Source organism: Ailuropoda melanoleuca, chromosome 2 (genome assembly GCF_002007445.2).
Source record: "Ailuropoda melanoleuca isolate Jingjing chromosome 2, ASM200744v2, whole genome shotgun sequence".
NCBI classification, from domain to species: Eukaryota; Metazoa; Chordata; class Mammalia; order Carnivora; family Ursidae; genus Ailuropoda; species Ailuropoda melanoleuca.
Window position 1 is genome coordinate 68,947,751 of NC_048219.1, and position 142,413 is coordinate 69,090,163.

Consider the following 142,413-nt stretch of genomic DNA (forward strand, 5'->3'; position numbering starts at 1 on the left):
TGGTGGCTCCCTTAATGGAGTGCATGATTGATTTATATAGCCTTGCATAGTTATTTGTCCAGATCAGTTGTCTCCAAATAGTTTTGCTTGTATGCCCTTAAAAGTAATGTGAAAAGCTGTGTATTCTTCACAGATGTTTAAGTTGACCACCTAATATTTTTAAATGTGTTTCATGGTTTATTTATCCATGGGTTAATATTACCTTATTGCTAGAATAAGACAGGATTGAGCTATTCCTATTTTTTTTATTTATACCTCTTGTACTTAAAAAAATCTTGTTCTTATACACAAGTAGATGAGAAGTTCTATTTGCAAACTTAAAATATAGTAAGTTTTTATTTTTCATCTTATAATTTGAACAACATATTAACATTGGAGAGGGAGGAATTAATCTTAACTTAATAAAGCCTTTTTCTAAAATTTAGGGCACTATATCCTAAGTGATATTTTTGGAATACTTTGCTCTACATCCCGTATATGTTAGTATAGGTCCTGCTTTTAAGAACATGAAAAGCAATGATGAGAGAAACAGAGACAGAAAGAGAAAGATAGAAAAAAGATATCAGGTCTGGGGATGGATTCGGGTTTTGTTCAAATATAACTTGAGGTGCAGACCTCTTTAAAAAAAAGAATACAATATTATTAATTTAAAAAATAGGTATAAAAGTAAATATTTATGTGATACAAGAATAAAATCACAACAAATTATAAATTTTAAAAGGATGATTAAGTCCACAAACATCAGATGACCTAGAAGAACAGAAAATACCATTCTTAACATACCTCTGTAACACTTTTTCCAGTTTTGGGCTGATACTTTTTATCGCCCCTTCAAATGGCATGCTTTTTTATATCATTTTTTCTGGTAGAATAGAAAGATAACAGAGACTTTTTTTCAACATACTTGATACATTTTCTTTTTATTATTAATAGTTAAGAAAAGCTTCTTTCTGTTTCATCATTATTGGTAATTACTGGTGAAGTCATATCTATCATTTCCTCCCAGTTTCTTACTCAGGAGGTGCTTCTCACCAGGGGAAGCTCTTGGAGACTCCAGCCCTTTGACTGGCAAGGCAACAGGCACAGCATGGGGCCTACAGCACCCCGGTCTTCCTGCCTGCCTCTCTGACCCACCGGAGGAGCGAGGGTGTCACTCTGATGTGACTCCCTCAGCAGTAACTCACTATTTGACAGAATATGAATATGAAAGAGGTGAGGCAGTTAAACAAAAACTGTCGTCCCTCCCACTGTGCCATACTACTGAATTTGGAATATTCCAACACAGGTCAAATTACCGCTTTCCTAATGTCATGACTCACCCTTAACAGACATTTATATAAGACAGGAAAAGACAATCACCTATGAAAGGTTTATGATTAAAAGAGAATTCTCCAATGCCAATATCGGACCTCTGAAATTTGTATGCCCCAAGATGATGCATCATGGGAGATCCGGGTTGGAGAAGAGGTATTCCTTTCTTTTGAAAAGCAGAAAAATGGTGAGGTGAAAGAGAATTTGGAGAAAGGAAAAAGAGCATCAAGGTATATTCTCTGGTTGTTGCATACATTATTCTCTGGGCCTATACTATTTTCTGATTTGAGCCAACATCAATACCGTTACTTGTGTTATTCAAAATGTCTGCATCTTTATTAATATTTTGTTGGCTTCCTATCATTAATTTTGAGATGCGAGTTGAAATATTCCACTGTGATTGAGGATCCGCCAATCTCTCCCTATAGTTCTATCCATTTTTGCTTTGTAAATATTGAGTATTTTAATTAGGTATATACAAGTTTGGAATTGTTAAATATTACTAGTGAATTGAATCTTATCCTAGCACTTACCCCATTATATTGTAATTATTAGTTTATTTGTATTTCCCCACTAGAAAGCTGGCTTATTGAGGAAGGGTCAATGTTTGACTCATGGGTGAGTACCTGATACCACAATTATAGATTTGGCTCTCATTACCTCCTTCTTGACTATTAATACGACCTCCTAGCCAGACCAGTACTAAGCTACCAATTTTAGCCCCTTAAAATCTCTCTCAGATTAATATTCTGTGAGAACAACTCTGATCATATCACCCCTTTTTAAAAGTATGGGTTCCTACTGTTCATGAAATAAAGTACAAACTCCACAGCTCATCATTTGAATTTTTCAATGACTTAAAATTCACCTACTTTCCATTCATTTCCCTCTCACATACTAGGAGACGAATCAAACAAATTCTCACTAAACCCACACAAATCCTATATTCCTTCTGCTTTCCACATATAATACTCAGATCATGGTATAATTTCCCTTCCAACTCTACAAGTCCAAACCTTTGAAGTCAATCCTAAAAGACTCCTCCTCTAAAAGTTTTTGGCATATTCATCCAAATCATATTCCCTCCTTATTTTGAATGGTGTTATGGACTAAATGTTTGTGTCCCCTCAAAATTCATATGCTGAACCCTAACCCCCATTGTGACTGTATTTAGGGATAAGGCCTGTGAGGACATGATAAAAGTTAAATGAGGTCATATGGGTAGGGCCCTAAAGAGAGCCCTGAGTTCTCTCTCTCTCTGCCATATAATGACACAGTGAGAGGTGGCTGCCTACAAATCAGAAGAGCTCTCACCAGGAATAAAATCAGCTGGCATTTTGATCTTGGACTTCCCAGCCTCCAGAACTGTGAGAAATGTATTTCTGTTGTTTAAACCACCCACTCTGTGGTATTTTGTTATGGCAGCCTGAGTTGACTATTACAGATGATAATATGCTACTTTATTATTATCTCTTCATAGCTTTATATTTTTTGCATTGAATTATCATTATTCATGAGGCATGATTATTTCTCAAATAATTAATATCTTATAATTCATAATGATTCAAAGAATCCAGTGACCTCTGTGCCAGATACATAATCTCATTTGCATGCTTATAGAGCCAAGTTTTCTTGTCAGATTCATAGTTATTTAATGTCTTGTCATCAAAAAAAATTGAGTGTGAAAATTTGTTTAGAAAATCTTGTGTGATCATTTAAAAGCTAAAATAATTCATTGTTATATAAACCTTAACCTCTAAGACTAAGCTGTCTGTTTTCATTGTCTGTTATGGAAAGTTATATCTACTTCTTATGTATTTAATACAGGAATTTGAATTCAGATATGAATTTCAAATTTATATTTTTTTTTAGTTTTTTTTGAAAGAGAGAGAGAGGGAGAGAGAAACTCCATGCTCATCACAAAGCCCCACATGGGACCTGAGAACATGACCTGAGCCAAAATCAAGAGTCGGACTTTTAACCAACTGAGCCACCCAGGTGCCCCATCAAATTTATAATATTTTAACTCAAAGACTCTGACTTCACTGATTTTGTTATAATGAACTCAGCCTGCATAAAATATTTTTTAAGCTCTCCTAAAATTAAGAAATCACCTACTTTCTTCTTCACTTAGGTTGTGCAAATGAAAACAGTGAATGACTGTAGTAGAATCATTTTAAAAACAAAACGCAGAATCTCCATTTTTTTCATCTATACAAATGTGCTTTGCATTTGTACAGCATTTCTTTTTCCAAACACTTTAATTTATACATCACTCTGGCAGTTACCACATGCCTGCCATGTGTCATAAACTGTGCTGGCACTGAGTAAAAAATGATAAGCAAAAATAGTGGGAGAGACAGATGATAGTTAATTTTTTTTAAAACTATGGCAGACATTTACATATGCTTACTCTCTTCCAGGCACCATTCTAAGCATTGTACATACACTAAGCATTCAACACTCACAACAACCCTTTCAGGTAGGTTCTATTAATCCCCATTTTAAAGATGAGCAAACTCTTGGCTCCAAAATCCCTGCTCTTAACCACTCAACTGTATTCTGCCATCTCATTAACCACACAAGTAAATGGAAAATTGCTCCTGTGCCATGCTGTAAGGAAATGTTCGGGACCATTGAAGGCCTCCATAATGGGGGATTGGCGCTGGTCAGGAATGTCAGGGAAGGCTGCCTGAGGAAGTCTGCTTGAGGTAAGACTGAAGGATGAATTAAGTAGGCAGACGTGGGCAAGAAGAGCATTCTAAGCAAAAGAGTCCTGTGGTGGAGCATGAGCAAAGGACTGAACCATGGCCAGCTACATTGAGTAGGAATACAAAAGGGAGGGGCACCTGGGTGGCACAGTCGTTAAGCGGCTGCCTTCTGCTCAGGGCGTGATGCCGGTGTTATGGGATCGAGCCCCATATCAGGCTCCTCCTCTAGGATCCTGCTTCTTCCTCTCCCACTCCCCCTGCTTGTGCTCCCTCTCTCGCTAGCAGTCTCTATTTCTGTCAAATAAATAAATAAAATCTTAAAAAAAAAAAAAAGGAATACAAAAGGGATGGTGATGGAGGATGACGTTAGGGAGGGTACAGCGGTGGAGGCAGATTATGGAGGCCCTTCCAGGCCGATTTAAGAAATAGCATTTCATCTTAATCTGTATTATTCTCATTAAGAACTAATGTTCTGGGGCACCTGGGTGGCTCAGTCAGTTAAGCATCTACCTTCAGCTCAGGTGATGATCTTGGAGTCCTGGGATCAAGCCCTATGTCGGGTTCTCTGCTCAGAGGGGAGTCTGCTTCTTCCTCTCCCTCTGTTTCTCTCTCACACTCTCTCAAATAAGTAAATAGATAAAATCTTTAAAAAAAAAAACTAATTTTCTTACCTTTCAAAAGGTAGAACTAGATTTTTTTTCCTCTAAAGGACAAGGCTACCACACAGAGATAAGGCTCACAAGCTATGGATAAACTATTGTACCCAGCTTTTTTTGTTGCTGTTGGTGGGAAGGTTGACCTGTTCACCATACTGAAGCTAGTTCCTTGTAGCTGGAAACAGAAGTATAATATGGACACTAAAGCCTTGGATGGGGATGAGATTCCCTAGAAAGAGAGCTGAATAAGAAGAGAATGCCAACATTTAATTGTCAATTGGCAAAGGACGAACCTGCGAAGGAGATTTAAAGAAAGAGAGAGAGAAAGGAAGAGAGGGGGAGAAGGAGAAAGAAAGAAAGAAAGAAAGAAAGAAAGAAAGAAAGAAAGAAAGGAGAAAGAAAGAAAGAAAGGAGAAAGAAAGAAAGAAAGAAAGAAAGCAACTTGAGAGGTAAAAAGAAAATCAAGAAAACATTAAGTCATTGGAGGTGAGAGAAAAATGTTATCTCAAGAAGTGAGAGGTTAATGTCAGATGCCACTGCAATTTCAAATCAAATAAAAAATGAAATTGAGCATCAAAAAAGTCATCGGTAACCTTAACAGGAGCCATGGGGATAGAGTAATGATTCCTGACCGGAGGTAATTTTGCCCCACAGAGGTCATTTGGCAACGTCTAAAGACATTTTTGGTTCTCACAGCTGGAGAACCACAGGCTGCTCCTGGCACGTAGTGAATGAGGACAGGGATGCTGCTAAGTAACACCCTAAATGTACAGGATGGTACCACACACATAAAGGAATGATTCAGCCTAAAATGCCGATAATGCCAAGGTTAAGAAATCCGGAGATAGGGGCGCCTGGGTGGCACAAGCAGTTGAGCGTCCGCCTTCGGCTCAGGGCGTGATCCCGGCGTTATGGGATCGAGCCCCACATCAGGCTCCTCCGCTAGGAGCCTGCTTCTTCCTCTCCCACTCCCCTGCTTGTGTTCCCTCTCTCGCTGGCTGTCTCTATCTCTGTCGAATAAATAAATAAAAATCTTAAAAAAAAAAAAAAAGAAATCCGGAGATAGAGTAATATAGGACAAAATTACCCTGAAGACAGTTTAGAGATTGCTAGTGGGAGAGAAATAGAAATAGTCCATCGAGGCAATTTTTCAAAATTTTGTCTGTAAAGAGGAACTAGCGCAGTAGCTAAAAGGGAATGAAGGAATCAGGTGAGGATTTCTTTCTTCTCTCTGTCTCTCTCTCTTTCTTTCTCTTAGTTGGGAAAAAACTTGAGCCTTTTTAAAAGCTTCAACTGAAAGAGAGTATGAATATTCAGATTAGAGAAAAGATAATCCATAACTTCAGGTACTTAGAAGTGAGAGGAGGTAAAATAAAAGCAGGAGAGGAGGATTTAGCCTCAAGAGGAATAATTATACCCATATTGTAACAGAAGGGAAATGGAATAGGGTCGTGTGTGCTGGAAATGGGGCAGGTGATGGAGTTCCCATTTAATGGCTTCTATCATCCCTATGAAATGAAAGTCAAGATCACCTTCTGAGAATTGTAGCAGATGAGAGGAAGAAGGTTCTTGAGGAGGCTTGAAATAATCCTTATGGAAAATGGGAGAGCCATTGAGAATCATTTCAGGGTTGGTATACAGTCTGAAGTTATTTTAATTAATTTTCTGTAAAATAACATGCCCTATTGTGTAACTCTCTCCAGTAGTGTTTGGCTGCTCAGGCACAGATGTAGGGAAAGCAGTTGGTTTATCCATGATTGCAGATGCCACAAAGAAGACTGAAGGGGAAGGCAACTAGCGGAAGCATTATTGAACAATACATGATGGAATCTTAGCTGGGCAAGGAGATATGTGAATACGGGAGGTAGGTGGCTGAGAAGAAATTGCATGAGTTAACAGACATAAACAGGAGGACATTTTATCTAAGGCAAAATATGAACATGGCCAGTGACTTCGATCCAGGTTACAAATATGCAAACTGAGATATGAACTGCCCAAAGTAAGGTATGCAGAGCAAAGCTTTGATGTGTTGTGCAAGATGGGTCCTTTTGTGATGGCCACCTGAGGTTCACCAGAGCTCAGGGTAAATTTTACAATATCATACCGTAAGGGTTAAAAAAGTAGCTTTTATTGAGAAAACTCAAGCAGTCAGCAACAAGAAAAGCCACAGGTCCTTTGATCCTACAATTTTTCCCATGAAGAAATATGCAGGGGCCCAGGCCATCTGAAGGACACTTAGTCCAGTATTCCAGGAAAAAGGTCCCTCCCCACTGTTGCTCTTCTTTCTTATAGGGCAAGCATGATAGCAACCTTCTAAGAAGACATAAGCAGACAACTTAAATATTAGGCAGTCTGGATTGCATGCTATCTATTTAGAGGAAGTGACTGTGAATGCTAGCTGCTTGGCACCCAAGGACAGCAGAGACCATACAAAGTTGTAGTTCTTGCAAGAGGGTAAAATAATGCTGTAGTCTTATAGAACACTGGGTTCAGGTGTGGCTTCTTCCACTGATTGAAAGGTATTCCTGGTCCCAAACGGCCCAGTGGTTCAGGTAACCAAGAATGAACTCTCAGAGTCAATTTCAGACGATCCTAAGCCTTGTACCATGAAATTCCATGTATCATTTAATAAAAGATATTTAGCATAGTTTGTTCTATGTATAATTCAGCATACTTTTCTCAATTTATTTCCTCATCATCCTGTGTGGTTTTTAGAGAAAATGAAGAAACAGAGGATATGGTTTCAAAGTAAAGAGCGGTCTTATGAAACAAACCATAACGTTGTTGGCATTTACCAACTAAAAAGGTTTAAGCGTAACTTACAGAGAATATTTCTAAATGTGCTTCCGATACACACACAAAAATAGTATATACATACATACCTAAACTTCAAAATGGCAACATGTCTCATGAGGATTTTTTTCCTTTTGTAACAAAAATGGGGGAGAAAAGAAAACAAAGCTAAGAGATCAGAGAGAAGAAAATGTCCAATAAAAATTTTCCCTAAATTGGTTCAGAGTTCTGGAATAAAATAGAAGACTTATGGCTAAGATACAGAAATTATAGCTACTACTGGGAGAGATGAAATTTATCAGGTCCAAGATTTTTCTTTTTTTTGAGTATAGTCGGCACACAATGTTACATTAGTTTCAAGTGTACAACTTAGTAATTTGACAAGTTTATTCATTATGCTATGTTCACCACAAATATAGCTACCATCTGTCCCATCGCATCACTATTACAATACTACTAACTGTATTGCTTATACTCTGCTTTTTATTCCCATGACCTACTAATTCTGTAACTGGAGGTCTGTATCTCCCTCTCCCTTTCACTGATTTTGCCCAACTCCCCATTGGCAAACCCACTGATTTATTCATTTTTTTAAATTCTTTTTATGAGTGGAATCATATAGTATTTGTCCTTTTCAGTCTGACTTTTTCACTTAGTATAATACCTTGTAGGTCCATCCATGTTTTCTCAAATGGCACGACCTCAACTTTTGTTATAGCTGTGTAATGTTCCATCATATACATATATGGACAGCTGTATAATATTCCATTTCATACACATATACATATATATATGGATAAGGAAAATGTGGGGGATTTATTTACTTATTTATTTATTTCATTTTCCCTGGGTAAATACCTAATAGAGGAATTATTGGATCATAAAAGATATCTATAATGTGGTGAAAAGGCAAACAAAACCGAAAAATTCTGAACATGGCAGAGAAAGCCACCAAGTAGTCCTTTCAGCAGTTTTATTTTTAAAGGTACTTAAAGCTACTTAGAAATAGACAATATTGAAATTCATGGCACCTCACCTTTCTGATAAAATTCAACACCAAACAGAAACTCAGTACCTCAATGTTGTTGAGGGAAGTACCATGGACAAATATCTTCAGGTTGATCAGAGAGAAAATATTTCCTTGAAAGCCAGAGGTGATGCTTTGCTTCCAAAGCAAAAATCATCAAGAGGAAAGAAGTAAAAAAATACATAGAATACAAAAGAAAAAAGTCCCCCTTTTCTGACAAAAAAGGGAAGAACAATTTAGAGGACACAAAGTTACAGGTTTTAGAATTTAAGAAGCGTCCAACTGAATTGGTTACCTGATGGCTTGCACATTTCAGAAAAGTTAAAAACGGAGGTTTGGGAAAGTATGCACTTGAGACACAGAGGCATAACTGGTGCTTCTCAAACTTGAATGTGCTTCTCAAAATTACCTGGAGATCCTGTTAAAATGTACTCTGATTTAGTTGGTCTGGTGTTCAGCCTGGGTAGTGCCTTTCTGAATAAGCTCCCAAGTGATATGAATGCTGCTGGTCCTGGGCTCACACTCTGAACCACAAAGGACTAATGACTCCCAACTTAACACAGCATCCAGGAAGCCCAAATAAAAATTCTCCAGATATTCATTCAGTCATAGAAATATACACAGATGAGTCCTTTTGTGGCGGCCTAATTGTAAGATTAGGAAGTTGGTGGCATGGGGAAACAGGGTTTATTCCCTTTACCTATGAGTCACTGAATTAATTTTTGCTTTATACTAATCAATCCTATGAACATAACTCTATCACAAAAATACGTGTGCTGGGGCGCCTGGGTGGCTCAGTTGGTTGTGTGTCAGACTCTTGGTTCCGGCTCAGGTCATGATCTCAGGGTCATGAGATAGGGCCCTGTGTCGGGCTCCCCACTCAGCAGGGAGTATGCTTAAGACTTCCTCTCTCTCTCCCTCCCCCTCTCCCTCTGCCCCTCCCCCTGCTCTCTGTCTCTCTCAAATAAATAAATAGATCTTAAAAAAAAATACCTGTGCTACTTTTCAGGTAGTCCCAGAAGCACAGATAAAGTAGTATGTGCTCACCCAGCAAGATTCCATAGCAATACACACGGGGATTACTACAAAATTGCAGTGGCATCCATCTTGCACAAGTGATGTATGGAAACTTCAAAGCTGCACATCTGTGGACTTCAGTGAGCAGAGCACCTCACGTACACCTCGGGTAAAGTTCATGCCCTAGAAGTTGAACCCCGTGCTCAAGTGCCACAAGAGCAGCGCTTCTTGCCCCTGCCCACTTGTGCTCCGCCCAGCAGAGAGGACTAATGACACCTGAGCAGCAGACTGGGCCTTGCCAGTGAGAACCATGCCTGGAATATGGCAAAAGGTCTAGAATGAGCCTGCATTCCTTACGTTTCACTTCCAGGGTGACTTTCTGCAGCCTGTTCAATAGCAAGAGCCTCCTCCCCAAACTCCTCACCCAATTCTCACTGTTTCTCCAATCTTGTAGACTGAGCAGCTACCCTGTTCTGATTTATATTCCACTTCCGCATCTAAGACTGTGAGCCTGGCAAAGAATCCTAGACAACATGGTGTCCGGGGCCCTGATATTACGCTCAGTCCTTGTAGTCCTCTACGACCTGTGGTCCAATTCCATTCCCAAGAATGAAGACATTGTTATTTGACTAAAAGTAATGAAACGGTTGTTACATATCTCACCTAGTCAGATCGAATCCTTTCCTACTCATACCAGCTATATCTGGATAGGATCCATGCCATTTCTGAAACTGTGCTGTTTTATTTTACAGAAAACAAAAAATACCAAATTACTTGTATGACCTAATTTGTTTGCTTTGTCTCTATGTAACCCGTAATACCTTATGGCCACACTTAGAAATTTAAAAAAACCTAGAAACCCCTGATGAGCCAGATTATATTACTGAAATCACTTTATAGTCCGGGACCTCACTTTTCTTATCTATAACATAGAGATGTGGAATTAGTAACTATTACTAGTTAGTAAACTATAATTAGTAACTACTACTAGTAACAAAATTGTTGTGAAGATTAAACGGAATTCTGAATATTGCAACACTTTGAAAATCTGTAAAGTATTGCATGAGCATCAGATATTATCACTAATATTGCAAATTTAGTTTCATAGATGAATAAACTACTTTTAGAAGCAACTGCTCCAAGCCTGGAGTAATGAAGTGACAGGTAACATCACATTCGGCCTCTTAAAGTAACCTCAGGGATTAAGCAGACAACTTTATCTGTGGTTATGCTACCAAATAAAATGCAACTAATTAGCATAGGTTTAGTAATCTTCTAGGCACTAGCTAACAAAATATGACTACTGAGCTTGTTGTCACAACATTCTGTGATTCACTTATTCTTTGTAGGAAAACTGATTCTATACTTCTGTAATTTTGATTTTTTTCTATTTTTGATATTATATACCAAGTAGAACAATATTTTGCAAGACAGTGTTTTGTAGGTACACAACACATATTATACTAAATAATTAAAATGCCAAAGAACTTTATCAACCCAGAGATGATGTGACCTATGGTAAAACTGTGTGTAAATTATTCACATAGTCTATATTCGTTTTCCAGTACAGAAAATTTTAAAAATACAAATAAAAGGGGTGCCTGAGTGGTGCAGTCAGTTAAGCATCTGACTCTTGGTTTCAGCTTGGGTGGTGGTCTTGGGGTCATGGAATCAAGCCCTGAATTGAGCTCTCACTCAGCACAGTCTGACTCTCTCTCCCTCTTCCCACCCCCTGCATTCTCCCTCTCTCTCTCAAATAAGTGAATGAATCCTTTAAAAATACAAATAAAAAGTATACATTGCGTCCACAATATTCACACAGAAAATCATCCATTATTTCACTAAATATTTCTCAATATTGCTGAGAAATTCCATTTTGGTCCAAGCACATCCAGCTGAATTGGCTAGTTGATGGTCTGCAGATTTCAGAAAAGTAGAGGGTAGAGGGTCCTTAAAAATAGAGGTTAGGAAGGCATGAACTTGAAGTACAAAGGTATGACTGGCACTTCTCAAACTTGAATATGCTTACAAATCACCTTTTATGTCACCTTGCCTCCTAAACAGTCCAGAATTATGAACATAAGAATGTTGTTTGACATCTTGATTTTAAGATCACTATTAAGATATAACATGAAGGAATTAGTAATCACTTTAAATTTGCACTATTTTTTAAAAATTTATTTTAAAATATCAAAGAATCAATAAGCCCTAGGAAGGAGAGAAAGAGAAGTCAAGACGGATCCCAGAGAATATATTAAATGAATATGGCATGATTCGCAAAATCAGTTCAGACTAAAATACTGAATCTGTTCTAAAGTTTGTGTACATTACATAAATTTATACTTCAAAAATACTATTATCAAACTTAAGCCTCATATATTTTTAAAATGTAACTTTACTATGTTTGAATCTCTAAATAAATTCTTCCCAATAAACTACTTTTTAAAAAAAAAGAAAATGAAAGGTTATTAGTATTTTTCAAAGAAGCAATTACTTGCCTCAACAGGACATGTAACCTGTGTTCATGCAATAAACTTTCCAAACTGCTGATTAATTTAATTTAACCTTAAAGTTTTGCTGATTATCCACTGGGCTGCATTCATGATATACAACCCCTTTAATCACTGTGTAAGCTGGAAAATGACTCCCACAGTCACTGTAAATTGAGAAGAGGGCTTTTTTTAAACCCTTAGGCAGTTAAAATAGATTGGCCTCTGTCTTATACTGTTGACCTTTCCTCTGAGTTTACTTGATTGGCAGTGAAATACTTCAGTCAAGTGCTCTGGTAAATTTGGTTGTGTTGGTCATCAAACTGAGAATCTATATAGCAGGTATCACACATAGATTATACTTCACCTAATTTTATTTTTACCCAATGTACATATGATGCTCTGTCTAAAATAAAGACCTACTTTGATGGGTTAGTCAAAGTGCCTCTGTTTTCTGATTCTGAGTTTATATTACTATTTGGTCATCTACCCTTTGATAATCTAACAACCTAGCTTCTGAGAATTGAATAATGCATGAGTCTATAGAGCTTTAAAATGAGAAAGCAATTAATAATGACATGACAAAGGGTGTACAGTTCTCTCTTAATACCAAATCTAAATATTTCAATTCAACAATACTGATTCAAATGGCACAACTGCTCACTTTTGCACTATTTGCAGAACGTGGATACATTCATACTATACTTCACAGATTAACTACATGAAAGTTACTGAGTTGGACGCACTCTCTCTTGGAAAAACGAGAGGGAGAAAGGGCAAGGGATACACCATTGTTCTTTGATTCCCTCCCAGGATATTTTATGAAGAGTTCGTTATATACCATAGGCAACAATCTCCAGTTCTAGGCACAGAGAGTTAGGAGAAAAAATACTTTCCGCTCTCCCCTCTGGTAGGAGAGATGAACCTGTAACTGTTATTGTCAGAATATCATATGCATTCTTCCATCTTGAAAGTTTTGTTTTAAGAGGTTTGTTTTCCACCCTTTTAAGTTGGGCAAAAGACCCACAAAACCAGCTATCAAGTAAACTCTTATTCATGTCTGAGAAATTTTAAAAACCTAACTAAATTAATAAGAAGAGTACTACTTTTGAAAAGACATTAAATGCAACATTGTTAGCACCATGCTAGCTATGGGCTTGTCATATGAGATTCAACAAATTCAAACCCTGTGACATTTCAAAAGAAAAAGGAAATGCGTGTTTTTATTTATCTGGGGTGGGGGGAGAATGCATGTTTTTAAAAAGAAATAAAATATCATCTCAACAGGTGCAGAAAAAAGCATTTGGCAAAATGTAATCCCCTTTTATGAAAAAACACTCAACACTCATATGTGGAATTTAAAAAATAAAACTGGGAATCATAGGGGAAGGGAGGGGAAAATAAAATAAGACAAACTCAGAGAGGCAGAAAAACCATAAGAGACTTTTAACTATGAAAAACAAACAGGGCTGCTGGAGGGGAGGGAGGTGGGAGGATGGGTTAACTGGGTGATGGGCATTAAGGAAGGCACGTGATGTAATAAGCACTGGGTGTTATATACAACTAATGAATCACTCAACTCTACCTCTGAAATTAATAATACATTACATGTTAATTAATTGAATTTAAATTAAATTTAATTTAATTTAAAAAAAAACTACCTTAACAAATAAAAGCTTTGTTTGGGAAAATCCACAGCAAACATTACACTCAATGGTGAAAGCCTGAAAGTTTTTCCTCTAAGATGAAGAACAGGCAAAGTGCCCATTTTCACCACTTTTATTCGATATAGTACTAGAAGTCCTAGCCAGAGCAATTATGAAAAAAAAAAAAAAGAACAGAAGAAAAGGCATCCAAATTTAAAAGGAAGTAAAATTATCTCTGTTCACAGATTATATTTTCTTACAGTAGAAAACCTTTCTTTCTTCTAGTAGCCATCCGTGGGTATGAGGTGCTACCTGAGAGTGGTTTTGATTTGCATTTTCCTTATGATTAGTGATATTGAACATCTTTCCATGTGCTTATTGACCATTTGTATATCTTCTTTGGAGAATTGTCTATTCAAGTCCTTTGCCAATTTTTGAATTGAGTTGTTTGGTTTTTTGTTGAGTTCCACCATATATTCTGGATATTAATCCTTTAGCAGATAGAGATATGCAAACATTTTCTCCCATTCTGAGGGCTGCATTTTCACTCTGTTGATTGCATCCTTTCTGCACAAGAGTTTTTAATTTTCATGAAGTCCAATATGCTTATTTTTTCTTTTATTGTCCGTGCCTTTTATGTCATATCCGGGAAATCATTTCCAAATCCAGTATCGTGACTCTTGCCCTATGTTTTCTTCTAAGAGTTTTATAGTTCTATAGTTTATAACCCTATAAACTAGGTTTATAGATTATATATACACGTTTTTATAGTTCTTTAGTTTTGCATGTTAAGTCTTTGATCTATTTTGAATTAATTAAAGGTATCAATATGCCTTTCTCATTTGCCTTTGCAACAGATCAGACTTTCTCCCATTAGGCCTAAGACACCCATCTGCCTCAGCAGTAGACTTGGATTGTTAAAGAATTAATGAAAAGAAAGAGACAAGCTAATATTAAACACCTGACATTCAAAACATGATTTTGCAGCAAGACTATAGGCATTTTTGATAGAGAAAAATTCTCTAAGTTCTTTTTTAAAGATTTATTTATCAGAGACAGAGAGAGAGCACAAGCAGTGGGAGCGATCGGGGTCATGATCTGAATGGAAGGCAGATGCTTAACCAACTACTTCACCCACTGAGTCACCGAGGATCCCTCTAAGTTCTTTTCACTCTCATTTAACATAAAGGCAGGGACTAATGAACTAGCTCCTGGTAGGAAAAAAGGGAAACCCATTCCTTCTGGGTTTGAGTAATTATGAAAATGAGACCATCTAAAGAGAAAGGGAGGTGAGAGAAACAGTTTGATGTGTCCTAGTGGGAACAAGTCAGAGAGGTTCAGGGCATTATTAGAAAATAAACTCCAGATGGTCAAGGATTCATATCTGCTTTGTTCATTACTGTACCTCCAGTGCCTAGAACAGTGCTTAGCACACAGTAGGTACGGCACTGGCCAAATTCATAAAGGACTTTTTCTTCAGCTCTGTTTTGAACTCTGGTTGAAGAGTGCTGTGTTAGGCAAAAAAAAAAAAAAAAAAAATTAGGGCAGAGGTCCAAAAAGGGGAGCCCCAGCATGATTAGGAGGGTAAAGCAAGGATATCAGTTACAGACAGGACCTAGTTTTCATCCCCACGTACTACATGGATCCACCATGGCAGTGGTGAGGTGGCTCCAGCAATGAATGTCTTGTGCCTTGGCCCAGGCTGAGAACACATCAGATACTCAAGAGGGGTCTGAAGTGAAAGTAGGACATCAAGGAAGTCTGAGACAGCAGGGAGAGATTCTAGGCTCTGACCAAGCAAAGAGAGAATGACCAGGAAGTTATCGGCTATAGACATCAGTAGCTTATGTCAACAGGATAACCAGGAACAGGACTATACAGATGTACTTTCAGTAACATCAGCCCCTGCACAATGCCCAGTTCAAGGTCACAGAGTTCAACTCCTCCAATGCAATGATTTCATGTGAGACCCTGTTCTGTGTGCCAGACACAATTTAGAAGTAGGGAAAGGAAGGGGGATGGAAACAATAAAACAATTATTTCATAGAGATAGGGTAAAAGAGATTATTTAAATAATTGTATCAGAATTAGTTTTAAAATAGACTAGACTAAAATTTAATTTTTTTGTTTTCCCGTGCCTATCTAGCAGTTGAGGAGCAGTGAAGGCGATCAGAGCAGTTTTTAAGAATAAAATATATATGGAAACAACCCAAGTGTCCATCAGTGGATGAATGGATAAAGAAGATATAGTATGTATTAGGGCTGGGGTGAGGGAACTGGGTAGATGTTATTTAAGGTTACAAACATAATAACCAGTAGGTAAATAAGTCCTGGAGATCTAATGCACAGCATAGTGGCTATAGACAACAATACTGTATTATAAACCTCTAAGAGACTAGGTCTTGCTAAGAGACTAGGTCTTAAAAGTTTTCATCCCAAAAAAGAAATAATTATGTGATGTGGCAGAGTGTTAGAGAACTCTACAGTGGTAATCATATTTGCAATATATAGATGTATCAAAGCAACACATCGTACACCTTGAACTTAACACAGTGGCATATGTCAATTATATATCAATTAAATATTTTTTTTATAAAAGGAAAGCCTAAGAAAATGTCACAGCCAAAAGCAATCTAAGGAGACATGACAACTAAAAGTAATGTGGTATCCTGATGGAACCCAGAACAGAAAAAGGATAGTAGGTAAAAACTGTGGGAATCTGAATAAACTATGGACTATAATACTGCGTCAATACCAGTTCACTAATTGTAACAAATGCATCATACTATTGTAAGATGTCAACAATAGGGGAACCTGGGCTTGAAGATCTCTCTGTACTCTCTTTGCAACTATTTTATTAACTCTAAAACTATTCTAAAAGAGAGGGCTTATTTAAATTATCTTAAAAGAAGAAAGTATAGTTTTCTTAATATATCTAAGAAGTGTAAATAATTTTACAACTCTGCCATCCAGAGACAGAAAACACAATCCCTGCCTCAAAAACTCTAGTGAGAAAGGGAGAAAAGACAGCCATCATTTAACATGATAGGACATATCATACAACAGAGGACAAGAAGGAGGCCAACCTAACCCAGACCCATGGCGGGCAGGGCAAGGTGGAAAAGATTTCCTGAGGGAGCTGTCCTGAGATGACTGATATTAGATTAGCCAGAATATTCCTAAAAGAAAACAAACTTGCTATTGACACAGCCATATACAAAGTCAGCAACATCCAAATTCAATTTATAAAATCTTTATTGATTTCCAGGCCATGGGGATAACATCAGTGCCCTCAGATTTAGAGCTTACTAAACACAATCACTGAGAATGCAGTTGAAATCACATTCTTCCACTTGACCGCTATGTGACCTTAAACAAGTTACTGAAGCTTGGGCACTCAGTTTTCATATCTTTTTTTTTTTTTTTAAGATTTTATTTATTAATTTGACAGAAACAGCCAGCGAGAGAGGGAACACAAGCAGGGGGAGTGGGAGAGGAAGAAGCAGGCTCCCAGCGGAGGAGCCTGATGTGGGGCTTGATCCCAGAACGCGAGGATCACGCCCTGAGCCGAAGGCAGACGCTTAAGGACTGTGCCACCCAGGCGCCCCTCAGTTTTCATACCTTTAAATTAGGGGTAATAATGTTGTTTTGGGAATTGAGTTGGCACATGTAATGGTCTTAGAACAGTGCCTGGCACCTCTTAGATGCTCATTAAATAGTAACTGTTATTAACTATTTATAGGGTATATGTTAATTTTTGAAATGTTTCAGACATTTTATTTTTGCATATCCTTGAAAAATAAATTACAGTTTAGGAATTGGAGCACAAAAGACTTAAGGGACTTGCATAATGCCTGAAGAAGAATGCTTTTCCCTAATTCTATTTTTTTGAAGAAAGAGCTTCCCTAAACAAACCTCTGGCTTCTCTTTGCTCTCATTATGGGGAGGGGGAATGATTTACCTGGTTGGTAAATGTGGGAAAAATAACTGGTGAGCTTGGCTCACCTCTGCCCTTCTTTCTGGAGAGTAAATATGCAGTGAGCATGATTTCCCCAGTCCATCCGTGATGGGGACGGTAAGTTGGCTGGTTCTGGAGTTTAGTTGTAGCAAGCTTGTTTGGCTGACAGATCTATAACTAGTCTCCAACTGGACTTTTTAAATTTTTTTGGCAAGTTTGTTTGCTTCATCACCCCCAAGCTTTCTGACAGAAAACTAAGGTTCTTGTGAAACATCTCTCAGTGTGGTCAAGCACACTAAACAACCAGTTCCATTATTTTTCTTTCTTTTTCTCTTTTTTTTTCTTTAAGTAATCTCTACACCACACATGGGGCTCAAACTCAAAATCCCGGGATCAAGGGTTACACTGAGCCAGCCAGGTGCCCCCCCACCCATTTTTTTTCTTGGAGACATTCCTCCTGAGCCTTCCATCCTCCTGCTCCAAACTGTATTACTTTGAAAACAATTAAAATAAAAAATAAAGTACCATGCAAATTGTAGCAGACACTACTTACTCATTCTCTCTTTCCTTAATAACAAAACCTGGGTTTGGACTCGTCTCATTGCTGCCTAGATACAGGTGACCAAGTTTTGGTGAATGAGATAGAAGCAGACATGCTGTCTGGTATTTCCAGGAATACTTAAAGGGAGGAGGTGCATCTTTCTTTTCCTCTTCCTCAATCATGTTGCTCAAACTTGAATATGATAGCTGGAGCTTTGGCAGCCTTCTCATACTGTGATAATGTCCACATAATAAGAGGGAGGAAGCTGTGAGCTGGAGAGAGCCTGGCTTCCTGATGACTTTACAGAGCTGCCACACCAGCTTTGAATTGCTCACTTCTAAACTTTTATGTGAGAAACAAATTTATCTGTTTAAGCCACTGTTGCTTTGGGTTTTGTTTTGGTTTTTTTCTGTCGTATGCAGCTGAAGTAGTCCTTACAAATACAGAAAATCAGCTCAAGCCCTCCTTCTCTCACCCTTTCTCCCCAACCATTCTGCCAACTCCAAACCTTTCTACAGGGAAACTCTGGAGTCAGGGTTTCAACAGGAAGTTAAATTTATTTGCAAGGGTAAAATGATTTAGCTTTAAATTTGGGGCCAAAAAACATTTTAAAAGACCTGTCTTTAGAAAAAAGAAAATATCACCACTAAAAAACCCTCTCAGAGTTTCCTCCTATCATGGTTTCCAAGCATTTCATTCACTGTTTTTGGTTAATTTGTTATATCAATGCTTAGGACTTTTTTTTTTTAAAGACTTATTTATTTGAGAGACAGAGCGCACTCGAGGGAGGGGCAGAGGGAGAGGGAGAAGTAGACCCCCCCCCCCAGCTGAGCACGGAGCCCCACACTAGCTCTATCCCAGGACCGTAGGATCATGACCTGAGCCAAAGGCAGACACTTAACCAACTGAGCCATGCAGGCATCTCTGATGCTTAGGGCTTTTTAAATGACTTTTCCTATGCAAGCTCTAAGAGCCAAAGGTTTGACTTGTATTCTTTTGTTTTTTAATAAAATACAAATATCAAGACTCAGTTGTGACTCAGTCGATTAAGTGTCTACCTTCAGCTCAGGTCACAATCCTGGGGTCCTGGGATTGAGTCCCTCATCAGGCTCCTTGCTCAGTGGAGAGATTGCTTCTCCCTCTGCCTGCCCCTCCCCCTGCTTGTGCTCTCTCTCTCTCTCTCTCTCTGACAAATAAAATCTTAAAAAAAAAAAAAAAAGAGTTGTATGTAATCACTTTAAAAAAAACTAAATAAAATACAACTATCTTGGGGCGCCTGGGTGGCACAGCGGTTAAAGCGTCTGCCTTCGGCTCAGGGCGTGATCCCGGCGTTATGGGATCGAGCCCCACATCAGGCTCCTGTGCTATGAGCCTGCTTCTTCCTCTCCCACTCCCCCTGCTTGTGTTCCCTCTCTCACTGGCTGTCTCTATCTCTGTCAAATAAATAAATAAAATCTTTAAAAAAAAATACAACTATCTTTATCTCTATATATGTGCATCTCAATAATTTTTCTAACAAATATTAATTGTACAGCAACTAAACCTTACTTCATTCTTAATGTCCTTCCTGTTTTCTATAATTTAGGCTAAAACCTTGGGCTCTGACTTCACTCTATGAATCCACTTTTATGCTCCCTCTTCACTGAGTAAGATACCTTTTGATTATGTCTTTTGATTCCCATGCTCTGGGAGCCTCTTCTTCATCTGCTTTGTCTAACTGCCATCCCTCATCAAGCAAAGACAACTAGTCATCAGCCCTTCTCTTTTTAGGCTATCATTTATTAAAAGCCTGATTTTTGATAAACGCTTTCATTATTTCATATAATCTTCGTAAAACCGTCCAAGTGAAGTATTATTCTCTCCATTTTACAGATGAGTCAACTGTAATTCAGAGCGATAAAAACTAATCCCTGGTTTGTTTCCAAAGTCCGTTTTCTTTATATTGTACCATTCCCTTTTCAAAAAATCTCTCTCTGGTTTCCATATCTCTATGTCATTATATCAGGTCCTTGTACGTGTCTTACGTCAACTCTATTTCCTTTCTTATCTTCCTATCTTCTCTTCGCTGGCTAAATCTGGATATTTCAAAAAAGTTCAGAATAAATTGTTCAATTTAGAAGAGATTTTTGGAAACACAACTGCAAATTTTACAAAATAAAATTATTAATAATGTCAGTATATTATCACTACAAAATAATATACACCAGCAAATGCTGATGGATATAAAAAACCAAATGAGGCAGACTTGTCCCCTTCAGACCAGAGTATCACAGAACTGGGACTGAACTATACATAATACCCCAAATAACTCCTCTCCTTTCCAAAAACAGACACACACATACACAGACCTTAAGAAACACTGTAGTGTTTTCTGACAGTTCGACCACAGCCCTTCTCCCACTCCCCAAATACATTAATATCAATGTTTTAGAAAACACTAGAGTCACTGCCAAATAGCTGAGATCATCCATCAGATGTTCCTCAAGGAGATTCTTCTCCTGACAACTCCAGCATGAGATTATTGTGTATATATAGATCACTGTTATACACAGAACAGGCTCATGACAAATGTTTGCCAAAATGAAGCAGCACATGGCACCACTGTAGCCCTAGACTGCTACATTCACTGGCATTCCAAGAATGTCACAAATAGCACACTAGTGTGACTTTTCTTTTTTAAAAAGGGCACTATGTGGCTTGTAAATGTAATCTTGGAGACATATCACATTGAATCATTATGTTCTCATTACTTAACAATCCTCACTTTCTTTCACAATATGAAATCTCCAAAATTAAGATCCTTTGGATTGACAAACCTTTTAAAATTCAAGCATTTGTGTAAGAATAATTCCCCACTAAAGGAATTCATTTTGTCAGTCTGTTTTACTCCTTATTTCTAGCTGAAATATTGGGCACTAACACGACAGTTTTGCTGGCAGAAGGACAGCAGGAAAGTCTAATTCTGGAGCCCTATGGAAGAGTGATGAACAGGAGAGCAGTGCGATGAGAGGGTCATAGGACAGACTGAAAGTGGAAGGGGGTATGGGTAGGAGAGCCTGAAGACAAACATGAATGCGAACTGTGTTTCACATCGGTTAGAGTCCCACGCTAATAGTTGTACTTCACAGTACTGACTACATCTCAGGCACAGTTCTAAGTCTTCATTTAATTAATAGTAGCTTCCATTTTTATCCTTATTTTACAGCTGCAAAAACCAAAGCATAAAAAAGGTTGAGTATCTTCCAAAGCTTCACAACTAGTCAGTGGCAGAGCTGGGATTAAAACCCAGGTGCATTTCATAATCATGAATTATTATGCTTTCATACAGCATACACTCTCGAGCAGTAGCTTTCAAACATGTTTTTTTTTTTTTAAAGATTTTATTTATTTACTTGACAGAGATAGAGACAGCCAGCGAGAGAGGGAACACAAGCAGGGGGAGTGGGAGAGGAAGAAGCAGGCTCATAGCACAGGAGCCTGATGTGGGGCTTGATCCCATAACGCCGGGATCACGCCCTGAGCCGAAGGCAGATGCTTAACCGCTGTGCCACCCAGGCGCCCCTCAAACATGTTTTTGACCATGACCCCCAGGACGAATACATGACCCAGTACAACAAAACATAATAGAAACAGAAGTTTTTGAAATAATCGTGTTACCAGGTGCAGTGCATTCAGATCTGTCTTACTTTATTTTAAAGATTGTTGGTTGCACTAATAAATTACTTTTACAACCCCCAATGGGTTATGACTTACAATTTGAAAAACACTACTGTAGAGACCAGGGCTACAAGTGATCATTCAATATCTCTACCTGGATGTTTGACAGTCATGTCAAAAAAATCAATAGTTATCTTCACTTGGTTACTGACAGTCTACAACCAAACTCCTGAATTTCATCCTCCAATTCTGCTCCTTCCCTTTTCTTCCTCTTTCATTAAATGGCAGCTTCTTCTGCACTATCCATATGGTAGCCACTGGCCACAAAACTATGGGGTGCTTGAAATGTATCTATTGTAATTGAGACATGCTAGAAGTGTAAAATACACACCAAATTTTGAAGACTCAGTAGGAAAGAAGAACCCAAAAAATCTCGTCAATAACATTTTATATTGATTGCGTGTTTAAACAATGTTTAAGACATACTGAGTTAAATCAAATATATTATTAAAATTAATTTCACCTGTTTCTTTTTACTTTTTTGATGTGTCTACTTGAAAGATTTTTTTAACTATATGGCACATTATATTTCTTTTCTATTTTTTTTTCATTGTATTTCTATTGGACAGTGTATCCTCTGGTTGCTCAGTATATCTTCTGCTTAAGGCTAAAAACCTTAGAATCATCCATGACTCCTTTCTCTTCATCAGTATAAGCTCTACTTTCAAAATAGACCCAAAATTCAACAACTTCTCATCACCTTTACTGCTATACCTTCTTTTCTTTCTCTCTCTCTCTCTCTCTCACACACACACACCACTATCTCTTGGTTAACTGAAATAACTTCTTTTTTTTTTTTTTTAATTTTATTTATTTATTCATTCAACAGAGATAGAGACAGCCAGTGAGAGAGAGAACACAAACAGGGGGAGTGGGAGAGGAAGAAGCAGGCTCATAGCGGAAGAGCCTGATGTGGGGCTCGATCCCATAACGCCGGGATCACGCCCTGAGCCGAAGGCAGACGCTTAACCGCTGTGCCACCCAGGCGCCCCTAACTGAAATAACTTAACTGGTCTTGCTTCCTTCCTCACCACACCCTCCAGTTAACTGTTCTCTATACAGTTGCAGAGTAATCCTTTTAAAAGGTCTATCAGATTACGTCACTCCTCTGTTCAAAATCCTCCAATGTCTCTTGCCCAGATTAAAAGCCCAAATCCTTGCAATAGCCTACAAAACCTTGTAAGATTTGGCTGCCAACCCCACCCCATTATCTGTTCTAATTTCTCATCACTCTCTTCACTCAGTTATGGTGGCCTCCTTTAATCCACCAAATATGCTCCTACCTCATGGCCTTTGCAGTTCTGTAATCCTCTACCCTGGATATTCTCCTTCCTCTTACTCTCATTGGGATCAAATGTCAATTTACCACAAGTCCTTTACTGACTACTGTATTTACAATGGCAAACCTCCCTCTCCTGACTCTTTCACACTCCCACTTCTCTTTTTCTTACAACCATTTATTATCTTCTATAATTTATTTATTTAATTTGTTTATCTGTCTCCCACAAATGCAATGTAGGAGTTCCATGTGGGCAGTGAATTTGTTTCACTTCCATGCCTGGCAAATCCTAGGTGCTCAATAAATACTAGTTGAATGAATAAGTGAACAACAGTTTCTCCAACTGTTTTGGACCACTTGAAACTAGCCATTCTCAGAAATCTACTGAAACGAATATTTCAGGATCTTTAGTTTTCGACCCATTATTTTTATTTTTATTTTTTTCTCTTTTTTTAAGTGTTTCGTCTTTTTTTTTTTTTTTAAGATTTTTATTTATTTATTTATTTGACATAGAGACAGCCAGGGAGAGAGGGAACACAAGCAGGGGAAGTGGGAGAGGAAGAAGCAGGCTCCCAGCGGAGGAGCCCGATGTGGGGCTCGATCCTAGAACGCTGGGACCACGCCCTGAGCCGAAGGCAGACGCGAAACGACTGCGCTACCCAGGCGCCCCTCAACCCATTATTTTTAGACCTACAGTATTTTCACAATAAGGAAAGCAAGATTTTTCTCCACACTCCAAACCTTTTGTCTGTTTTCTCACGATTCTTAGGTGTCCTGAGAAGGCTCTAGAAGAAGGGTTTTCTTTTCCCCAGGCATTAAATCTCCGTAGGCATCTGAACCACATCCTAAATTTCTGGCCTAAAATACGGGCAGCAACAGCCACTATAGATCCTTAATCCCATACAACCTTCAGGTCTATGCAGTGTACATCAGATACAACCAGACGTTGTACAAGTGGTATTTGCACCCTCAATTGTTTGTAAACTGGCCACACTTCACCTACCTAGTAGTTCCGTGTCTGCGTTCAAGATGTGCCTTGTGTTAGACACATGAAGGATGGAATGTCAGAGCCTGTAGCCAAGCCCTCATTTTAGACATGGGGAAATCAAGATTCAGAGAATTGGGGCCAAGCAAACTTAGGCCATGTAAAAAAAAAAAAAATAGAGATAGATATTCTAAAATTTTTAAAAATCAAAACAAAGACACAAAACACATCGTGGTAGAAGCAGCACTAGAAGCCAGGTAGGTCTCTTGCTTCCCACCATTCAGTCGTTCCACAAACGACCCTGTTGTGCAGCTCAACTTAGCGGTGGCCTTCTACCACAGCATTTTAAAGTTCAACCGTGAGTGAGCTCGTGAACTGGTAAAGGATGCGCACACCCCGGACCTCGCACCTCCCTAGCGGAGAGAAGAAAAGAAGCTCGCTGCCTGGGCCGCGACCGCCTCCCGGACCCCGGCCGGGCTGACCACAGTCTCGCGAGACTAGCGGTCGCGGCGAGCGGGTGCGGAGCCTCCCGGAAGTGGGCGAGGGGACCTGACAGCTCCCACCCGGGTGTGTGCACTCGAGACCCGGTGGGGTCGAGGGTCTCCTCAGGGACCGGCTCGAGGCGGAGTCACGGAGAAGCTCTCTGCCATTCACACAGCGGCCGCGGCCCCGTCCCCGCTGCCGCCGCCCCGCCCTTTGCCCTTCACGGCGCCCGGCCCTCCTTGTCAGGGGCTGCTTTTTGCGCCTGGGCAGCCTGCCTTTCCCCTTTTGCTTTCCTTCACGTCTCCTCCCCCGACTCCAACACCAGAGTCGCGGGTCCTGCAGTGTCCCAGAAGCCGCACGTATAACTTGCTCAGTGTAAGTGCTAGGAATGCCGCTGGCCTCTCTGGGAAACGCGTTCTTTCTATCTATAGCTCTGTCTGTACATCCTACGTCTGCTGCAGCTATTCTAGGGGCAACAACTGCTTCCCTCTGTTCTCATCTCCCCATTGGTGGCTTCCAACCCGAATTTGGGAATGGGGAGCTCTCCCACCTGTTATCTTTGAGCAGGCTAATCTCTTGTAAGCAGAAGTGCCATTTGTAGTCTTCAACGCCTTTTGGCTTGGGACCGGGAATTTTCCCCCCAACCCAAATCCAGGCTTTCCAAAACGTATTGCTTTTCCCTGAGAATAATTTAGTTTTTGTTTGTTTGTTTTAATTGTAAGAATCTATAATACAATAGTTTTGCTTCGGTCCTATTGTGCTCGAAGGGAGGAAACAACTATTAATTTGCCTTCTCAGGTCTTATTTATAAGATTCATTCTTTCTCTTTGCTCTGCTAGGGTTAAAACGTTTGGAACATGTAAGTGCGGCTGTCAGCCTTAAAGAATTTAAGATAATAGTTATTTTCTTTATCTTAATTCCTTTTTGTTTCATAGGGCTAACTCATTCGATTTCGGAGTTCTTTTCATTCTTCTGAAAGATTTCAAGTTTTCTAGAAGCCAAAATGGGACACAGTAAACAGATTAGAATTTTAATTCTGAACGAAATGGAAAAGCTGGAAAAGACCCTCTTCAGACTTGAACAAGGTCAGTAGCAAGTTGTTTAGTTAGTTCTGTGTCTTTTAAATTTTTTTATGTTTAAAATTTTTAATTTATTGCCATATTAACTTTTTTGAAACTTTAAGATAGATACAATTTCCAAGGACCTTTCTAAACTTGATCAGTGCAAGGATGGTGCTGTATTCTAAAAATATCACTAATGAAAGTTAATTTTAGTTATAAAGTTGAAAATATGTTGTATCTGTCATGTTAGAACAAAGATAAAATAGGTTACTTTTTTTCCATGGTAGCTTCCACATAAGACAAAAGTTGCATATAGGATCAGGCATTGACCATGTTATTTCTAATAACAATTATTATAAAAACTTGGTAAATTATTTCATATGCAATTATACTTGGGTGTATGTATAGTTTTGCTTTTTTTTTCTTTCCAGTTTTGCTGTTTTATAGCCCTCATTCTTTTCCTTTACTGGAACTTTGATTTAGTAAAATGGATCACAGCAAAAAGGAAACTATTATTTATGTTTTTCAAAAGCCTCTCAAATATGGAGAAGAAAAAGGCTGAAAATATTTTTTGCCAAATAAAAAGTGAAAAAACTGATCAGGTTATGTTGAAATATATTTGAGCTTTTTTTTTTTAAGACTTTATGATTTTTTAACATTGAAAAACATTCCGCTTCCATTTATGTTAATATAACTTGTAAAGTAGAAGTTTAATGTATGAAATATAAAATGCAACCCCTTTTAATAATATAACAGATAGATGCTGATAGTAAACATTGAAGGATTTTTCCCCCCCAGTATCTTGAATTAAATTTTTGAAAAAAAAAATTCAACCATCAAATGTGTTACCTCCAAGCCAAATCACCTTCTTCCAACTTTGGCATTTAAGATCACTGAGTACTCCATTTTTGGCTTTCCTGACTCTGCACTTTCCTGGTTTTTATTTTTTTCCTACCCTCTTGAGTACTCTTGTCAACTTGGTGGTGTCTCTTGCTGAGCTCTGTTCCTTCCACATTTTAATTAATTGTATCTATCTGCAAGAAATCCTTTCTTTTTCTCTTCTGCTGCCCTCAACGAGTTATACGTTTCTCGTAGCCTCATTGTTGCTTCTATGCTGATGACTCTTTTTGGAAGAAGAACCTTGACTTTTGCTTGCTTCTTGAAAGCCAGGAATATAATGGCAAGTGTAAAAAACTAGAATCTTCTTGGCTCTGCTGCTAACAACTTGTTTGATTTTGGGAAAGTCACATGAATTATAACATTAATTTATTTGTGAAATGAAGATGTTAATTTCTGCTCTTCTACCTTCCTGAATTTTGAAGCTCAAAATTAATAATATATGGTTTTAAAGTCCTAAATGGGTATAAGGCATTGATAGATCACTATACCTATCTATTTTCCCCCTGGATTCTTGGCTTCATTCTATAGAATAGACTCAGGATAGCTCCACTTGGAGATGCTTAAATCTAACATACCCAAAACCATCTCCTCCCCATTCTCAAACCTTTATTTCCCATCCCATTTATTTTAGTTATATCTCCATTTTCCTAGTTTAGGACCTTTGAAACTTTGTACTCTCCTTTGACAATTTCTTCTCTTTAACTGCAGTCTCTTTAAGCCCTATAATTTCTTTCCAAATGTTTCTGTTTGCCTGTCTCTCTCTTTCATATGCCTGAATATGGATACCAGAATAATCTTCTTGGGACGCCTGGGTGGCATAGTCGGTTAAGTTGGTCATGATTCCAGGGTCCTGGGATTGAGTCCCGCGTTGGGCTCCTTGTTCAGCGGGGAGCCTGCTTCTCCCTCTGCCTGCCCTTCCCCTGCTTGTGCATGCTCTCTCTCTCTCTCTCTCTCTCTCTCACTGATCAATAAATAAATAAATAAAAAAAAGAAGAAGAATCTTCTTATGCCATCTCTTCCCTTTTCATTAATTGGTATTTATATATAAAGTCAAATTTAAATGCCTCTGGCTGGCTTCCAAGACATTCTGTAGTGTAATCCGCCTTCCCTAGCCAAGGTTGTTACCTCATTGCCCCCGATTACTAGTGTCCTACATCTTTACAGTTCTCCTGTTAACTCCCTCCCGCTGGCTTTTCTCATAGCTCTCCTGACACCTTCACCCTTGTCAGATTCCTCTATATCTATTAAATCCCTTTCCTATCATTCCGTGGGTTGCCTACCTCTCAACTTTCAGCTAGAATTCCACCTCTTCCATGAGGTCTTTCCTTAATTTTTTTGTTATCTCCTTTCTTTGATTTCCAGTCACACAACAGGCACAGAACAATTAAATCCTGAACAATGTAGCAGTTTCTAAAAGCTTATTGGTCTTATAGTGTCCAACTAGAGTTTAAGATCTGTGAGAATAGGGAAAGTATTATAAGCCTAGTACAATGTACAACAGTGAATAAATCGTTACTGATTGATTACCAAAACATCAGTTAAAGCTAGCAAAAAGTATTAATTTGGACAAGCTATTTGAAGAAGGGACTATGAAGGGCTTATAAAATATGAATGATGTGGTTCAGTCTATAACTCTAGTTAAAACCATTAAATTTAACCAAACGATATAAATGGGAACATGTCAATTTTTTGTGTGCAGTAATGAGGTGATCATATTGTTATAGAAGATAATTATAATGTGAAAGATGAAGGGACATTGGAAACAAGAAATCATCAAGAAGGCTATTTTGAAAACATGTCTGGTTAAAAATAAGGGTTTAACTACATCAGAGTCAGAAAAAAGGGAGGGGCGCCTGGGTGGCACAGCGGTTGGACGTCTGCCTTCGGCTCAGGGCGTGATCCCGGCATTCTGGGATCGAGCCCCACATCGGGCTCCACTGCTGGGAGCCTGCTTCGTCCTCTCCCACTCCCCCTGCTTGTGTTCCCTCTCTCGCTGGCTGTCTCTATCTCTGTTGAATAAATAAATCAAATCTTAAAAAAAAAATCTTTTAAAAAAAAGAAAAAAGGGAATAGAGTATGAGACATTTTAAAATTCATAGGACTTGGCGACCAATTAGGTGTGAAGAAAAACTCTGGCAGTTTTTGGTTCTTTCATATTTAATTGGACACCACGTCCTTCTTCATTTTTCTTTTCTTTTCACTTTTCCCTAAGAAAGGATTCCTCCTCATTTTCAAGGCTAATATCTCTATAGATTCTTCTAATTCAGCAAGTACAAAATCAAATAATTATTTGTTCTAGCCAAATCATAGCCTTCTCCTATATTTCCTGTTTCATTCAGTTGCAGAATAATGCAAAATTAGTTTTCCCCAAACCTGGAGTTGTTCTATTTTTATATTGGTTGGTCAAATTTCAACTTACACTTAAAAAAAAAAAACTTATCAAGGTTTCTTAATTAGGATCCAGAGCTTATATAAATTTAGTGGAGGGAACAGGATGGAAAAATTTAGTTTATATTAATAGTTTAATCACTCACTTTACTAGTTACCTACAGGAGGGAGTAGCTAATCTGAGTTAAGTATTCCTAGTGTTCTATGAGGAATAAGATAGCCACACCATGTAGTGCTATGACCTAAGCTAATTTTAGTGAACTGAGTGAGTAATTATGGAATCTGACATGCTCTATGTAGTCTAGTTTTTCATTTACTGTATATAAAAATTTTAGTTTCAGGGAGTTTTATTAGAGGTCTACAGAGTGGCTATGTACCTTTAGGGGTAGGCACTGATCTATCTATTGGAATATAGGAAAAAAGTACAGGATTTTTCCTTTCTTTTCCCTTTTTTTCTTTCATCTGTTTTTGTTTTTAAAAAATAATTTAATTTGGGGGTGCCTGGCTGGCTCAGTCAGAGCATGCGGCTCTTGATCTCAGGGTCATGAGTTCGAGCCCCACGGTGGGTATAGAGATCACTAAAAAATAAATAAATAAATAAATAAATAAATAAATAAATAAAATTTTTAAAAAGATTTTTAAAAAAGCAGTTACATTTTAGTGATGCATAAATTGACATTGATGCTTTCAGTTTGTGTGTCAGATGAGTTATAAACAAAAAAGACATATTCTGAGAAAAGAGTGGAGGTTGTAGGTCTGGAAAGGATTGACAGTAACACCACATCTGGTTTTCTTGCAGTATGTTGCCACGGGTTACATTTTAAGCTGATCCAGGTTAATTACATATTCAAGATATGCTATCTTAAACAGTAGAGTCTATACAATACTTTGTAAAAAAAAAAAAAAAAGGAAAAATAACCAAAAATGTCTCTTTTACCTCAAGAGGTTGTCAAACTCAAAGATGAGTTAAAAAGTGTTTGATATTTGCTGTGTGAGATTTGTCCTTTTCAGGAATGACATGTAGCTTCCAGTAGTACAGTACTTAGAAAATACTTGCTGAAAAAAAAAAATTTTTCTTTTTTTTTTTTTTAAAGATTTTATTTATTTATTTGACAGAGAGACAGCCAGCGAGAGGGAACACGGGGGTGGGGGGGGGAGAAGCAGGCTCCCAGCAGAGCAGGGAGCCTGATGTGGGGCTCGATCCCAGGACCCTGGGATCATGCCCTGAGCCAAAGGCAGACGTTCAACGACTGAGCCACCCAGGTGCCCCAAAAATTTCTGAAAAAATGAACACAATTTAACTGTGAGGTAAACCTGAGTGAGAAAGTTAACTGCTTTTTGATGAAAATTAATAGTATAGAGCAGAGTTGAGCACATTTTTCCTGTAAAGGTTCAGATAGCAAATATTTCAGCTTTCAGGCCATATACTTTCATTGCAGCTACTCAGCTTTGCCTTTGTATCATGAAAGCAACCACAAACAACACATAACTGAATGGGTGTGGCTGTGTTCCAGTAAAACTTTATTTACAGAAACAAATAGTAGGCTGGATATAGTTTGCTGACCTTTGCTATAGCAAGAACATTTTGAATATGTACTTTAATAACACTTAAACATGTGATTTTAGCCATATAGTGAATATCTGCCCTCTTTAAAAAGTTGATAACAAAATTTTCTAATCTGTTTAAAATCTTCCAAATAAAGGATTTCAGTTGGTTTTCAAATGATCTGTTTAATATATAAATATGGAATGTCTTATTAGCTTATAAAAACAATTGATGATGGCAGGAAAATATATCTTCACTAGCACATTTCAACAAAAATCTTTACATAACTGGTGAATGGGATTGAAAAGTTAATGTCAGAGGTGAGTAAACATAGCCACAAAGAGCTTCTTCCATTTGAATTTGGGTATTTTTGTGTGGTGTTTTTTCAAGTCTGAGGCCACTAAACCAAATATCAATAAACAGAAGTTGGAATTTTTAAATTACTTTTTCATAAAATATTAAACCAAGACTTAAAATTAATGAAATTTATTTAATCACATTGCTGTCACTGACAGATATTATCAATATTAAATTTTAGTGAGAGCTAAAAGATTTTTTCCATCCATTAATAAATAAAATTAGTTATTTAAAATATTGTTTATTTTATTTACATCTTATCCCACCTTTACATTTTATAATTTATATAATTTATTAAATCATTATACATGTGTAGTCTATAAATAAATAAATATTCATATTTAGAGAATTCTTATCAGTTTTTCCTGAGGGTATACCCCTGATCCAAATACTGTTTTGATATTTTGGATGAGTTTTAACCTTTGTACTACAAGTTCTCTGAATCCTTGTGTAATGATAAAAACAATATTTGCATAAACCGAACAGGAGACAGGTTGTTTAAATATGCTCAGACAGCTAATCTCTGATGTTTGTACCTGTTCAAAATGATACCACTTCTTCTGTAATAAATTTAATCATTATTGTAAAGATGTAGATATTTATGATTCTCATAGTCACTGATTATTACAACTTTGTGTTTTAATTCTTTGGGCAATTATTTCTCAAGCTATCTCTTCATAATTGTACCTCTAACTTTAAAATGATATTACCCCAATTATAAAATTAGACAAGTGCGTAAAAAGCCTTTTTTTCTGTGCTCTTTATTTCAAAACAAAATTGGGTTTATACTATCCAAGCAAGTTGAAACCTGCTGATGGTCTAATGGTGTGTGAATTACACCTCCTGGCTTACTGCCACATTTCAGCCATGCTTTTTTCCAGGAAGGATTTCAAAAGATCTATATAGATGCATAAAATGAACAAAATGGAATAAAAGTAGCCATGTTATTAAATATCTTTAGATAACATGACTTAAAATGGCTTATAATATTCTAGCTTGGATAATACCGTAATTCGTACCATAATTTATTTAATCATTCCCAATCATTAGATATTTAGTTTGTTGTCAGTTTATTTAATTCTAATAAATGAAGCTGTTATGAATATACTCTGTATTTACATCATTGATTAATTCCCCAGAAAATATACGTGTATATGAAATTATTGGGTCAAACATAAGCCTTATTAACACTTAGTATATTTATGCCAAATTACGTATAGAAAAATTTGTGTATATAGCTACTTGGAAAAGAAATTATAAGTTTCACTGTACAATGTGAGAAGTAGAAGTGAGTCCCTGGATTTTGTAGTTACTTAATAATGCCATTTGGATAATTTGTTTCTTACTTGCTAAAGCCACTTGCTATGAAAAAATTTATATTCATAATTTAGTACAATCCAAGAGTATGGTTAGCAGTACTTATCACTGAATTATAATTTTTTCAAGGAATGCCTAGCACTTCCATTCCTCACATTATTTGCAGTATGCAAAACAGAGTATTTGTATTTCTGTAGGCAAAGGTAGAGGTATTCGATTGGATTGAAAGAGTCCAGCATTCTCTTAATGTCTTTTATTGAAATCTTACCATCTGTTGAACATCATTGGGAGGGATTTACTTCTACCAGATAGCAATTTTAAACATGATTGAAACATCCACATATTCTGCATTTCAGGATTTGCTTTGAATCAAACTGACATTATATATATATAATAGCAGATACTGATATCTCTGATTCATATCCACCACAATAGGATTCATTGTAGCTTCAGCTTGCTTATTTGTAATATCTTTCTCTGACATTGAAAAATCACCTTTATTTTTTAAAGATATTTTCACCAAGTATAGAATTCAAGACTGACAGTTTTAATCTTTAAGTACAGCTGACATTAAACAATGCAGAGGTTAGGGGCACTGACTCCCTCCCCATGCAGCCAAAAATCCAAGCATAACTTTAGATGCCCCCAAAACTTAAATACTAATAGCCTACTGTTGGCCAGAAGCCTTACAGATAACACATATTTTGTATATGTATTATATGCTGTAATCTAACAGTAAGTAAGCTAGAGAAAAGAGAATGTTATTAAGAAAATCCTAAGGAGGGGTGCCTGGATGGCTCAGTCAGTTAAGCATCTGACTTCTGCTGGGGTTATGATCTCTAGGTCCTGGGATTGAGCCCCTCATAGGGCTCCCTGCTCAGTGGGGAGTCTGCTTCTCCCTCCCCCTCTGCCCCTCCCCCTGCTTATTCTCTCTCTCTCCAATAAATAAAATCTTAAAAAAAAAAAAAGAAAATTATGTGGAAAATACATTTATAGTACTATACTGTAAAAAAAAAAAAAAACAATGTGTTAAGTGCACAGAACCTGCACAGTTCAAACATGTATTGTCCAAGAATCAACTGTACCTTTAAAGATACTGGTTCACTGTCTTCTTGCTTTTATTGTTTCCCATGAGAAATCTGTCATCTTTATCACTGTTCCTCTGAACTTACTGTCTCATCTTCCCCCCTCTGACTGCTCATAAGATATTCTCTTTATCACTGGTTTTGAGCAATTTGATTTTGATGTTTCTTGGTGTGATTTCCTTCATGTTTCTTGACTGGGGATTTATTGAACTTCTTTAATCTGTAAATTTGTTTTTATCAAATTTGGGGGGTTTTCTACCCATTATTTCTTTAAATACTTGATCTCCCCACTCTCTTTCCTCTTTTTTTGAGGACTCTACCTGTATATTAGGCCACTTGAATTCTTCCACAGATCACTGATGCTTTTCAATTTTTTAGAATCTTTTTTCTCTCTTTGTTTCGTTTTGCGTATTTCTATTCCCGTGTCTTGAAAGTCACTAATTTTTTTTCTGCCATGTCTCACCATCCATTAATTCCATGTTGTAGATTTTTCATCTCAAATCTTATAGTTTTCATTTATAAAAGTTGTATTTGGATCTTTTGTTCTATTTTGTTTTTTAATATTTTCCATGTCTTGACATAACTTTTTGAACACATGGAATACAGTTATGATAACTAATGTCCTTCCTTATCTGCTAATTCAACATCTGTGTCATTCCTGGGTCAGTTTCCATTAAGTGATTATTTTCCTCGTTAAGGGTTGTGTTTTCTTGCTTCTTTGTTTGTCTTATAATCTTTGTTTGGAAGCCAGAAATTATGAATTTTACCTTGTTGAATACTGGGTATTTTTGGATTCTTATAAATGTTTTTTGTCTTTGTTTTGGAATGGAGTTAAGTTACTTAGAAATATTATAATACTTTTGAGCTTTACTTTTATGATTTATGAAGCTAGTCTAGGCTATGCCCAGTCTAGGGCTCATTATTCTCGACTACTGAAACAAGATCCTCTGAACTTTCTCCCCAGTGCCTCATGAATTATGACTTTTTCCAATCTGGCTGGTGAGAACAAGCCCTATTCCTGGTCTAGACATGCACTGATCATTACTCTGTTGAATACTCAAGGGAGACCTTCTGCAAATCTCTGGAGTTCTGTCTCTGTGCAGCTTTCTCCTCCTAACTGTTCTCATCTCAAACTAGCTGCTTCGGTCTTGACAGATTCTTAGCTCCATCTTAGCTCGGAAAATTAGTTGAGCTCTGCCTGGTTCTCCTCTTTGTGCCTCAATCTGGAAATTCTTCCAAGGTAGTATGAAGGGGCAGTTGTAAGGTTCACATTGCTTATTTTCTGTCTCTTAGGGATCACTGCCCTCTGTTGCCTGATGTCCAGGCCTGAAAACTATCATTTCATTTATTTTGTCTGGTTTTTCCTGATTTCTTTCTTTTAAGTTTCAAGGAAGAGTGTAAATCCAATACCTGTTATTCATTCCATCTTTGCCAGAAGCAGGAGTCTCAGGTCTTTTACATCATCTGCTTCCTCTGTGTGGAATGGCCTACCCCAAATATCTGTGTCATTGATGCTCTCACCTCCTTCTGTTTAGCAGTTTTTTATCGGATGCTGGACATTGTGAATGTTCTGTTGTTGTATTTCTGGATTTTTTTGCCTTCCTTTAAGGAAGTGATGCCTTTTATTTTAGCAGCCATATACATTATCTGTGGGTCAGCTTATTCTTTTGAGGCTATTTTAAACTTTGGCAGGATAGGTTTATAGTAGTTTTTTTTCTAGGGCTTTGTTAGCCCTACTACATAAGACATGACTCTTGAATACAACAGGTGTTCAACAACGTCTCTTCACTCTGGCTGCTTGAAAATTGCAATATCTCCCAGGCCTGAGTGGGCTCTGGGAACTGGTCAATTGATAGTTCCTAGTAGTTATTCTTTGCCCAGCCTCCTGGAGTCAAACCTACCCATGTCAGCTTGGTATTCAGGCAGATTCAAGATGACCCTAGGTAATTTTATAGAGCTCTTTCTTTGCATAACTTTTTTCTGTGCCATACTCTGCCCTGAAAATTGCAGTTTCTTCACCCTCCCCAAACTCTATTCTCTGCCTTCTCAACTCAGACTACTGTTCCTGCTCCCTGTGTCACAGCCCAGAAGGTTTCCCCAGTCTGAAAGCTAGAGTTCATAGGAATCACCCTTTTCTCAGGCATCACAGTCCTTCACCATTTATTTCTGAAAACAGTTGTCTCATATATTTCTTCTAGTTTTTCAGGAGAGGGCAAATCTAATATCAGTTACTCTATTATGGCCAGAAGCAGACATATTCAGAGTGATACATTATACACAGTGACTTAATACACAAGTTAGGTCATGTGACTTCTTTGCTCAAAACTGTTCATTGGCTCCTCATTTCAGTCAACGAAGAAGCCAAAATACTTAGAATGGCCTACAAAATCATGATTGACTTCCCTGTTACCTCTCTTTCCTTATACCCTACTGCTTCTCTCCCAGCTTATTCCAATCCACACATACTGAGCTGCTTGTTATTTCTGGAACCACCAGGCATGCTTTCATCCTAAGTCCACTCTGTTCCCTTTGCTTGGTCTATACTTTCCATAGATGGCCATGAATAGCCATGTGGCTAACTCCTTCACTTCTCTCAAGCTTTTCAACTTCTTAATAACCGTGTATTTAAAATTGCTACCACCTCCCCACCATCTCTTCTTTTCCCCCATTTTCCCCACACTCCTCTGATTTTTCTTTTTTCTCGTAGCATTTATGCCTCCCTGACATACTGTTTTTTTCTTACTTATTTGTCATGTTCATTGTTTAATGGCTGCCTTCCCCCTTTAGAACTCAAGGTCCACAAGGACAGAGATCATTGTCTATTTTGTTTCCTATACATGGTCTACACTCATTACATAATTTTCTATACTTTGTTAGATGTTTAATAAATTGAGCATTAAAAGCATAGATATTAGTATGCTTCTTTCTTTTCAAAAAGTTTTAGAGGTAACCATTTCCAGTTATAAAATAAATAGTCGCAGAGATGAAAAATACAGCATAGGGAATATAGCCAATAATATTATAATAACATTGTATGATGGGTGCACTTACTGTGGTGAGCATTCTGTGATGTGTACAGTTGTTGAATCACTATGTTACACACCTGAAAGTAATATAACATTGTGTGTCAACTATGCTTAATAGTAAAAAAATAAATAAATAAAATAAGTTTTTAAAATTTCCTTAAGCTTGGGACACGTGGGTGACTCAGTCAGTTAAGTGCCTTCAGCTCAGGTCATGATCCCGGGATCCTGGGATCGAGTCCCGTGTCGAACTCCTTGCTCAGTGGGCTGCCTGCTTCTCCCTCTGCCTGTTCTGCCTGCTCTGCCTGCTCTGTCTGCTGCTTCCCCTGCCTATGCTCTCTCTCCGACAAATAAATAAACAAAATCTAAAAAATAAATAAATAAATAAATAAATTTTTAAAAATTTCCTTAAGCTTAAAGGTTAAAATCAGCAAAACTAAATTTTCCTGCCTTCATTGGTTATCACCCTTTAATTGAAATGTTACATTCATGATTAAAATTTATAAGCCTTATATTTCTTTTTTTATTAGGTTTTTTATTTTAATTCCAGTATAGTTAACATGCAGTGTTATATTAATCTCAGGTGTACGTATAGTGATTCAACAATTCTATACATTACTCAGTGATCATCATGATAAGTGTACTCTTACATGCCTTATATTTCTAATAGACTTTACTATAGTCAGAATTTTCACATTCTAATAATTATAGTCAAGATTTAAAATCTGCCCTGAACCAACCACAATTTTATTTCACAGTAAAATTATCACTATAATGTGCTGATGTTTTTTCTTCTCATGGCAAAATACTTGGAACACACTATAGAAGTCTCATATATTTTAATAGAAATAGCCTAACTTAGGTAAAAGTGGGAATGTTTTGGCCCTCAGAATTCAAAGAAAGGTTTAAATATTAAATACTAAAAATCATGAGAAGTAGGGATAGAGGCAGTAGTTTGCTGGAATCACTGTGTTGACTCACAAGAGCTGATTGTGCATATCTCTTCCCAGTTCCATTTTCAGTGATATCATATTGGCAGCTTAAAGTTGACCACAGTAAGATTGTTTCCCCCAGAAAATCAGCAAACGCTGCTGAGTCAAGACTCAGCACTTCCAACCCCCAACCCCAGCCTCACACAGCCACTTGTTAAGTCTTTATTACCACACCTCTGGATTTGAGCAGAATCAAGAACAGGTATCAGGCTCAAATGACTCTGGAGCTCCTGTTAGAACTCTGAAAACTGCTTCTCTAAAGGTTGTCTTCTCTCAGGAAGACTGGCTTTCTCTCTATGGTGAGATGGTTGTTCCTTCATACCTCCCAAGTTTTACATACTATCACAAACTCTGACACCACAGAAAAACTCACTTTTTCTGTTGCTATTTGAAAAATCCTAGCAAAGGTCTTGAAGTACTTAAATGCCCACCTCTGGGCAATCAATTCAGAGGTGGGGGCGGGGGGTTGGAAAGTGCCGAGGGATCATGGGAAATGGGGTAATATAAGAACTTGCACATCCTGGAGGAAATGGAACACGTGTGTACTGTTGGTGGGGATGTAAACTAGTGTAACCACTGCAGAAAACAGTATGGAGATTCCTCAGAAAATAAGAAGTAGAACTACCATATGATCCAGTAATTCTACTGAGTATTTACCCAAAGAATATCAAAACACTAATTTGAAAAGATATATGCACCCATATGTTCATTGTAGCATTATTTACAATAGCCAAATTATGGAAGCAGCCCAAGTGTCCATCAATAGATGAATTGATAAGGAAGATGTGGTATTAACCATAAAAAAGAAAATCTTATCATTTATAACAACATGAATGGATCTAGAGAATAAATCCTAAATGAAGTAAGTCAGTCAGATAAAGACAAATACCATATGATTTCACTCATATGTGGTGGCATTTAAGAAACAAAACAAAAAAGTGACAAACCAAAAAACAGACTTCAACTATAGAGAACAAACTGATGGTTACCAGAGGGGAGGTGGGTGGGGGGATGGGCGAAATAGGTGAAAGGGATTAAGAGTACACTTACCATGATGAACATTGAGTAATGTATAGAGTTATTAAACACTATATTGTACACCTGGAAATAATATAACACTCTATGTTAATTATACTGGAATTAAAATTAAAAGGAAAGATTTCAAGTTCAGTAAGATTTCATTTTGTTTTTTTACTTTAGTGCTATCCTAGTTTTCCAAAAGTACTCTCAATAAACTTGAAGACATGTTATTAAAGAAAAAAGAAAGAATTTGCATATTCCTAAGTAGCCATACAAATAGGTATCAGTTTCCAGGTGGCAGCAGTTCTATGATATAAACAGAGCAGGTAGTTCTATGATGTAAAGTGTTTGTTAAAATATAAAATTCAGCTAAATTAGAATACAAAGTAGTTCCAAAGCCAGCACTATTTATTAAGAGTTATTTTATTTTTTTATAAGATTTTATTTATTTATTTGTCAGAGAGAGAGAGAGCAGCAGCCAGAAAGAGAAGCAGGCTCCCCACTGAGCAAGGAGCCCTATGCAGAACTCAATCCCAGAACCCCGGGATCATGACCTCAGCCAAAGGCAGACACTTAACTGAGCCACACAGGTGTCCCTAGGAGTTATTTTATTTTATTTATTTTTTTTTAAGATTTTATTTATTTATTTGACAGAGAGAGAGACAGCGAGAGAGGGAACATAAGCAGGGGGAGTGGGAGAGGAAGAAGCAGGCTCCTAGCAGAGAAGCCTGATGTGGGGCTCTATCCCAGAACGCCCGGATCATGCCCTGAGCCGAAGGCAGATGCTTAACGACTGAGCCACCCAGGCACCCACCCAGGAGTTATTTTAAACATAGTTGAGAAACCATAGTTAATGTAATACTTTAAATAAAACATCTATTTTTTAATGTGGTAATATAAGTTCCTACAGTGAGTTTATTGAAATGTGCTTTTTGTTTAGGATTTGAACTACAGTTCCGGTTAGGCCCCACTTTACAGGGAAAAGCAGTTACTGTTTATACAAATTACCCATTTCCTGGAGAAGCATTTAATCGAGAAAAATTCCGTTCCCTGGAATGGGAAAATCCAACAGAAAGAGAAGATGATTCTGATAAATACTGTAAAGTTAATCTTCAGCAAGCTGGATCATTTCAGTATTACTTCCTTCAAGGGTAAGTCAGGTGTTCTATATGTGGGAGGGGGGGTTAATTTATTCTATCTAGTTAAATTATCTAGCTTGTAAAAAGTTATTATATAAACCATGGCAGTGCAGTTTTTATAGGAATTTTCGAGATGCAAATAGAATATGGTTCTTTGGTTCCTAGGAAGTAATTGTAAGACTCATTGCAGATTCAAAGTATTTTTTTAAGTAAACACTTGAATATTCTAGTCTTTTCACATAACTTCATTATAAGATGCTATTTGCTTGAGTGCCCTTGTTATTACTGACAGATTTTAGTACACTTATTTTTCCTTAAAGCAACGTTATTAGATGTTATATGTATTATATCATTATGTACAGATTAGAAAAGGATAAAATGAGGCATTTCCATTGAGTTTGATTGCAACTTTGTAAATGATTTTATTTTAAATGGGACAGTTCAACTTCCCATTAGAGAGTCAGACTATCATTAATTGAGAAGTTTTTGTTTTGTTTTCTCCTTAGAAATGAGAAAAGTGGTGGGGGTTACATAGTTGTGGATCCTATTTTACATGTTGGTGCTGATAATCACGTGCTACCCTTGGACTGTGTTACTCTCCAGACATTTTTAGCCAAATGTCTGGGACCCTTTGATGAATGGGAAAGCAGACTTCGGGTTGCAAAAGAATCAGGTAATGTCAGCTATCTTTCTTTTCGTTTTTAAAATAAATGTAATTATCCTCTGTGATACAGATTTCAAAAGCTTTGATTCTCCTTTTAATTTTGTTTCTTTGTATATTTCAAAATATAAATAGAGTCATATAAAGTAGTTAAGGCTTAACCATTTTAACCTACAAAAATAACAAATTATATGGTTCAACTCAGTAAATTAAGGAACTCCAATAATAAAATGAGATCATTATTATCTCTAAGACTTTACTTTGACATATGTAAATTAGTAGTAAACTCTCAAAATGTTTTGGAAAAAATATTATATTGCATATAACTTTAATTCAACATTGAGTAACTGTCTTCCATACAGAAGGTGTGTGCTGCCCTATATCCAAAGGGTATATGCAATGGATAATATTAATTTTCTACTTTCAAGTTGAATATAATATGAAGAAAGAAGTACGTTTACTGATATAATTGAAACAGAACACAAGTATAGCGGAGCACTAAAAGTAGGAGCAAGACATGCTCATATATAAAATATATTTTCTACATATATATATATATATACATCTGACAAATATAAGTTGAACCCCTAATAATAACTAGGCACTGTGTACAATGATTTTTTCAAATACATTATCTCATTTTATCTTATATATGAGGACACTGATAATCTGAAAGATTTAAGTAGACTTGCTTGAAGTCACTTGGGGTACAGCTAGGAGTTAAACCCTAGTCTTTGACTCCTTTTCTAGTTGCATGGTTGCCTTGCTATTTAAAATTACTTAAGGAAGTTTAAACTTATGTTTTGCTTAGTTTTACTTTGTTTTTTTTTTTTCTTACAGTGGTCTTTGTTTATTTTCTTGTGTTGCAGGTTACAACATGATTCATTTTACCCCATTACAAACTCTTGGACTATCTAGATCGTGCTACTCCCTTGCCAACCAGTTAGAATTAAATCCTGACTTTTCAAGACCTAATAAAAAGTATACCTGGAATGATGTTGGACAGCTAGTGGAAAAATTGAAAAAAGAATGGAATATTCTTTGTATTACTGATGTTGTCTACAACCATACTGGTATGAGCTTCATTAACTACTTCCATTAATTTTGATGAAAATATTATATTCTGATTATTTTATTTCTTGTTTTATATAACATAAATTTTGAAAACACAAATGATGCATAGGTGTCCTTCAATTTAAAAATCACTTTATATAGTACCACTGTTTTTCTTTCAAAGAAAGCAGTGTTAGTTGAAGATAAAATCAGCATGGAAGTATTTTCAGTGTAATGATTATAAAAACAAGAGAGTGATCATAGAATAGACCTATGATCACATATTTCAACTTGCAGGATTAATACTTTGCAGACCAACATGTGAATCCCAGCAACAGCTCTGGTGCTATAGTATATATTTGAAAAAACTGAATGACTATTATTTAAACAGAAAGTTATTGGTAAACTCTTAGAAGTTAAATCTAAAAATTACACATGTCAAAAGGGCTTATTAAAGTTAACTTGTTTGGATCCCAAGATTCTTTACCAATATACAATTCTATAAAATGTATCAGAGCTTCCCAGCTGGTGATCCTCAGGGAGATGATTGCTGCAGTCACCTGTCAGAACAGCTGGGCCTGGAGAAGCCTCTGCCCATGATCAGCTTTCAGTTTAATCCAGTGTGACTTGCAAATCTTATCTTCTTTGTATGCCACAGTGAAAACTTCCTAATATCTAAGAACTCAGTATTCTTCATTTGAAAATTTGACATTATTGATAATTACTTTAATATCAATAGTATTATTCCTATCAGATTTATCAAACTACATAATGGCATTATATGAGTTAGGATATGGCATAGGCAGCTGTAACAAAGAGACAAAAATATAGTGATGTAAGACTGAAACTGTATTCATTTCTTATAAAAGATGAGATAGACATCCCAAGACTACTATAGTAGCTCAGTGGTAATAGAGAACAAGGTTCTTTCTCTCATGATGCTCTATCTTCAACACTTTGCTTCCAACTCTTAATCAAATATGACCGCTCCAGTTCCCAATATCACCTTCTACCAATGGAAATGAAGAAGGGGAGTCATGCCTTTTAAGGGCATGATCTGGTGTGTGTGTGTGTGTGTGTGTGTGTGTGTGTGTGTGTGTGTGTATACACTCACATTTTATCAGGTAGGATTTTTTCTCTTATCACACCTAGCTGTAAAGGAGTCTTGCAGTGTAGCCTGTCAGCCATATGTACAGCTGAACCTTGGGAATTCTGTTACTAAAGGAACAAAGGGAGAAAAAAAATGGGGTACAGTAGCAGTGTATTTCTGAGGCATTTGAGAGATTCTATGCATTGTAAAAAAGTGAATTTTGTGTCAGCCTTAAATTAGAAAGTGTTACAGATTGTAATGTCATTTCTGTGAAACAGGTTTTCATTATAAAGTTACTATCCAGGGGGAGTCAACTTCCAGATTGGCAGTGTGAGGGCTTCACAGACCTTCTACCCAGCAAAACAACTGGTAAAAATTATTTTTAAAAAAACTGTTTAAAGTCTTTGGGAATTGTTCTAAGGGGATTCAGCATATGGAACAGTATATTAAAAAATCTACTAACTCTCAGTAAGAGCAGTGATAGTCTGTGACATTTGAACCAGGATCTGCTTCTCCCTGCCCAGCTCAGAATGATGATAGATCTATTCCTGGCAGGTGCAGCTGGAAACACAAGGCTCCTTTTCTCCTCAGCTCCCAGTATCAGGCTACAGTTGAAATGGGCAGGCTTCCATTTCTCATGCCCCTCCCAACTCCAGCACTCTGTTGCAGAAACTCTATTCTTTTTTTTTTTTAGATTTTATTTATTTATTTGACAGAGATAGAGACAGCCAGCGAGAGAGGGAACACAAGCAGGGGGAGTGGGAGAGGAAGAAGCAGGCTTATAGCGGAGGAGCCTGATGTGGGGCTCGATCCCATAACGCCAGGATCACGCCCTGAGCCGAAGGCAGACGCCAAACTGCTGTGCCACCCAGGCGCCCCAGAAACTCTATTCTAGGCAAGAACAGGTGAGAGATCTTGGGCTTCCTTCCTTCATCCAAACCCACTCATAGAGGGAAGGCTTTATCTTATGCATGGCAGGGCAAGAATACTGGGCCCCAGTTGTCCTTGCCCCAGCTTGCTTGTGGGGTAGAGGTTCCACACCTAGAGAAGTAAGCCAAAAAAACCAGAGGCTACAGTCCCTGCCACCAGCTGTGGAACAGTGATACAGGTGTTCTGCCCAGGGGAAGAGATGTGCAGTAAGAACAGAGTAAGAATGAAATTGACTTTATTTGGTGCGTAGCATGGAACACTGTTGGAAACAGTGGAGACTTTGGTGTAAACAAGAAGAGGCTGGTATCACCATGAAAGCAACTAGCTAGTAGCTTAACCATAGGCTAGCTAGTAGTTTAACCAAAAAAAAAAAAAAACAAAACAGGGAAAGAGACAGCTAAGAGCAGCCCTCATGGGGTCAGACAAGTCTCAGAGACTAGCGTCAGAGATTCTCCCTGCCAAGAGGTCCAAATTTAATTGGATCAGATTGTGGAGCAATTTATGCTCCAGCCTATTATCAAAAATAATAGCACTAGAGAGTAACAGCTAAGTGTGATTCCAGCAGAGGCAAGCAGCTTTACAAAGTTCAGGGAAAGAGACAGTTAAGAGAGCCCTGCTAAAAACCACTATCATCCCAGACTGACTGCCGTGGCCAAGGCTGCACACTCTGAGAGGCAACATCAGTGTCTGCACACTGTAGGGGAAATAGACCTCACTGAAATAGTTGAGCCAAGTTGCAAACAGACAGCCAACAAGACCTGAAAGGAATGGGCTCAATATCCAGAGTTACTACAGTACATTATCTAAATTGTCCAATTTGCAACAAAAAAAATTGAGAAATGCAGAGAAACAGCAAGTGTGACCCATACACAAGAAAAAAGCAGGCAACAGTAATTGCCTTTAAAAAGTCCTAGATGTCATGTTTAGCCAATATAGACTTCAAAGCAACTATTATAAATATATTTAAAGAATTAAAAGAAGCCAGGTTATATAGCAGTAAAGGGGATGATATGATGATACTATCTCATCAAATAGAGAGTATCAGTAAATGGAAATTTTTAAAAATAACCAAATGGAATTCTGGAGTTGAAAAGTAAATAACCAAAATTTAAAATTCACTAAAATTTTGGTAAATAACTAAAATTTAAAATTCACTAGTATGCTATTGCATACTTAAAATTCTCTAGTGAATTTAGCAGTATATTTGAGTTGACAGAATAAAGAAAGTATCAGTGAACAGAGATTATACATTTTGAAGAACAGAAAAAAGAAGATAAAAATGAACAGAGTTCCAGTGAAAGGTGGGACATCTTGAAGCATACCAGCATGCAGCATGGAAATACCTGAAGGAGAGGAAAGAAAAGAACAGAAAAAACACTTGAAGAAGTATTGGGTGAAAACTCCCAACTTTTAAAATTTGATTTAAAAAAATTAATCTACACATCCTAAAGCTCAGTGTACATTAAATAACATAACAAAGATAGCCACACTCAGCAGAGTAAAAAATTTGTAAGCCAAAGATCTGGGGAATGTTTAAAGTAATGCATACCTTGTTTTATTGTGCTTCATTTTATTGCACTTCTCAGTTACTGCTTGCTTTTTTGCTTTTTTTTTTTTTTTTTTTTTTTTTTGGTTACAAATTGAAGGTTTGTGGCAACCTGCATCAAACAAGTCTATTGATACCATTTTTCCAACAGCATTTCCTCCCCTCATGTCTCTGTGTCACATTTTGGTAATTTTTGCCAAACTTGTCATCAAACTTTTTCATCATTATATTTGTTATGGTGGTCAGTGATTTGTGATTATGACTTGCTGAGAACTCAGATAATAGCATTTTTTAGCATTAAAGTATTTTTTATTTAAGGTATATACATTGTTTTTTTTTAGATATAATGCTATTGCATACTTAATAGACTACAATACAGTATAAACATAACTTTTATATATGCTAGGAAACCAAAAAAATTTGTTTGACTTGCTTTATTGTAATTTTCATTTTATTGCAATGGTCTGGATCCAAATCCACAATGTCTCCAAGGTGTGCCTGTATCTTGAAGGGCAGAGCCTGTCAGAGTTAATTAAAAAAACAAGATCCAACTACATACTGTCTGCAGGCAACACACTTTAGATTAAAAGATACAAATCGGTTGACAGTAAAAGGATGGATAAAGATTTATCAAGGATTGGAAGCTTGGAGGTTCCCTCTTTGGTTGCTCTGGAGACCACACAGCTTTGGGCATACATATGGTCTTCCAGACTGCCAGAGGTGAATGTGATTTTATTTTTAAGCCTGGCTTCCTAGGATTCACCCTGGGTCAGAGTAGGTTAGTGTTCACTCCATGTTTGGGTAGAGGTTGTGTTTAAGTCCCTTTGCCAGTGTGTTGTCCTGTGTTGATGGGTCTGTATGAGATGTGAGGAATGTTTTCAAGTCTTTCCCATGGCCTATTAGAATTGCTTTGAGTGGGTGCAGCCCCAGGAGGGCTGTCCTCTGCTTTCTCTTTCCCTGGTTCTCTCTATTTAACTTCTGTTTGTTTGCTCTGTTGTTTTTCTTATATCATGGAGCTACTAGAATTCTTTTAACTGCTCCCCACTAAGGTCTTCATTATTTTCAATAACACTCTTATGCATGGAGTTCTTCACTCACTGTTCCAAACAAATTCAGTCCCCTTCATCCTCATGGCCTTTTTCCCTGAGCAGAACACCTGTGCCACTGTTCCAGAGCTGGGGATGAGAACCACTCTTTCCCAAGTACCATCTCATTCTGGGGGCACTCAAGGCAGGAGGTAGCAATCCCTGGTCTTTTCAATTGCTCTCCCCACGTGGAACCTTCACCCTACAACTAAGCTCCAGCTCTCCGGGGCAACTGGAGTCCCAGTGTTCTTGGCCTCCCACAGCTAGGTAGGACGTCCACCCTACAAGGGAGTGGAGGGGGGAACCCTGGGTGGAGGAAAGGAGCCAAGATTTTCTTTGCCTTCCTACTTGGAATACAGCTTCTACAAAATGGGGCTAGAGGGAGTGAGAAACATGGGCTGCCTGCCTCTCCCAGCATGAAACTGTAACCCCAGACTGAGAGTGGTGGGAGGAGGGAGTCTCCATGTTGGCCATACCTACCTGGAGTAGAGCACCTGGCACAGAGCTTCCATTAACACATAGCTGGTTGGGAGTGTTAAGGGAGCAGATGGTATAGTTCAAATGCCACAGACTATTGCTATTCTTGCCGAGAGTTAGATTTTCTTGAATAAGTGTTTCTCCATATGCTGAATGCCCTTAGGACAATTTCCAGAGACTTTAAATGATTATATTTTATAATTTTTGCTATTTAAATTGTGGTTTTGCTGGGGAAAATGTCTGCTAAGTTCCTCACTGCACCACTTTAGAAATCCATGTTTCATTTTTAATTTTGATGTATATTATGATGCAGTTTGGTTTGGCTTCTCTTTCATGTAGAATTAGAAAAAAAACTTTATTACCTAATATTTAGAATTCCTTCATTTTACACTTGATTTTGTTTCAGAAGCATAAGTAAGAAAGTTGCGAGATTTTACCATTTAAAAAATTAGGGTAGCCGTAGTTTCATTCTTAATAAATGAAAATCCAAACTGGATATAATTATCATTACATTTTTTTCTTACATCTTGAATTCTAATAACTCTGATGATGAATCTAGGGAAAACCAGCTTAAATTGAATTTGGAGAATTATTAATTTAACTTATTACAGCATCTCTGTTTCTTATGTATCCTGTCTTCAAGTGTTTATTATATATATATGTAAATAATAAATAAATAAATAATGTACTACATTATTTACTAAATAAATGACTGAAACTAAAAATAATAATTATTTTTAAACTCTGTAAGGATTGTAATGGTGCTCAGCTGAGTGAATGAGGCATGAACACATTCATCTGGTTAAGACTGCAAGTTCTGAAGAAACTTGCCCAAATTCATTCCTAGCTGTATGACTTAGGCTGAGTTACTTATCTCTCTGTGCCTCAGTTCCTCATCTGTTAAAGGAGCATAACAGTATGTCTTACATCATGTGGTAGGACATGAAGATTAATAAATAGTGTATTTAACTGGCATATGGTAGGTATTCAGTGGTTGTTATTACTTTTTGTTTCTTGTACATTAACCACACATGCTCCTCTGTATGAATTCAGGGGCATTATTCTATTTTAAAGATAAAACAATATGTATAACTTTTATTTGTTTATTTAAAAATTAAAACAAATATTTTTTAGTGTTGTAAATACTTGGAATACCTTGTAGAACTCCTCTGATTCTGGTTCTGAACTTACTGGTACAAATGGGTAATAAGATGTAAGCTACACTCTTACTCTTTGAGTATGTTTCTTTTAGCAATTTCTCAGCCTTACTTTTTTTTTTAGAATTTAAAAATGAATTTATTTTTTAATTATAATCATATTTTTAATTATATTATGTTAATCACCATACTGTACATCCCCGGATTCCGATGCAAAGTTCGATGATTCATTAGTTGCGTATAACACCCAGTGCACCATGCAATACGTGCCCTCCTTACTACCCATCACCAGCCTAGCCCATTCCCCCACCCCCCTTCCCTCTGAAGCCCTCAGTTTGTTTCTCAGAGTCCATACTCTCTCATGCTTCATTCCCCTTTCTGATTACCCTCCTTTCTTTATCCCTTTCTTCTCCTAGCGATCTTCCTACTTCTTATGTTCCATAGATGAGAGAAACCATATGATAATTGTCTTTCTCTGCTTGACTTATTTCACTTAGCATTATCTCTTCCAGTGCCGTCCATGTTGCAGCAAATGTTGAGAAATCGTTCTTTTTGATAGCTGAGTAATATTCCATTGTATATATGGACCACATCTTCTTAATCCAGTCATCTTGAAGGGCATCTCGGCTCCTTCCATGATTTAGCTATTGTGGATAATGCTGCTATGAACATTGGGGTGCATATGGCCCTTCTCTTCACGACATCTGTTATCTTTGGGGTAAATACCCAGTAGTGCAATGGCTGGATCATAGGGTAGCTCAACTCAGCCTTACTTTTATCAGTCTTAATAAAACAATGTATCCTATTAACCTTTCAAGATTAGCTATACAAAGAGGTTGCCTGTGAGAGAACTGAGTTTTCTTCCATCAGAATTGTTAAATAAGTAAATAAATAAATAAATAAATAAATAAATAAATAAATAAATAAAATAAAACAAAACAAACAAATCCATCTCTCCGGAATGAAAAAGCTGCATGAGGACAGGAGCCTTGCTCACTTTTGCTGCAGAATATCCATCTCCCAGAACAGTGCCTGGGACAGATCACATTCTGAGTGATGTAAACATATGAATGGATTTTGAGTTAACATGCTGTCCTCAGGTAGTACTACCGATCAAATACTTTGGTAGATGTGCCTGGGCCTTAGCTGGAGCTGGGACTGGTTTGAGATGTGGGTACTAAGAGTGTGTGAGATGAGGAAGGACATGTTCAAAGAAAGAGAAGGACTAAGATGTAGCAAACATCCCTCAAAGGTTTAGCAGAAATGAGAAGAGAAGGACCAAAAGAGAGAAGGAAAAATAAAAAACCACCAAGATAATGATACCGTTTATAAATCAAGGGAGAAGTATTTCATAGATCAATGAAGGACTAATCAGTAATGGCAAATGTTATAGAGGTTAAACAGATAAAGTTGAGAAAGTAGCACTAGATCTCATGATTAGGAGGCTTAGAGTAACCTCAGTGGAGTGCTGGATGCAGCAGCAGATTGCAGTGGGAAAAGGAACAAGACTGTGGGAAGAAAGTGGAAGCAGCAGATACAGGTTGGATTTTCTAGACGTTTGGTCTTGATACTAATAGACTACAGAAGTCAGAGAAAGAACTGTGTTTGGATAGGATGTGCATTTGTTTGTATTCTTAGCCTTAGGGAGATACAATCATATTTAAAGATCCAGAGGAAGGAACCTCTCCTTCCTTCCCCCACCCAAAAAAATACAGGAAGAAACGATTATGTGGGAAAAAAGGTCTAAATGACATTTTGAGTTCTGAAGATTGGGCAGAAGCCACATTCCAAACTGTAGTTGACACAAGACTGTCAAAATGGGCCAAGGACAAGACCCTTCTTAACTCACACAATAGTAAATATATTATTACCGGGGTGTTAATAAATCAGTGTTGCATCTTACAGCAATGAAAAATTCCTACAACACAAAAGAAAAATGTATGGTGAAGTAGATGACAAGACACCACAGCCAAATAAATGTTTTTCACATTACAGTATCATAAATTATGATAAATATTTTAAATTAATAACAAGTATTTAATGTAAAAATGTAACATGAATATGTAATATGTAGTTTATATAATTATAATATAATATTTAAATATTGATGTCTAATATATAAGAAAATGAGTGGTGGATGTTGATATTTTGTTTCATCTTTAAACTTAATGAAGATACTAACTTCAATTACAAGATATTCCTTTATGTTTCCTTTTTATTTAAGCTGCTAATAGTAGATGGATCCAGGAACATCCAGAAAGTGCATATAACCTTGTAAATTCTCCACACTTAAAACCTGCCTGGGTCTTAGACAGAGCACTGTGCCATTTATCCTGTGACGTTGCAGAAGGGAAATACAAAGAAAAAGGAGTACCTGCTTTGATTGAAAATGATCATCAAATGAATGTCAGTATGTATAGAGGAGTACCACACTAAAACAGAATAACAAAATTTCTAAAGTACAAAGTAAATGTATGGTTGAAAATTATTTAGAGTCTATCTTTAATTTGATAAATAATATTTAGTGAAAAGATTTTAAATATATATTTTTTTTAACTATTGAAATTTTTCAGTGCATTCGAAAAATAATTTGGGAGGATATTTTTCCGAAGATTCAGCTCTGGGAATTTTTCCAAGTAGATGTTTACAAAGCAGTTGAGCAATTTAGAGGACTTCTTACACAAGGTAAAGGATATACATTAAAATGTTCCTAGCAATTATAGAAGTTCGTTATTACTCTTAAAGGGATAACCCTTCTTTTCTCTGGTTAAGACATTATTAAATCTGTTATTATATATTTGTGTTACTATAAACTGTGGTCCTGGAAGCTATCTGAGAATTAGCAGAGATATCTAAAGGGCATGTCATAATAATATATAACATAATTATTTCCCCTGGGGACTGTTTCTTACTATTGGTTCCTTAGCACAATACTCAGAATATAGTAGAGCTCAATTTATGTATGTTAAGTGCATGAATTGGAGGTAAGTAGAGCAGATTACTGCAGCTGCCACAAGGTAGCTTTTAACCTCTAGATATCAATACACTTTTTTTAAGATTTATTTATTTGGGGGGGGAGCATCGGGGTGGGAGGAGAAGCAGAGGGAGAGAGAGAGAGAGAGAGAGAGAATCTCAAGCAGACACCCTGTTGAATGCAGAGCCCATTGCAGGGCTCGATCCCACGACCTAGAGATCATGACCCAAGCTGAAATCAAGAGTTGGACGCTCAACTGACTGAGCCACCCAGGTGCCCTTAAACTTTTTTTTAAGATTTTATTTTTAAGTAATCTCTGAACCCAGGGTGGGGCTCAAACTCACAACCCCGAGATCAAGAGTTGCATGCTCTACTAACCAAGCCAGTCTTTAAGCCTTTTTGATAGATTATTTCCAGTTTTTTCATCATTCATTCATTCGTTCAATACATATCTTTTGAACCACCTAGTATGTACTAGGCACTCTTCCAGGCATGGGGATTCAGTGGTGAACGTAGCAAGCCCTTACTTTTGTAGAACTTACATCCTTACAAGCAGTATTATAGAAAATATATCCTGTATGTATTATCTTTACTTATGTGAGTAAATCTGCAGGATAAATTGTTAGACATAGAATTTCTGGGTCAAAGAGTATACAAATTTAATGATAAATTTACAATAGATATTGTCCAGTTGCTTTTCAGCACAAGTTGTACCAGTTTACATTATTAACTATACCCTCAGTAGCATTAGATACCATTAATCTTTATAATGTTTGTCAATCAGGCAGAACATCCCTTATTTTAATTTGTAGTTCTTTGCTCATTAGTGAAGTACCTTTTCACATGTTACTTTGCCATTTATGGATCTTCCATTAATTGTCTATTAATGTTCTTTCCCTATTTTTCTATTGTGTTGTTTGACTGTTTCACATTGGCTTATTAATATAGGTGATTCCTGGGGCGCCTGGATAGCGCAGTCATTAAGCGTCTGCCTTCGGCTCAGGGCGTGATCCCGGCGTTCTGGGATCGAGTCCCACATCGGGCTCCTCGGCTGGGAGCCTGCTTCTTCCTCTCCCTCTCCCCTGCTGTGTTCCCTCTCTTGCTGGCTGTCTCTCTGTCACATAAATAAATAAAATCTTTAAATATATATATATATATATACATATATATATATATATATGTGATTCCTTTATACTGGCCTCAAATATGTCCTCCTAGTATGCTATTGATCTCCTAACTCTTGATTATGGTATTTTTTTTTTTCAGTGTAGTCAAATTTGTCAGGCTTTTATGGCTTCTGATTTCACATCATGCTTAGAAAAAACCTTCCATAGGGGCGCCTGGGTGGCACAGCGGTTAAGCGTCTGCCTTCAGCTCAGGGCGTGATCCCGGCGTTATGGGATCGAGCCCCACATCAGGCTCCTCTGCTATGAGCCTGCTTCTTCCTCTCCCACTCCTGCTGCTTGTGTTCCCTCTCTCGCTGGCTGTCTCTATCTCTGTCGAATAAATAAATAAAATCTTTAAAAAAAAAAAAAAAAAAAAAAAAAAAAAAAAAAAAAGAAAAAACCTTCCATCAACATTGTTTTCTTTAAAAAATTTTTTGTTTTCTTCTAATAATCTTACTTCTTTTTTACATTTAAATGTTCAAGGGGCACCTGGGTAGCTCAGTCAATTAAGCATCTGACTCTTGATCTTGCCTCAGGTCATGATCTCAGGGTCAAGGGATTGAGCCCCACATCGGGCTCCATGCTCAGCAAGGAGTCTGCTTGGGATTCTCTCTCTCCCTCTCCATCTTCCCCTCCCTACATCACACACACTCTCTCTTTCAAATAAATAAATAAATCTTTAAAAATAAATAAATGTTCAATATACCTGGAATTTATTTTTGTGTATTATATAAATAATTTATTTTTATTCAAAAAATGGTATTGAGTTGATAGTCCATCCTTTTATGCTGATTTGTTGTACACCATTAAGACTTCATAGTGTAGTCATATACTAAATATACATGGGTTTGTTTTGTGTACTATTCCAGTGACCTTTTATTCATTCTATCAATACTAAAGACTGTTTTATCATTTACACTGATTGTATAAGCTTTTCTTTTTTTCAAACACTTCCTGGCAGTTTTTTTTCTTTTTTTTTTTAAGATTTTATTTATTTATTTGAGAGAGAGAGAGTGAATGAACGGGGGGGAGGAGCAGAGGGAGTGGGAGAAGCAGACTCCCTGCCGAGCAGGGAGCCCAAAGTTGCTCAGGACCCTGGGATCACGACCTGAGCTAAAGACAGACACACTTAACCCACTGAGCAACTCAGGGGCCCATTGGTAGATTTAATATATTTACTCTTCCAAATGAGCCTCAGAAACTAAATTTTAAGAATCTATTCATATTTTATCTTATTTTGTTTGTGCTTTTATAAGCCACTCCAAGGTCTCATTAGAATAAGCCAGATATTAATTAGTTAATCCAAAAGCAAGCCCAATTAAGGAAGGAAGGCACTTGATGTAATGACCACTGGGCGTTATAGCAACTGATGAATCACTAAACTCTACCTCTGAAGCTAGTAATACACCATATGTTAATTAATTGATTTTAAATTTAAAAAAGAAATATTAAAAAGAATGATGAATAAAAAATTAATAAAATCAAGCCCAGTGGAGGCAGTCCTGCACAACACCTAATTTATTAGGAACAAGTTCCAGAAAAGGGATGAAAATTCTTCCCACAAAACATTTATTTACATTTTCTTTTTTTGTCTCTTTTTTTAGTAATAATTTTTTTATTATATTATGTTAGTCACCATACAGTACATCCCTAGTTTTTGATGTAAAATTCCATAATTCATTAGTTGCGTATAACACCCAGTGTACCATGCAATACGTGCCCTCCTTACTACCCATCACAGCCTATCCCATTCCCCCACCCCCCTATTATATAAGGAATATGCTTGTTGGTAAAAAGGAAAAAAGTATAAAAACAAGCCTGTGTGTTTCTTTCAGAGAATGCAAAGAAAGTCAAGTTGTTAATAAGACTTACTTTTGAATAGAAAGCAGTGTTTGAAGAAAAAGAACTCCTGATATTAGTGTATTTGGTAACACCTAGAAGGAAAATTTGTACCACCAACATCCTTAATGCCCTAAAAATTGTAGTAAGAGAATGCTGACTAAGGCAGAAAAGTGGGGTAGGGGTTGAACTGATAGGAATCCTTGTGTTTCTCTTCTATAATGTTCTTCCTTCTTTTCAATCTCTCTCTCCCCCTCCTTCTGTATGTGTATACTCTGTGTGTGTGTGTGTGTGTGTTTGTGTGTGTGTGTGTGTGTGTGTGTGTTGGATGGTGTGCAGGAAGATGGGGGGGAGGTAGGAAGGATGCTTGTGAAAAAAATATTTGTTTTATTTTTCTGTGAAAAAATTGTAACCTAAAAATTTGGATATCACTAACAGTTATAATCTCGTTGTGGATATTTGCATTTAAGATATCATCTTTTCTTTCTTTCAGAAAATAGGAAAATAACAACCAAGCCTGATCCAAAGGAACACCTTAAGATTATTCAGGATCCTGAATACAGAAGACTTGGCTGTACTGTAGATATGAACATTGCACTAGAAACTTTCATACCACATGAGTATGTTATGTATTTTTCCTATGAAATAAAGGATAATATTACTTACCAACAACATTTATGGCTAGTATTAAAATCCTGAATTGAAAATCAAATAAAGTAACTCACCATAATTCTCCTAGTTCAAATGCATGATGTTTTCCTCTTTTTTCTGGGTGGTGGGCCATTTTCCTGTATGTGTATATCAATTTTTTTTACAATTGGGGAACTTCTTCAGCCATAATTAAGATCCTGATGAATACATTTAAAGTTTCAGATAAATAAATAAAGTTTCTATGACCCTTGTTAGGAAATTTTTAAATGTAGAATTTTAAAACCATTAAATATTCAGTGTGTATTGCTCTTTCTGCTCTAGCAAGGGCCCAGCTGCAATTGATGAATGCTGTAATTGGTTCCGTAAGAGAATTGAGGAGTTAAATTCAGAGAAGCATCAACTCGTGAACTATCATCAGGAACAGGTTTCACCTACTTTTGAACTGCTGTTTTTCTTTGAGTCTTAATACTGTTTGTTGTTGTTTTTACTGACATATAATTTAATGTGTTCTAGGCAGTTAATTGCCTTTTGGGAAATGTGTTTTATGAACGACTGGCTGGCCATGGTCCTAAATTAGGACCTGTCACTAGAAAACATCCTTTAGTTACCAGGTATTCCATTTTTATTTTCTTCTCACTAAAGGGTAAAAATTGAAAGTTGCATTTAACTTTTCAAATAAATCTGAATGTTTCCTTCAACGTGTGACTTCACTACAATGAACTGAAATAGAAATTTCAATTTGGCAACCAGGGTTAATATTAATTAATTTTGTTAAGCCAATCCTTAGTTAAAGAAACAGTCATCAGTATGAATCAATTTATAATCATTACATTAGTGTTTCTGGAGGACTACATATACTTACTAGTAAATTCAGTGTTAATCAAATTGAGCCAGCATTCAGCTCCTTATCTTGTAGGTAATGTGCAGCACAGATTAGGCAACTAAATTGTAGTAAAAGCTTTTGCAAAGTAACATCAATACTTCAATGATTTTCTTAGTAATTTTATGAGATTTTTTTAAGTTATTATTTAAAATGTTAACCAGGTAATGCTATGATGCTAGCTTTCCATTTCTCAAATCTTAGTAGATTTACTCAGAAAATCTTCTGAAGATTTTGACCTATAAAAAGTTTATTTCCTGGGGCGGTAATAAACCCCAGCGGGTTTAAGCGTCTGCCTTCGGCTCAGGGCGTGATCCCGGCATTATGGGATCGAGCCCCACATCAGGCTCCTCCACTATGAGCCTGCTTCTTCCTCTCCCACTCCCCCTGCTTGTGTTCCCTCTCTCGCTGGCTGTCTCTATCTCTGTCAAATAAATAAATAAAATCTTTTAAAAAAAAAGTTTATTTCCTATAAATACTATAAAAACTAATCTTATTCTATTTGTTAGGAAGGAGGTTTAATTTTAATACTACTAATCTAAGTTCTCTCCAAAGAGTCTGTCTATATGGATTTAATATTTAATTGTATCTCCATAGATATTTTACGTTCCCATTTGAAGAAATGACCCCCTCCGCAGAAGAATCTATGATTCATATCCCCAATAAAGCTTGTTTTCTGATGGCACATAATGGATGGGTAATGGGAGATGATCCACTTCGAAACTTTGCTGAACCAGGTACATCATTTTTGTTAACTTTTCTGTGGATAGGGAAAGAAGAGTTTACAGCAAGGTCAAAATGTAAACTGTTTCATTGACTTTTTTCCCCACTAGGCTAATAGTTCTTAAACTGTTTCATCACAGAGGTGCCAGAGCTGCATACAGTTTGAGAGAGAAGAGAAGGGATGGACAAAAAGGATGGAAATCATCTTTTCCTTCCCCATCCCTTTCCCCTTGGAAGTCCTTATATTCTCAACCAGAATGGCTTTTATCTATCTATTTTATATTATGGTTCTGCCTAAGGTTTTATATGGTTAAAATTTTAATCTATTGCATTTTAAAAATACATTTGAAACCATTGCTATTTCAGTTGTATTGCCATAAGAGATATTTTCATTCATAAGCCAAAGGGGTATTAAGGTATTTGAATAGCAATTACACTAGAAACTAATTTTAAGTTCCCCTCCCACTCCTAGCATTTTATTTTTCTACAGCTTTTTCTTTGCCAGAAACAGTTTTGCTGGGGACCCATCAATATGTTTTTCAACATTTCAGAAGTCTTTTTGAATGATTTAAATTTAATTCAAAAATCTCATTTTTTAAAAGAATGTACTTTGGGTTTAAGTATCTCTGCCTTCTCCTTTCTAGTCATCTAAATGAAAAAAGGCATTCTGCTGTATGCGGTGGATTTAATATAACCTCTTGCCAAAAACGAGTAACAAGGTGCACACGCAGCTTTAAATGTTTTTGGTAGAGGGACACCTGGGTGGCTCAGTTGGTTAGGCATCCAACTCTTGATTTTGGCTTGGGTCATGATCTCAGGGTTGTGGGATTGAGCCCTACATCAGGCTCCGCAGTCAGCAGGGAGTCTGCTTGAAATTCTGTCTCTCCCTTTCCTTCTACCTCTCCTGCTCATGCTCTCTATCTCTTTCTCTCCCTCTCAAATAAATAAATAAATCTTCTAAAAAAATTTTTTTGGTAGAACTCTATCTTCAAAGGGCATATGATATTACTATTACTGTTTTCCTTTAAAAGAAACAACTTGATTTTTTTACATTAAGTACATTAGTACATTAAGTACTATAGTCTCTTTTTAGAAGAGACTATAGGTAGAATTTTAGCAAAATAGATATAAATTAATATTAATTTTTTTAACTTTATAAATTTAGATACAGCATTTTAGACATAATTTTAACCAATATATGGTTTGTGGTAGAAATAATGTGTTTTAAAAACAATGTTTCTAGGGCGCCTGGGTGGTGCAGTTGTTAAGTGTCTGCCTTTGGCTCAGGGCGTGATCCCAGCATTCTGGGATCGAGCCCCACATCAGGCTCCTCTGCTAGGAGCCTGCTTCTTCCTCTCCCACTCCCCCTGCTTGTGTTCCCTCTCTCTGTGGCTGTCTCTGTCAAATAAATAAATAAAATCTTTAAAAAAAATAAAAATAAAAACAATGTTTCCTTGAAGTAAATGTTTTCATGTTTTTTCTTGAACCATTGAAAGCAAGCTCCTTTCTTAACAGGCTCAGAAGTTTATCTAAGAAGAGAACTTATTTGCTGGGGAGACAGTGTTAAATTACGCTATGGGAATAAACCAGAGGACTGTCCTTTTCTCTGGGCACACATGAAAAAATACACTGAAATAACCGCAACTTATTTCCAGGGAGTGCGTCTTGATAACTGCCACTCAACACCTCTTCATGTAGCCGAGGTACAGAAAAACAGTTCATCTACGTTAAGCAAAAAATGTAGTATTCTTTCCTTGCTTTCCTTAAATAAAATATGCAAGTACATGTTTCCTTTTGCTGGTTGGACACCAGCATTGATTTGGTGGTAGTATTTAACACTTCGGCATAACTTCAAGATTCTAACAAAATCTTTTGATGCAGTTTTATGGAATACTGTGCTATAAAATGTTTAACGAGTTAATATTTTTATTTCAGTTTAGGGAAGTAGATTATATTGTCTCTGATAATCTACATAACCATATTGCCATGTATATTATTTAAATATTACTAATATTTTATTATTAACTTTTACAGGATTAATATTAATATTTTAATGATATGCAAATATCTATCTTATTCTTGTTATTTTCAGGTTCCTTTTACTATATTAATAGACACTGTGAAGTCAGTTGTTACATATTATGTTATTGTTTAAGCACTAACATTACAGTATATTGAAGCTCATCTTAGCCTCATTGATTCCATTTTTATTGATTATTTATAAAAATGTAAGTGTAAACAAAGGTGGTTTACCCTCTTTGGGCTTTTTACAGAAACTGAGGCAGTCCCAAAATTTATAGCATTATCTTCTATCTAACACAGCTTTGTAAAGACAATTTTCATTGTGTTTATAAGATCTTTGATAGCTTCCTAGTGAGAACTTCGTGTTTTTTGGGAATGTGTGCTTCTCTGGAAAATATCTATTTCTGTTATTTTAAGGCAGTATTATAATGAATATGTTTCGAGTCCTATGATGAAGAATTGATTTGATATGGAAGAATTTAGTGAACTAATTTAGTAAATTAATTAAGGTGATAGATAGAACATTTTTTAGTCCAAAAACTACTAGAGGTTTTTCCTTATTGTGCTTTTAGCAGCAGCAAAAATATATATATATATATATATAATTGTAAGGTTATTATAACACTATAGCAAAACAGAAAATTAACACTCAATTTGCTTAATTTTAAGTTACAAAATCTTCCAGGACCCTACTTGTTAGCTGATAGAATTTCAATTATTTTATTAACCTTTGTGCAAACATTATGTTAAAAGAAATCAGAACCAATTTGATTTCTGAGTAAGAGTTGAATACCATTTGTAGGAAAAGCTGGCTTTAGTATAGTTAGACCTAATCTTTGCAATAGCTAAATGATTCACCAGCGGGAATTTACCAATAATGGCCTAGTCAACAGCCTGCAAATTAATAGCCTGGTTAGAGGTATTAAAAACAAACATTAAAACAGGGTGAAAGGCTAGCAGAATCACAGTGTTATGGTTTACATTTTTTTAATGTGACACTAACATTTTTCTTCTTCCTTTTTTTTCCCCTTTGTGTCTCTATATCTTTGCAAAATCTAATCTTCCTTTTTAACTGTTTTAATCTCTTTATAAATTCTCTTGTTTCCTGTGTGTGTTGGTCTGTTTTATGTTTTCTTACATATGCACAATTAAATTTATTTGGAAATTCTTCTTGGATTTCCATTTTGTCTTGTTCCATGACATTTTCCTATGCCAAATCCATGCCTAGTCTTCTCTCCTTTCCTTCCCCCCTACTTGCTGTTCTCTTTGTGTTACATTTGTGACTATGCTTTTTGCAGTACATGTTGGATGCTGCTAGGAAATTGCAACCCAATTTGTATGTAGTAGCTGAACTGTTCACAGGAAGCGAAGACCTGGACAATGTCTTTGTTACTAGACTGGGCATTAGTTCCCTAATAAGAGGTAGGCTTGTTGAAGAGTATTTCCCATCTAAAACTTTAGTTTTTGTTTGAATAGATTAAAAAGCATTTAATAGCATTATATACAATGTTTAATAATTTCAACATAGTTAATATTCTTTTAAATACTCTACACAAACTTTCTCTAACTCAGTCTGTTTTTATCTGGAAAAATTTCTACCTAGGGTAAAATATCTCATTTTAAATTGAAAGACCAGTAGGATGAATTGATGAGTCATGAACAAAAGCATTTTTTTGTTTTTGAAAATATGCAAATCTGGTTTTCATCTCCTATTTGGATAGATGATATAATCTTAGATTTTTTTCATAGATCTTATATAACCAACATCCTAAAAAACAACATATGTTCTCTTTTACCTACGTGAGTCATTTCTCTGGCCAATTATAGAGAAGACTTTTTTGTCACTTAAACTAATACACATTTGTTTAAATGTTTAAAGCAGTTTTATTGTTGATAATATTTATGTGGTCTTTTTTTGGAAACTTAGTGATGATAAGAAACCTAACCTCTTCTTGAACAATAATAATGAAGATTGTTAAAATATTCTGTAATGCTTTGCAGAGGCAATGAGTGCATATAATAGCCATGAAGAGGGCAGATTGGTTTATAGATATGGAGGAGAACCTGTTGGATCCTTTGTTCAGCCCTGTTTGAGGCCGTTAATGCCAGCCATTGCACATGCCCTGTTTATGGATATTACCCATGATAATGAGTGTCCTATTGTGGTAAGCATCTAATCTGTTTCTTGTATTTACTTATTTTGCTAAACTCATAGGTAGAATTTAAGAAACATGACAGATGAATGTGGGGGGGGGGAGAGAGGCAAACAATAAAACAGACAACTAAAGAGAACAAACTGAGGGTTGCTGGAGGGGAGGTGGGCAGGGGATGGGCTAAGTGGGTGATGGGGATTAAGGAGAGCACTTGTGAGCACTGGGTGTGGTATTGTAAGTGATCAATCACTTGATTCCCCACCCGAAACTAATATTACACTCTGTTAACTGACTGGAATTTAAATAAAAACTTGAAAAAGGAAAAAATAAATAAATAAATGTTTTGATCTGATATTTAGTGGCAATATCCACATACTTCAAAATCGTGTCTTAGATTTATAAGTGATTGTGGTACATAGTTTTTGAATGTTTTGTTAGTTCTGAAGCAAATCAATGTTAAAAAATAATAAAGTAAAGCCAATTAATGTCTTGTAGTGTATAACTATGTAACTATCCTTTTACTTCCTTATACTATAGGATGGCACTTTGCATTTGAAAGAAAATAAACCTTGGGTTTTTTTTTTAATGTTTTCTAGCATAGGTCAGAATATGATGCTCTCCCAAGTACCACGATTGTTTCTATGGCATGTTGTGCTAGTGGAAGTACTAAAGGCTATGATGAATTAGTGCCTCATCAGGTATGTCTTTGTGTTGTTTTTTTTTAAATCCACATAGCCAACAACTTTGAACATTTTTACTAAACGTTCTTACTATAATTAAAATGTATACATGGCTAAGTTTTAACTTTGTTCAGATTTCAGTGGTTTCTGAAGAACGGTTTTATACTAAGTGGAATCCTGAAGCATCTCCATCAAATACAGGCGAAGTTAATTTCCAAAGTGGAATTATTGCAGCCAGATGTGCTATCAATAAACTTCATCAAGAACTTGGGGCTCAGGGTTTCATTCAGGCAAGAAACTAAATTTTTGTAAGTTTCTTAAGTTTCAATTTCAGAGTAGGTCTTTCCAGTTTGAGCACTAATGTGTTTTCTCTTTCTCTGTCTCAGGTCTATGTGGATCAGGTTGATGAGGACATAGTGGCAGTAACAAGACATTCACCCAGTATTCATCAGTCTGTTGTGTCTGTGTCTAGAACTGCTTTCAGGAATCCTAAGACTTCATTTTACAGCAAGGAAGTACCTCAAATGTGCATCCCTGGTAATGCAACCTAAAAATGTTATTGTGATTATATTATAACACAGTGCAAGTGTGGCTGTAGTTGAAAAAAAGAACTCAAAATTTTTCACAACTTGGGGCACCTGGCTGACTCAGTTGGTAGAGCATGCGACTCTTGATCATGGGGTCATGAGTTCAAGCCCCATGTTGGGTGTAGAGCTTACTTTAAAGAAAGAAAGAAAAAGAAGAAAGAAAGAAATTAAGACTGGGATCACGACCTGAGCTGAAGGCAGACACTCAACCAACCAAGCCCCCCAGGCACCCCAGGAAGTGTTTATAATTGTCAAAGAAGAGATACGGAGAGACTATAATTGCTGTATGTTCACAGAAGAGAGAAATTACTGAGTACTTAGAAAAGGCTTCTTAAGGGAGGTGGAACTTTAGTTCCTGAAAGATGTATAAAAAAAATTCATTATTAATTTATTAATTGGTGTTAGTAAGACTATTTGGGGACCAGGGAAAATATCTATTTGGTTGAAATAGTGGAGTGACAGAGGGCTAGGAAGGTAATTGAGGATGGATCATGAAAAGCCTTAAATATTAAACTATTTTCCACTTTGGTTTATATATGTGTGTATGTATGTACATGCCCATACACAAATACATACTTAGACACACTAAAAATATACATGTATATACATATATATAAACACATGAATATACATATATGTTTCCTGGGTATAAAAGGAATACATGTTTGTTTTATACAAATTAGGAAATAGGGAATGAATTAAGAGGAAAATGAAGTTACTTCACAACTCAAAAAATGTTAATATTTGAGAATATTTCCATAACAGATATTGTCCATATAGTAAAATATAATTTACCTCAAATTAATTTCCCATGAGGCGCCTGGGTGGCTCAGTTGGTTAAGCGTCTGTCTTCGGCTCAGGTCATGATCCCAGGGTCCTGGGATTGAGCCCCACATCGGGCTCCCTGCTTAGCAGGGAGTCTGCTCCTTCCTCTCCTTCTGCTCGTGTTCTCTGTTGCTATCTCTGTCTCTCTCAAATAAATAAGTAAAATCTTTAAAAAAAAAATTAATTTCCCACGGTCCTGGGATTGAGCCCCACATCAGGCTCCCTGGTCAGTGGGGAACCTGCTTCTCCCTCTCCTCCTCACTCGTGCTCTCTCTCTGCTCTTTCTCATTATCTCTGTCTCTCTCTCAAATAAATAAAATCTTTAAAATAAATAAATAAATAAAAACACGTCCATAAATCATATCCTTATTATTGCTAGAGTTTTTTTCTAGATGTGTGTATTTTATTTCCTTTCTTACTGTTATATATATTATAGCAAAACATTCTCCTGTGCATATAGCAACTGTCCAAGTCTGGCAATTAATTGAGAGGATGCAGATTCCCATAAAAATCATCATATTCTATATTGGTTGCTTGTTATTAAATATGTATAACTCCAAGGGGCACCTGGGTGGCTCAGTCGGTTAAATATGTATAACTCCAATTTTTAAAGATTATCAGCTTGAATAGTTTTAAGGTTAAAAGCTCATTAGTTATTTTTAACTGCTTGCTAGTATATAGTCAGTAATCTTGTCTGATTGTTGCTAATGTACATACACAGTTTCACATGGTTGCAATCAGTGTGAACAATATTATCTCAGGTTTTGTTTTGGTCACTGATCATTATTAAAACATTTCCATTTTGTCACAAAATTGTGATTTTCATTATATTAAATATTTCATATTTTATTATGTTAGTATTCCATCTTTAATATTCTTCAGTATGTTTAAACGGTGAATATACACTAGAAATAATTTTTTTCTGTTAGACAATTTCTTAGTAATTATTTCAAGAAGTAGAATTCCTGGATCAAAAGGTACAGTTACTTATTGTCAGATTAATGGCTTAAATTACTTAAATAATAAAATTCAAGTTTTATATATCCTTTGACTCAGCAATTCTGCTCCTAGGTTTATCTCTGAGAAGCTCTCATATGTTCCATTAGAAGACAGGCACAAGAATATATTTGGTATTTTCACACACTGGAATACTATTTGGCATTTGAAACTAATAAGCTGCAGCTTGTGTAGCAATGTGAACAAATCTAAAAAATACAGTGTTGTTTAATAGAATGCAAGTTGCAGAAATATATATATATAATTTGAATCCACTTTGATAAAACTTGAAAATATGGAAAATAATATATGTTGTTTTGGGAAACAGACATATGTAGTAAAAATGCACAGGATCTATGAAGACCAAAGTGCAGGTAATGGTTACCTCTGAGGCGGGGAAGAAAGGGTACACATTTGTGATTTTTTTTCAGCTAGGAAGTAGGATCTGGCTTTTTAAAATTTTTCCCTACTTTTTGTATTTCTGAAATTTTTCATTTTTTTTAATGAGTCTTTCAAGGGATTTATTTTCCCTTTGCTCAAAATTAGGAAGGTTATATATTGTTCCTAAGAGCTAAGCCATTATTACTTGGTAAGATCTTTTTTCAAATAGATTTTTGTTAATTTATGGGGTTTTTTTTAAAGATTTTATTTATTTATTTGACAGAGAGAGAGACAGCGAGAGAGGAAACAGAAGCAGGGGGAGTGGGAGAGGAAGAGGCAGGCTCCCAGCAAAGGAGCCTGATGTGGGTCTCGATCCCAGAACGCCGGGATCATGCCCTGAGCCAAAGGCAGACGCTTAACAATCACACCACCCAGGCACCCCCTGTTAATTTATGATTTTAAAAACAAAAGCATTGTGTGAAAAACGTATCGGGTAGAATCATCTGTTCTCAGACTGATATTTCATATTCAACTTTAAGTTTAATTAATTAAGTTGAATTAGCAATTCCTAATTTCAGATGGTTTAATATGAAATTCTGTTAATATTTTTATGTATTCCTAGGCAAAATTGAAGAAGTAGTTCTTGAAGCTAGAACTATTGAGAGAAATACAAAACCTTATCAGAAGGATGAGAATTCGATCAATGGAATGCCAAATATCACAGTAGAAATTAGAGAACATATTCAGGTATTTGGGACTCTCATCTTACTACTGTGTTTAATATCTTGAGGACATTAGAATTATTGATTGAATGGTTTTATATAATTTTTTTCAAGCTTAGTGAAAGTAAAATTGTTAAACAAGCTGGAGTTGCCATAAAAGGACCCAATGAATATATTCAAGAAATAGAATTTGAAAACTTGTCTCCAGGAAGTGTTATTATATTCAGGTATGTTGGAGTTCAAACTGTTGACTTTGCTTATAAAATAGATTACATATTCTGTTAATTTTGAATAAATCATTCCTAAAAAGTAACCATTTTTTAATTAACATTTTCAGAGTTAGTCTTGATCCACACGCGCAAGTCGCTGTTGGAATTCTTCGAAATCACCTGATACAGTTCAGTCCTCATTTTAAATCTGGGAGCCTTACTGTTGACAATTCAGATCCTATATTAAAAATTCCTTTTGCTTTGTAAGTATGCCTTAGTTTATGGAGACTTGCCACTTTAATAACTGATAAGTTACCACAAGCCTGATTTAGGCGGTTTTAAGGATCCTCTATATCCTTGCTACTCAGACAGTGGTTCAAGGACCAGTAGTTGTATCAGCATCATCTGTTGTTAACATTTTGTCCTGTTGCTTTATCATTTGTATGTGTGCTTGCATGTGCACTCTCTCACACTTACGCACTCTAGCTATAGATACAAGCAAACACACACACGTCTCTGTACATGCACACATGCACACAATTTTTCTGAACTATCTGAGGCTAAATCGCATGCACCATATTCCTTCCACAACATTTTTAAGTATTTTATTTATTTCTTTGAAGGAGGCTCCACATCCAACATGGGGCCCAAACTCATGACCCTGAGGTCAAGAGTCACATGTTCATCGCACTGAGCCAGCCAGGTGCCCCTAAGCTAAATTTTTTGTTGTTGTTCATTGGCTGTGTATTTATTCAGTGAAATATCATTTTATGTACTAACCCATTTTTCGATTGTGTTCAATTTTTTGTTTTTTATAAGAGCTTCTATCATTAAGGATATTAACTCTTAACTCAAACTATTAGAAAAGTATTTACATTCTAAAAATATCTGATGAAGCAGTTTTATGTTTTTGTGAAATGCTTATAAAATGCATATTCCTCCTCAAAACTACTCAGATTATCTTGGGGTAAGGTCAAGAAATCTGCATCCTAGAAGCTCTCCACGTAATTCGTATGCAGGTTCACTGACTACATGTCAAAAAATATTTGCCTAGAATGGAGTTGGTACTGAGACTGCTGATTGATTTGATCAAACTTGACTCAAACTGCAGATGAAGGAAGAGTCAGGCCCAGCTATGAGGACAGAGTCTGGCAGAAACAGGGAACAAAGCGCAGCCAACTCTAATTTTCTCAGTTGAGACAGAACTGAAAGAAGGAAGTACATTCAAGAGAATGTGTTCACATAAAATTCAAGAGGATATTTCTTCAGTTCTGTAGAATGAAATGACCCGAACAGCTAGAATTATAAAAAAGTAGAGTTTTCGTTGTATTCAAGTGTGGTCAGTTAGAATCTCACTGCTGCCTGGACAAAGGGGAAACCAAGGCCATGATAGACACCTCTTCTGACTATTATCAAGAAGCATCTATAAGAAAATCTTGGTTTCTTGAATAACCCAGCTAAAGGGTAGTGCCACCTTAGGAGAGGAGAGAAGGAGAAGGAGAGAAATAGTACATGATTTCTAAGGTGGTTAACTGTGTCTTTTGATTATCCCTTTACTGGTCCTTGACAAGTATTTTGATTTTAAGATAATTATCATAAAAAGTAATTGATGTCCTACTTAGGAGAATATAAAGAAGAGAAAAAAACCAAGCCCATCTAAAGATATTAAAAAAGCAAATTTGTGAGAAAAAGGTTGTAGCAACCAAAAGATTTTTCCAGTATACTTGTAAGTAATAAAATTTGGCAATTGATTATTTTCTTGTCTTGAAAGAAATATTACTTATAACTGAATTTTTAGCATGTTTTATCCTTTAATTATTACTTATATATTGTTTATAACGTATATTACATGTATATTATAATGATGAGTTACTAAAACATACATTGTTAAGGCATTTGATGGTTATGATTCAGATTTTCTTCTTTATTGACAGTGGGTGAAATTTTACTGTATTTAACCAGTTCTCCTTATTTTCCACTTGTTAGCATTGCCTCAAAATTAACTTTGGCTGAACTGAATCAGGTACTTTACCGATGTGAAGCAGAAGAACAAGAAGATGGTGGAGGCTGTTATGACATACCAAACTGGTCATCTCTTAAATATGCGGGTCTTCAAGGTATGCAAATACAAGGATAGTTAAGCTTTTTTTTTTTAAGATTTATTTATTTATTTATTTGACAGAGAGAGAGAGAGAGTCACCGAGAGAGGGAACACAAGTAGGGGGAGTGGGAGAGGAAGAAGCAGGCTCCTAGTGGAGCAGGGAGCCCAATGTGGGGCTTGATCCCAGGACCCTGGGATCACTCCCTGAGCCGAAGGCAGACGCTTAACAACTGAGCCACCCAGGCGCCCCCATACGGTGTCTTCTTTATAGAATTAAAGTATGGGCTCAGAATTCAACTGCTTGGGTTCAAACTGTGGCCTTGCCACCTACTCATTCATTGACCTTCAGCCAGTAACTTAACTTCTCTGTGCCCCAATTTCTGCCTCTATAAAATGTGAATAATATTGTCTAATTCACAGGCTTTTTTGAAAACTAAGTGAGAAAATTTATTTGGGCCCCAAATGGGACTAGGTTGTAAATATAATACATTCATCTTCCTTTTTCATCTAATTGGAAACTTTGTTTCATTGCATATTTGTTTTATCCAAAAAGAGAACTTCTAATAAAACATTATGTAGTAGGAGTAGTTGTAAGGCAGGACATAGGATCTAAATATTTAATCAGTTTAACCCATCTGGTTGGGAATATTTTCTTGGATTTTTATCTAGGAAATTTGGTTTATCACATATGTATTCCTAGTTCATGTAGTATTCCACATATCATGCCTCTTATGCAGCTCTTTATTTTCTTTGTCCATCTGACCCATCTTTAAGGATGAGTTCGGGGGCGCCTGGGTGGCACAGCGGTTAAGCGTCTGCCTTCGGCTCAGGGCGTGATCCCGGCGTTGTGGGATCGAGGCCCCACATCAGGCTCCTCTGCTATGAGCCTGCTTCTTCCTCTCCCACTCCCCCTGCTTGTGTTCCCTCTCTCGCTGGCTGTCTCTATCTCTGTCGAATAAATAAATAAAATCTTAAAAAAAAAAAAAAAAAAAGGATGAGTTCGATTCTTACATCATCCACAAAGCACTCCTTAACTATTATTTTTCACAGTAATATCTTAGTCTCCTGGATACCCATTGCATTAATTTACTATACCTCTTACTTGCTATACTGCCTTACTTGGAAGGTATTGCTTTATTTTAGTAGTTAGTACAGTGTTTTGTGAATATTTATTATTGTGGCTAAGAATGGGCTCTAGATTCCCTCGGTTATACTCCCTAGCTTTATAACCTTGGAGTAAACTCTCCATGGCTCAGTTTTCTCATCTATAAAACAATAATAGTACCTACCACAAGGATTAAATGACTTGATACATGTAAAGCACTTAGACAATGCTTAGTTCACAGTTAGTACTTGGTGATTGTTAGCTTTAAAACTCCACTAACTAGATTGTACCTTGAGAAAGAAGAATGTTTGCCTTTTTTGCATTCTTGTTTTTTAGCTTTTATATTTTCTACAAAACCAAGCACATAAGAAGCTCTCAATAAGTTTCTTCTAGACTTTTGTACTTTTGACATTTTTTTTTCTAAAACAGTCTGATTTTCAACACAAAATGTTTTGTGCTGTGAGAAATAGAGAAACGTATATGTTACCAGTCATAGACAGCTGTTTACTCCGTTTTCACCCTGAGCTGTTGAATTCTTTCTGCTGACTGAAAAGACCACACTTTTCTGAACTTTTTCTGGTCTTCGTCTTTCTTAAAATTAAGTCTAGTTCTTTCCTTTCTCCTGATTTACCTTCTCCTGATATACTTTTTGCTTTATATCAATCCCTTTTTTCTCCGACAGTTTAGTATTTCCAGCATTCCACTGGATATTTCTAACAGGTTCTTAATAGCAACATCCAATTAAGTCAGATTTAACTTCATTGACATTCTCTCCCCTAAAAAAAAAAAAAATCCCCCTTCTCTTCTTCCCTATTTCTTATAATAATACATATTCAGTCATGTTGGAATCCAGGAATCTGTTTTTGGATCTGTCCCTTTTATCTTCTGTATTCAATCAGTAATTGTGACTGGTTTTTTCTGTGTTTGCTATGGTAATCCAAATCCTTTCATTTTCATAGTTCACACCCTATTCAGAGACTAAGTCCTGTCTGCAAAACCAAGTAACCAGTTTTCCAATTTCTTGTTACCTCTTTCACAGAACATTCCATTCCACTGATCAGATCGCTTTTTCTAAAATGCTGCTTCGTCATGTCACCATTATTCAACAAATGAATCTTACATTTACTGAGCAATATTTGCCTTCCCCGAAATGCTAGAGAAAAGTGGATCTATATTTTATACTGTCTTGTTTTCTAGTTTTTTTTTTATGTTTTAAGCTTTGTTTCCCAAAGAAGGTCGTAAGTCCCTTAAGAGAAAGAACTACATCTTAAATTTATAGATTTATTTTTTTTATTTTTCAAGACATGCTATATACAAAGTAAAATTAAATCCTAAATATGTAAATAAATTTAGTGAAAATGAATTTGGTGAGGCTATTAATATAATATTTTTAAGGTGGAAATTATTACGTTATGGGGTAATGGAAGAAGTACTATTATTCTGTCATTGAAATCACAGAAACCACTGTGTATGCATGGAAATTCTAATGTTTCTGTTTGAGTATTGCTTAAGGATATGCTCATATACCTCACCGTGGTAACTCGTTTAGTTCCAACTCCCTCTTGTTACATTTCAAAGATCCTTTCCAAAGCAGGCTTTATTATTATTATCACCAGAGATGCTCTTGCTCTCTTTGAAACCAGTCCTGTGATTGCTTGAATATTAATGATTCCACCATTTTTCAGCATGAGAAGACACAGACTTATCAATTTCCCCCCCCAGTGTCTTAGGGCAGGAAAACTATGCCAGTTAGTTGCCTTTGAATATTTTAATATTAAAGTTCAGAAGAATAAGACGAGTCTCAAAAGTTAGGAATCTTGGGGGGGCGCCTGGGTGGCTCAGTCGTTAAGCGTCTGCCTTCGGCTCAGGGCGTGATCCTGGAGTTCTGGGATCGAGCCCCATGTCAGGCTCTTCCGCTGGGAGCCTGCTTCTTTCTCTCCCACTTCCTGCTTGTGTTCCCTCTCTCACTGGCTGTCTCTCTCTCTGTCAAATGAATAAATAAAATCTTAAAAAAAAAAAAAAGGCATCTTGGAAAGCTCTGTATAGCTCCAGCGACAGTAGTCTTCTTCAATATATCTTTGTATCTCATGTCAAGCCAGTGTTGCCACACATGTCTCCAACCACGGGAAGTGCCACTGTGGTTTTTGCAGCCCTTATGTCTACCTCTATATGTGTTCACCCCATATCATTAGAGACAGCAGTAGCCCAGGGTATGAGAACAAATTGTCTCTGCCAATAACAGCATGATATGTCTATGAATTTTCAGGATTAATGTCCGTCTTGGCAGAAATAAGACCAAAGAATGACTTGGGGCATCCCTTTTGTGATAATTTGAGATCTGGAGATTGGATGATTGACTATGTCAGTAACCGACTTATTTCACGATCAGGAACTATTGCTGAAGTAAGTAAAACTTTATTCTAGTTCACAAAACAAGGAAACAATAAAAACTATTATTACTGTGGTATATATAAAATTAACATAGTTTTCTAACTTGAAATATGTTCCTCCCTTCTTCATCGTCTTCCCATTCTAATAAATGGAAATCTGGTTGATAGATTACTAGATAGTAGAGCTGCATGTTTGGATTTACCTCTTAAAATGCACCTAGCCTGTAAACACACCAAATTAACTTTTAAAATTATTTTTATAACAGGTTGGTAAATGGTTGCAGGCTATGTTCTTCTACCTGAAGCAGATCCCACGTTATCTTATCCCATGTTACTTCGATGCTATATTAATTGGTGCATACACCACTCTTCTGGATATAGCATGGAAGCAGATGTCAAGGTATATCCCACAAAGCTTGAGTAAATAGACATGTTTGTGTAGAAACCATATACAGTCAGTTTATATACTCTTGAAAGACCAAAACATAAGGAATTGTCATAGATTCATAGAGTCGAAAAAGTTTGTAAGTGGATAGTAAATGTATTTGCATCCTTTGATCTGGAGCATACAAAAACAAACATAGGTATTAAAATCTGTTCAGTAAAGCTAAAAACACATGTTCATGGGAAAATTTAATTGTTTCATGTTTTTTGCTTCTATTTACTCCTTGACTTGTTAACATATAATTTTTAGAATATGCATACACAGTTCTTTTTCTAATTTTTCATTAATTAAGAGAAAAATTATTCTATTATTATGAATGAAATTTGCCTTTAGTGATGAATTTCCCTAAAATGAAATTATAGATCAAAATGTACCACTGAAGAGCCACCAAATTGATCTGAGAATAATTTCAGAAAGAGCAAAACTTCAGGGGCACCTGGGTGGCTCAGTCAGTTAAGCGTCTGCCTTTGGCTCAGGTCATGATCCCAGAGTCCCAGGATGGAGCCCCGCATCGGGCTCCCTGTTGGGCAGGGAGTCTGCTTCTCCCTCTGCCCCTCACCTGGCTCATGTTCTCTCTCTCAAATAAATAAATGAAATCTTAAAAAAAAAAAAATTCAGCCCTTCCATTTGTTGCGCAAGAGGCCTTGGACTTAAAACCAGCCATAATATTGGGTGAAATGAAAGCAGTTCTGAAATCTAACCAAATTGAAAATGTTTTCAGCCAGTATTACCGTTGTTACACATCTGGTAGAGAGACTAGTTGAAGGAAAGAAACCAGTTAAAATGATACTGATAAAAATTTTTGAAACGATGGGTATGCAAAGTGAGTAAGTTCTAGAGATCTGCTGTGTAACATTGTGCCTGTAAATAACGGTATTATTGCAGGTACACTTAAAAATCTATTGAGAGAGTAGATTTCAAGTTAAGTGTTCTTACCATAATAAAACTTTTTAAGTAAATAAATAAATAATAAACATTTTGTATTTCTACGAATAATATTTTAAACATGGTCACTTTGTTACAGCTTTGTTCAGAATGGCTCTACCTTTGTGAAACACCTTTCACTGGGATCAGTGCAAATGTGTGGAGTAGGAAAGTGCCCTTCTCTGCCACTTCTTTCACCTTCACTTATGGATGTACCATACAGGCTAAATGAGATCACAAAAGAAAAGGAGCAATGTTGTGTATCTCTAGCTGCAGGTAAGAAATTACATACAGGTTAAAGAATGTGTCAGTCAATATTATTCAAGGAGGAAAAGTTATGGGGAATCACTATTTTTTAAAAAAGACTGATGATGTTATCCAAGATTTCATGTGACTGCTTGGTAAAATTTCATACTCACTTGTAGAACTAATATTTGTACTTACTATTTAATTAATACTGTGCAACAGGCATTTATTTTATGTGTGTTTTTCATTGTGACTGGTTAATCCTTTTCTTTCTTTTTTTTTATTATGTTGTGTTAGTCACAATACAGTACTTCATTAATCTTTGGTGTAGAGTTCCATGATTCATTATTTGCGTTTAACATCCAGTGTTCATCGCAATACGTGCCTTCCTTAATACCCATCACCGGGCTAACCCATCCTCCCCACCTCCCTCCCCTCTGAAACCTTCAGTTTGTTTCCTGGAGTCCATAGCCTCTCATGGTTCGTCTCCCCCTCTGATTTCCCCCCCTTTGTTTTTCCTTTTCTTCTCCTAATGCCCTCCATGCTATTCCTTGTGAGTCAAGCAGAGAAAGACAATAAGCATATGATTAATCCTTTTCTTCTGCATGTTTCTGTTTTTTTTCCAACTCTTGACATTTTGTATTTTTTATCAGATTTGTTTTACTACCCTTTTATATTATGCTTTTTTTCCAATTTAAAAAATTAACTCAATCTTGTAAATTACCAAGAGATGATGGAAAGATCCTCTATAAGTCACAAAACACAAAACAAATGTTAAATAACTTTTTATTATGTGTCTAATTGCAGCCAAATGCTTTCAACTATTTTTTTTTGGCATCCTTTCCTGCAAGTAGTTTTAAAACCTGAATCAAGTAACAAATCTAAGAACAGGCTTTTATTTTCTTTTTCATGTACTTCAAGCTATTTATAGAAAGTACTTAATAGTTAAGGCCACTGAATTTAGAACTTTCCAAACTAAACTGAAAATTACCAAATTGCAGGATGAAAGTAATAGTATTTATGTGATTTCCTCTGTTTATCCTTAAATTTGCATCTACCCAAACCAAGAAAAAAGACTTAGTAAGACCTGACAACTAAAAAAGAATTTAACTTTCATTTAGAATGATTATATGCTTTAATTACATAATCGTGTTGTAGATTTTCATTCAACTATTTCATCTTCTCCTGGTACTTATATTTCCTCTGTGAATCTATGCAGATGCTCATGAAACTGAACTGGGTCATTGTGGAAAAAAAAACTGATATGCAGAATTTGGTGTAAAGCCTACTGCTTACACAAAATAGTGATCTCAACATTCTTGATTATTCACTGCTATCGTTAAGCACTCCCAAAATAAACAAACTGATATACTGATATCATAAATGATATATTGATAGAAGTTGTGATCTCAGTATACTTATAATCAGGTACAGTATAAAACAAAAATAGAAACTAAAAAGATAAATTGATAAATATAAATAGAAGTTTTGATATTTTCTTCCAGTATCCCAAGGGACTGTTCTGTACACTTCATACTAACAAAGTATAGATCTGTCCTTATATTTGCAGACAGATTTTTGGGGGTTCGTTTTAAAATGAATACCAAAGGGGCGCCTGGGTGGCACAGCGGTTAGGCGTCTGCCTTCGGCTCAGGGCGTGATCCCGGCGTTATGGGTTCGAGCCCCACATCAGGCTCTTCTGCTATGAGCCTGCTTCTTCCTCTCCTACTCCCCCTGCTTGTGTTCCCTCTCTCACTAGCTGTCTCTATCTCTGTCAAATAAATAAAATCTTTAAAAAAAAAATTAAAAAAATAAATAAATAAATAAATAAATAAAATGAATACCAAAGTCTTTGGTGATAGTAGCACAAAGAAAATTATAATTGTAAACTTGTATAATAAATGACATAGCAGAAATCACTCACAAAATATGTGATCTATAAGTCATATACTCTTAGAGGTCAAAAGTTAATGCAAATATTTCTACATATCAGTGCTAGAGATTATATAGTTTTGACTTCTTAACAAAGACAAATTGTACTTTAGGACATACCAACTCAAAATCGCCCTTAAACCTATCTATACTCATATTTTATACAAGGTATTAAATGGGTTAAAGTACCAGGAAGTCTGTATGGCATAGAGTACTATATATTTTAACTGCTGTCCTCATTGTCATCAAAGTTATAATCATCAACCATATGTAAACCATATATCAATAATCAACCATGTGTAAATAATACGCAAAGCATTTAGGGAAATTTTATACCATTATTTTGGAGACAATGTAGAAAAGAAGTGTCTAATGTCACCTTTAGTTCTGATACTTCTTAGAAAATAATGTCTACTCCAAAAAAGGTAAAGACCTAAGAAGCAGAAACTTAAATGGCCAAAAATTTCTTTTATCTTTGTCTAATTCTTTTGCTTCTCAATATACCTTTTATAATTAGCCTTTTATTTCATTCATTCAGTAAATTTTTATATATTATATACCAGTTACAATTGTCAGTGGTAGATATAGTTTGGTAAACAAGCCAGATAAGGTTTCTGTAACTGTCAGTTTTGTACCATGGAGAGACAGTTATTCATTCAACAAACCAGAAAACAAGCAAACAAGATATTGTCAGATAGTGTTAAATGCTTAGAAGATAGTTATGAGTGAATACTGAGTACATTTTATTTAAGTCCTTAGTTTTCCCTTCCTGAAATATGTGTTGTATTTTTGCTTTAGCATATTTCTTTTTTGAGTAGAATGCTAATTTCCTTTACTTTCCTACTGATTATTGTTTTTAGGACAAATAAGGTAACAATTATTCTTGACATGTTTTATAAAAAACCAAACTCAGTCTAGAAGTAAAATTTTAGATTTTATCCATCAATCACCCTATTTTATCTCGTGCATAAAGGCTACAGCTACCTAGAACGTTCAAGTTATTTGGCACCCAAAATCCTTATTTTCTTTTGTAAAAACTGACCAACAAACTGTAACCCTTTTTTTTTTTATTTATTTGAGAGAGAGGGAGAAAGTGTGCATGCAAGTAGGGGGAAGGGTAGAGAGCAAGGGAGAAACAGATGCCCTGCTGAGTAGGGAGCCTGATGTGGGGCCCAATCCCAGGACCCCAAGATTATGACCTGAGCCAAAGGCAGACACTTAACTGACTGAGCCAACCAGGCACCCATATAACACTTTTAAGTTGTTTTGAATTCATGGGAAAGTTGGTATTAAAGTTTAACTCTAGACTGATAGATTAATAAACATGTTCAGTTATGTATCATTAAAATAATCATTTCATATTTAATTTGTTGCCTCTAATTGCAAGTAGATTCTTTTCAAATATATCATTAGTATTATATGGCACAGCTCTTTCTCTCTTGAGCTCTTCTACTCTCACATCTGGAGAGTGTACTTTAATGCTTTAGTAAACTTTCTCACTTCTGTTACTAAAAATACATATAACATTAATATTATATTAAGTGTTTATATGTTAAATATTAGATCTCTGATTTCAACCTTTAATTTATCAAAAGAAAGTTTATCTGTGTTTAAAGATTCACATTCTAATCAATTCAGATAAGCATCCCTCTCTAGCCCTGATTCTTAATCTCTTTGAGATGCCCTTAAGATTGTAAGGTAATTAAGATTCCCTTAAGAATGTAATAAGAATAAAAAGGAAAAAAAAGAATAAGAATATGGGGCCTCTGGGTGCCTGGGTGGCTCAGTTGGTTAAGTGTCTGCCTTCAGTTCAGGTCGTGATCCCGGGGCCCTGGGATCAAGCCCCGCCTCTGGCTCCCTGCTCAGCAGGGAGTCTGCTTCTCCCTCCCTCCTGCCCCTACTCATGCTTTCTCTCTCTCTCTCAAAAATAAATAAATAAAATCTTAAAAAGATAAAAAAAAAAAAAAAGAATCTGAAACCTCATCATAGAAATGTTGACATAGGTATAGTCACACATTTTACAGATAATTTTAGAGGGTTTGCAGACTTCCTCATTATTGTCCACCTGGCTTAGAGGGACGGGCCTATAGTAATGGAGTTCATAGGCTTGTGTGTATTATTAAGATTAACATATTATTTTGTTGTGTTTTCTGTTAGGCTTACCTCATTTTTCTTCTGGTATTTTTCGCTGCTGGGGAAGGGATACTTTTATTGCACTGAGAGGTCTACTGCTGATTACTGGACGCTACTTAGAGGCCAGGTAGGAGATCTCTAAAAAGTTGCAGTGCAAGTTTATGTCTAAATGTTTTACACATGCTCTTCAAACTTTCCTTCTTACCATCTATTTGTAACATTTGGGAGGTATGTTTTCCTTAAGTGTGGTTGTTTTTTTTTTACATGTTCATTTAATAAGATCATAGAATTTCAAAGGAGTGAAGATCTTTGAAGTTAAGTTCTAGTCCTTCATGTTATGGGTCAGATTGTCTTTAGTGTTTGTTAATTGATCTCAGTAAAAATAAAAAATGTGTAACCATTTTACTAACATCACACACTGAAGAGTATAATTTCTATCCCTGAATTAAGTATAAGAACTCAGATGAACTTTTAGGTAAAATTTGTTTTCTATCATTTTTTTCCTTCTAATAATGAAGACTGAGTCCTGTAGAAAGAATTATAGGATGAGGTTTTCCTCTATGTGTTGTCAGGCCTTGTAACCTCCAGTTGTGTCTTTTAGTCTTAAAATAAGGTTTCCTTATGTCGCAATAATATGAACGAAATTGTCAAAGATAGAAAAGAGAAGCTGTATAGCAATGCCACTCAAATCAGCACAAATCAGTACCACAGATGTGCGGTATCACCATCACCTGAGAACTTGCTAGAAACGCAAATTCTTGGTCCTTATGCTAGACCTCTGAATGTGGGTATGGAGAGGGTAGAGTAGCAGATGGAAATCTGTGTTTTCACAAGGGCTCCAGGTGGTCTTCAGCACCCCAAGGCTAACGTTTGACGGCACTGCTCTACAAGTTAAAACTTCCAGCAGAAAAAGCATTTATGTGATACTTTGTTTTGATGTCATTTGAAAAAACTGAAGTTTGCCTCTTCAAATGGCAAAAGTTCTGGTTTTGGTCTTTTTAAAATTGAGAATTTATTTTTTAAATTGAAGATTTCTAAGTGGGGATCTGAAATGTATTACATTCTTCCCTGCTAACCTAATATGATAAGACCTTTTCTTATTCACTTACGAGCCCATTGTGGGGCTGTAGAAATTTGGGAGGCTGTTTGCTTCTTCCTTAAATGCTCCTAAGTGACTATGATTAAGAAGTAGGAAATGGAACATCAGGATTCAGTGCAGTGTAGTGGTTAAGAACTTGGGTTCGGGCCAGACTTCCAGGTTCTAATCCTGTTTCCAAACTACTAATGGTACATTATTTATCCTCTTTGTCCTCTGTAAAATGGTAATAGTACTTACCTTACAGGGTTTTTCTAAGGATTTCTTTTTAAGATTTTATTTTTGGGGGCTGCCTGGGTGGCTCAGTCCATTAAGCGTCTGACTTCGGCTCAGGTCATGATCTCAGGGTCCTTCGATCAAGCCCTGTGTTGGGCTTCATGCTCAGTGGGGAGTTTTCTTGTCCCTCTGCCCCTCCCAGTGTTCTTGCTCACTCACACGTGTGCGTGTGCTTTCTCTCTCTCAAATAAATAAATAAAATCTTTAAAAAAAAAAAAGATTTTATTTTTTTAAGTAATCTCTTCACCCAGTGTGGGGCTCAAACCTACAACTCTGAGATCAAGAGTGGCATGCTCCACCAACTGAGTCATCCAGGCATCCCTAGTGAGGATTAAATGAACTAATACAGTTATAGTGTCTAGAACAGTGTCTGTCACATGCTAAGCATTACATGAATGTTAGTTTTTTAAATCATTATTATTATTTTCATTGTTATCTGGACTCCCAATTATCATTTCTATATACTACCAACAATTTCTCCTTCTTAATTTTACATATGACTATCAGGGGTCATAGAAATATGGCCTATCACCTGTTTTGTATGACCTGGGAGCAAAGAATGGTTTTTCCATTTTAAAGTCATTTAAAAAAGAAGAATAATATATATGGCCAACAAAGCCTAAAATATTTACTATCTGGGCCTTTGCAGAAAAAGTTTGCCCACCCTGATTTAGATGATTCTGAGAAGATAATGTATTTGTTAAGGTAGTGCTAGCTGCTCTAAATTATAAATTCTTCCATGTTAATGGTTTTTCACAAATGAATTTATTTCAAAATGGGTGTTCATGAGGCAGCTTTCCACATAATGATTCAGGGATATAGGCTCCTTCATCTTGAGAATCGACCATCTATCTCCTAGGGCCTCTGAGTACTGCTCTCCAGTCAGCTTGCAGAGAGGGAAAGAGTGTGGGGAAAATACACCTGTTCCATGCACTTAACATACATTCCATTCACCTTCTTGCCTTAGAATCTAATAATCTGGCCACAGCCAGATAAAAAGTGGGTTGAGGCCTGTAGGAAAGCCATTTTGGACAGAGGTCTTTTTATTCAACTTTCAAGTTTATGACATTCTTCTGGATGGTTACGATTGCTGTATTCTGACCTTTTGTTAATTGGAAGTGTCACTATCCATACTAACATTTGTACTGCAGAATACAAGAAAGGCTTTTATTGCACTATTATTTAAGATATAGGCGTTAAACTGAGACACAAAATTAATTAAATTTCTAAATGGTTTACCCGAAAAGCACTGAGGCCTAGACATTTTAAATGACTTTTCCTAGGTCATACAGATGGCAATGCTAGGTTTTAAACCCCAGTCTTCTTATTTCTTAGTTTCATGCCCCTTTTAGAAATGCCATTCCATCTTACAAAGTTGTCATTTGGTATATGATCGTATAATAATACTTTAAAGATTAAGTATTCTCTACCAGTTTTTGAAAATAAATCATGATTTTCAAGGTCAGCTTTTACCCATTTACTTTCTTATGTACTTGCTTTGGTATTTAAAATAATAAAGTTCATGTCGTATTTACTTAGATTTTGAAATACCACAGATTTCAAAAGTAGAATCTAGAAGCTATAAGGGATTCTAAAAGCCACCCAGTCCAATACCTAAATCCACAGATGAAAAAACTATCCCAGAGAGGGTAGGCCACACAAATTGTAGAGAATAAGCCAGGGCTAGGATCAAGGTTTTGAGCTTTTAATTCAGTGCTTAATCTCTCATATTATGACCACTTTCTACATGAAAATTCAAAGAAACAGGGACAAGAGAGAAAATGCCTCTGGAATAATAGTCACAAAAAGGGACTTAAATCTTTTAAGTGATTGTTTTCATGTCAAATGATCCACTTAATTCTGTTGTTTTAGGAATATTATTTTAGCATTTGCTGGTACCCTGAGACACGGTCTCATTCCTAATCTCCTGGGTGAAGGAACTTATGCCAGATACAATTGCCGGGATGCTGTGTGGTGGTGGCTACAGTGTATTCAGGATTACTGTAAAATGGTTCCAAATGGCCTAGACATTCTCAAGTGCCCAGTTTCCAGAATGTATCCTACAGATGATTCTGTTCCTTTGTCTGCCGGCACACTGGTAAAAATTCTCTTCCAACAATTTTTTTTCCTGAAAAATAACTTTTAGCTTCTAATATAAAAATGTGTGTAATGAAGAATCCAAATCTGAAAAATTCTTCAAGTATTGGTATATGTTTAGCACCTGCTAGTTCTATGAGCAATTGCAGAGATAAGACTTGCTTCTTGCTTAAAGAACTTGCAACATGATAGATGAGATAATGTGTACATAATATGGCCATTGTAAAAGGAGGTGTATGGGAAATGCTGTGCATAAAAGGAAGGGAGATAATCTAGTAGGTGGTTCTCGAGGATGACTTCATAAAGTAGTTAAAACTTCACCTAAACTGAACCTTAAAGGTGAGTAGGATTTCAGCAGAGATGAGGGAAGTTGTGGGAAGCCCTCGGAGATGAAAGGAAATATAAAGTGCAGGGTGGATTGAAGCACAGTTTAGGACATACTGCTTAGTCTAGTTTGGCTTTTTGTGGAGGGTACCTGCAGGGTATTAAGAGTAGGTGGGAAAGGGTGAACTAGGTTGTGGAGAGCCTGATCTAGGGAGTCCAGAGTTTATCTTATGAACAGCGCAGAATAAACTTTTTGAGTGGTTTTTTTCCCAGTCAATAATGTACAATGACACTGTATTTTGCCACTTCTGATCTACCTTTATATTATAGCTTGTTTGGTATGTGACTGTGGAGGACTTCTAAATCACCTTAGAGTTAGCAGAGATCTGTCTCCCCATGATGTTTTCATCATGAAATATTCAAGGAACATTTTTCAAAAAAAGTTTTTACCTAAAGTATCACTTTAGTATGTAATTTATTCCCATTACTGTATATGTGGATGAGTAAGAACAGCAATGTCAATTTAAAGTTTAGATCTCTCTATCAGATAGATACATTATTAGCTACACAATTCACCCTAATAGAAATTATACAAATTCACAAGAATCATTTTTATGTGTCAGCAAAATTACAAACTATTTCATGTCACAGACATGAATAGTTGAAACAACAATATGTTAATATTCACATGCCAAAGCCTGACTGTATGATTCGGTATATAGGAGATCCTGCTTTCCCCAGTCCCACCCCTGATCCCCATTTCTACCCCAAAGGACAATATATGTTTCACAAAATCTCAGTTGTGGGATTTGAGAGAAGGTAAGAAAAATGTAATTTCTAACAGAAATAATATCCATTATGTCTCAAACAGGATCAACCATTGTTTGAAGTAATACAGGAAGTAATGCAAAGACACATGCAGGGCATACAATTCCGAGAAAGGAATGCTGGTCCACAGATAGATCGAAACATGAAGGATGAAGGTACATAACTTTACATAGTAAAGATTTACTGATGAGGTGGAATTAAACCCTGTAATTGTTCATGTATTTGACGAATATTTTATTTGTGTGTAAAACTTTAGAATGTAAGAATGAGAAAGATTAACACAGTTCCTGATCTCACTGGTTTAGTTTGAGTTTCTAGAGGAAAGATAAAATTTTATATATTTTGTCAGCCAATTTGAAAGGTAAGTTTGGTGATTGCATTTATAATTTTAATAACAAATAAATGCTTACTATGTGCTAGGCATTATGCTAACCACTTTACCTATGTTATTGCCATTTGCACTCCCAATAACATTGGAAATGAGTTGTATTGTTCCCATTTATACTGATGAGATGACTACAGAGTAGCTTGCCTAGAGTCACAGAGCTGAGTGGCATAGCTAGGATTTCATCTACAATCTGTCTCTATAACTTGGGCTCTTATAAAATTCTTTTTGTAAAAAGTTTCATCTAGGGGTGCCTGGGTGGCTCAGTCATTAAGCGTCTGCCTTCGGCGCAAGGCGTGATCCCAGGGTCCTGGGATCGAGCCCTGCATCAGGCTCCCTGCTCTGCTGGGAGCCTGCTTCTTCTCTCCCACTACCCCTGCTTGTGTTCCCTCTCTCGTTGGCTGTCTCTCTCTCTGTCAAATAAATAAATAAAATCTTAAAAAAAAAAAAAAGTTTCATCTACAGAGTTAAAATAGATATACTTTTTTAACCTCTTAGAAGTTCATCATATACCTATTTTTATAGCATACTATCATCACCAGCCAGTGCGAGCCTAATGATAATTTATTTTATTACTCTTTAGACTTGACATACAGGAAGTAATGCAAAGACATATGCATGGCATACAGTACATACACATTTCTGTGTATTTATGTTCTGTAAAACATATACTGCTCTATGTGCATGTAGATTTTTTTAACTTCTTAATGTTGAAAGAATTGGAGACTGATAGAAAGTAGTAAAAATGGGGCACCTGGGTGGCTCAGTCAGTTAAGTGCCTTACTGTAGATCTCAGCTCAGGTCTTGATCTCAGGGTTGTGAGTTTGGGCTCCAGGCTGGGTATGGAGCCTACTTTAAAAAAAATTGCAAAAATGATAAATAAGAGTATCCTGAAGCTTTCATCCAGCTTCCCCAGTGAGGATATCTTACCTTACTGTATCTATATCTTACAATATCAAAATCAGGAAACTGACATTAGTTTAATACTGTTAACTAGACTATAGACCATATTCAGTTTTAACTATCTTTACATTAACTCATTTGTGTGTGAGCATGTGTGTGTGTGGTTCTGTGTAATTTTGCCCCATGTATACTTCATGTAACCACTACCATAATCAAGATACTGAACTGTTCCATCACCACATAGGTCTTCCTTGTGCTACACCTTTAGAGTCACACCAACAATCCCTGGTCTCCAGCAACTACTACTCTCTTCTGCATCTCTATAGTTTTATCATTTTAAGAATATATATAAATGGAATCATATAGTATGTAACCTTTTGAGATTGATTCTTTCACTAAGCATAATTCCCTTTGAGATCCATCCAAGCTGTTGCATTTATCAATAGTTTATTCCCTTGTATTGCTCAGTGGTATTCTCTTTCATGGATGGAACATTCATCTGTTGAAGGACATTTTGGTTTTTTCCATTTTTTGGTTAATATAAATAAAGCTAATGTAAACATTTATATACAGGTGTTTGTGTGAACATAAATTTTTATTTCTCTGGGACAAATGCCCAACAATGTGATTGGGTCATATGGTAAGTATGAATTTTGTTTTATAAGAAACTGCCGAACTATTTTCCAAAGTGGTTGTACCATTTTACATTCCCACCAACAAACTGGAGAGATCCATTTTCTCCACATCTACAGCAGCATTTGAAGTTAATCATTTTTTTAAAGCTGTTCTGGTGGTTGGGCACACCACTACACATTGTGGTTTTAATTTGCATTTCCCTAATGACTAATGATGTTAACATCTCTTCATGTGCTTATTCATCATCTGATCTCTTTTTGATGAAATGTCTGTGTCTTCTGCCCATTTTCTAATTGGATTATTGGGGGTTTTTTTACTATTGAAGTTTTTTTGTATTTTACCATAAAATATTTTAACCATTTTAAGTATGCAGGGGCTTTAAGTACATTGTTATGTAACCATCATTGCCATCCATCTCCAGAATTTTTCATCATCCCACATTGAAATTCTGTACCCAGTAAATAATAACTCCCATTCTCTCCTCCCCTAACCCCTAGTAACCACTATTCTATTTTCTGCCTCTATACATTTATTCTACGTACCTCATATACATGGAATCATACAGTATTTGTCCTTTGTGTTTGGCTTATTTCACTTAGTATTACTGTATCAGAGCTATATATATTATACTCTTATGCTCTTTGATTAAATACTACCAAATTTCTTTCCATAGTGATTACACCAGTCTATATTCCCACTAAAAGCCAAATTAACCGTATCTGTGATGTCCTTCACCATAGTTTATTTCAGAAATCCTACCCCACCCTCATACCACAAAGATAATGTCTCACATTTACTTTTATTAACTTTGTAGGCTTGCCTTTTACAAGTAAAGAAACAATTCATCCATTTTAATCCATTCATCTTGTCCTTATGGTTCTTGTTCTTAAGACCTATATCTATATTAACTTATTATCTCTGTTAGTGTCTTTATTAAATTCCCGACTGATCCCTAACAAAGCAAGTAATTTAGCATGTGCTCCATCCCTATTTTAATGAATTGTCTTGACTCTACTTTTTCTCTTTTCTTTGGTTATTGCTTTTTTTAGGCAGCAATAAACTTTCATGTGTACTTTGATCACCTTTTCTTTCCTTATCTCTTACAACATCCTCCAATATTTATTTCAGTTAATTCAATGAATTAATCTCATTTGTTACTTATGAAACCTCTCAGAACAGTGCCCAGTAAAAAAAGCACGTGATCTCTAAGTCGCTATGGTTGTTTTTATTGTTGTGATGTGAGCACTATCTGCGAGAGTGTTTTTAAAGTTGGAATTTATGTGTCAGACCTTCTGAGGCCTTGTATGACTGGAAATTTTTCTATTATGTTCTCACATTTAAATGACATAGTGCACATAAAATTCTAGTTCAAGTTCTTTTCCTTCAATATTTTAAGAAATATTATTCCATTGCCTTCTTGCTTCCAGTATTTCTATTGAAGTTCTGTTGACCTACATCTTGTTCCGTTAGTGGTGATCTACTCTTTCTTGAAGCTTTTAGAGCCATCTCTTTGTCTTCATTCAGGATTTTATTCTAACTTATCTATTTCATTTGGCATTCTATGAGCCCTTTCAGTGGTCTGTGAGACCATTACAGTCTATGAGATCTTAATTCTGGAATATTTATCATTTTATTTCTTCAGATATTTCCTCTCCTCTTTCTGCTTTCTGGGAGTACTATTATCTGGATATCTTCTTGTTTATTTCTGCCCACACAGCTTTGAGCTCTTTTCTTGTCTTTTATCTGTTGTTTTCTTATCCATTCCTGCTGCCTCTGGAAGATTTTCAATCTGATCTTCCATCTCACTAATTCATTCTTCAGCCATTTCCATCTACTATTTAGTCCCTTTATTGTTTTATTTCAGCTACTAAAAATTTTAGACCTAACGTCTCCACTTGGTCATTTTTAATGACTTTTTGTTCCTGTTTCATATTAATAATGTCTTCAAGAATATTATTATGTCTTGAGGATATTTACTTTGCTTATTTTATATTATTGGTCCCTCTGTTCCAATAATTCTGCTTCACGTGGAATATGTTGTTCAGCTTCTTTTTTATAGTATGCAGACTCTTCTGGTATCTAATGTTTTCCTTTTCTCAATAAGCTCATGTTCCCTTGATTTTCAGTAACTCCATACAGCGCTGGAAAGAGGCAATCTCCTTAGCTTATAATACGACAACCTTAAAAGCCTAGGTAGAATTAGAACCCAAGAGTGACTGGTCAAATTCCACTTGTTTTCATCAGTTTCTCCCCAAAATTATGTGAATTCTTCAAATCAATACCTCACACCTACTTCTGTAGTTTCTCCAGGGTTGATTTTGGGGAGAGAGCCAGTAGCCTGGGATACTTTCCCATTTCGTCAGGAACTACAAAAGTAGAATTTCTTCATACTATTTTTGTGCATTTGAAGCAACCTATCCTTTTATAGTTATTTTAACCTACGTACCTTTTTGTGCGTGTTTCTTTTGCTTTCCATTAAATCTCTGAGAGGAAAACCACTAAACATTGGTTATCCAATTATTGTCATATATTTAATATCAGATAAATTAAAAACCTCCTTGCCTTTCTGTATGACTTTGCAAACGTTTTCCAGAGGCTAGTCCTTCTGTCCCTAGCTCACAGCCCAGGAAATAGGAATTGGGGTTGACGAAGAAACAGGATTTGTTTATGGAGGAGGTAAAAGTGTAAGGACATCCATACATAGTCCATTAATAAACATGACAGAAGCATTCAGTCTTACCAGTACTCAAACAAATTAATATTAAAGTGGGTCACCATTTTTCCCTACTAAATGATCATAAGAGACAGCATAGCATAAATGAAAGCACCAATGCCAGAAGCGGACTTGCTGTCTTAAAATTCCCTTCTACTCATTTTCTAGCTGTGTTCCGTGTTGGATAAGTTTTAACTTCTCTTTGCCTCTTTCTTCTACATTTGTAAAAGGAAGATAATAATAGCACCTACCTCCTAAGGTTGATATGAGGATTCAGTGAAATATGTATGTTAAAGCACTTAAAACAGTGCATGGCACATAGTGCTGTAAGTCTACTATTTATTTAGCAAAAACCAATGTATTCATTTGCTGGGACTGCCATAACAAAGTACTACACATGGGGTGGCTTAAATGACAGAAATATATTGTCAGTTCTGGAGACTAGGATTCCAAAATGAAAGTGTTGGCAGGGTTGACTCGACCTTAGGGCTGTGAGAGAAAGGTCTCTTCCAGGTCTCTCCCCTAGGCTTGTACATGGCCGTGTTCATGTTTACATGGTGTTCTCCCTATTATCATCACATCACATTGTCTGTGCGCAGATTTCCTCATCTTATAAGGATGCCAGTTGAATTGGATTAGAGCCCAGACTAATGACCTTATTTTAGTGTGATTAACTTTTTAAATTACTGTCTCCAAATAAGGTCACATTCTGATGTACTGGGGTTAGGACTTCAGCATATGAATTTGGGTGGTTACACAATTCATTCTATAACAAACAGTAACAAAGTTTTGAGAGGTATTCAGATACTACTGATGGTATTGTAAATTGACTCATTCTTCTTGGAAAGCAACTTGGAGAGAGAGAGAGAGATCCAAATATGTTTTATGAGATATAAAATATTTGTGTTTTCATTCATGAACTTATTCCACTCCTGGGATTCTAGTCCATGAAATATTCTAAAACATACACAAAAGTCATATTACATGATATTGATCATAGCATTGCTGACAATCACATAAAAGAATGAAATAATCCTTAACGTCTAACAGGAAATGTTTACATTGACTTGAATGAAAAATTCTATAATTCCTACAAATTATAATTTTTATAATTTGTATAATATTAATATAATGTCAATATTAAGGACTATAAAATATTAAGGACTTATGGGTGTTGAATTTAACACATGAAAAATAGTTGGATATGAAATACTTGTGAAAATATTACTATTATGTGAAAAGACTAGAAAGGAATACATAATGTAGTAGTTTTGTTAGGGTTGTGGACTCTTTTTTTTAAAAAAAACTATTGTTTTTTAATGTAAAATGATAATCTTTTTCCGTGATCTTTTTCAGATATTTCAGATAACTCACTAACTCATTGGCAAATTTTGATGTAGACTTGAGAACTTAAATTCTAGGGTGCCTGGGTGGCTCAGTCAGTTAAGCATCTGCCTTCAGCTCAGGTCATGATCCTGGGGTCTTGGGATTGAGCCCTGTATCGGGCTTCCTGCTCAGCAGTTAGGTTGCTTCTCCCTCTCTTTCTTGCTCGTACTCTCTCTCTCTCTCAAATAAATAAATAAAATCTTAAAAAAAGAACTTAAATTCCTTCTTACATGTTCTAAATTATATTTTAAATAATTGACCTCATTTAGTTAATTTAGTGTTTGTAGTGGTAACATTCAAATTGTATACGTGATTGAACTGGTAAGGATCACTGATACTTTTTTTATCCTTCACTTAGAGAACTAAATAGAAATAGATTTATATTTAAAAGAACATTTTTGTGATATCTCTGAATAATTATAGTTTTTAGATTTAATTGTGAAACATTTTAGTAAGAGAAAATACTAATATAAATTACACCTTTAAGCCTAGAAGTAAAATTAGACAGGTATTAACATTTAGTGATATTTTCTTCAGATCTTTCTTGTTTTGTAAAGAAATAAGCCATTACAGATGTATCTAAAGCTCATCTCTCTCTCCCCCCTCCCTCTCTGGAATTAATGATTATGCTATAATCAGGATTTTTTTCCATATATGTTTTTGCACTTTATGAGTTTGTGTTCGAATATGTGTAAATCACATATGATTTGTATTATGTAGTATACATTCAGTATATTATATAGTATGTAGTTAGTATATACTATAATATATACTTATAACTTTTATGTTTTTAAATTTTATCAAGTATTACCATATTAGACATAGTCATATAGACATACACGGTTGTATATATTAGTATTATCTATATTTTAAACTTTTAAGAAAAGGTATCTTTTTTTTAATGTTTTTTTATTATATTATGTTAGTCACTATACAGTACATCCCCGGTTTCCGATGTAAAGTTTGATGCTTCATTAGTTGCGTATAACACCCAGTGCACCATGCAATACGTGCCCTCCTTACTACCCATCACCAGTCTATCCCATTCCCCCATCCCCTTTCCCTCTGAGGCCCTCAGTTTGTTTCTCAGAGTCCATACTCTCTCATGCTTCATTCCCCCTTCTGATTACCCCCCTTTCTTTATCCCTTTCTTCCCCTACCGATCTTCCTAGTTCCTTATGTTCCATAGATGAGAGAAATCATATGATAATTGTCTTTCTCTGCTTGACTTATTTCACTTAGCATTATCTCCTCCAGTGCCGTCCATGTTGCAGCAAATGTTGAGAATTCGTTCTTTCTGATAGCTGAGTAATATTCCATTGTATATATGGACCACAGCTTCTTAATCCAGTCATCTGTTGAAGGGCATCTCGGCTCCTTCCATGATTTGGCTATTGTGGACAATGCAGCTATGAACATTGGGGTGCATATGGCCCTTCTCTTTACTACGTCTGTATCTTTGGGGTAAACACGCAGTAGTGCAATGCCTGAGTCATAGGGTAGCTCAATTTTTAACTTTTTAAGGGACCTCCACACTGTTTTCCAGAGTGGCTGTACCAACTTGCATTCCCACCAACAATGTAGGAGGGATCCCCTTTCTCCACATCCTCTCCAACAATTGTTGTTTCTTGCCTTGTCTATCTTTGCCATTCTAACTGGCGTAAGGTGGTATCTCAGTGTGGTTTTGATTTGAATTTCCCTGATGGCTGTAATTTTGAACATTTTTTTCATGTGTCCTTTAGCCATTTGTATGTCATCATTGGAAAAGTGTCTGTTCATATCTTCTGCCCATTTTATGATTTGTTTATTTGTTTCTCGTGTATTGAGTTTGAGAAGTTCTTTGTAGATCTTGGATACCAGTCCTTTATCTGTGGTGTCCTTTGCAAATATATTCTCCCATTCCGTGGGCTGTCTCTTAGTTTTTTTGACTGTTTCCTTGGCTGTGCAGAAGCTCTTTATCCTGATAAAGTCCCATAAGTTCATTTTATCTTTTATTTCTCTTGCCTTTGGAGATGTGTCGTGAAAAAGGTTGCTCTGGCCGATGTCATAGAAGTTGTTGCCTATGTTCTCCTCTAGAATTTTGATGGATTCCTGTCTCACATTGAGGTCTTTCATCCATTTGGAGTTTATTTTTGTGTATGGTGTGAGAGAGTGGTCAAGTTTCATTCTTTTGCATGTAGCTGTCCAATTTTCCCAGCACCATTTATTGAAGAGACTGTCTTTTTTCCACCGGATGTTTTTTCCTGCTTTATCAAAGATTAGTTGCCCAAAGAGCCGAGGGTCCATTTCTGGGTTCTCTATTCTGTTCCATTGGTCGATGTGTCTGTTTTTGTGCCAGTACCATGCTGTCTTTGTGATCACAGCTTTGTAGTACAGCTCGAAATCCGGCATTGTGATGCCCCCAGCTTTGTTTTTCCTTTTCAACAGTTCCTTGGAGATTCGGGGCCTTTTCTGGTTCCATACAAATTTAAGGACTATTTGTTCCAGTTCTTTGAAAAATGTCCTCGGTATTTTGATCGGGATAGCATTGAAAGTGTAGATTGCTCTGGGTAGTATGGACATTTTAACTATGTTAATTCTTCCAATCCATGAGCATGGAATATTTTTCCATCTTTTTATGTCTTCCTCAATATCTTTCAAAAGTGATCTATAGTTTCTAGCATATAGGTCCTTTACGTCTCTGGTTAAGTTAATTCCAAGGTAACGCATGGTTTTTGGTGTTATTGTAAATGGGATGGATTCCCTAATTTCTCTTTCTTCAGTCTCGTTATTCGTGTATAGAAATGCAACTGATTTCTGGGCATTGATTTTGTATCCTGCCACCTTACTGAATTGTTCTATAACTTCTAATAGTTTGGGAGTGGATTCCTTTGGGTTTTCCATATAGAGTATCATGTCATCTGCAAAGAGAGACAGTTTGACTTCTTCTTTGCCGATTTGGATACCTTTGATCCCTTTTTGTCTTCTGATTGCTGTTGCAAGGACTTCTAGTACTATGTTGAATAATAGTGGCGAGAGTGGGCATCCTTGTCGTGTTCCTGATCTTAAGGGAAAGGCTTCCAGCTTTTCCCCATTGAGAATAATGCTTGCAGTAGGCTTTTCATAGATGGCTTTTATGAGATTGAGAAATGTACCCTCTATTCCTACACTCTGAAGGGTTTTAATCAGGAAAGGATGCTGTATTTTGTCAAATGCTTTTTCTGCATCAATTGAGAGGATCATATGGTTCTTGAGTCTTTTCTTGTTGATATGATGTATCACATTGATTGATTTGCGAGTGTTGAACCATGCTTGCATCCCAGGTATGAATCCCACTTGGTCATGATGGATAATCCTTTTAATGTACTGTTGGATTCTATTAGCAAGGATCTTGTTGAGGATTTTGGCATCCATATTCATTAGAGAAATCGGTCTGTAATTCTCCTTTTTGAGGGGGTCTTTGCCTGGTTTGGGGATCAAGGTAATATTAGCCTCATAGAATGAGTTTGGTAGCTTTCCTTCTGTTTCTATTTTTTGAAATAGCTTTAGGAGAATAGGTATTATTTCTTCTTTGAATGTTTGGTAGAATTCCCCAGGAAAACCGTCTGGGCCTGGAGTTTTATTATTTGGAAGGTTGTTTATCACTGACTCAATTTCTTCATAGTTAATTGGCCTATTTAAGAAATCTATTTCTTCCTGTTTCAGTCTTGGTAGTTTATAGGTTTCCAGGAAGGCCTCCATCTCTTCCAGATTGTTTAGTTTTTTGGCATATAGCTGTTGATAAAAGTTTCTAATAATCCTTGCAATTTCAATGGTGCTGGTCGTGACCTCTCCCTTTTCAGTCATAATTTTAATAATCTCAGTCCTTTCTCTTTGTTTTTGGACAAGTTTTGCCAGTGGTCTATCAATTTTATGGATTCTCTCAAAGAACCAGCTTCTAGTCCTGTTGATCTGCTCTACTGTGGTTCTGGTCTCTAATTCATTGATTTCTGCTCTAATCTTGGTCAACTCCTTCCTTGTCAGTGGGTTAGGCCTGTCCCTCTGTTGCTGTTCCAGTTTCTTGAGGTGAGAATATAGAAACTGCATTTTAGATTTTTCTATTCTTTTGAGTGAGGCTTGGATGGCTATGTATTTCCCCCTTAGGACTGCCTTTGCAGTATCCCATAGGTTTTGGACCGTTGTGTTTTCATTCTCGTTGGTCTCCCTAAATTGTTTAAATAGATTTTTGATTTCCTGGTTTATCGAGTCATTCCTGAGCAGGATGGTTCTTAGTCTCCAAGTGTTTGAGTTTCTTCCTAATTTTTCCTTNAGTTCCAATTTCAGAGCGTTGTAGTTTGAGAATATGCAGGGGATAATTTCAGTCTTTTGGTATCGGTTGAGACCTGTTTTGTGTCCTAGAACATGGTCTATTCTTGAGAATGTTCCATGGGCATTAGAGTAGCATGAGTATTCTTTGGTTCTGGGGTATAGTGTTTTATATATATCTATGAGGTCCAACTTGTCGAGTATGGCATTCAAAGCCTTTGATTCTTTGCTTAGTTTTTGCAAGGGTGTTCTGTCTATTTCTGATAGTGGGGTGTTGAGGTCCCCTATTATTAGTGTATTTTTATCTATGTGTCTCTTTATTCTGGTTAAGAGTTGGCTTGTGTATCTTGCTGCTCTCCTGTTGGGGGCATATATATTTATAATTGTCATATCCACTTGTTGAATACATCCTTTAAGAATAATATAGTGCCCTTCTGTGTCTCTAACTATAGTCTTTAGTTTAAAATCCAATCTGTCTGATATGAGAATTGCTACCCCGGCTTTAAGAAAAGGTATCTTATTATGCATATCCTTTTGCAGCTTGTTTGCTCCATCACTTTGTTTTGGGGTTTTATCCTTTATGATGCCTTGTAAATCCAGTTCATTAATTTTAAATGGTATAGCGAGTTTTCCACTGTATGAATAAACCATAGTGTTTATTCACTCCTCTGCTCAGCAGTTATTTATTTTCTTGCTAGTACAAAGTGTCATATTGACTATCCTTGTACATATCTTCATATGCACGTAGGTAAGGAATTCTCTAAAGTATCTAGAAATGAGAATTACCATGTGGTAGAATATGCACATCTTCAACTCCTAAGGTATTACCATATTGCTCTCCAGAGTAGTTGTCCGAGTTTATTATATCCATTCAGCTTTGATAAATGTTTTATTTTGCTTTTTTAGGTTTTAATATAACTGCAGGGGTTGACGAAGAAACAGGATTTGTTTATGGAGGAAATCGCTTAAATTGTGGCACATGGATGGATAAAATGGGAGAAAGTGACAGAGCTAGAAACAGAGGAATCCCAGCTACTCCAAGGTAGTGTTTATGTGTATGGGGCTTATATAATAATACTCTTTGTAAAACCGCATACTTGTGGAGTCTTTTGTACCGTTGACCATGAAGTCTTCATATGAAGCCAGTCAAAATCTGGGGTACCTGGGTGGTTCAGTCAGTTAAGCATCCAGCTCTTGGTTTCGGCTCAGGTTATGATCTCATGGGTCATGAGATCGAGCCCTGCACTGGGCCCCTACCCTGGGCCCTGTGCTCAGTGCCGAGTCTGCTTGAAATTCTGTCTCTCCCCCACCATCAACCATCTCACACACGAGTGTGTGCTCTCTCTCAAATAAATAATCTTTTTTAAAAAAATCAGTCAGTCAAAATCTCCCTTCCTCCCTCCTACTTGATCTTCCACTCAGTCCTTCCTCTCCCACAATATACACATATACAACTCTCTTGTTACAAGTCATCAAGTAAAGCTGTCTGTTCTTTCTGGAAGTTCTCATGGGATGATTCTCTACAAGCACCTCAAAGTAAAGTTTTATGATTCATTATCTCTGTTGTTAAGATCTTTTCTTAACCTGAATGCTTTCACTGTAAACATTTCATTATGCCCATCTTTTATAAATACAGAAAATACCCAATTATCTTGTTCTTTATGAAATACTTTTAATTTTTGAACCTTTGTTCCCCCCCAATTTTTTTGTCTTTTATCCCATCATTTCATTTTATGGTACAAATGCTTAATACTGGGTCTTAAGTCTACAGTGCCTGGGTGGCTCAGTTAAGCATTTGACTCTTGATATCAGCTCAGGTCTTAATCTCAGGATCATGAGTTCAAGCTCCGTGTTGGGCTCCATGCTGGGTGTAGAGCCTACTTAAAAAAAATAAAAAATTAATTAACCTTTAAGTAATGCTTAAATGACTCCAAGTCACAGAATAAAATTTATTTTAACTTTAGAGATGGGTCTGCTGTGGAAATTGTGGGTCTGAGTAAATCTGCTGTCCGTTGGTTGCTGGAATTATCCAAAAAAAGAATTTTCCCTTATCATGAAGTCACAGTAAAAAAACATGGTAAGCTGTTCATTTTATTTAAAAAGAAATTTTGAATATACATCTTAATCTATGTAATCATCATTTGACTCGATGAACTAATATTAGAAAACCCTGAAGATTAAGAAGAAAGGAAAAACATTAATCGTACTAGTATAAAATTGTAACAAACCTGGCTACTAACCATATTTTTGCAGCAACTTTAAACTTTGAACTGAGATGTGAAAAATATCATAGTTATTGCCTTATTATGCTTTTCTTTGTCCTTAATGTGACCGTGAGCAAGTGCATTTTTGTAAACACTTAACGAAATCGTTACATCTCTTTTTCTTGAACTGTGCTATCCAATAGAAATATAATTTGAGCCACATACATAATTTTAAATTTTCTAGTACTCACATTAAAAAAAGTAGAAAGAAATAGGTGAGATTAGGGGCGCCTGGGTGGCAGAGCGGTTAAGCGTCTGCCTTCAGCTCAGGGCGTGATCCCGGCGTTATGGGATCGAGCCCCACGTCAGGCTCCTCAGCTATGAGCCTGCTTCTTCCTCTCCCACTCCCCCTGCTTGTGTTCCCTCTCTCGCTGGCTGTCTCTATCTCTGTCTAATAAATAAATAAAAAATCTTTAAAAAAAAAAAATAGGTGAGATTAATTATAATATATTTTCTTAACTCTATATATGCTAAATGTTATTTCATCACGTAATCAGCATGAAATTATTCATGAGCTACTTTACATTCTTCTGTGGGAGGAGTATTTTCTTTGAAATCCAGTATATATTTTACATTTCTGGCACTTCTCAATTCAGACTAGCCTCATTTCAAGTGCTCAATACATGTAACTTGGTCAAACATGTAAGAGTGATCATTTGCTAGAGTCTAATCCATTCTGGTAACACAATGAAAGATAATTTTTAATTTCAGGCTAGTGTCCTTCAAAAGACCCCAACACTTTCAAGAAGTGGATAGTTTATTACCTAAGTATTACTCTTTGACTATAACTAAATATATGGATTTCTTTGAATGCCTAAAACTGCCAAGTCTTTTATCATATTTCAGGAAAGGTTGTGACAGTCTCATATGATGAGTGGAACAGAAAAATACAAGACAACTTCGAAAAGCTATTTCATGTGTCAGAAGACCCTTCAGATTCTAATGAAAAGCATCCTAATCTGGTTCACAAACGTGGCATATACAAAGATAGTTATGGAGCTTCAAGCCCTTGGTGTGACTATCAGCTCAGGCCTAATTTTACGATAGCAATGGTTGTAGTAAGTGAATTGTTACTTTCAAATTTCAAAAATGTTCTGATGGATCGTATTTAGTTCTTTATTCCCACTTGTTTTCAAATTCGTTTACTTGCCAAAAAGTATATTATTTACTAGTTAGTTTGATATAGTCTTTCTAAATTAATAAAGCATTAGGCATAACACCCTTAACCTACAACATTTGGTATCAAAAACCAGAAAATAATAGGTGACAACTAATGAAGTGCTTCCCAACGTTTTTCATATGATAGCGCACACAGAAAATGATATTTGTGCAGCACACTGGGCTAAATGGATTAGGTTGGTTGTGCCAGATCCAACTGCTTCAGTTAGCCCCGGGCCTGCCCCACTGCCTTGAAAGCTGAAGGCATGGGTATTTCAGCACACATGTGCTATAACCTCAGCGTACTAGTTGGAAAGATCTAGACTGGTGAACTAGTGTGAGTAGCTTCAACTCATTGTTTCCTTCGTTGTATTGCTGTAATGCATTCTATCTAGCCAAGAATTCTAGACTCCCTTTATTTTATCTCTGCTTAGTCTAAAAATAAACTAGAAACACAGTAAAATAGAGAAGGTATGTGCCTGCTTAGCTGTTTCTACCTTGTCAAAAAGAGTACTAAACATGGCACTGTAAGTTGTAGTAGAATAAAAATCCAAAGGTACATAAAGTTAGTTTCTGTTCAGTATGCATTTGATTTCATTTAACCATTAAAATTAATGCAGATTCTTAGCCACCAGTGCTTTCTCTCCTTCTCCATATCACAATTTACTCATGCTGTTAGAGTGCAAGTCATTCTGTATTTCACTATGACCCCAAAGCAAAAAATGATTACCAGATACACTTAAAGGAAGCTATTATAAATCTTCTGAAAAATAAATTAGATGAGTTTAAGTGTGCTCTGCCTTCATTGTAGCTGTGGCAACTTCCTTTTGGAGCTCGTATGCTTTCTTAAAATGACACAAGGAAATAATCACCTCCAGCAGCTTTCCTAACTTCTAAGGCCAAGAACAGTGCTTCCAAGTCAGCCCCATACCATTAGATCTGGTTAGGCATCAGCACTCAGAACAAATTCTGACTCATACTGTATTTTTAAGCAGTTTTCATTTCCAAGTTTATAAATAGTTTACGTTCCACTGTGGGTGAAAACTAATTCTTTCGTGATCTTCAAAAGTTTGACCATTCATTTTTGACATTCATTAGGCCCCTGAGCTCTTTACTGCAGAAAAAGCGTGGAAAGCTCTGGAGATTGCAGAAAAAAAATTACTTGGTCCCCTTGGCATGAAAACTTTGGATCCAGAGTAAGTTAGAATATAAGTATTAAGAATGTTGTTCATATGGTATTTAATCTATAATTATATTTAATCTTGGCATGAAAACTTTTGACCCAGAGTAAGTTGGAGTTTAAGTATTAAGAATGTTGTTGATATTATATTGCATCAGCCATAATTTTTTGCTTGTCAGTAAACTCTCTAAAACTGCTAATTTTAGAATGTTCAAACTGAGTTTTTAAAAATACCAGCTGTATCTTCATTAAATATCAGTGTTCATAATGTTTGTCCTATATTTAATAATCAATAAGAGTTTTAGGTTATAAAACGAACATGTTATGAATATTTCCTAATGCCTATTTTTTTCTGATTGTAAAAGTAATACATAATTATTATGGACATTGGAAGTATAGACGTATTGTCTCCTCAGAGACAGTCTTTATTTTCCAAGTTGTTAACTCCTAGTAGTTCCCTCCATATTTCTAAATACTATGTGTGTGCAGCTGTTTCTTGGGTTTTTTTAATATTAGAGATTATTTGGTTACTTCTTGTGATGACAGATGAAGATGTAACTCTCTCCTCACCTTACCATGAACCGCTTCCATCCTTTCTATATAATTACCCCACTGTTTTTATTTAAGCCAGTAACTGACATTGTTTTTATTTTATGATTGTGTTTATGGCATTTTATGTTTATTTTCTTTTCCAACTTTTGTTTTTTCTTGAGTTTCTAACGACCTTCCTGTTTGTCATCTGCTGTTTTCCTTTAAAGCTTGACACCCAACATTAATTTGCTTTCTATATCAATATATGACAGAGCCCCTTTTCTGTATAGTATCCTCAGCTTTGTAGAATTTTCCTAATTTACTATGTACTCATTTCAGTCTTAAGATGCAGACTTTTTGTGTGTATACTTATCTCCATTCTGAGGTGTTCTCCACATTTTCAGGGGTGTTAGTAACCACTGGTCAAAACTAAAACCCACAGTTAAGCTTACTCATGTGGCAAGTTCTCTCTCTCACTAAAAGAAAAAAAAAGAAAAGTAATAATTTAATTAAACTGAGTATAGATAACTGTCTTATATTATCCGTCGCAATAAGTTTGTAATACTTTGTTTAGTTTATAAGTGTGTATAAATTTTCTGTGTCTATTTGGTTGCTATTTGTAATGTGATAAGTACCAATTTTAATTAATTTTAAAATAACTTCATGGAGAAGTTTAAAAAACAACCTTCCTAATATATAATTAAGAAAATTTTATCTTTAATGTTTACTAATTCAAATTATTTTGTGTATATCTTAGTCATCATCAGTGTATTAGAAGCTTAGTGAAATAGTTGACTTTAACCAATATTTAGTGTCAGACTAACTCCTTGAAGGCAATATACCTGAATACTTCTATATTTTTTTATTAGCCAGCAACTCTTTGTTAATCCTTCCCTAACACACTGTTAAAGTATTCTGGAGGTGCCTGGCTGGCTCAGTCAGTAGAGCATGTGACTCTTGATCTCAGAGTCATGAGTTCAAGCCCCACATTGGGTGTAGAGCATACTTATAAATTAGTTGATTAGCTAATTAACTTTTAAGATGGGTTGTAAAAAAAAAAAAAAAAGTATTCTGAGCCCAGTACATACTAATTTAAGGTTAGGTGAATGACGAGCTCATTCTATAGATTTGAAAGACAAAATAATTTTATGATTTCTCTTACTTTTGCTATTGAAAAATCTAATGCTTTATATAATATCTGATCTTTTTCTAACCTAAATTTCAATCATTTTGCAGTGATATGGTTTACTGTGGAATTTATGACAATGCCTTAGACAATGACAACTACAATCTTGCTAAAGGTTTCAATTATCACCAAGGACCTGTAAGAATTTCATTTCTCTTTTCAGAGTTTTCAGTTGAAGTTATTTTTCAAATAACTTTATAGGTATTCACAGCTTTTTTTTCCCTTTACTTTTAAATCATCTTTTTTTAGGAGTGGCTGTGGCCCGTTGGGTATTTTCTTCGTGCGAAATTATATTTTTCCAAATTGATGGGTCCAGAGGCTAATGCCAAGACTGTGTTTTTGGTTAAAAACATTCTTTCCCGACACTATGTTCATCTTGAGAGGTAAGTCGTCAGGGAGCATGTAATTTCCATAACTAGTGTTTAGTCAGTTTATTAGATATCATGTAAATAACAGCTCCTTAAAATTCATTTCAGTATACTCTAGGTATCCCAATGAAATTTGAAAGCTTTATTCCTATTTAACATGACGAGTTCAATGATATAATTTTCACCTTCCTTTAATTATTTTAGGTTGTTATTTATTTTACTTTGAAGACTTGATATTGCATGATTTATACATGTGGAATAGTCTGTTTTTTAAATACAGTGGATATTTTGGGGTATGGCTAAAACAGAATAAATATAAAAACTAAAAGTACTCAGCCCAGGCCTTTTGAGTTAACTGATTTAAAAATATATGTGGTTACCAGAGGGGAGGTGGGGGTAAGAATGGGTGAAATAGATGAAAAGGATTAGAAATACACTTACCTTAATAAGCACTGAGTAATGTACAGAATTGCTGGATCATTATATAACTGAAACTAATAATACCGTATGTTAATTTTTTAAATTTAGAATAATTTAAAAATAAATTAAAAATAAAGATATATCAATAAATAATTTTCAGAAATGCTTTATTATAATTAAAATATCAGGGTTGGTCTTTTGACTATTATTTCAAACCCATTTGTAACCTCCTTTGTCATAATTATTAGAGATAGTGTCAGAGTTACGTGTCTTTATAAGATGATATAAATATAGTCAAAAGCTATCCTAATTTCCCAAATCCTAGATTAAACCTAAATATAGGCATGCCTTGGAGATAGTGTGGGTTCAGTTCCAGACCACCTCAGTAAAGCAAAAGTCACAATAAAGTGAGTCAAATAAATTTTTTGGTTTCCCAGTGCATGTCAAAATTACACTTACACCATACTGTAGTCTATTTAATATGCAGTAGCATTATGCCTAAAAAAAAAAAAAACAGTGTACATACCTTAATTAAGAAGTATTTTATTGCTAAAAATTGCTATCATCTGAGCTTTCAGCAAGTCATAATCACTGACCACAGATCACCATAACAAATATAATAATAATGAAGTTTGAAATATTGTGAGAAATACCAAAATGTTACGTAGACACAAGTGAGCAAATGCTGTTGGAAAAATGGTGCCTGTAACAGACTTGCTTGATTCTGGGTTGCCACAAACCTTCAATTTGTAAAAAATGCGGTGTCTGCGAAGTGCAGTAAAGCAAAGCACAATAAAACAAGGTATGCCTGTATGTGTACAGCTTATTGCTCAGAATAATTATGCATAAGCAGCATAAATTTTATCTCCTTTATTATATGAACATGAAGGGCTTCCATCTATCACCATGAATATTGGGGTTTTTTTCAAAATTTGTTTTTATTCACTTGAGTGTAGTCACAGAAAACCCAGCCCTGTCATAGTTCTTGGACCTCATCTAGAAATTGAGTCTGATTGTGTGTGATGTGAACATTCTTATATTCTATCCTTTATTGCCCCACAGTATTTATCATTGTCTGCATTTATTTTCTTTCTTTTGTCCATGAGAAATAAAAACATCTTGCACTGCAGGGATCGCTTTTCTACTTTACCCGTGATCCCCCTCCTACCTGTTCCTCGACCTTGCTGTACTAATTATCCTTTCTTGGTATTCCACTTGATTCTTCCTTCTTAAACTAGAAAGAAATTTGTCAGCCCACCCTAAAATAAAGTCCATTCATACTGTTCCTACCTCTAGCCGTGTCCTATCATTCCGTTTTCTTCTCAGCACACTTCCTATAGGAATAGCCTCATTCCTTTTGCTTTCTGACCACCTTAGTCATTACCACCCACAGTCTGGCTTCTGTTTTGACCTCACCACTCTGGTGAAGCCACTCAACAAGATCCTTTCTTTTTCTTTCTTTTTTTTTTTTAAAAAGCTTTTATTTCTTTATTTTAGGCAGGGGAGGGACAGAGGGGGAGGGAGAGGGACAAGCAGACTCCACACTGAGCACAGAGCTCGAGGTGGGGTTCAATCTCACAACCCTGAGATCTTGACCTGAGCCAAAACCAAGAGTCAGATGCTTAACCGACTGAGCCACCGAGATGCCCCTTCAATAAGATCCTTTCTTGTTCCCAGATCCATGACTTCCTTTCAGTTCTTTTCTTTGATCTGCTCATAGTACTTGACACTGTTGCTTTCTTCTTTTCATAAAAAACCTTATGCCATCCACAAGGTTTCCCTTATTTACTTCACGCTAGTAACAATTATAATAATAGGAAGTAATATTTATTGAGTACTTGCTGTGTTCCAGGCATTGTTCTAAATGCATTTATATGACATTACTCATTTAATCCAAAAAAACCAAAAAATCCAAAAATAGTTATATAAAATAACTATTATCATTATGATTATCCTATTATTTTTATTATTCACTTCTTCACTCTCTAGGTATGTCACCATGGGCAGGTTACTTGACTTCTCTGGGCCTGATTCCTCATCTGTATAATGGATGTACTGGGATTGTTTTGAGGATTAGTATGTTAGTACATGTCATGTGGACAAGATACTAACTCAGCTATGAGCTATCATTAATTATCTCCATTTTATAAATGAAGCTAAGAAAGTTAAGTAATTTCTACAAATCAAATGGCAAGTAATCTACTGGACCTGTTAACTCCAAGCAGCCTGCTTCACAGGCTATGCTCTTAACTACTACACTATTGTCTCAATTTACTGTTTATCTGGCTTTTCTTCCTGGCACCTAACTATGTTCACTCTCCAAAAATCTGTCCTTAATCTTTTTTTTTTTTTAAACCTACATTTTCTCCTGTATATTTCATCTATCTCATGTCTTCATTCTCTAGCAAATTTTGAATTCTCTCATCAGCTCCACTATTCCTTTTCAACTACCTGATACACTTCTTACCTTGAATGTCTTCCTGCCATCACTCACCTTCTCCCACATACATGATTTTCTTCCCACTGCTGTGACAGTATTACCATTATGCATGCTCTGCGAGCTCAAACATCCCAGGTACTTTTTAATTTTATCTCATTACTTCTCCAGAACATCCAGGTAGTTGTCGGGACTTGATTCTGCTGTATCCTGCCTTCTAGCAGCCCTTCTTTGCACTTGCCCCTGCCTGACTTGTAACTCAGAACCTTTTCTCTGAACTAGGCAGTAGCCTCCATACTTCCAGTCTCCTCTCTCTCCATCTTGTCATATTACCTCAAACAAGATTAATTTGGTTGAAATATAACTCTCACAATTTTAGTCTTATGTTTAAAAACCTTCGGTAATTCCCCATTGCCTACAAGATTAAAACCAAATTCCTTACTGTCCAGTTTTTTCTCAAACTACCTTTCCTTTTTTATTTCTTACCATTTCCTAATAGCTACTTTTGATAGCACAGTAGCTTCAGGTGTGAGCTTTGGGTCCCGATTGGATTTCAGATTTTGTTCTGTGACTTATGCATGACTTTGAGTAAATTCCTTAACCTCTCTGAAATAAATTTCTTTCTCTATATTATGGTAGTATCTCATTATTCTCTGTCAAGATTAAATGAAAAGATATTTCAAAAATACTTGTCCAATTTGAGAAATGGTTTTATCTAAAGTGAATTATTACTCTTCTAATTATCTGTTATGGAATCTGTAGCAATGTCAACAATCTCGTTCTTAATAAGTTGTATTTTCTCTCTTTTTTTTCCTAATCTGCCTGGCCAGAAAGTTTATCCATTTTATTGCTCTTCTTAAAGAACCAGTTTTAGGCTTTACTGATTTTTTTTTTTTTTACTGTTTTTCTGTTTTATTGATTTCTACCCTGCCCTTTATTATTCTCTGCTTCTACTTATTTTAGGTTTAATTTGTGTTTGTCTAGTTTAAGGTAGAAGTTGAGGTCATTGACTACAGGACTTTTCTTCTTATTTAATAAGGGGCTTAGTGCTATAAATTTCCCATTAAATACTAAATCAACAGTATCCCACAAATTCTGGTTTGTTGTGTTTTTATTTTCATTCAGTTGAAAATACTTTCTGCTTTCCCCTTTGATTCTTCTTTGACCCATGGGTTATTTAGAAAGGTGTTATTTTGCTTTCAAATAATGAGGAATTTTCCAGAGATGTTTCTGTTACTGGTTTCAAAGTTAATTCCATTGTAGTCAAGTTGGTTGATAGTATAGTTCCATTTCTCCCTTCCAGGCTTTTGTGCTATTGTTGTCATCTATTTTGCTTTGCATATGTTACAGTTCCCCCACAACATTGTTATTACTTTTTGTTTATGCCATCAGTTTTTTTTTTAAGATATTTAAATAATACAGAGAAAGTCTTATACAACTACTCACATAGTTGCCATTTCCAGTGTTCATCTGTTTGTATCTGTTTCCATCTGGTATCACTTTCTTTTGCCTAAGGAATTCCTCTATCATGTCTTATAGGCAAGCCTGCTCGTGATAAATTCTTTAAGCTCTTATATTGTCAGAAAAGTCTTTATTTTGCCTTTATTTTTGAAAGATATTTTTGTTGTGCATAGAAGTAAAGGTTGACAAGTTTTTTCTTTCAGTGCATTGAAGTGTTACATTGTTTAGTTTTTTTTTAGTTTTTTTTTATTATTATTTTTTAAAGATTTTATTTATTTATTCGACAGAGATACAGACAGCCAGCGAGAGAGGGAACACAAGCAGGGGGAGTGGGAGAGGAAGAAGCAGGCTCACAGCAGAAGAGCCTGATGTGGGGCTCGATCCCATAACGTCGGGATCACGCCCTGAGCCGAAGGCAGACGCTTAACCGCTGTGCCACCCAGGCGCCCCAGTGTTACATTGTTTTGACAGGAAATCTGCTATCATCCTTATATCTAATCTGCTACTATTTCCATTAAGTATATTTTTCATTTTATACATTGTAGTTTTCATCTCTTGAAGTTTGATTTCGGTATTTTTTATATCTTCCATGTCTCTGCTGAATATTTTGAACATATGGATTACAGTTACAGTAACTATTTTAATGTCTTTGTCTGCTAATGAGTATCTGGGTTGGTTTCACTTATGATTATTCCCTTCTTATGGGTTGTATTATCCTACTCTTTACTTGCTAGTGTTTTATTGGATGCCAGGTGTGATTTTTACCTTGCCTGGTATTAGATTTTTTTGTAGCTCTATTTATTCTTGAACTTTGTTTTGAAATGCAGTTATTTGGAAACAGTTTGATCCTTTCAGGTTTTAATTTAAAGCTTTTTCTTCAAGATTTTTAAAGTTTGTTTCTTTGACAGAGAGAGAGAGAGAACACACAAGGATGGGCAGCAACAGAGGGAAAGGAGGAAGCCACTCTCCACTGAGCAGAGAGTCCCATGCAGGGCCCAATCCCAGGACCCTGGGATCATGACCTGAGCCAAAGGCAGAAACTTAACCGACTGAGTCACCCAGGCACCCCTGATTTTAAGCTTTGTTGGGCCTGGCCAGAGCAGCATTTGTTTAGGGCTGATTATTCTCCACTAATGAGTCATGGCCCATCTGAGTTCTCTATCCCATATCCCTAAAATTATGAAGTTTTCAAACCTGGCTTGTGGAAGTAAACACTGTTTCTGACCCTATGTAAACATCAGGTACTATTCTAATTCTTTCAGGTGGTTCTTTCCCCATCCTTCATTAGTTTCCTCTTGTGTACTGACTGATCAGTAGGTGAATACTTGAGTGGAACCCTCTGCATATCTCCAGAGTTCTCTCCTTTTTAGTACTCTGTCCTGAAAATTCTAGCTGCCTGGTTCTTGCTGGACTGTCAGTTCCATTTCTTCAACTTAAGGAGTCTGACAGGCTCTACCTGTATTCCCTTCTATGTTCCAAATCCTGGAAATTCCCTCCATGCTGTAAGGTATGGTAGTCATAGGGCTTCCTTCATTTTTTCCTCATTTCTTAGAAATCACTGTTCTTTGTTGCCTAATACCCAGTATCTTGAAGATTATTGCTTCATATTCCTTGTCCAGGACTTTGTTTCAGGCAGGAGGGAAATACTGTCTGTGCTATTCCATGTTTGTCAGAAGTGTAAGACCTGTGCTTTCTGGCCCAATAAAATGTTATAAGCTCATCTTTTACTTTCCCTGCCCCAGCCTAGGTGGGCAATTCTCTCTCCCTGGTTTGTTTACTTGCTTATTTGTTTGTTTTTTGTGTTCATGAAGAATGTTATTTAAAAGCCCAGATCCGGGGGCACTTGGCTGGCTCAGTCAATAGAGCATGTGACTCTTGATCTTGGGGTTGTGAGTCCAAGCCCCACACTGGGTATAGAGATTACTTTAAAAAAATAAATTATTTAAAAATAAATAATTGTATATATGCATACATACATTAAAAAAAATAATAAAAGGGGCGCGCCTGGGTGGCACAGCAGTTAAGCGTCTGCCTTGGGCTCAGGGCGTGATCCTGGGGTTGTGGGGTCGAGCCCCACATCAGGCTCCTCTGCTATGAGCCGGCTTCTTCCTCTCCCTCTCCCCCTGCTTGTGTTCCCTCTCTCGCTGGCTGTCTCTATCTCTGTCGAATAAATAAATAAAATCTTTAAAAAATAATAATAAAAGCCCAGAGCTAAATACTTGGTGTATTCATTGCTTTGGGAGAGTTATTGTTATTGTGCCTTCCAGTAGCTACAGCTGGGGATTATACATATACATAGATAGATAGCGAGATAGATCTATATCTCCGTGTATTTATCTATCTCTGTATATTGAAAACCTACATTCACACCAGTTCCACTCAGTGTTTAATTTTTTTCTCCCATTTCATATTTGTAATTCCCTTTTCCAACAGTGAGTAAGCTACTCCCCATACTCTGCTATCACTACCAAATGGACGCGGCTCACCCTTTTCTGGCTCTTGGTATGACCTCTTCACCCTTCTTGGGCCTCACAACCCCACACCAGGCCACACTTATGTGTGGATGCCCTCCTTGCACCACTTGGGTTCTAGGACACCCCCACTCTTGGTGTGAACTCTCCTCATACCCCTCAGGCTGTGTCATCCCACCCTGTGCTATCCCTGCTACCCTTCTTTCCTCTCCTCCCCAACTCTGGTCACCGACCTTCTCTGTCCCACCTAATGACTTGAGGAATGAATTTTTCAGAAAGGAAGGGAAAGAACATTTCTTTCTACCAGTAAGGATATGTTCCATGTTCTAGTTCCACATATAATTATGAGCAGCATATCACTGGTTTTGTAAGTTTGTTTTGTCTCTTAACTTCAGTACTGTATTAGTTTGCTAGAGCTGCCATAACTAAGCGCTACAAACTGAGTACTTTAAATATTTTCTGGGGCGCCTGGGTGGCACAGCGGTTGAGCGTCTGCCTTCGGCTCAGGGCGTGATCCCGGCGTTGCGGGATCGAGCCCCACATCAGGCTCCTCCGCTATGGGCCTGCTTCTTCCTCTCCCACTCCCCCTGCTTGTGTTCCCTCTCTCGCTGGCTGTCTCTGTCTCTGTCGAATAAATAAATAAAAAAAAGAAAAAAAAAAGAAAAGAAATATTTTCTTATTGTCTCACAGTTCCAGAGGCCAGAAATTTGAAATCAAGGTGTTGGCAGGGCCACGCACCCTTTGAAGATGCTAGGGAAGGATCTCTCCCAGCTCTCTCTCCCAGCTTTTTTTTCTTTTTTTAAGATTTTATTTATTTAGGGGCGCCTGGGTGGCACAGCAGTTAAGCGCCTGCCTTCAGCTCAGGGTGTGATCCTGGCGTTCTGGGATCGAGCCCCACATCAGGCTCCTCCGCTATGAGCCTGCTTCTTCCTCTCCCACTCCCCCTGCTTGTGTTCCCTCTCTCGCTGGCTGTCTCTATCTCTGTCAAATAAATAAAGAAAATCTTTAAAAAAAAAAAGATTTTATTTATTTATGTGAGAGACTACAAGCACGAGCTGGGGGAGGGGTAGGAGAGAGGGAGAAGCAGACTCCTTGCCAAGCAGGGAGCCCGATGCAGGGTTCAATCCCAGGACCGCGGGATCATGACCTGAGCTGAAGGCAGACACTTAACCAACTGATTTCAATCTAAATTCTTTATACATAGATTATTAGGATATCCTGTTTTATTTTGTAGCAAATGACTATATATGATTGTTTTTCTAAACTAGAAGGAAAAAGTGCCAAGTGTATTGCCTATTATGTTAATCCAAACAAGATATGTGTTATATTATATCTCGTAAAATGTCTTTTCTTTTTTTAAGATCCCCTTGGAAAGGACTTCCTGAACTGACCAATGAGAATGGCCAATACTGTCCTTTCAGCTGTGAAACACAAGCCTGGTCAATCGCTACTGTTCTTGAAACACTCTATGACTTATAGTTGATTCATGGATATGATTAAGTATGCAATCACTTATATTATGGAATGCAAGGTCAAAATATAATGTGAATGTTTTATATGCACAGGCTTGAGTCATTTTAAAAATCTCATTCATAGGATCTTGATGCCTAATTAGGTAAGACTTTAAAAGCATTGATCTTTCTTTTGTTTTTTCTAATGTGCAGACGTAGCTTTTGATTTGAATCAGAAAGGAAAGCTAGCATAACCAAAAGGATGATTTCCTTTTGAATTCAGGAAGTATTCTTGAAATGCCTAGAAATAGAGTTTGAAATCCAGAGTATGAAAAAGAAAAATCATGTAATCCACTGTACATAAGTGAAAATGAAATATGAGAATGTAATAATGAGAGAAATGGAAAAATATCTTTAAATCATGGTATTATATTTTCTTTAGTAATAATACATACTGAATATGCTATAGTTAAGTAATGTTCTCACCTTTTACTGTGTTATTCCTAGTACCTTCCACACTGCATTTGATAAATATTAACTAAATATTGAATCATGGAAGTGTCCATCTACAATGTTATGTTCAGAAATGGAGCACAGATGTTCCTTGTGTGCTTTTATTTCACTAATATATTAATGTTTTTTAATATGATGAATGCCATAATTTGCTTATGTTAATGATTCATACATAGATGTATGAGAAAACACAAGCTTTTAAGAATTTATTTCCTAAAAACAGTTTTGTAAAATTAATCTAGAGTTCCTGTTTCCTACTATGAGATGGTTTACATTCTCAAAGTGCACATTGCTGGTCATATTTATGAGAACTTTGAAGAAAAACGTGCTAAATTAACTTTCTAAAACTTGATTATTTTTAGTTTGTGTGTAAAAGCCTATTGATAGGTCATAGATGCTAGTTTCCTATAACTAAAACCTACATTGAAAAGCTTAATATTGGAATAATCAATATAATAAAAATATATGAATTTAGTAGTTATCTTGAACTCAGTAGAATCATTTAAAAAGTTTTTCATGACCTTAATTCTGAAAAGTCATAAGAGGAAAAAGGTGTTTAACATTTATGTGAGTTAATATATTTGAATAATACTTATTCTCTAGATGGAATTTTTTTTATTGTTTTACTGTTTTTGTCTCAAAACACTTAAGTAAGATCATTATACTTTCAGCTGAAAGAAAATAGTTGCAAAAATCCTTTTGTTACTATTTTAATATTATTCAGTGGTATATTTATAGTTCATAAAATAATGGCACAGTAACACTTTTCTCAGTTAAAGTTCACATACCCAACCATCTTAAGTATGAATAAGAAATAAAAATAAGAAAAGCAAGTAAACTAAAACTTCTGGGTAGCAAAAGTATATGAATACTTTAAGATGTCAAATTCCCACACTCAAAAGCTCTTGCAACTTAATGTGTTCTGCACACCCTTCTTCACAGCTGACCCTACTCTGGAAATAGTCTTAACTAGCTTATTTTTTGGTTTCCCAACTGAAAGCAGATTAAATCCTACAAATTTAAGGACAGTTATGATAGTCATCTGATCACTATCTATAAACACATTGGTCTCCAAATGTCCCTTCCTTCTTCATTGCTCAATGTATAAATATCTCTAACCTTTGCAGTTACAGGGAATGACCTTCCTTGAGAGAGTGAACCATTAGTCATCAAAGGTTTTTGCAGTTATGTTGCTGTACCTTAACTTATTATATTAAAGGTGGTAAGAAAAATAACTGAAAACCAGTGTATTTAATGAAATCAAGTAATAGCTGATAGTTAAATGGGATGGATGGATGGATAGGTAGGTAGGTAGGTAGGTAGGTAGGTAGATAACAAGTTGAGAATTTCTAAAACATAGCCATATTGGGTTTTAGGGCAATTACCCACCTCAGTAATTTTTAAGAATATCATGTTGTACTAAAAAATTAAGTGTTTGATATTCCAATAAGGAATATTAAGGAAAGAACATTGTGATTATCTGCATGGTCTATTTTTAAAGTTTAAGAAGGCATGTTAGACATTATTTCATCAAAGGTAGTTAAAATAACAGTTTTAGACTTTAGAGGGATAAATGTCATTTGACTGAAGAACATTTAAATAGAATGCTTCATTCCTGAGTGATGTTGGATGAGGTACCATTATATTTCATTTTGATGATGGTTCTGTGCCTTGGCTCTTCACTAATCCAGATCAGTCTTACTCTTTAACATGAGAAGTAAGTTTGCCAGTATATCCAGTATGCTGTGATAATTTAATAAGTTTCAAAGATAGTTGAGGAAACATGAGACCTGTCATCGTATCTGTGGACATTATAATCTAGTGAATTGTAATCCATTTCCAAATGTCTTCAACTGCTATATCTGGTAAGAAAATGTCATTTTTATGTCTGTGTGCCAAGAAAATAAAAATCTTTTCTAAAGGACCATATTTAATTTCATTTCATTATTTACCAATTAACTAATCTGTTGACGCCTACCATTTTTTCGGGGCTTGCTTATTTGGGGTATTTATTTTTTTGCGGGATGTGAGAGGGCCAAAAGAAGAGGAAGAATTTTAGGCTATTTGGTAATTTATTTAATAACCATGTTGAAATTAGGAGCAAAATAAACTTTTGATATATAATTAGATCTGTTCGCAAGTATACACTCCCCTGGTATTTCTTGAAACCTTTTCCTCTACCACGAATTTTTTATTTACCTTTCATCAACTTGCTAAAGGCAAATACTACGGGCCAGAAGAGATACAAGGCAGATGTATGCCTCCTAAAAGTGGCCATGAAGTTTGTTTCACATGTTTTTTTAATTTTTTTAAGATTTTTAAAAATTTATTCATATGAGAGAGAGACAGAGCACAAACAGGGAAAGGCAGAAGCAGACTCCCGGCTATGCTGGGAGTCTGACATGGGACTGGATCCCAGCACCTGGGATCATGACCTAAGCTGAAGGCAGATGCTTAACCATCTGAGCCACCTAGGTGCCTCTCACATTTTTTTTTTAAAGAAGATTTATTTATTTATTTGCGAGAGAGTGAGCAGGGGGAGGGGCAAAGGGAGAGGTAGAGAGAGAATCTCAAGCGGACTCCCTGCTGAGCATGGAACCCAAAGGGGGGCTCGATCCCAGGACCGTGAGATGATGACCTGATCTGGATGCTTAACTGACTGAGCCACCCAGGCACCCCATTCCACTTTTTTTTTTAATTATAGAATAAAGTAACATCAAATGAACAAAGTTGATCCATTTAGTCTTTGCCTTTAATTAGTGTTGGTTCATTTTTACTGAAGATCATTATCTTTATCTTCAGATAGAAAGTAATAACCTGGAAATCCAAACTTCTATCAGTTTTTATGAGTGAATTTGTCAAATTTGACAAACTTATTTATAGAGATCCTCAATGTGCCAAAATAATAAACTCAAGCAAGTTGTTTAGTTTGTTTTTTCCATTTGTATAAGCTTTGAATTATTGATACTGATACTGTATCATTTTGATTACAATTTTTCCCTAATATTTGCCTTGTTATTTTAGTTAGAGGTTTTTTTGTTTAATTTACAAATGCTTTTAATTTTTCTTTCAATTTTATTTTTTTCTAATCAAATCTCGTTTATCCTTGTGAACTCTTCTATCTCTTCAAAATTTAATCAGCATCATTCAATAATTTAATAAATTTTTTCTTCTGATTTAATATTTGTGTTTTATAGCAGTATCCAGCAATGCGGTGAGACATTACTTCGGTTTTTTCCAAACTGTTATATTCCAAACTCATGAATTGAATATGACTTACAGTAATTCATTTTTTCAATTATTTAATTTCTGGGATATACTATTGAAGTTATTTGTGTCTGTTTACTCATTTAACTATTATAATATTTTGTTTTAATATTTTTAGAGCTATTTCTTACCAAATTCCTACTCTCCTTCTTTGGAATCCTGTTTTATATACCACCCTTTGTTCTTTTTAAGTACTTTTACATATCCAAAAAGTATTCTCTTACTGTTTTTACTACAGTTATATTCACACTGTAAATTAATGTGATAAGAACTGCCATTTACTGTATTTAATCTCATCTAAGAACATAGGCTTTCTCCATTTATTCAAAAAAAATTTTAGCTTGCTGAAATTCTTCCTAATTCTTATCTTTTTGGTTGGTATTATATATGTAATCCATTTTGGTTCAACTTAATAGCCAATTAGTTGGAATAAAAAATTCAGACTTAATAAGCATTTTTGAGCCCCTACCATGTAATAGTCAATTTTATACTAAATGTATTATATCCATTTTATAAATGAGAACATTGCTGAAGTGTCTTGCCCTAAGTCACACAACATACAAATTACAGAACCAAGACTCAATTCCTGGTCTTCTTACTACAAATCGTCTCTCAAAGATCCTCAGAATTGCAGTTTTCTGTCCTTGTCCTCACATTTCTTGCCGTCATCCATCCATAAGTCAAGCATGGCTATTATCAGTTGCCATTTGATTACAGAAAGCATTAGATCTTGTTCTGCTTGGGTCTAAACATAATCCCATATCACCTGGTCAAAATGCTGTGTCCACAGCCATCTGCCTTAGTAAGATAACTAACTGATCTATTCTTGGCTACATATTCAGACCCCAAGTGCCAAGCATGGGTTAGGTTACACAACGTGAATACATTTACAAATATAAGCGTCCTATCAAGGTGAGGCAGAAGAAAGTCAGAGACAATAAAGGATAAGAATGGTTAAGAGAGGAGCACCTGGGTTGGTTGGTTAAGTGTCTGCCTTCTGCTCGGGTCATGATCCCAGCCAGGGTCCTGGGATCAAGCCCCGTGTGGAGCTTCCTCGGGGAGCCTGCTTCTCCTTCTCCTTCTGCCCCTCCTCCTGCTTGTGCTCTCTCTCGCTCACTCTGTCTCTCTCATGAATAAATAAAATCTTTAAAAAAAAAAATGTTAAGAGATGGCCAACTGTTGGGATGCCTGGGTGGCTCAGTCTGTTAAGCACCTGCCTTTGGCTCAGGTCATGATCCCAGGGTCCTGGGATCGAGCCCCACCTCGGGCTCCCTGCTCAGCAGGGAGCCTGCTTCTCCCTCTCCCTCTCCCTCTGCCCCATCCCCTACTTGTGCACACTTGCTCTCTCTCTCTGTCAAATAAATAAAATATTTAAAAAAATTTTTTTTTAATTAAAAAAAAAGAGCTGACCAACCATCGAAGTTGCTACAGGAGAATTTTGGTAAGAAGTTAAGATTCACCCCCAGGCACGGAGAATACAAAAGGAAGCAAGTTTTATCTATGGAAGTTCACTAGCAGATACTGGCACTTCATTCTGCAAATGTTTACCGCTAACCTTTGTTGTAACTGATACATTTTGAAAGTGCAAAACTAAGCACGGAGTCTTCTTAGATGGCTTATAATCATACATAAAAAAACGATTTATCTTGACTACTACATCACATTTGATAGACCACAAAGCCTCACTTTTACCTGACTAGGTTCTCATCTATTCCCCTCTTTCTGTCTGCACTCTTGTCCTTAGACTAATATAATAATGATTTCTTAGTTGGTCACAACTTACTTTATCCCTCATAGAACTGTGAGGGAAAACCTCTCTTGAACACTGATTCTAACCCATCACTGCACAGAGGACATTTGGGATCCTCTATAATCTGGCCCATTCCATCTCCAGTCTTGGTATGAGGACACTTCACTCTTTCCAAAGCTGATTACTTGCCTCTCTGAGCCTTTGTTTCTTCAACTGTACAAAACAAGAAGGATGGTAATACCTACACTGCAGGGCAGTAAACGTTCATGAAGGTGACCCATAGTATATCAGGATTAAGTTTGATGGCATGTGACAGAACCCAAGTCACAGTGGTCTAAGTGAGACTGAGGTGCAGGGGTGTGCATTCCAAGGCTGATACACAGGTTCCATAGTCAACACAGGAACCAAAGTAGCAACTAATGGACAAAGAATATTATTACCACGTCCCAGGTACAATTTTTAATGTGAGATCATTGTCTCCCAGATGTGAGCAGAGGTGTACAATAATCTATTCATTTATATTTTTTTGGTTGTTCTTTTTTAAGATTTTATTTATTTATTCATTCATTCATTCATTTGCTTGTGAAAGAGAGAGCACAAGCAGGGGGAGCAGCAGGCAGAGACAAAAGCAGGCAGAGGGAGAAACAGGCTTCCCACTGAGCAAAGATCATGACCTGAGCTGAAGGCAGACGCTGATACACACAGGTGCCACCCCCCTTTTTTTATATTTTAATTTTTTTTTTATTTTTGCCAGATTCTTAAAGTTATGTTTAACTTAAAAAGGGAGGCTTCCGAGAGCCATTCTGCAAATTCACTGAAGAGGAATGTACACCATGCAGGAGTGGCCTGTCAGTGCTGCGGACTGCTGAGGGCGGCTCTGGACGCTGGGCAAGTTCCGGCGAGCGCCACCAGAGGGCAGTGTGTGCTCAGCTCCGAGCCCGACTCACCCCGACAGCCCTGTGAAGTAGGAGCAGTTCCCTCCCGCTGGAGGAACCACCCCTTTTACCCCAACCTCGGACCTTTGCCCGCCGAAATCAGGGTTATATCCTTTCCTTAAAGTCCGTAATAAATCTAACTTTACAGAAAGTTTAATATAAATTATAAGATATGGACTTTTTTCCTTTTATAAATGGAGCTTCGCTTTCCTTTTGGATCAATAGTGAGCGTAATTATGTCTTCTCTGCCTTGTCACTCTTTTTATCAGCCTTTCCAAATACTCCCAATCACAGTTTCCTATTGCGATTAGTGACATTACCCTGGAAAGGAGTTAACTGATTCTGAAAGAAATGCGATGACTTTTTAACAAATCACTCAGTGCCAATTATTACAAAATCTTCACGTTTACATTCATGATGTCATGGTAATTTCTCCAGTTGTGTCGTCTCTTTATCAGTAAATTCATTAGTGCATCTTTATAGAAAAGAAATCCCTTCTTGTGGTAACCATTTCTCAATATATATGTATAGCAAATCATCACACCGTCCACCTTAAGCTTACACAATGTTGTATGTCAATTACCACAGAATAAAGCTAGGGGGGGAAATGAAACCAAGACCCCAAACCCAAAATTAAATACAAATTATTTTAACGATGGATAGGTTGAAGTTCATGAGAAAATTGAAGAGTTTTTTTTTTTTTTCAACCAGTAAAGAGATTTTAATTTCATTTTAGTAATAGTATGGGAGAAACAAGAAACACCTTTGCGGAAAGCCTCTTTGGATAACAGAGCCTACTACAGTATTAAAAGGTAAGGTATTTCTACATAGCCAATTTGGGTCAGGAAGATCAGATTCCCACTGCCCTCAAATTATTTCCTATGTAGGGTGGATAGGAAATTGAGTAGAGACGTGGGAGACATTTCCTCATTGCAAAGTATTTGAAGTTGAAGAGGTTGAAAGGCAAGCTGTGTTTTCTCTCCACTGTAAAATGTCTCAGCATCTTGATGACTCTTTTAAGTTTAATCTTTTCCCTGTAGTTCACAAGGTAACGCAGTCATGTCCTATTTTGTTCTCAGCAAATTTTGGGTGAAGCCTCTCCTACTAAACTCAGAGACTTTCAGGGCACAAGTGTCTAGAATTTTGTTTTTTAATATGAGACATGACCAAACTTAAAATATGACAGTTTATTATTAAGAAGAGAGATCCATAACCTTGGTCCTTTCTTTCCCGGAAGCATTCTTAAAACTGGCATTTTAAACCTTTTCAAACAAGTTGTAAAGGGAGAATTAGGATAACATTCATTTCTGTTTGTTATCAGAAGAAAAGAAAAAGATCCTGTATGTGTTTGAAGGGGTTTTGTTGGTTTGTTTTCTCCTCAAAATGATCACAAATTCCTCCTGAATGTCCTGGTTTCTAGTCAAAGTTAGTGTTTTTGAATAATGAAAGTGAAGAAACTTCAGGTCTAGCATTACTTTCATATTCATGACCCAGAGACTCCTATGTAAAAGAAAACAATTGTGAATATGGCTTGGCTTATCCAGAGAATTCCCTCCTCCTCTTTTCTTCTGAATTTGGGATCTCAGGTCATTATGATTCAAAATCCTGAGAGTGGAAAAAAGAGAAGCTCTAGAGGTTAAGCTGATCTGCACAATGAAGAGCTGGAGAGAATTGGGAAAGGAAAGAAATAGGGGAGTCAATGAAAAAGGTGATGTGGGGTCCAGTGCCCACCCATACTGCAACTGTTCCCTGCTTAGGTGACCATTTCTGTCCTCTCTCAGTTGAGTCTTGCTCTGAAGGATGATCCCTCAGGTCAAGTGTACAGAAATCTTTTCCTGAAGTAAGATGAAATTCACAAGTCATGTTCAAACTCATGTTTAACCCTGACTTCTAGCAAGCACTGCTACAAAAAATGCTGACAATTCAGTTTATCTTCCTTCAAAACACCTCTTAACGCTCTCCAGTGGAGATATTAACTTTACCAAGGAGTAATCAACTAAAGAGAGGAGACTTCGAGGAATGTTTATGGTCACAAAATAATTCAGAAAGTATAAAGTTTGGCACACACAAATAGAGAGCCGAGAGTTCAAATGAAGGAAGGATGGTAATCATCTTCCCAGTTCACCAGGAGCTGGAAGAAAAAATGAATCCTGGAAAACAGTAACCAGGATACGGTTCAAGATGGTAGACAACATTTGCACCTTGGCCTTCCTCCTCTCCGCAGACCAGGGCTACTCAGAAGGCTCCACAAACCAGTGTAGGGAAACGAACTGTGTATTACAGGTCTACAGAGAAAGAAATACAGAAATTGAGTACAGGCACTTAGAAAATTGTGTAGCAGTCTGGAATTGCCTTGCAGAGGAAAATTACCCAAGAACAGGCCCAGGCCAGGAGGCCCCAGAAGATGGAGAGTTCCTAACAATAAGCTAGAGGTAACCAGGAGCCCCAGCTGGGAGCAAAAGATAACCAGCCCTTTCAGCTTCCAAACAAGCTTCATACTACAAGCTGTTCCTGCCTAAAGCAGCCCCCCGCCCCCGCCAACCCCACCTACCAGCAATCAGCACAGCCCTCCAAACCTGGCCTGTTGTGCTCCCCTATAAAACCTCTGTAACCCCATTACCCTGGACCCAGAATTTCCAACAGGAGCTCATCTGGGTCCGCTGGCGTAAAATAAACCCAAGTTTTCCTACTTCTCTGAGTGTTACTTGGTCTCCCACCAGTCTGATTTTTATTTTTCCGCAACAGCCTGATCAGGTTGATTTTTTTTAAAGATTTTATTTATGTATTTATTTGAGAGAGAGAGGTAGCACTCAAGGAGGGAAAGGGACAAGCAGGCTCCCCGCTGAGTGTGGAGTCCAACACAGGGCTTGCTCTCCTGACCCTGAGATCCTGACCTGAGCTGAAACCAAGAGTCGGACACTTAACCAACTGAGCCACCCAACTTTTTATTTTATTTTACCAAAAGCATCAGTCCAAAATGATTTTGGGGGGAAAGGATTGGTCCTTCACTGGGATCATTTGAGAAGCTCTGCCCTAGACTCCACTAAGAGGAGGTTCAAAAGTACCAGGGCTTACCTAACATGACAGTGGCTCTCCACCTTCAGGGTCTTAGAGCTTCCCAGGAACAAACTCTTCCTAAAAGTGGAGGATCTGGTTCAATGAACTTGACTCAGTAAGAATTGAGAAGAACCTTTGCCATTAGAGGGGAGCAGCATTTTGAGAACTTTTCAGTGTTGTCAATCGACTCAATTTCCATTTTTCTCCATGGGTATGTAAGTCTGAGTCCTAGAGAGAGACAAGGCTGTGAGAAATGATTTGTCCTAAACGTCTTCACCCTCACAAGCAGCACTGACTGGAGACTCCCTCTAAATACAGATAAAACAAGGGAGGAAGAGGCAGCGCATTCCTCACTGCAGACCTGTTCGCTCAGTTTGCGCCTAGTACCTGCCCCGTTTCAATAGGGGGTGGAGAGGGCGCCTGGCTGGCTCAGTCCTACCTGCCCCGTTTCAATAGGGGTGGAGAGGGCGCCTGGCTGGCTCAGTCCGTAGAGCAGGAGACTCTTGATCTCGGGGTCACAGAGCTTACTTTTAAAGATAAACGAATTAAGTAATTAAAAATTCAAAATAAGTAAGAGGTGGAGGGCCTGGAGCACCTGATTGTGTTTCTACCGCTGGCAGGTGGTAGTGGCACTGGGAGAGGGTGTGAGGTTTGTACAGCAGCGACAGCCTCCCTTCGAGGTGAACCTACAATTGAGAGCATGAGCAGGAAGGAGATCACGTAACAGCTGTTGCAGCAACAAGTGAAGTGACCTTGTTCATGAGAAATGGATGTCAGCAAAATCAAGGGTGAGCATATGTGCGTGCAGGGGGAGGGTGCAGGCACACACATGTGTGCGAGGTGTGTAGCTGTCTGCAGAGCTTGCAGTCGCAAGGGGATGCAAAACCCCTAAAAATCTGAGCTGTCTCTCTTAAGACATGGAGTACATGGGGGGAAGAGAAACCCCATATAGGAGACTGAAAAGGAGCAAAGGAATCATCAGAGAAATAGGAAAAGATGAGAGACTGGTGTTGTGGAAACCAGGAGAACATAGATAAAGTAACACTTAGCAAAGAGGGAGAGGAAGTGTCTGTGGCTTGTCCGAACCCAAGCATAAGCAGGCTGGTGAAGAGCTACAACAGATGGAAATTCAGGGTGACCTCTCGGAGGAGGTGGGAGTTCTATGCCTCACCCAGTGGAATGTAGAGCTCGCCTGGCACCGGGGGCTCACCTGTGGAGGCCTCCTTTAAGATGACTTGTGTCTGGGGGCGCCTGGGTGGCACAGCAGTTAAGCGTCTGCCTTCAGCTCAGGGCGCGATCCCGGCGTTATGGGATCGAGCCCCACATCAGGCTCTTCTGCTATGAGCCTGCTTCTTCCTCTCCCACTCCCCCTGCTTCTTCCTCTCCCACTCCCTGCTTGTGTTCCCTCTCTCGCTGGCTGTCTCTATCTCTGTCGCATAAATAAATAAAATCTTTAAAAAAAAAAAAAAGATGACTTGTGTCTGGGGGCACCTGGGAAGCTCAGGCGGTTGAGCATCCAACTCTGGATTTCAAGCTGAGGTCTTGATCTCAGAGTGGTGAGTTTGAGCCCCACATTGGGCTCCACGCTGGGCATGGAGACTCGGGGGGAAAAAAAAGATGACTTGTTCCTACAGGCAGTGGGGCAGTGCCTAACGGGTGCCCCTCTCAGCCTCCAGCCCCTGCCCGTTGAAAATTTTTTTTTAAGATTTTATTTATTTACTTGTTAGATTCTGAGACAGAGAGAACACAAGCAGGGGGAGCAGCAGACTCCCCGCTGAGCACCTGGGGATCATGACCTGAGCTGAACGCAGATGCCTAACCGTCTGAGCCACTCAGGCGTGCCTGCCCATTGATCCCGGGAATTCTAGCCCAGCGCTGTGCTGTAGAACTCAGCAGGGACGGGAATACCCCAGACTGTGCTATCCAGTGAGAGCCACTAGCTACATGTGGCCGTTGAGCCCTCATAATGTGGCTAGGGTGACTAAGGAAAGTGGATTTCCGATTTGATTTAAGGTTAGTTCAAAGAGCAGCAGATGAGTAGTGGCTCATACTGGCTGTGCAGGTTTAGACTGATAGTCTCCTGCATCCGTCGCACCTGTGTTCCCCCTGTATGCCCACACTGAGCTGCCTGGAGGCTCAGAAAGGACAGGGTCTCGGCAGAAGAGTGAGAGGTGTAGAGGAGAAAGGCCAGTGGACACCTGAGCCCAGAACCTGCCTGCTTCAGGCTGCGTCGGCCCAGGCTTGGCAGCACAAATTCCATGGTGTGGGTTTCCAACTGCCCGTCCGGCTGAATGACCTCTGTCAAGGCCACCTTTTGAGCCTGGAGCTGACTCAGCGGGCAGCTTCTGGGCCCCTGCTTGAGATCCAACCCTGACCCCAACAAAAGGAAAAAAAAAGAGAGAGAGAGATCAAATGTGATAAGCATCTACTGAATTTAACAAAATTGAGATCACTGGTGACCTGGCTGAGAACAATTTTGATCATATGTTTGGTTAAAAGTCCCACTAGAGTATCTGAGTGGTAAACAAGAAACAAAGAAGTAGAAACATTAAGTGTAGATTACTATTCTTTCAAACAGTTGATAGCTAAGCAAAGAAGAGATCGGGGGCACCTGGGTTAAGCCGAAGACAGATGCTTAACTGACGGAGCCACCCAGGCGCCCCTGCCTTAGTGTTTCATGGATGAGTGATGGAGTGATTTACGGTTAAACTCATTTTGCAAGCAGGGAAAGTCTCAGTCGGATAGCCGAACATTATATTTTATTTCCCTATGAGTAGCTAGTGTATTAGGGCTCTCCAGAAAAACAGAACCATACCATATATACAGAGAGAGAGAGAGGGACAGAGAGAAATAAGAGGATAAGAGGGGGTTCATTATAGGAATTGGCTCACACTGGGGCACCTGGCCTGGGGTCAGTTAAGCATCTGCCTTCAGCTCAGGTCATGATCCCTGGATTCTGGGAGTCTGCTTCTCCCTCTCCTGCTGCTCCCCCTGCTTATGCTGTCAAGTAAATAAATAAAATCTTAAAAAAAAAAAAAAAAAAGAATTGGCTCACACAATTACGGAGGCCAAGAAGACCCATGGTCTGCCATCTGCAATCTGAAGAACCAGGAAAGCTGGTGGTACAATTCAGTCTGAGTCCAAAGACTTTAGAACCAAAGGAGATGATGTAAAAGCAGACCTGAGTCCCAAAGCCTGTGAGAATCAGAAACTGTGAGGTCTGAGCATGGGAGATGGATCTCTCAACTCAAGCAGAGAGCTAATCCACTCTACCTTTTTCTTTTTATTCTATTGTGCCCTCAAAGGATTAGGTGACTCCCACCGACCCAGCCCACCCACTGTTTTACTCTGTTCACCAATTCAAATGCTAATCTTTTCTGGAAACACTCTCACAAACAGAGAAAAAACATACTAGCTATCTGAGCATTTTAGCCCAGTCAGGGTGACACGGGAAATTCACCAGCACACGTAGTTTCAGGGGGAAAACAGTTCAAATCTCAGCTCATCAATCATGAGACAAAGAACAAGGTATAGGAAGGTCTAGTTTGGCTTTCTCAGCAGATTCATGAAAAAAAGGGAAAGGTATGCATTTGGCCTTGTCGCAGATAAATAGTAGAGTTATACTCAAGTCTTACAGGGGTCGTGAGAAAGTGTGGACAGTGAGTCTTACCTAAGTCATATGGAGAAGGGTATTTCTTTGCCGTAAGCCCTTTCCTGGAACACAGAAGATTGGTGTGCGAGGAGGGGGGGAGGTCTTAACTCTTGCTGTTCTCCAAGGGCACAAGGCTCAGGTGAAGTTCAAAAGGTCAGTCTTTTGTTCAAGATGAATGAACTTTTGCTCAACCACTCAGAAGTGTGAAGAAATTCCTAAGTGGAGCCAAGTAGGGTCCAAGAAAAATAATCTCTTAAAATACCTATTTGGTACTGATTCTATAAAATCAGTTGAACCATTTATGGAGAGGTCATGGAAAAGGTCAGTGGTTTTAAAGTCCTGGACATCAGATATCTTTTAAAGAGGAATGCCTGGAATGAAAAAAGGAAACATGAATGTGAAAGTCTGTACGAAAGTAAATAGCCTCAGGAGCTGGACCCGAGGGTAGACCAGTCCAGTGTATTCCAAGAAGTTGGTGGAGCACCACCTACCGAGTTCCTTGAAGCTAAGGTGTTGATAATCTTGATGATATTGTCCACGGGTTTGGTTGCCTCTCATGTAAGAGCAGGCATAACTCAGTATCTCGCCTAGGTTCCTTTCTGGCCCAGACAGTAGCTTGTCCAGGGAGAAATCCAACCCTGCATGGTCTATTATGGTGGTAAGTCCTTGACCCCTTCAAGGTTTAGTTGAAGTCGCTTGGACTTTAGCTCACAGGGCTTCTTCAGATCCTGGAGGGAAAGGCCTTTGCAGCACACGAAAGTGGTATGGGTGGTCTTTTAGTTCTTGAACATACTGAATCAGGCAGGAGGCAGAAAATTTCAAAAACTTTGTTGAGAAAGTTGTAGCCAGATATTGAAGGAATCTGGAAGAACGGAACATTGGTAAGTGTTAATGATCTCTGTGCAAGCTAATAGGATCCATCCAGTCCAAATTGCAGGTAGGTACCCAAAATGGTTTTTCCACAAGCAGGGAGAATTCATTTAAATCTCCACCAGAGAAGACAGTCTACGTATCTATCAACTACATGCAGTTACAAAGTGTGCCAATAGGGTGAAGACAATGAACAGGGCTAGAGTCTGCAAACTTCAACTGTTGCTAATTTGGGATTAGAGTTGGAAGAGTGTGCTATAGTTTTCCACTGACACCAAATTTCTCTCTACAATCATTCTCCTTTTAATCAAAGATAGTCAAAAAGAGACGCCAGGGTGGCTCAGTCAGTTAAGCGTCTGCCTTTGGCTCAGGTCATGATCCCAGGGTTCTGGGAATGAGTCCCACATCAGGCTTCCTACTCAGCGGGAAGCCTGCTTCTCCCTCTCCCTTTGCCCCTCCCCTCACTCCTGTGCTCTCTTTCCCTCTCTCTCCCTCTCTCTCTCAAAAATAAACAAATAAATAAAAATTTTTTTAAATCTTTAATAAATAAATAAATAAAAGCCTCCTGAGCCAAGCCAAGAACTTGCCATCAGATTTCATCTGTGGTAACTATAAATTCGGGTAAACTTCTCAGATTCCCTAAAATACCATAAGGTTCCTAAGCCTGCAAGGAAGTGACCTTCATTATTCACCCTGTAAGCCACATACCAGTCTAGTTTTCCTAAGCATGCTTTGTAAGCATTAGTGTCATAAAATTAACCATAATTCCTTAAAAGTGGTCATATCTGATTAAATGGGCATTGTTCTCAAATAGGACATTCCAGACAAGGCCTTGGTTGCACAACTAATGTTTTCAATTAAGTCCTATTAACGAAGAGGACAAACTCTTACTGAAATTGTGCAAATACTATATTGTCATGAAAATAAGAATACTCAATAAGAATTTTCAAATTCTGGAGGGGTCAGGCAGGGAGAAAAAGATAAAGGTTTCTGTTTACGACAGCAGGGTTTACTTAATTATTTTGAGTTATAAATAGCTTAAGAGGAAAAAGAAAGGGATTCCTTATATCCAGAACATCTAACATTAATATCAACAATATTCCAAACAAAACCCACAATTACGCTTACGTTAGTTTATTCAGTCCCATATAATTAATTCTTGTACCTACTCCACCTTGGGTTAACAGTCTCAGGAACCTACCTATTTCTGGGCTTGAGTTCTGGAAATCCTAACTCAATCCACTGGTATGGACTCATGTTTAAGCAAACCCATCAGAAGCCTGTCCCAAGAGTACCTGAGCACAGAGTCCTGAGACTGTCTATCTTGGTGATACACTCTGGGAGTACAAAAAACTATCTGTACATTGATGTAGGAAAGATGTTAAGGTTTGAAGCCAACGGCCAAGAAAGAATTATTGAGACATCTTTAGTGCAAAAAGGGTCTTATTAAAGCATGGGGACAGGACTTGTGGGCAGAAAGAGCTGCGCTGGGGTCGTGAGTGCCCATTATATACTTTTCAGTTGGGAGAGGGTTAGGGATAGTGTAAGCCTCCCAGGTATTTTGGAAACAAGGTTTCCAGGATCCTGAGGGGGCTAGCTATTGTTGGGAAAGGTCATTTATTATTGTTTAGTAAAACCTCAGGCATGAGACCCCTCAGATGTATAATAGTGGGTCATACGGTTGGAGAATGATTACCAACATTATTTTTTTTTAAGATTTTATTTATTTATTTGACAGAGAAGGGGAGAGAGAGAGAAAGAGTGAAAGCGGGGGAGAGAGAGAGAGAGAGCACAACAGGGGGAGTGGTAGGCAGAGGGAGAAGCAGGCTCTCCACTGAGCCTGATGCGGGACTGGATCCCAGGACCCCGGGATCATGACCTGAGCCGAAGGCAGATGCCTAACTGACTGAGCCACCCAGGTGCCCCCAACGTGAATCTTGGGGGATAGAGATAAAGAAAGTTTCCAAAGGAATTTTTATATGTTTAAGCAAACTTACAGGGTCCTGGGGATTGGACTATGATTGCCTTTTGCCCCTTAGCAAAGTATCAACTTCAAGGCAGTTGAGTCCCTAGAAGAATGTCACTCTGCATGCTTCAAGGACTTGTCAGTGGGCTGTAGGTAGTAAGGAAATGTAATAATTTTTCTTCTGCCTTTGTTTCTCACATCATAGATAGATGACAAAAAATTAAAAATGGCTACAATTAACTTATTACTGATAGTTTTCAGAAGGAAAAGAGCTGATGAGTTCATTATAAGAATAATGACACTGGCAAAGAAGGCTGTTTCTGTGACATGCGAAACAAAATAAAGTCAATCCAAAAAAGTTTAGATAAATCTCTACGAACATGATGATTAATTTTATTTTCGAGAACAATGTGGGGCATCTCATTGATGGCTCCGTTGGAAGATCATGTGACGCTTGATCTCAGGGTCATGAGTTCAAGCCCCACGTTGGATATAGAGATTACTAAAATAATAATAATAATAATAACTTTAAAAAACAAAAGAGTGAATATTACATTTACTTTACTAAAGTGAATGAAAATAATCTTTGTAGAGATAAAATTTTCTTCAGATTTAACATATAATAATCCTGAGACATAATATACCATGGATATACCAAGTATATAGTTAGAATATACCAAGAATATATCAAGTTTGTCAAGTAAAGAAATTCAGTAAGAATGGAGTAAGTCCTTAAAAAAGAAAAAAGAAAAGAAAAGGAATGGAGTAAATCCTAAACATTTGTATATTCATAAAACTCCATAGCTAAATGATATAAATCCCCAAATTAAAACTTTTGGACTAGAAGATGCTAGAGCCAAGTTAAAGAAATAAAGTTATGATCAACTTAACATTTCAAAAAATGACTGAAATTATGATTGTATTCATTTTACTTGTGTTGCTGAATAGCAAGCAAAGCATCACATGGACTCCGACAAACAGGAACATACCATAGACAATGGAGATATTGGCAAATCTCTAGAAACGTCTCCAATAGCATACAATTTTTTTTAAGCTTTTATTTTTAACTAATCTCTATACCCAACATGGGGCACGATCAAGAGTTGCATGCTTTACTGACTGAGCCAGCCAGGAGCCCAGACAACATACAATTCCTAAAATATTTATATTAATAACATTTTACCTATACAAATGTAGGCCAGGGAAGGTTAAGCTTTTCTTCTGATTAGAGAACTCTTCCCATGCAACTCATCAATAGTAACATACCAAGTAAGCCTAATTATTTCTAGAACCTCTCTTTTTATAAGACAAAAGAAAAATTCTTTGATTTTTTTTCAGAGACCCTTTGGGAAATACATTTTACGTGCCATAAATTACTGGGAAATGCTTGGCTACCTATCTAACCAAAATGGGAATAAAATATTTATAAAATATACATAGGAGATAATTATGATTGTAAATAACCTTAGCACTTTCAAAAGTGGGAAGACTTTGTTCTCTTAAATAATCAAGAACATGATAAAATCCACATACAGCACAAAAAAAAATTCTAATAAGATATAGAATCTTTGTTATATAGGCAAAGTACTCAGACGGTAAAGAAAAATCTTGGGGAGCCTGGGTGGCTCATTCAGTTAGGTGTCTGCTTTCAGTTCAGGTCATGATCCCTGGGTCCCGGGATTGAGCCCCACGTTGGGCTCTCTGCTCAGTGGGGAGTCTGCTTGTCCTTCTCCCTCTGTGTTCTCTCTCTCTCAGATAAATAAATAAATCGTAAAAAAAAGAAAGAAAAAAAAGAAAAATCCCTCACAATCTCTTACTAAATAAATCAGGCAAATAATACAAGAAGACTGTCATTTTTTTTTTTAAAGATTTTATTTATTCGACAGAGATAGAGACAGCCAGCGAGAGAGGGAACACAAGCAGGGGGAGTGGGAGAGGAAGAAGCAGGCTCCTAGCGGAGGAGCCTGACGTGGGGCTCGATCCCGTAACGTCGGGATCACGCCCTGAGCCGAAGACAGACGCTTAACCACTCTGCCACCCAGGCGCCCCAAGACTGTCATTTTAACAGAGAGAAAACCAACTTCTAGTTTTACGTCAGTGTATTTGTTACTAAAACTCTTGGATAATCTTTTTTTTTTTTTAATATTTATTTGAGAGAGACAGTGAGAGAGCACAAGCAGGGGTAGCGGCAGAGGGACAAGCAGACTCCTTGAAATTAAGGATGCCGACACAGCACTTCACATGGGGCTCGATAAGGGGCTCGATCCCCAGATCCCGAGATCATGACCTGAGCTGAAGTCAGAGACCCAATCAACTGAGCCACCCAGGCTCCCCCAAGAATCTTGTAAATAAAGCTATTAAGCTTTATCCAGCTTTGACCACCACAATTAAAACTTCCTTTCTGAGAACCTTCTACAACTTTCTATATCCATTCAGATTTTTTCCTACACTTTCTTCCTTCTCATTATGGTACAGTCATATTACCTTGGCACAAAACTACTCTCTTTTTGCTTAACGAAAACTCATCCTGCAAGTCCTGCATACAAAGTTGTTCTCTGTCACTATTGCCGAGTAGAGACTCATTCACAAATATTGATTATAACTTTAAACCACAGTCACTTGTATTTTACAGAGAAAACGAAGAGGTTAGATAATTTTGACTGGAATACACTAGCATTTTTAGCAGGCCAACAGAGCTTATGAATATTCGTCTTATAACTTTTTATAGCCATTCATATCCCAAAGCCGCAAAAGTGAACACATTCATTAACAGATCCAAATATATGGCCTCTCTGTATCATATAAAAATGAAAGGCAAAAAGTATATGAAAATTACATAAGCTAAAAATTATGCTTTGCCGTGTATGTTTCAGTACCCTATCCTACTTTGAAATGATCTAGGCATCTAATTTAACATCAGTCCAAGAATTTAAGTTACCTAAAGATCTTGGAAATTATTTTCAAGCTGACGTACTACAAGCCTTAATACTGTTGAAATAAACTTTGTCAGAATGATGATTCAATTTGGTTAAACACAATTTGCGTTTTTTATAATCTTAAACATCTAGCAGATGTAATGCTAGCTTATTTGATCAGTAAACCTGCACAAGTCTAGGAAAAGCATACCCAATTAGAATTAAAGTAAATGCTTGTCTTACACTTAATGCTAATAACTCAAAAGATATAGGTGTTTTTATTAAAGCAATAATACTAAACCAGTCTCATTTGCTAAAAATTTATCTAAGTAATATGAACTTGAATATTTAAACCATTTGAGTTAGTATATACATACATTGAAATTATTAAAGGGTCAATTTCCTTAATTTCTGGGAATTCTAAAAATTACATAAGGCTTACTTATCTGTAAATCAATCCAAAAAGCACTCTTCTAAGAGATTTTATAATCTAATTTGGTAATACCATGAAGGAAAGAAAATATTACACATTCAGAGACGCTTAAATACACCTACAGACCCAAATAGGATATAGCTTCAACTTAAAAATTGCATCCAGGGGTGCCTGGGTGGCTCACTTGGTTGCATGTCCGCCTCTTGAGTTTGGCTCAAGTCATGATCTCCATGATCTTGGGGTCCTGGGGCTGGCCCCTGTAACGCCCCCATCTCGGGCCCCATGTCTGGCTCCATGCTGGGCACAGAGTGGGCTTGAGATTCCCTCTGCCCCTCACCACTTATGTGCATGCAGGCTCTCTTGGACTCTCTCTCTCAAATAAATAAATAAAATCTTTTTTTAAAAATTGCATCCTGGGGCGCCTGGGTGGCGCAGTCATTAAGCATCTGCCTTCGGCTCAGGGTGTGATCCCGGTGTTCTGGGACCGAGCCCTACATCAGGCTCCTCCGCTAGGAGCCTGCTTCTTCCTCTCCCACTCTCCCTGCTTGTGTTCCCTCTCTCGCTGGCTGTCTCTCTCTGTCAAATAAATAAATAAAATCTTTAAAAAAATAAATAAATAAATAAATAAAAATAAAAATTGCATCCAATTTTGTATTTCAGCCAATCAGAAATACAAAACTCACTGGTTCATATAAAAAAGGGGTCCTGTCCCATTGGGCATAAGTCCTTAATTGATTTGAGTTTAAAATAGACAAAATAGATATGGAAAAGTAATAAACCAGATTCTCTGCTATTTTTCACCCACAGAAGTGAGATTTCCATTAATCATTTAAATCACTTACGGAGCTCATCAAAAGGTCAGACTATAAAACCAAAAGTAGCCAGCACCAAAAATCAAGCCAGTATTCAAAAGGAATACAAATAAAATCCTTACTGGGCCACACTGATGGACAGGGTTCTGCAAAACAGGACCAAAAGCTGGACTTACTGTCTGATCCCTGGACTGCCAGTCAAGAGTGGAGTGATCACAAAGGTCTTGAGGAGTCCTTCTTGCCTGGGTGGAGCAAAGAGGGATCAAAGGTAAGGCCCAATCCTACCTGATTCATTGCATCACCCTGTAGAAATCAAACACTGGACAGGTAAGTATATTGATTTTATTCAAGGAGAATAAAATTAGGGAGAATATTAGGAAGAACCTTGAAGATCCAAAAATCAGAGTATCTGAGGAGGTGGTTTTAGCTTAAAGTTTCACAGAGAGGTGCTATGGCCTGAATGTTTGGTTCCCCCAACCCCCAAATTCATATGTTGAAATCCTAATGCTCAATGTGATGATATTGAGGTGGGGCCTTTGGAAGGTGCTCAGGTCACGAGGATGGAGTCCACACGCATGGGATTGGGGCCCTTACAAAAAAGATTTCTCAGTACTTCTAGCCCTTTCTGCCGTGTGAGGGTAGAGCTAGAAGGTGTAGTCTATGAATCAAAAAGCAGGCTCTCAAAAGACATCTAATCTGCCAGCTCTTTGACCTTGTACTTCCCAGCCTCCAGAACTGTGAGTAATAAATTTCTCCTGTTTACAAGCCACCCGGGCTATGGTATTTTGTTGTAGCAGCCTGAACTGATTAAAACAATACGGTTAACCGAGTAGCATATGGAGTGCTTTATAGTCGGAGTTGTTTTCCAAGCAGGGGAAGTCTTACTTGCTTAACTGAACAGGAAATGCTTTTCTCTGTGGACAGCTAGTTTCAGGCAGACAAATACTTCTCATCCCAGCTAATCAACCATGAGACAGAGAAGGGAAATTAGATGTTCTGAGTCTGCCCACATCATCAGGTTCATGAAAAAGGGGCTTGTTATAGATAAACAATGGAGAAGTCTGTGAATCTTAGGAGAACCATGAACAAGTTGGACAACAAATCTTATTTAAGTTGGAAAAAGTGGTTCTCTATGGCAAACATTTCTCAGACCATAAAAGGGTAAAGGAATTCTGGAAAACAGGAGGTTGGGGGATTTCTTAAGCATCACTGTTTTCCAAGCTTAAGTAAAATTTGATGTTGTTGCTGTGTAACGTAACCTAATCATGGATGTGACACCAGGGGTGGAGATCATGAGGGCCCTCTCAGAATTCTGCTTACGAAACAGGGGCAGTGCAAGAAGCTGACAAAGGTGCCGAGAAAGTTGTCTAATAACTTCGGTTTTCTCTTTCAGGTGTGTGTGTGAGGGGAAGGGTTGACAGAAGGGGGGGGTAGAGAAAATTCGTGAAGGTTTGAAGTGACTATTGTGGGAAATAAAAAGACACTAAAACTCATTTCTTAAAAAAGGTGTTCAGTTCTGTTAATTTTAACGCATGTATAGATTTGCATAACTACCATTGCAAAGAGGACACAGAACAGCTCCAGCTCCCCTCAGAATTTCCTTATACCGCTCCTTTGTAGTCAAAATTTCTCCCCACCCAAATGAAAATTAGTGCAGCCACTCAGGAAAACATATGGAATTTCCTCAAAAAGTTAAAAATAGAACTACCCTAGGACCCAGCAATTGCACTACTAGGTATTTACTCCAAAGGATACAAAAATAGTGAATCGAAAGGGCACACGCACCCCAATGTTTATAGCAGCAATGTCCACAATAGTCAACCTGTGGAAAGAGCCCAGGTATCTATCAATGGATGAATGGATAAAGAAGATGTGGTTCATGTATACAATGGAATATTATTTAGCCATCAAAAAGAATGAAATCTTGCCATTTACAAAGACGTGGATGGAACTAGAGTATATTGTGCTAAGTGAAGTCAGTCAGTCAAAGAAAGACAAATACCATGATTTCACTCATAATTGGAATTTAAGAAACAAAACTGATTAACTTAGGTGAAGGGAAGGAAAAAATAAAATAGGAAAACAACAGAGAGGGGGACAAACACTAAGAGACTCTTAACTAGGAAACAAACTGGGGGTTGCTGGAGGAGGAAATGGTGGGGGGGGTAACTCGGTGATGGGCAGTAAGGAGGGCACATGATGGAATGAGCACCGGGTGTCATATGCAACTGATGAATCTCTGAACTCTACCTGTGAAACTAATAATATGCTATATGTTAATTAATTGAATTAAATAAAATTAAAAATAAAAGGAGGGCACTTGTGATGAGCACAAGAATTATATGTGTTATATGCAGCTGAGGAATCACTAAATTCTACCCCCAAATTAATAATACACTACATGTTAACTATCTTGAATGTAAATAAAACCAAAGAAATGACTGTCAAGAAAAAAAAATTCTCCCCCCCCAACCTTTGACAACCACCAGTTCCTGCTACTTGGTCCCTATAATTTTGCCTTTTCCTGGATGTCATATAATAGAGTCATACAGTATTCCATTGTATGGACATACCCTTTCAAAAACATTTGGGTCGTTTCTAGTTTTGAGCAATTATGAATCACTTTACTGTAAACATTCATGCACAGGATTTTGTGTGAACATAATCTTTCAATTCTCTTGAGTAAATAAATACCTAGGAACAGGATTGCTGAGTCATATAAGTGTATGTTTAACTTTATAAGAAATTGCAAAACTGTTTTCCAGAGTAGCTGTATAATATTTTATTCCCACCAACAATGTACAATCGTTTGCTGCTTTGTGTCCTTGTCAGCACTCGTTATTGTCAATTTTTCTGTTTGTTCATTTAGCCATTTTGATGGGTACATACTGGTGTCTTATTGTGATTTAATTTTATTTTTTTAAGATTTTGTTTTTAAGTAATCTCTACACCCAATGTGAGGCTTCAACTTAACAACCTGATGTCAAGAGTCACACACTCTACCAACTGAACCAGCCAGGCGCCCCTGTATCCTGGATGTTTTCATTGCTCTGTTATGAGACTCGCCCTGTCAAAATCCACTGGAGAATGTTAGGTTTTTCTTTGTTTTTTAGCAGCTAGTTTTCCCAGTTAGGTTCAGGCCAAAAGTCTTGGCTTGCCTTCTGTGGGTCACGGTTCCAATGTCATTTCAGTTTTCAGACCCTGGCAGTACTATTTGGATCTGGTCTATGTGTGTTTTCCCTGGGGCTAAAGGTGGCGGTCTACACCATAGACTAGTGTTCAAACCCTTTGGTGTTCTATGTCAGGTTAGTTTCACACATGAGTGTCTCAGGGTGATCCTAGAACTTGAAACACAAATCTATAAAATTCCCTTCTTGAGCTCTCTCCCATCCAAAATCTCCACAACTTTCTCTGGCTCCCTGGGTTCCTTTTCCTGACCCTCTTGCCAAGAATGCCTGGATTTCGGTCTTCCTATGCTGTCAGATGTCTCCCACAACTGGATCTCCCTTCAAGGCACGTCAGGAAGCTCAGCGGTGGACGCAGCCCAACTGCCCACAGAGAGTGCAGCTTTGCTACGGGAGCCCTGCAAAGCCAGTGGAGGGAAAGAAAAGCAGGATATTTCCCCCATTTTCTGCATTCTTCAGGGGTACCTCTTCTCATTCCTCTTAGTAGAGCGAGAGATTTTCTCTTGGCTGTGCCCACAGCAATGTTCCAGAATTTGGGTTGCCTTGAGACTAAACCAAGGGATGACTGAAGGAAAAAACTAGGGGGGGTCACCATTTTGTTGGTCTTTGAATATTGATTTCCTTCCATATTTGTTCACTATTATTTATTTTTCAGAGTCCTCAGTTGGTTGCTTTACATATACTCTCCAGGGTTTTTGATGAAAGAAGAAATAGTGCAGAGTATGCGTATGCCATTTAACCAGAGCCAGACCCTATGCGTTTTGTAATAGCTCGAGAAACAATATGTTGGTGTGACCTATTGAGCTGTGCTTCCACAAGGTTTGTGTTCTATAGGCTGTATTCCTATAAACATATTTGAATCAGAATTTATCTAACTTGAAAGTAAATATCTTTTGTGCTAACGGGCAGTTTCATTTTTACAAGTGTTATTAAAAACTGCTTAGGGGTGCCTGGGTGGCTCAGTCGTTAAGCATCTGCCTTTGGCTCAGGGCGTGATCCCAGTGCTCTGGGATTGAGCCCCACATCAGGCTCCTCCGCTGGGAGCCTGCTTCTTCCTCTCCCACTCCCCCTGCCTGTGTTCCCTCTCTCTCTGGCTGTCTCTATCTCTGTCAAATAAATAAATAAAGATCTTAAAAAAATAAATAAAAATAAAAAATAAAATAAAATAAATAAAAACTGCTTAGCCTTGGGGCGCCTGGGTGGCTCAGCTGGTTAAGCATCTGCCTTCAGCTCAGGTCATGGTCCCAGGGTCCTGGGATTGAGCCCAATGTTGGACTATCTGCTCAGTGGGGGGTCTGCTTCTCCCTCTCCCTCTCCCTCTGCCTGCTGCTGCTTCTTCTGCTTGTGCTCTCTGTCAAATAAATGAATAAAATCTTTAAAAAAACAACGAAATACTGCTTAGACTTTTCACAAATAATGGCAATGCTTTGAGAACAACAAGAAACTCAATATAAGAATGGGCAAAGGAGGGGCGCCTGGGTCGTTCAGTCGGTTAAGCGTCTGCCTTCAGCTCAGGTTATGATCCTGGGGTCCTGGGGTCCTGGCATTGAGCCCCTCATCGGGTTCCCTGCTCAGCAGAGAGGCTGCTTCTCCCTCTCCCCTCTGCCCACCCCTCCCCGCCTCCCTGGCCGTTTTTTGCTCGCGAACTCAAATAACAAATAAAATCTTAAAAAAAAAGAAAGAAAGAAAGAAAGAAAGAAAGAAAGAAAGAAAGAAAAGAAAGAAAGAGCGGAGGACATTTCTTCAAAGAAGATATACAAATGTCCAACGGGCACATGAAAGGATGCTCAATATCAATAGTTATTGGGGAAATGCAAACCCAAAGCATAATGAGATACCACTTCCCGCCTAGTAGAATGGCTATAATAAATAACAGAAAAGAAGAAGTGACATGAGGATGTGCAGAAATTGCGACTCCTCTGCATTGCTGGTAGGAATGTAAAATGGTGCGGCTATTTTGGTAACGGTTTGGCAGTTCCTTGGGAAGTTAAACATAGTATTACCATGTGATCCAGCAATTTCAATGCTAGGTATCTACTCAAAAGAATTGAGAACAGAGACTCAAACAGATACTTGTACGAGAATATTCACAGCAGCGTTATTCACAATAGCCAAAAGGCAGAAATAACCCAAATATCTTTTAATGAATGAATGGGTAAATAAAATCAAAAAGGGGTGCCTGGGTGGCATAGCGGTTAAGCGTCTGCCTTCGGCTCAGGGCGTGATCCCAGCGTTCTGGGATTGAGCCCCACATCAGGCTCCTCCGCTGGGAGCCTGCTTCTTCCTCTCCCACTCCCCCTGCTTGTGTTCCCTCTCTCGCCGGCTGTCTCTTTCTCTGTCAAATAAATAAATAAAATCTTTTAAAAAAAATAAAATAAAAAGAACGAAGTTCTTATGCACACTACGACATGGGTGACCTTTGAAAGAATCATGCTAAGTGAAATAAGCCAAATAAAAAAAAAAACCAAATATTGTGTAACATTTTTTGAAGTACCTAGAATAGGCAGATTTATAGAGAATAGAAAGTGCCTTAGGAGTGGGGGCAGGGTGGGGAGGGATGGGGAGTTATTAGAAAAAAAAGACATGGGGGTGGGGAAGGAGAACCAATGGAAATATAGGGCTGACAATGGTCCATGGCAAGAATGTTGTGAAGTCCTGCCACCATGGCTATAGGGAATATTTCTTGAATTGATGCTTATTCTGCTGCCTAATTCATTCTTTTCTATGTCCCTTGACATGGAGGAGAGTCCTTTCTTTTCTATTATCTTCCTTGGTTGTATCTGAAGTAGTCTATTTATAGAGTATGCACTCTTTGGAGGCTGAGCAGTGTTTTGAACATATTGCTGGAGGCCAAAGAGGTATTTTTTTTTTCGTAAGGATATATTTATTCATTTTAGAGAGCAGAGGGAGGGGCAGAGGGGGAGAGAGAGAACCTCAAGTAGATTCCCCATTGAGTGGGGAGTTAAAGAGGGGACCGAACTCATGACTTTGAGATCATGACCCGAGCCGGTATCAAGAGTCAGAGGCTTAACCCACTGAGCCACCAGGCACCCCCACCCCCACCCAAAGAGGTATTTTATTTTTATTTTTTAATTTTTTAAAATTATATTATGTTAGTCACCATACAGTACATCCCTGGTTTTTGATGTAAAGTTCGATGATTCATTAGTTGTGTATAACACCCAGTGCACCATGCAATACGTGCCCTCCTTACTACCCATCACCAGTCCATCCCATTCCCCCACCCCCCTTCCCTCTGAAGCCCTCAGTTTGTTTCTCAGAGTCCATACTCTCTCATGCTTCATTCCCCCTTCTGATTACCCCCCCCTTTCTTTATCCCTTTCTTCCCCTACCGATCTTCCTAGTTCTTATGTTCCCCCATAGATGAGAGAAATCATATGATAATTGTCTTCTCTGCTTGACTTATTTCACTTAGCATTATCTCCTCCAGTGCCGTCCATGTTGCAGCAAATGTTGAGAACTCGTTCTTTCTGATAGCTGAGTAATATTCCATTGTATATATGGACCACAACTTCTTAATCCAGTCATCTGTTGAAGGGCATCTCGGCTCTCCACGATTTGGCTATTGTGGACAATGCTGCTATGAACATTGGGGTGCATATGGCCCTTCTCCTCACTATGTCTGTATCTTTGGGGTAAACACCCAGTAGTGCAATGCCTGGGTCATAGGGTAGCTCAATATTTAACTTTTTAAGGGACCTCCACACTGCTTTCCAGAGTGGCTGTACCACCTTGCATTCCCACCAACAATGTAGGAGGGATCCCCTTTCTCCACATCCTCTCCAACAATTGTTGTTTCTTGCCTTGTCTATTTTTGCCATTCTAACTGGCGTAAGGTGGTATCTCAGTGTGGTTTTGATTTGAATTTCCCTGATGGCTAATGATTTTGAACATTTTTTCATGTGTCTGTTAACCATTTGTATGTCATCATTGGAAAAGTGTCTGTTCATATCTTCTGCCCATTTTATGATTTGTTTATTTGTTTCTCGCGTATTGACTTTGAGAAGTTCTTTGTAGATCTTGGATACCAGTCTTTAATCTGTAGCGTCATTTGCAAATATATTCTCCCATTCCGTGGGCTGCCTCTTAGTTTTTTTGCAAAGAGGTATTTTAAATCTTGTCCAGTCTCTTGGTTGGTTTGGCAGCATAGTTACTTCATCAACATAACTGTTTTCCATTTGATTCCTGAGAGTTTTTTTTGCTAATAGTCATACCCACAGTTCTATTCTTGACACATCTCCATTTGTTTAGGTTCAGGTTCTTTGTACCCGTCAAGTTTAGTGGGAGAGCAATACCTGTATTCCCTTCCTCCTGAGCCATTTCATCCTTTGAAGGGAGGAAATTTTAAAGATGGGTATGACAGAGATATGCTTAATTTTATCTTTGCCTATAGGCCTGTTCTGATGGCTTTTTTTGTTTGTTTGTTTAAAAGCCTACTCAATTTTATAGTTTACCAGTTGAGGATGAAAGACATTTACCACTCCCAACACAGCAAGTTCCCAAATGTCTATGTTCTCTTTATTCCTTTCCATTTCTGCTTATAAATTAATCAATTATTTTTTGAGTACTTGTCTTTCATGAAGTTATCTTGCCAAGGGCAGCCAACACTAACCAACATATGCTATTAACATTTGTTTTCTAGTGTCTTCTAGAGCTATAAGCAAACAAGGTTCATTATTTGCATATCAAGTTATTGTAGGTGAGAGTTTTAATCAAATATTCCGGTTTATGGCAAAGATTGTCATTCCTCCAGCTTCTAAAATAGGCTTATTTCACCTCTGAGCCAACGCCGCAAAAGTCTGGTTTTTGTTATCATACAACACCCTCCATCTCTGGGCATCAATATCTGTGTCAATCAATGTATGCTCGGTTTTGTTGAAATCTTTAATATAATATAATATAATATAATATAATATAATATAATATAATATATAATCTTAATATAATAACAAAGATTTGTTTCTTGTTCATGCTCTGGATCTATCACAGGCTGCTGGGGTTTTCACTTTTCAACTACTCATTCTAGGACACAGACTGAGGAAGCGAACATTGCCAGGCTCAAAAGCTGAGAGAAAGAAGGTTTTGGAAGGTCACAGATTGTCAATTCAGTGCTATGGCTCTGAATGACACACATGATAGGCTTATAACTGATTGGCCAGACTAGTCATGTAGTCTCACGCAACCACAAGAGAGCCAGGAAGTGCAACTTATCATGTGCCCTGCAGGCAGAGAGCAGGAAATATTTGGTGGACAGCATAGTCCACCTGCATGTGAATTCTGCGGTCAGTGTACTCAAGGACTGCTGAATAGAGCCCAACGTCACTAGACTGTCACCTCTCACCCATTTTCTGGACTGAAGAGGCTCCTGATTGGCTTTGTTAGTATAAGTACATGCTATGCACTTTTCCTCCACAAAGGAATCTGGAGATTTGGCCAGGTAACTATGCCAGGTAAAGGGGAATCCCCAAAACTTCTATTTACAATTGACCCTGACTCTGAGATAAAACCAATTCTTTGATGGCCGGACCACTGTGTTTTCCACCAATCAGGAACTTAAGAGTGTCAGGTCATAACTAAAGCTTTGGCCAGAGTCAATAAGCTTCATGGGGGAGCAATCGAGGGTAATTTCCCCAGTTTTTAAATATATAGGTAAGGCAGATGGCCTTACTTCCATGAAAGCATCCCCTGACCCCTGACTCAAAGATTAAGTCTGTTATAATAGGAAAAGCCAAGCAGAAGCCAGTGGAGAACCCCTCCTGGCTAAAGGAGAACATGGAAAGTAAATTCATTTCAAACCAGCCTGACAGATGTTCTGTGAAGTATTAAACTCTGGAGATCCATCTCAAAGCAAAAGGCTCACATGTCCATTGAGCTATTAATGATATGGAAGTGACCTCCTTCAGCTCCTCTTTGAGGTAAATGATGGACAAGTAAATAATCTTTGGCTATCCTCTCCAGCTTTCTTCATATATAGGTTCTTTGACCTGAAGAACTAAGAAGAATATGCCAGATTCAACTAATTTGGCAACTTGAAAGAATTAGCTAGCTTTTCCCATTCATGAGCTGTAATTTCAATTCAATAATTTTAAGAGCTATAATAGCATAGGAACAAACTGTAAGTGACACCTGGAAACCTGAGGATTATATCTAAGCACTGAAATGTTTTGTATTTTAACTATTGGGACAGATGTCCATTAAAAACATATATCACCATAATCTTTGTTCTTTCTTTCTTATTTGTTGTCTTTCCTTTCCTTTATTTCCTACTGAGTCTTAGGCCATTGGGGTGCCTCGCTGGCTCAGTGGGAAGAGCACATGACTCTTGAGCTTAGGGTCATGAGTTTGAGCACCACAGCAGATGTAGAAATTACTAAAAAAAAATAAATAGGGGCACCTGAGTGGCTCAGTCGGTTAAGTGTCTGCCTTCAGCTCGGGTCATGATCCCCAGCAGGGAGCCTGCTTCTCCCTCTCCAGCTCACCCTGCTTGTGCTCTCTTTCTCTCTGTCAAATAAATAAATAAATAAAATCTTAAAATAAATAAATACATAAATAAATTTTTTTAAAAAGCCCCTCAACTACCAGCTCTGCCTAAAGATGCTGATCTGGGGAGTGTCACTTTGTGTGTGTAACGTTTGCAGTGTCAACAGAACCAAATATAATTCCATTTGGTCTTAATTTCTGTGGGGCATCACTGGGAACCACTCATGCTTTCAATCAGATTCTTAGATTTAGCAAATAAAAATACAGGATACGCAGTTAGATTTGAATTTCTGATAGATCAATGATTTTTTTAGTATCCCAAATATTGTATATATTAAACAATTATTCATTGTTTATTTGAAATTCAAATTTAACTAGGTGTCCTATATTTTATTTGGCAACCCTAATCAAGCCCTGTTGAGATACCTAGTCCTCTTTGACCCTGGTTACCCTCAGGCCCATATGTTGTTCAGATTTTTCTGTCTTTAGCCAAAATTTTGCCTCTCAGAGCTGTTATGATAGGGAAGCCAAAGCTAGTCCTCTGCCCCACTGTTCCCGGATTGCTCTTTTTTTCCTTTCCTTCACGACCATCTCTATTCTTCACTGATACTTTTTTTTTTCTTGTCAGAGAGAAAGAGAGAGAGGCAGGGGGAGAAGCAGTCTCCCCACTGAGCAAGAAGCCCACTGTGGGAATTTAGAACCCCAGGATCATGGCCTGAGCCGAAGATGGACACTTAATCGACTGAGCAACCCAGGCGTCCCTTCACTGACACTTTTTTTTTTTTAAATATTTTATTTATTCATTTGAGAAAGAGAGAGAGAGAGAGATCCAGCGAGAGAGGGAACACAAGCAGGGGGAGTGGGAGAGGAAGAAGCAGGTGCCCAGTGGAAGAGCCCGATGCGGGGCTTGATCCCAGAACGCCGGATCACGCCCTGAGCCAAAGGCAGATGCCTAACGACTGAGCCACCCAGGTGCCCCTCACTGACACTTCTTAATTCTATCGCCACTTTCACTGTCTGCCCCTTTTTTTCTATACTGTGCTCATTCTTTTCTTGTACCATTTTTTTCTTTCTATAACAGCTAAATGTAGTGTTTTAGAGCATGGACTTTAAAAGCAGACAATTATATTCTCCCATTCCGTGGGCTGCCTCTTAGTTTTTTTGACTGTTTCCTTGGCTGTGCAGAAGCTTTTTATCTTGATGAAGTCCCATAAGTTCATTTTATCTTTTGTTTCTCTTCCCTTTGGAGATGTGTCATGAAAAAGGTTGCTTTGGCCGATGTCGTAGGGGTTGCTGCCTATGTTCTCCTCTAGAATTTTGATGGATTCCTGTCTCACATCGAGGTCTTTCATCCATTTGGAGTTTATTTTTGTGTATAGTGTGAGAGAGTGGTCAAGTTTCATTCTTTTGCATGTAGCTGTTCAATTTTCCCAGCACCATTTATTGAAGAGACTGTTTTTCTTCCACCGTATGTTTTTTCCTGCTTTATCAAAGATTAGTTGCCCAAAGAGCCGAGGGTCCATTTCTGGATTCTCTGTTCTGTTCCATTGGTCTATGTGTCTGTTTTGTGCCAGTACTATGCTGTCTTCGTGATCACAGCTTTGTAGTACAGCTCAAAATCCGCCATTGTGATGCCCCCAGCTTTGTTTTTCCTTTTCAACAGTTCCTTGGAAATTCAGGGCCTTTTCTGGTTCTATACAAATTTAAGGACTATTTGTTCCAGTTATTTGAAAAATGTCCTCAGTATTTTGATCAGGATAGCATTGAAAGTGTAGATTGCTCTGGGTAGCATGGACATTTTAACTAATGTTAATTCTTCCAATCCATGAGCATGGAATATTTTTCCATCTTTTTATGTCTTCCTCAATATCTTTCAAAAGTGATCTATAGTTTCTAGGATATAGGTCCTTTACGTCTCTGGTTAAGTTAATTCCAAGGTAACGNAATAAAAGATAAAATGAACTTATGGGACTTTATCAGGATAAAGAGCTTCTGCACAGCCAAGGAAACAGTCAAAAAAACTAAGAGACAGCCCACGGAATGTTTGAATATATTTGCAAAGGACACTACAGATAAAGGACTGGTATCCAAGTTCTACAAAGAACTTCTCAAAGTCAATATGCGAGAAATAAACAAATCAAAAAATGGGCAGAAGATATGAACAGACACTTTTCCAATGATGACATACAAATGGCTAACAGACACATGAAAAAATGTTCAAAATCATTAGCCATCAGGGAAATTCAAATCAAAACCACACTGAGATACCACCTTACGCCAGTTAGAATGGCAAAGATAGACAAGGCAAGAAACAACAATTGTTGGAGAGGATGTGGAGAAAGGGGATCCCTCCTACATTGTTGGTGGGAATGCAAGTTGGTACAGCCACTCTGGAAAACAGTGTGGAGGTCCCTTAAAAAGTTAAAAATTGAACTACCCTATGACCCAGCCATTGCACTACTGGGTGTTTACCCCAAAGATACAGACGTAGTAAAGAGAAGGGCCATATGCACCCCAATGTTCATAGCTGCATTGTCCACAATAGCCAAATCATGGAAGGAGCCGAGATGCCCTTCAACAGATGACTGGATTAAGAAGCTGTGGTCCATATATACAATGGAATATTACTCAGCTATCAGAAAGAACGAATTCTCAACATTTGCTGCAACATGGACGGCACTGGAGGAGATAATGCTAAGTGAAATAAGTCAAGCAGAGAAAGACAATTATCATATGATTTCTCTCATCTATGGAACATAAGAACTAGGANGAGGGCACGTATTGCATGGTGCACTGGGTGTTATAAGCAACTAATGAAGCATCGAACTTTACATCGGAATCCGGGGATGCACTGTATGGTGACTAACATAATATAATAAAAAATCGTTTAAAAAAAGAGCAGACAAATAGGGATTTGAATCCCAGTTTATCTTTCAGTAAGTCTGGGAACTTCAGTAAGACATTCAGTAAGTTACTGAATGTCACTAAGCCTCAGTTTCTCTTTCTGTAAAACACAGACACTAATGCCTACTTACAGGGCTTTTCTGAAGCTTAGATGAGATGATATAGGCACGCTACTCAAAGGGACAATCCTTATTAAACTTTTATTATTAGAAGAGTTTTAGACATTGGGTACTGACTTAACTTCTTTGAAAGTATTGTGTGCCTAGACTTTCAGGCTCTGCTCACATTCTTCCCTGGTAAGATTTTGTACTGTCATGCTTGTCTTTGACATCATTACCAACCAGTCCAGTTCAGGAAATATGTATTGAGTTTCTGTGCTAACCAGCATGCTAAATGCTGAGGATCCAGAGATAAATGAGATAGCACTGATCTCAAGGAAAGTGTTAGGCAGAAAGAATTGATATGAAACAGATCACAATACAATGAAGTAAAATTATGTAGATATGCACAGGGTGCCTAAAGATGCTATGAGACCACAGAGAAGAAGTTTAGACCCCTTGGAGGAAGGAGGCTAGAAAAGGCTCAAGTTAGTGATAACATCTGAGCAGAGAATTAAAAGTGGAATGGGCTAGCTATAAAAAAATACGTGGGAGTAGTCGAAACATATTCTACTCTTGATGAACAGCACGAGAAATAAGAAAAGGTCCTATGGATGGTATATACAGGGAAGCTCAAAGCAGTTCAGTAGGTATGATGAGTGTAAATTGTAAAGCTAGGAAAGGCTAATGAAAGTATTACTTTCTTTTGGTCATCAGTGCTAGGGTGCATAACTTTACAGCAGTTGTGGGCTTCATATATTGGCTCTCTATTTTCTTTTTCTTTTCTTTTCTTTTTCTTTTTTTAATTTGGTCCTCTATTTTCATCATTGCTTTTGTTTGTATAGAGTTTTGGTCATTTTCAATTTCATGCCTGTCCCAGATGTCAAAACACACATTACTGTTTCATAATTATAAGTGCTTCCACTTCTCATTTTTCTCATTTTAAAGCTTTCTGAGTGAACTGAAATATCTTTCTTTAATCTAAAAAATGTATTCATGTCTTAAGGTATATTTTTTCCTGCTGGTGTCTTTTTAAAACATTTATATCTCTCTTTCCCCTTACAACCACACATATTTACTGAGTACCTACTATTTTTTCAATTAAAAAATATAGATAGATATGTTAGAATAGTGCCCAGCTCTTATTATTTTGTACCAGCCATATTTTGTTTCCAAAGTATTTGGACAAACATGAAGATCTAATATAAATTTCCACATCCAGGGATTTTCTCAAGGTCATAATACAGACAATTTTAAAGCCAGTTATTTTTCTAACACAGTTATTTAATTTTATTTTCCTGCTCTCTGTCTCTGTGGAGGTAGTTTTACTCATGTGCAGTATAAACAGATGCAGGCTTCCTTTATAGCGGCATTGTGTTAAGAGGAAATGGATATTCCTGCCCTACAATTTGATGATCACTGGACCTAGAATATTAATTTTAGCTTGTCCATCATCAGAATGGGCTGCGGTGGTTGGAGGGTTTCCAATAAAGATCTCAGAAGGCCTTCAAAAGGTAGTGCTGTGTAAGGGAAGCGTGAAGCCAGGAAGGGGTTAGTTCCTTAGGTCTCTGAGATCCTCTGGCCCTATCTGTCTCTTGTTGTCGTTGTTCCTTGCCCTCTCCTGATTAATAGCACTAAGAGAGCTTGGGCTCTCCTCAAAGTCAAGGTCTCGGCCAGGATGGGAGAAGCGGTCATTTCCAACTCAGCAAGCCTTCTTCTGGACTCCCGGGTGGCAACGTGCACCTGGGCTAATGCCATTTTCAGGGACAGTAACAGCTATTCCTAGCAGTGGGGTTGTTTGTTTCCTGGATCCGCCTCTTCACTCGCTCTTAGGGTCCTTTGCCCCAAAGGACTTTGCCTTTCCTTTCGCGGTCGGACACCCTGGCACCCTGCACAACTGGATAGCCCCGCAGAAGCCCGAGGCGGGAACCACTCCATCTGACTCTTCCACCCCGCACACAAACAGCGGGAGGCAGTGCCCCCGGCGGCGACGCGACCGTGAAGCCTACACCGGGGGCTGCCCGCCGAGCCGCCTAGGTGCCTCGCCTTCGGGCCAGAGCTGGCAAGCGCCAAGCTGGGTCCGCCAGAGCCGAGCCGGGAACGGCGTTTGCCCGGGCCGATGCGGAAGCCGGAGCATTTGGGGGACGGGACCGCGGGAACCCGGAAACGCCTGGGCCGCACCAGGCTCGCGGCGGCGAAGGCGGCTGGAGCCGGCGGCTCAGCGCGTCAGGGGTCGCGGGGGACCCAGCGGGCTGGACAGCCTGGGGAGCCGGGCGGAGCTGAGTCGCCGCCCGGGGTGCGCGCAGCCGGCGGAGCTGCGCGGGAGGTGAGCGTGGGGCGCCCCCGGGGGGAGGCGGGCGTAGGGCAGCGGGCTGCTGCAGCGGCCGGCGGGGGGGNGGCGGGGGGCTGCCGGGGGGCCGGCGCAGCTCCGGGAGGAGGAGGAGGAAAAGGTGTGCGGGGGCCTGATGGAAAGTCGGTCGGAGTGAAGGGGACCGGGTCGAGCTAAGCACGGCTGGTAGCGGATGAGGTGACACGTTGGACCTCCGAGGGACGACGTGCGGAATGTGCTGGGTGGAGGAGGAAAAGAGCCCGAGGAAAGGGGTGTGTCAAGCTACTGAAAACGGCACAGTGTGCCTCCGAGCCTGGGGCGTGCGGAGCCCAGTGGTCGCCGGCCGCGGCCGGCAGTCATTCCTTCGGTGAACGTCCCTTGAGCTCCGGCTCCGAGGGTAGACCTGTGGTAGGCGCCGATCCGCCGGACGAGGAGCCTGCGCTCAAGAAGCCGCAGGGACTTCAAGAGATGGAAGGGCTGTCCTTGGTAAGGCTAGTGCATAGGCAGGGGCTGTCCGAAGCGAGGTGAGATTCCTGTCAGCACAGGTGTGTGCCCGCGCGTGTATGTTGGGGGAAGGGTTCTGAGTGTTGAGGAAGGGAGGATTTTAATAGCATTTATTTAGGCAACTAACCACCTTTCAGGAACGCTGGTTCAAATGAATTAAAGAATGATATTGAATGTTGAAATGGGCCTTGCTTAGCCAACCACTTACATTTCATTACTTTATAGTAGAAAGACTGAGTCTTTTATTATGTTCTGTTACACGTAGTATTTGAAAATGGAATCAAGAGTTTTTCAATCAACATTCAACTTTGATAGTTAAAGATGAAATTCGGTAGTTTCTCACTTGGTGCTCTTATTTTCATTGGTAAACTCAGGTTGTTTCCTTTAAGGGAATGACTTTTAAGTTTACATTAATGGGCCTAACATTTCCTACCTAACATTTCCTCCTAAGTATAGATTCTGTTTACTCAGCGTCTCAGTTTGCTTCTCCCCTTTTTCATTCCCCGCTACCTACATGCTAAATGTGGCACTTCTCTCCTCTTATTTACACTTAACAATGGCTTCCAAACTGGACTTGTTTCCCTCAATCTGTCCCCCTTCCAGTCACTCCTCTCCCTACTGCTTCTTAAAGATAGAGAGCTTATGCAGTCCCTGGTTACTCTTCGTCAGAAATACCCTGTGACCCTCTATTGGTTCCAAAATACATTTAAAATTATTTAGGGTGCCATTCAAAACCTTTCAAAATTGCAGCTGTCCATAGCTCCAATCAGATCAGTATGTCCCTTTCATTTTTTTAAATTACTTCATCCCGCATAATCCTTTTTTTTTTTTAAAGCTAAACTGCAGTAGTTACTTGGAAACGTTATTTCTTTTTTTTTTTTTTTTTTTTTAAAAGATTTTATTTATTTATTCGACAGAGATAGAGACAGCCAGCGAGAGAGGGAACACAAGCAGGGGGAGTGGGAGAGGAAGAAGCAGGCTCATAGCAGAGGAGCCTGATGTGGGGCTCGATCCCATAATGCCGGGATCACGCCCTGAGCCGAAGGCAGATGCTTAACCGCTGTGCCACCCAGGCGCCCCTGGAAACGTTATTTCTGAACGTGTTCTATGCCTACCTGCCTTGGTTTTTGCTTGCATCCTTTCTTCTACAAGGATCTTCCTTACCATCTTTGTAGAGAGTCTACTTTTTTTTTTTTAAAGATTTTATTTATTTATTTGACAGAGACAGAGAGAGTGTGTGTACACAAGCATGGGGAGCAGCAGGCGGAGGGAGAGGGAGAAGGAGGCTCCCCGCTGAGCAAGGAGCCCTACGTGGGGCTTGGGGTTCAATCCCAGGACACCCC

The 142,413-nt window shown here is 37.5% G+C and overlaps 2 protein-coding genes across 4 annotated transcripts in view; both read left to right on the plus strand.

Annotated features, from left to right (window-relative positions):
- The first annotated feature begins 24,636 nt into the window (after window positions 1–24,636).
- AGL (amylo-alpha-1, 6-glucosidase, 4-alpha-glucanotransferase) lies at window positions 24,637–107,821 on the plus strand. 2 transcript variants are annotated; one of them, XM_011226927.3, is made up of 34 exons: window positions 24,637–24,988; window positions 25,549–25,698; window positions 39,243–39,453; window positions 39,948–40,114; window positions 40,972–41,175; window positions 49,665–49,846; window positions 50,014–50,125; window positions 53,913–54,039; window positions 54,392–54,494; window positions 54,584–54,681; window positions 55,548–55,687; window positions 57,189–57,376; window positions 58,994–59,117; window positions 59,697–59,860; window positions 60,445–60,546; window positions 60,663–60,818; window positions 60,915–61,065; window positions 63,940–64,064; window positions 64,154–64,266; window positions 64,377–64,511; window positions 66,235–66,365; window positions 69,721–69,857; window positions 70,111–70,244; window positions 71,314–71,489; window positions 75,549–75,651; window positions 78,769–78,994; window positions 80,189–80,300; window positions 91,359–91,494; window positions 92,417–92,529; window positions 93,563–93,774; window positions 94,973–95,070; window positions 96,822–96,909; window positions 97,021–97,154; window positions 105,290–107,821. In XM_011226927.3, exons 2-34 carry the CDS (start codon window positions 25,617–25,619, stop codon window positions 105,405–105,407), a joined length of 4,602 nt encoding a protein of 1,533 aa, XP_011225229.1. In that variant the 5' UTR covers window positions 24,637–24,988; window positions 25,549–25,616; the 3' UTR covers window positions 105,408–107,821. The 2 variants fall into 2 exon arrangements, with proteins under 2 accessions (XP_011225229.1, XP_019656853.1); XM_019801294.2 differs by lacking the exon at window positions 24,637–24,988 and adding an exon at window positions 25,196–25,472.
- Window positions 107,822–140,221: 32,400 nt separating this feature from the next.
- SLC35A3 (solute carrier family 35 member A3) overlaps window positions 140,222–142,413 on the plus strand; it is a 50,878-nt gene continuing 48,686 nt past the window's right edge. The window contains exon 1 of one of the 2 annotated variants that reach the window (XM_019801293.2): window positions 140,222–140,563. In XM_019801293.2, coding sequence (XP_019656852.2) covers window positions 140,357–140,563 — 207 coding nt within the window. In that variant the 5' untranslated portion in view covers window positions 140,222–140,356. Of the gene's footprint in view, window positions 140,564–140,707; window positions 141,053–142,413 lie in introns of those variants that run through there. The other variant, XM_034653972.1, reaches the window with a different exon arrangement.

Coding starts and splice junctions, on each gene's coding strand:
- AGL (XM_011226927.3), top strand. CDS start 25,617: ATGGGACACAGTAAACAGATTAGAATTTTAATTCTGAACGAAATGGAA. Junction 59,861..60,444: donor ATAATGAGTGTCCTATTGTG/GTAAGCATCTAA, acceptor AATGTTTTCTAG/CATAGGTCAGAATATGATGC. Junction 75,652..78,768: donor GGACGCTACTTAGAGGCCAG/GTAGGAGATCTC, acceptor CTGTTGTTTTAG/GAATATTATTTTAGCATTTG.